This window comes from Bos grunniens, chromosome 6 (genome assembly GCF_055505025.1).
Source record: "Bos grunniens cultivar Pamir isolate PY7600 chromosome 6, Bosgru_T2T1.0, whole genome shotgun sequence".
Lineage (NCBI taxonomy): Eukaryota > Metazoa > Chordata > Mammalia > Artiodactyla > Bovidae > Bos > Bos grunniens.
Genome location: NC_141170.1, coordinates 67,917,526 through 68,061,704, shown reverse-complemented (window position 1 = coordinate 68,061,704; position 144,179 = coordinate 67,917,526). Strand labels below are relative to the sequence as shown.

The 144,179-nt window shown below is 37.6% G+C and overlaps 1 pseudogene across 1 annotated transcript; it reads right to left on the bottom strand.

The window, feature by feature from the left end:
- Nucleotides 1-104,196: 104,196 nt before the first annotated feature.
- LOC147370843 (polyadenylate-binding protein 4 pseudogene) lies at nt 104,197-106,494 on the bottom strand (annotated as a pseudogene). The gene has a single exon (XR_015166190.1). The product of XR_015166190.1 is annotated as a polyadenylate-binding protein 4 pseudogene (transcript).
- Nucleotides 106,495-144,179: the final 37,685 nt, after the last annotated feature.

The following is a 144,179-nucleotide window of genomic DNA, read 5'->3' as shown; positions in this document are numbered from 1 at the left end:
TTCACGGGGTCAAAAAGAATCAGACACAACTTAGGACTGAACAAGAAAAAGAACCCTTTCCACTGGACTTTTGAAGTGCTCTGCCTCATCTGTGTGGCATTTCCAATAGGATTTTATTATCCCCTCTAATTTTAGTTACTTAAATTAAGCAACCATACATCATTTTTATTTTTCCTTTTTATCAGGCATCCATCATAATATCTTAACCCTGCTGTCAATCTCTCTGATTTTTTCAGAGACCAGACATGCATGGAGCATGTCAGGAATGTAGCATTTTTGAGATATCCAGTTGATAAAATAGCAAATAACAAAGCTTTTCCTTGTATATATTTTCCCTCATGAAATCTATTCAGCTTTTAATTTTGATCTAAAGTTTTTTCTTAGTTCACTCAGGATTGGAATTTAATAAAAGACATTCTCCCAACTCTGCTCATGGAGAAAGGTATTCTTTTGATTTATTATATTAGACATAGAATGAAGGGGAAAAAAAAGTTCGAGAAATGCATATAAACTGACCAATAATCTTGAGTTTTATAAAATATCACCTGGCAAATCTACTACCCCAAGAAACTAGACTTGTTATCTCTAACTCAGAGTGGGTCAGAGAAGGAGCTGTGCACTCCAAGGGGTTTTGGACTGGAATGTACTCTTAATCCCGGATATATCTGGGTATTGCTGAGAGCTTGTATATGGGCAGTCACGTGTTTTTAACCACTTAAGTATCTTTCTTATTTTGGAAGTATCCACTTACTTGATAAGTATTATCAATTTAAAATTAGGTGTTCATGATGCACACTACCGTCTATAAGACAGATAACCAACAAGGACCTACTGTATAGCACAAGGAACTCTACTCAGTATTCTGTGATACCCTATATGAGAAAAGAATATAAAAAAGAATGAGTAAATACTGAATCAATGCCTATCTGTTCCTTCCCCCACCCTTCCCTCCTGACCGTAAGTTCATTCTTTAAGTCTCTGAGTCTATTTTTGTTTTGTAGATAAGTTCATTTGTATTATCATTGTTATTAGACTCTGCATGTAAGGGATATCGTACATGTATCTTTCTCTGGCTTATTTCACTTAGTATGATAATTGGGAGTTTGGGATTCACATGTACACACTCCTATATTTAAAATAGATAACCAATAAGGACCTACTGTAAAAATAAAAAAATAAAACTTTTAACTTTGACAAGAGTAAAAAAGATGAATATATGTGTATGTATAACTGAATCACTGCTACTACCACAACTTTATAAATCAACTATACTCCAATAAAAACAAATACATAAATATACTTGTTTACATAAATTAGAAAGTTTTGTTCCAAGTAGTAAAAACAAATTTGAGCCAAGTTGTCACAAGGGAGGATATGTTCTAAGGACATAGGTGTGGTTTTTTGGAGCTCATAGGAAGCAGTGCAGGTACCATAACAGGAAATTAAGAGCTTTCTAGAATTCAAAATTTCTCTCTCAAACCCCAGCTGGTGTCTCCTGTTACCAGTTCTAAATGCCAAAAAAAGGAATTCTGATTGACTCAGTTTGAATCATCTGCCTGGTGCATTGGTCAAAGCCTCGGGTACAGACTTAGCCTGTACTGATGAAACTGATGAGTCAGAGTTTGGCTGCTCATAGAAGCCATTCTAGGCATTTAGGAGCAAAAGCATTTACAGATGGGGTTTCCCAGGTGGCTGAGTGGTAAAGAATCCACCTGCCAATGCAGGAGACATGGGTTTGATCCCTGGGTGGGGAGGATCCCTTGCAGAAGGAAATGGCGACTACTTCAGTATTCTTACTGATTAAATCCCAGGGACTGAGGAGCCTAGCCCAGTGCTAATTGACTGAAAAGTTGGCAATGTCCCTCAACCTTGAATATTGTGCTATATCTTTTATTGTTAAACATAACTGGCAAACAATGTCACAATTGTCAGAGTAGTCAGAACTGGAACTTTTTGAAGGCACAGTTCTTTGTCTACTTTTTTTTTTTTTTGCAGTGAATTATCTATGACTTTATTTTATCACTCATCCAAACATTGACAGCCCAAGAAATGCCGAATCATAATTATATTGTTGTCTTTAATTTGATATATTTAAAGTGTGGAGCTTAATAAGCTTTGCCCATCACCATAATCAGGGATTTTCAGGGGCTGGTGGTAAAGAATCTGCCTGTAATGCAGGAGACACAGGAGATGAGAATTTAACCCCAGGATTGGGAAGATCCCCTGTAGGAGGAAATGACAACCCACTCCAGTATTCTTGCCTGGACAATACCATGGACAGAAGACCCTGGCGAGCTACAGCCTGTGAGGTCACAGAGAGTTGGACATGACTGAGAGACTAACAAACTGACACTGACATCACCATCGTCAAGATAACAAACACCGTCTCATCTCCAAGTTCTTCATGGCTTAAAAAATCTTTGTATTTTGTAGAGTGGTACATTTGTTACAATTGATGAACCTACACTGACACATGATAATCATCTGAAGTTCATGGTTTACCTTGGGTTTCACTCTTCCTGTTGCACATTCCATGTGTTTGAATAAATGTATAATGTTATGTGGTACCATACAGAATATTTTCACTGTCCTAAAAAATCCTCTTTGCTCTGCCTATTTATCCCTCTACCCACCATAATCCTTAGAAACCACTGATTTTTTTTTTTTTTTTTTACTTTCTGTATCAGATCAGATCAGGTCACTCAGTCGTGTCTGACTCTTTGCGACCCCGTGAATCGCGGCACGCCAGGCCTCCCTGTCCATCACCATCTCCCTGAGTTCACTCAGACTCACGTCCATTGAGTTAGTGATGCCATCCAGCTATCTCATCCTCTGTCGTCCCCTTCTCCTCCTGTCCCCAATCCCTCCCAGCATCAGAGTCTTTTCCAATGAGTCAACTCTTCGCATGAGGTGGCCAAAGTACTGGAGTTTCAGCTTTAGCATCATTCCTTCCAAAGAAATCCCAGGGCTGATCTCCTTTAGGATGGACTGCTTGGATCTCCTTGCAGTCCAAGGGACTCTCAAGAGTCTTCTTCAACACCACAGTTCAAAAGCATCCATTCTTCAGTGCTCAGCCTTCTTCACAGTCCAACTCTCACATCCATACATGACCACAGGAAAAACCATAGCCTTGACTAGACGAACTTTTGTTGGCAAAGTAATGTCTCTGCTTTTGAATATGCTATCTAGGTTGGTCATAACTTTCCTTCCAAGGAGTAAGCGTCTTTTAATTTCATGGCTGCAGTCACCATCTGCAGTGATTTTGGAGCCCAAAAAAATAAAGTCTGACACTGTTTCCACTGTTTCCCCATCTATTTCCCATGAAGTGATGGGACCAGATGCCATGATCTTCTTTTTCTGAATGTTGAGCTTTAAGCCAACTTTTTCATGCTCCACTTTCACTTTCATCAAGAGGCTTTTGAGTTCCTCTTCACTTTCTGCCATAAGGGTGGTGTCATCTGCATATCTGAGGTTATTGATATTTCTCCCAGCAATCTTGATTCCAGCTTGTGTTTCTTCCAGTCCAGCGTTTCTCATGATGTACTCTGCATATAAGTTAAATAAACAGGGTGACAATTTACAGTCTTGACGAACTCCTTTTCCTCTTTGGAACCAGTCTGTTGTTCCATGTCCAGTTCTAACTGTTGCTTCCTGACCTGCGTACAAATTTATCAAGAGGCAGAGCAGGTGGTCTGGTATTCCCATCTTTTGAAGAATTTTCGACCAGAATGTCATATAGATGGACACATACAGTAAAAAGATGGACATGCATACAATGTGCAACTTTTTCAATCTGGCTTCTTTCACTTAGTAATGTGCACATAAATTTCCTCCATGTCTTTTCATGGTTTGATAGCTCATTTCTTTGTAACACTGAAGAATATTCCATTCTCTAATTGTGCTACAGTTAGTTGTTCACCTACTAAAGGATAGCTTTGTTGATTGCAAGTTTTGGCATTTATGGATAAAGAAACTGTAAACATGTGGGTGCAGGTTTTATTTGTATATAGGTTTTCAACTCCTTTGGGTAAATACCATGGAGTATGATTGCTGGGTTGTATGGTAAGAGTATATTTAGTTGTGTAAAAAACTGCCAAATTTTCTTTCAGTAAGGCTGTACCATTTTGCCTTCTCATCAGCAATGAATAAGAATTCCTGTTGCCCCAAATCCTCACCAGCATTTGGTGTTATTATTGTTCCAGTTTGTAGCCATTCTAATAGGTATGTAGTGACATCTTGATATTTTAATTTGCATTTCTTTGATGGTATTATAAAATGTTGAGCATCTTTTCAAATGCTTATTTGTCATGTGGATGTCTTTCTTGGTGAGGTATCTGTTAAGGTTTTCAGTTCATTTATTTTTAGTCAAGTTGTTTGTTTTCTTGCTGTTGAATTTTGAGTCCTTCATATAAATGAGTCCTTTATCAAATGTGTCTTTTGCAAATATTTTCTCCCAGTCTGTAGCTCACCTACTTATTCTCTTGACATTGTCTTTTCCAGAATAGACGTTTTAAATTTTAATGGGGTCTAGCTCATCCATTATAAAACAACTTCAAAAAAAAAGTCTTCAATTAAATACAGTGAGGATGCATCACAGCTGCATTTTACTGGCAAAAATTAATTCACATATCATGTAAAAAATAGAGAAAAATATCCTTTAAAATGGTAAAGTTATTTTACCCAATATTCTACTCAAGAAACGAATGTTCCAGAATTACCATGAAAAACTAGAATGTAAAGATGTTTTTCCATTACTTGGCCTTGGTTCCCATGTATGTTACACAGTGTGAACTGATCACCATACTGAGTGGGTTTCTAGTATTTAGAGATATGCATTCTTGGCAGCATGCTCCTAAGTACAATCCAACTACTTCACCCAGTGCTCAACTTAAAGAAGTCACAATTTACTCCAGGGATGAAAGTTATACCTTCAACTGCCTGCTAACTTGAACTTAATGAGAACAAAATGTCTGGGAATCTTCAAGGGCATTACTGACTGTATAAGAATATATGAATGTCTTTTCCTTGGTTGATGATTTTTAACTCTATGGTTTACTGTAGAAAACCAGAATAACTAACAATGTGTAGACTATTGAAGGACATCAGATGCCAATAACATAACATCTAAGATATGACGATATGCTAGTCAACTTAATTTTTTGCAAACCTATTTGGGCATTGATAGACAAGTGTGAACTAGTTTCTTAAAAGCTGGCACCCATTCTCTTATTTCAGAATTCATTTATATTCATATATTTTCTAATTTCTTCTTTTGGAATATCCTTTGAAGCTTGTTCAAATCATTTAAATTCAATTAATCTTGGCATATGGCCATTCTTAACGAGTAGACTTGGTTTCTAGTAGTAGTCAACATTCATCTCATGCAAGTGTTAGGCACTTAAATTGGCAAAATTATTTTAAGACAAAATGTGCTCTGCCTCTAGATTTACAAAACTGTTTCATTCCTGAGGCTCCTAATCTAGCTCTGAGAGCAAGACATGGGAATGAATTTCAAATTGCTAATGGGAATGTCACTGGAACTAATAAGTAAATATGATGACCATTTTGCAAAAACAACACACATTTGGAACTAATAGTTCTAACACGTTTTCTTAAATTTTTACCCTCTAGTGCCCAAATCTTTACTTAAAAACAAGGCTTAGCTTCTTACAAATGGAGAAGGCAATGGCAATTTTTTTTTGTAAGAAGCCAAGCCTTGTTTTTAAATAAAGACAAAAGACGACTGTAAAAATAGCTTTACTCCTTTACTTGTATGTTGTTTCCAAGGGCATGGAGATAGGATAATTATCTTCCTCCTCTTAGTCCTATTCTGTTTTTAAAGAAAAACTTCAGTTCAGGTTATTGCTTGTCATTATTTCTTTATCTGCAACTCTCCAAAAGACATATGGCAAGGTGTCCTTGAGAATCAGATTTGCAGAGAATGATCATTGGGCATGCCTGGACTTTTCTATGAATCTGATCATATAAAATTAGAATAGATTCATACAGCATAGGCCTGGGATTAGTTGAGGTGAGTAAGGCATTTATTGCAGGCATAAAGTCTAAGATGTCTAAAATACTTAATCATCACATAAATAGTATTATAAAGCAAGTTATTAAGCAAATCAAAATCAATGCAAAAGTTCATGCTGTACATAATATTAACTTTTAAAAATAAAATGGCATGTGTTTATTCTCTACCCTGCATAATTTTGCAAAAAAACAACAACAGTATCAGTTTGAAATTCCTATCTGGGTAGATGTCATGTTCCCATTGGGTTGATTATGAGACCTGACAACAGTGTGGGAACAGATTGAACAATATAGACTGTAATATATCATCATGTTTTTTAATTGTAGAACTTCCATTATGTTTTTCCAACTCATTCTAAATTAGATAATATCATATAAGAATATTATCTAAGGGTATGTAAGCGAGCGTATTTTCTACAGGCTCCCATTTTTTTCACAACTGCCTTTGCCTTTTGCTCCCAAGCACAGATGTTGTTCGGTCACTAAATCATGTCAGACTCTTTGCAACCCTATAGACTGCAGCATGCCAGGCTCCTCAGTCCTTCACTATCTCCTGGAGTTTGTTCAAGTTTATATCCATTGACCAAGCACTGATAGTCACTTTTTTAGCTCTCCAAAGGTTGTGTACATGCAATTCACCTTCATCCTGTGTTACATTACATAATGGAGAAAAAGTACTGTTGTTAGAAATCAACTTAAGTATTTATTTAGAGAAAACTATTGTTATATTTTAGATTGATATATTGTTTTACAATAATATAAAAAGTACACAAAGGGCAGAAATAATGTGAACATATAAACATCAAAAGATACATACTATGATGTAACATTATAAACAGAAAATTCTGCTTGCTCTTCAATATTTAAAATGTTTGCTATTTATTCAGCATATGACCTGATTCAAATTATTTACAATTCAAGTATTTGTTTCTACTGTGGAGCTTGTTTTGGCTGTTTAGTCTAAAATGGTTCTCCTTGTTATTTCTTGTATACTGTATCAACCTAGATTAGCATAATCACTGTGATTAACATTAATTGAGGAGCAGAAATGAAAATGGTGGCTGAAAACAGTTTGGCTGATATGTACAATGGTAAAAATTTGTATTACATGAATACTCAAATTATAACATTTGACTTTAGTTCTAAAATCTCTGAAGCATTAGTGGGAAAATAGAATTTTGGGCATAGATGAATATACAAATGTATGCTAGACAAAAATGCAGATGTGGTCTGTATAGGAATACTCACTGCTCTCCTAGTTTATTACTGGAAAGCACCATAATATGGCTGTTTAGGGGTATAGACTTTACAATTACGCTAAGACACGAGTCAATCTTTGCTTTAATTGTTAGCTGTGTAACTGTGAGTCAGTTAGTGAATCTCTCCAGAGCTCAGTTTTCTTACTTGTAAAATGGGGATAATTAATAAACTTAGTAGGGTGGTTACAAGTCTTAAATAAAACTCTGTATGCTAGCTTCCTGGCATCATGTTAGGCAAATGATAAATACTTTCTAAATACTAACTATGATCCATCATGTATTTGTTTTTTTCTTCTGTTTCATTGTTTAATGTCACATTCTTGTTCACAGTTCTGCGCTTTATTTCATACCCTTTTCACTAATAGCTTTCACTGTTTGTAATGTTACTGACTTCCTTGAATTTACTTTCCTTTTCATTCCTGTGGAGAGGTTCTGAAATCTTCTATATGTTTTCTTTTACTTATGTCTATGTCTATGCTTATTGTCCATTTCTAATCAAAAGTATTGTAACAAGGACCAGGTTTTCCTTTGGAAAAAACACTGAACTGTCCTTGGAAAACACATCTAGCATGTGTTCAATGAAAAATGACCTCCCACTGTTTATTTCAAATCAATTTAAACTGGATAAATCTATCTCAAAACTGAAAAGAAACCAGTGTTGATAATATCTATTTTGGAAGGATAACCAGTGAGGTTCATTATTAACTGCTAAAAATTATAAATATAAACATATTTACATATATATATATATATATATACACACACACATATATATATGTAACATTTAAGAATTTGGAAATATCTTTTGATTTTATTTCCTTGACAATCATATTTTTTTGTAATGGATACCAATAAAAGCAGAGAAAGTTGTGAGACTAGTCATCATATAAGAAATGATAATAAACTTCAATATTCTAACTATAGGAGAGAGAATTCTTCTTTCTCTTATCAATCACTATCAAAAATTTTCTAAACTTTATAACTTTGGTAAGACTGTATCATAAGGAACACATCCAATTGCTAGAAACATTCAGTTCAGTTCAGTCGCTCAGTCTTGTCCAACTCTTTGTGATCCCATGAATTGCAGCACACCAGGCCTCCCTGTCCATCACCATCTCCCGGAATTCACTCAAACTCACGTCCACTGAGTCGGTGATGCCATCCAGCCATCTCATCTTTTGTCGTCCCCTTCTCCTCCTGCTCTCAATCCCTCCCAGCATCAGAGTCTTTTCCAATAGGTCAACTCTTCGCATGAGATGGCCAAAGTACTGGAGTTTCAGCTTTAGCATCATTCCTTCCAAAGAACACCCAGGACTGATCTCCTTCAGAATGGACTGGTTGGACCTCCTTGCAGTCCAAGGGACTCTCAAGAGTTTTCTCCAATACCACAGTTCAAAAGCATCAATTCTTCGGCGCTCAGCTTTCTTGCCAGTCCAACTCTCACATACATGACTCCTGGAAAAACCATAGCCTTGACTAGATGGACCTTTGTTGGCAAGTAACATTAAAAAATTATAAATATCATAAATATTTTTTCCTCTACATAACAGTTTAGACATGAAAAGTTGGTAGTGTGAGTTCAGCTATTCAGTGTACCACAAAGAACTCAGGATTTTTCCATATTTCTTCTCTATGATCCTCAGAATTTTGGCTCCTTAGTTTTAGGTTTGCTGACTAATGGCTACAATAAGACTACTATAACTCCAGATATCAAGATCTCATTCTAAAAGAGGGATATAACCAGAGCATTAAGACAATTTCTCATGTTGCTTTCCTGCTTGTAAAATTATTTTTGCCCAAAGACCCTTGGCAGAATTCTCTTTTTCATGAGAAATGGAAAATGACCATTCTCTAAACAAGAATTTTAGGCCCACTTTATCTGAAATCAAGGGATCTCTTCTTGAGGCCTTGAGAAAATCATGGCTCTGTTAGCAAGGTGGTGGAGTGGTGTGTGAGCAACCTTTGTTCCTGTCACATAGGAGTACACATACATAAACACATACACACACACAATAGTACTCTACAGGAGGAAGCATGAAGTTCACAAAGCAGCTGTCATCTCTCTTCTCACTAATTTCCCATTTTTTCTTTTGGCTCTAAAAATGTTAAAAAATGTTTACAGTGCTAATAATCAGTTAATTCATGTTTGATCAAATGTTCAGATCAAACTGAACCTGAAGTTCTATTAGAGAATATAACTGATTTTTGAGGTAGCTGGTATATCATTCCATATCTCATAAATCTGGAACATGAGGATTAAAGAGAGAATACTTGCAAGGAAGCAAGATGGAGAATACATAAAATGCATGTCAAACATGCTAATGTCTTCTTAAAAGTTGGTCATAATGCTAGTTTTAAATTTCTTGGCAGCCAATAAGAAGAGGAAAATCAATCAGCTTAAAATATTCATAGTATCTATAAGACAGAAATGAACTCCAGACTCACAGGAAACCCAACTAATCTGGAAGAATCCAGAGGCATTTTCCCCAGGGTTCTGATAAAAAGAACAATGTATAACCCAGTGAATCTGGTTCCACTAACTTCTTTACAGAAAACACATTGCAGCATTTCTCAGGGGAAATTTCTTATGAGCTCCTTCAATTTGAACAATAGCAAACTACCTAAGTATGATTCAGAAAGCACAATTTTTGGTCAAGGGCCATAGACCTGGCAAATCCCAAAACAGGAAGGATAATAGAAAAAACATGTAATAAATCTATCTACCCTTCTGTCTTTTTGCAAGTTTATCTTCATAAAAGAGTAACAGACACAGGAAATGTAAAAACAAATCTGTCTGGCCTCACTGTTGACAATACATTTGGTCAGTTTTGGTTAGTTTATTACCTTTAGGTTATCAAGATCTCAAAAGCTAATGCTTCTTCTCAGGTTTATGCTAGTGGAATTTCAGCAATTACTAACAACACTTAAAAAAAATGCAGTAGAATAGAGACCATTAGATTCAAGTAATTCTAAGAATAAGCTAGAGTTACCATTTGACTTATTATTTTTAATAATTTACTTACTTACAAATATTTCCTGAAAATAAATTAAAGATTTAGTCATAAAAGACCCTGCTGAGCAATAGTGTGTCAAAAGATTGCCTTCTATCCTGACCACAGACTTTTATATCTGTAAATAATTAAATATTTAAGGAGTTAATTCATTTCTAACCATTAATTTTCATCTCAGGTTAAGTGGTTTGTCTATTTGACTTCATTTCAAATTATCAGGACTTGAACTTAGACATCATTTGGCAAAAGATAAAAATCTCAAGGGTCCAGGAGCCCCAATTACTAATCTCTCTTATGGAGGTGAACATTTAGGCTGCATAAAGGACATGTATTCAATGTAAACTTTTGCTTTCTATGACACACATAAAGACAAAAATAGACATAATTTATAAGATGTTTATAAGATTTAGGAAATAGCTTATTGTTCTTAAAACAGTATTTTTAGTAGATAATAATTGTATGTAACCCTTTTAAAATGATCTCTAAGTTTGTTGTATTTCTAAGGATTGCCCTTTTGGAAAATGTCATCATTATTTTACAATAAAAAGAACTCAACTTTTTCACTAAATCAATTTCACCTCAATTATTGTTTGCCTCCAGATTCACCTTGGAAGCACATGAAAAATTTTTTGAAGACCTTAGGTGGGAAAAAAAACAAAAACAAAACTATCTGGTAAGTCTAGCCTAGCAAGTTGGATATGAATAAAGACATACATATTAATTGCAAAAGTTCACCATAATTGCACGTGCAAAAACACAGGTATTAATAACTAACCTCTTGAGCAGGAAATTGGTTGATTGCAGGTGCAATTATTGAAACAGAAAAAAGAAGGAATGGTGGAGTTCTGTTGAAAATGTAATCTCAAATTGTATGGGTTTTCAAACTACACTGCAATCAAGTTAAAAAGTATTGTTAATCATGTTGATGGATGGCAGAAATCAAACCAATATTGTAAAGCAATTATCCTTTGATTAAAAATAAAGTAAAAAAAATCTAGTGTCAAAAGTTTAGAAATAATAGGAACAAAAACACTGAATCAATTGTTAATCTAAAAGAAATAGACTGCCAAATATCTCCCCAACAAAGATGGGTTTGTTTGGATTCAGAAAGAATTTCAGTTTATACAACCTTGATGAGTCACATGCAAGTACCTACATGGCAGGTGAAGAATGCTTTTATAGAGAGGAAAATGAAGTCGGAGGGCTACAGTTTCATCGGCTGCTTCCTTTCCAAGAAGAGGGATATTTCCTGTTGGATTCTGCTCTTATTGTCAGGTGCAAATGTTCCCCCTTCTGTTCTCCTGACATTATTTAACTGAGGTTTCTGTTTAGTAGTGTTTTACACACTGAAGAAGTAATTAATAAAAATGCACATATCAAAATAAAACCAGTTTATAACCTAGGAGCACTCAAACCAAAATATAAATGAGGCTCAGAGATATTAATGTATTTGTTATAAAGCAGTTTATATGGTGAGAAGGAAGTGACTGTTCATTCTTCCCAGAGATTGATCATAATATTAAATCTTACTTAAATGATAGAAAATTGGTCAGTGGTTACCTCATATCAACCTTCAGTTCAGTTCAGTTTAGTTGCTTAGTCGTGTCTGACCCTTTGCGACCCCATGAACTGCAGCACGCCAGGTCTCTCTGTCCATCACCAACTCCCGGACTTTACCCAAACTCATGTCCATTGAGTCGGTGATGCCATCCAGCCATCTCATCCTGTCATCCCCTTCTCCTTCTGCCCCCAATCCCTCCCAGCATCAGAGTCTTTTCCAATGAGTCAACTCTTCACATGGGGTGGCCAAAGTACTGGAGTTTCAGCTTTAGCATCATTCCTTCCAAAGAACACCCAGGACCAATCTCCTTTAGAATGGACTGGTTGGATCTCCTTGCAGTCCAAGGGACTCTCAAGAGTCTTCTCCAGCACCACAGTTCAAAAGCATCAATTCTTTGGCACTCAGCCTTCTTCACAGTCCAACTCTCACATCCATACATGACCACGGGAAAAACCATAGCCTTGACTAGATGGACCTTTGTTGGCAAAGTGATGTCTCTGCTTTTGAATATGCTATCTAGGTTGGACATAACTTTCTTTCCAAGGAGTAAGTGTCTTTTAATTTCATGGCTGCAGTAACCTTGGGAAACAGTAAAACTTTGCTCACAATTTCCAGAGGTGTAGATGAGAAATGACCCAAATCAGGTTAGTCTTGCAAAATAGGCTAAACTAAGTTTTGCTTCTATGACTAAATTGGTTTTGTCTGCTCAGGGAACTTTCAAGATTGCTCTCCATTTGTTTTTTATTTTTTTTGTTTTATCAGTTGTTTTTCAGTTGCTAATTCTCTAAGTTTTGTCTGAATCTTTGTGAGCCCATGAACCACAGCACACTAGGCTTTCCTGTCTTCCATTGTCTTCCAGGGATTGCTCAAACTCATGTCCAAAGAGTCAGTGATGTCATCCAACTATCTTATCTTCTGTTACCCCTTTCTCCTCCTGCCCTCAACCTTACCTAGCATCAGGGTCTTTTCCATTGAGTTTGCTATTCACATCAACTGGCCAAAGTGTTGGAGCTTCAGCTTCAGCATCAGTCCTTCCAATGAATATTCAGATTTGATTTCCTTTAGGACTGACTGGTTTGATCTCCTTGCTGTCTAAGAGACTCTCAAGAGTTTTCTCCAGTATCAAAAATTAAACTTGCTAATATTTGGCTTTCATAGCATCTGTCCATCAGGCAGTAGTAAAGAAAACTATTGCTGTTAATAAAAACCATAGGCTTTTCATAATCTTTATCTTTCAAATAAGTTTTAATTCCTCAAGAATAATGTTTTTCTATATCTGATCATAACACAAATTAATACAATAATAGTTTGATATCTGGATTATTGCTATCGTTTTGAAGAAATGAGACCCAAAAGATAAAATCCATTTCTCTCCCATTCCAATATTCCCTACTTTACTATTTATTTTTTAAATGAAAACATCAATGTAGGGACTTCTGGAAAGAGCAGAGCTGTGTAAACTTTTATCTAGCTCCTTTCCTTCCAACAATTCAAAAGAAAAAGTTTCGATTTTGAACTAAAGTTGACGAAAGACAATTCAGGGATTAAAAAAAAAGAATAAGTTCCATTAAAAATATATAAAATGGGGAAAGAAAACTGAACTGGAGGAAGCAAACTTAAAAAAAAAAAAAGTGGAAAAAAGGCCAAGTGGTAGCAGATCTCAAAAAGACCAGAAAAACATGTTTCCTGAAGATGAGGGCATGATTATAAAGGGTAAAAACTGAGTCTCTTATGAATGGTGTGTGGGTGCATATGCGTGCTTAGTCACTCAGTAGTGTTCAATTCTTTGCAACCCCATGGACTATAGCCCTCCAAGCTCCTTGGTCCATGGAATTTTCCAGGCAAGAATACTATAGAGGGTTGCTATTACCTCCTCCCAGGATCTTCTCAACCCGTGGATTGAACTTGCATCTCTTGAGTCTCCTGCATTAGCAGGCAGATTCTTTACCAGTGCCACCTGGGAAACCCCTTATGGGTGATTTTGGGGTAAAGAGGGATAGCAAGAGAAGCCCTCCTTGGCAGAAAACAGTAGGGAAAGTCAGAGCCATTCAGAATTTAACAAAGTTGTATTTGAAAGTTGGTGCCTTTATAAACCAAAGGAATGAAGCTTTATTTTGTCACCAGAAAGGTGATCTTGATGTCCTGCTTTCTATACATTCCATGGGATTCTTCTGAAAAAGGTTAGTCACTTAATAAAGGGTAGTAAGGAAAGTAGCAAGGATAACATTAAAACAAATATAAGAAGTTGGAAAAAGGATGAAGAATTTTTAAAAAGGTAAAGCAATTGCACCCAAATGTGTTGTTTTGAGAAAGTGTATGAAAATTATAGACTAAAGTTTAACCAAGAATTTTTAAGAAGAAATGAAGCAATCACCTATTTGAAGGAAAAACAAGCAACAGAGATGCAAAATCTCAAGAAAGTGATACTAGAATAATAAGAAAAAATAAAAATGGTAACAGAATGAAGGAGAACAAATAAACAATATCATTATAAAAATGAAATAAAAAAGGGTTTAGGAGCATAAGGGAGAATTACAGTGTAAGGAAAAGGAATAAAAATGAGAAAAGCATAAATAAATATAGGAAAGGAGAGTAGTAATTATAGAAGATGCATGAAGGAGGTCCAACATAAGAATGAGTTTGGTACCTAAAGAAGAAAATCAGAAAATATATTATTTAATTATAACTGTATTTGAAGTACAAAAGTGTATCTGGAGATGAAACTCATGACACATTTCAAGAAAAAGAAAAGGAGACAAAAATTACATTGTTAAAATATATATAGATAAAAATTTAATGTTGTCATTAGTGAGGAAAAGTTGACCTGGCATAGTCAACACCAAGGTGCAACATAAAAAATACAGGAATTTAAAGGCAGAAGCTCTTACAAGGGAAAGTTAAAACCTTTGAATTTCCCTACAGCTAAATTTAATCAGTGAAGACAGGGAAACAATATCTGTAATACTTAAAGAGGAAAAATGTGAACCAAGATTATCTATCTAGCCGTACGGTCTTTCTAGAATGAAGACTACTGAAAACAATTTTAACCGTGCAAGAATCCAAACTAAATCACCCTGAGATACCTTTTTTACATTCTACATTGACAAAAATTTTAAAAAGTCATCACCATAACACATAAACTAAAAGGTAACTTTTATACAATCAGTGTAAGAGAATAATTTGATATAGTCTCTGCACAGGTCACTTTGTGTGCTGTGTGTGCTACATTGCTTCAGTTGTGTCTGACTCTTTTTGACCTCATGGACTGTAGCCTGCCTGACTCTTCTGTCCCTGGGATTCTTCAGGCAAGAATACTGGAGTGGGTTGCCATGCCTGCTTCCAGGGGATCATCCTGACCCAGGGACTGAACCCAAGTTTCTTACATCTCCTGCACTGGCAGATGAGTTCTATACAACTAGTACCACCTGGGAAACCCACAGGTCACTTTAGCAAAATTAATCAAAACTGCAAACACAAATCCACTTTGATTAAATAATTCTGTTTCAGGGATTATATTGTACAAGTACCCTTGCAATGTGGAAATAATATGTGAAAAAGTGTTATTTACTCAATAATATTTGTCCTAAGAAATAATGAAAAATAGATGAAATGTTTATCAAAATATGACTATATACACTGTAATGTTCCACAGAATGGAATACTATGTGGCTATTAAAATGAATAGGAAAGCTCTTTATGGACTAATATAGAAAGATTAGGGCTTGCTGGATGGCTCAGCAGGTAAAAAATTCACCAGAAATACAGGAGACCTAGGGGATGTGGATTCAATCCCTGAGTTGGGAAGATAACCTGGGAGAGGAAATGCCAATCCACTCCAGTATCCTTGTCAGCAAAACCTCATGGACAGAAATCCAGCTCATCCTCTACCACCCTCTTTTGCTTTTGCCTTCAATCTTTCCCAGCATCATGGTCTTTTCTAATGAGTCAGTTCCTCAAATCAGGTGACCAAAGTAGTGAAGCTTCAATGTCAGCAACAGTCCTTCCAATGAGCACACAGTTGGTTTCCTTTAGGGTTGACTGGTTTGATCTCCTTGCAGTCCAAGAGATTTCAAAGGTCTTCTCCAAAACCAAAATGTGAAAGCACCAATTCCTTGATGTTCATCCAACTCTCACATCCATACATGACTCCTAGGAAAACCACAGCTTTGACTAGACAGACCTTAATTGGCAAAGTGATATCTCTGCTTTTTAACTGGCTGTCTATGTTTGTCATATTTTTCCTTCCATGGAGCAAACATCTTTTAAATTCATGGCTGCAGTCACCTTCCATTGTGATTTTGGAGCCCAAGAAAATGAAAATTTTCACTGCTTCTACTTTTCTCCTTCTATTTTTCTATTTTTTCACTGCTTCTACTTTTCCCCTTCTATTTGCCATGAAGTGATGGGACCAGATGTCATGATTTTAGTTTTTTGAATGTTGAGTTTCAAGCTAGCTTTTTCACCCTCCTTTCACCCCATCAAGAGTCTCTTCAGTTCCCCTTTGATTTCTGCCATTATGGTGATATCATCTGCATATCTGAGGTTGTTGCTGTTTCTCCTGGCAATCTTGATCCCAGCTTGTGATTCATCCAGCCTGGCATTTTGCACTGCATATAAGCTAAATAGGCAGGGTGACAATAAACAGCCTTGATGTACTCCTTTCCCAATTTTGAAAAAGTCTGTTGTTCCGTCTCTGGTTGTTACTTCTTGATCCACATACAGGTTACTCAGGAGACAGGTATGGTGGCCGGGTATTCCCATCTCTTTAAGAATTTTCCACAGTTTGTTGTCATCCACATAGTCAAAGGCCTCGGCATAGTCAATGAATAAGAAGTAGATGTTTTTTCTGGAATTCTCTTGCTTTATCTATGATCCAACTGATATTGGCAATTTGATCTCTGGGTCTTCTACCTTTTATAAATTCAGCTTGTACATCTGGAAGTTCTCAGTTCACCTACTGTTGAAGCCTAGGTTGAAGGATTTGAGCACTAACTTGCCAGCATGTTAAATAAGTGCACTTGTGGGGTAGTTTGAAGGTTCTTTGGCATTTCCCTCCTTTGAGACTGGAATGAAAACTGACTTTTTCCAGTCCTGTGGCCACTGCTGAGTTTTCCAAATTCTCTGGTGTCTTGAGAGCAGCACTTTAACAGCATCATCTTTTAGGATTTTAAATAGCTCAATTGGAATTCTGTCACATCTACTCGCTTTGTTCCTAATAATGCTTTCTAAGGTCTAGTTGATTTCACACTACATGATGTCTGGCTCTAGGTGAGTGACTATACCACTGTGGTCATCCAGGTCATTATGACCTTTTTTGTATAGTTCTTCTTTGTATTCTTTCTACCTCTTCTTAATCTCTGCTTCTGTTAATTCTTGGCCATTTCTGTCCTTCATCGTGCCCATCTTTGCATGAAATGTTCCCTTAGTATCTCCAATTTCATTAAAGAGATCTCTGGTCTTTCCCATTCTATTGTTTTCCTCTATTTCTTTGTATTGTTCATTTAAGAAGGACTTCTTATTTCTCCTTGCTATTCTCTGGATCTTTCCATTCAGTTGGATATACCTTTCCCCTTCTCCCTTGCTTTTCACTTCTCTTCTCTCCTCAGGTATTTGTAAAGCCTCCACAGGCAACCACTTTGTCTTGGATTTATTTTCCTTTGGAATGGTTTTGGTCACTTCCTCCTATGTAATATAATAAACTTCTGCCTATAGTTCTTCAAACAGTCTGTCTACCAAATCTAATCCCTTGAATGTATTTGTCATTTCCACTGTATAATCATAAGAGATTTAAGTCATACATGAATGGTCTAGTAATTTTCCTTACTTTCTTCAATTTAAGTCTGAATTTTTCAAAAAGGAGCTCCTGATCTGAGCTACAGTCCAGGTTTTTTTTTGTTTTTGTTTTTTAACTGACTGTATAGAGCTCCCTTTTTGGCTGCAAAGAAAGTAATCAATCTAATTTTGGATTGATCATCTAGTGATGTCCATGTGTAGAGTTGTGTCTTGGATTATTGGAAAAGGGTGTTTGTTATGACCAGCATGTTCTCTTGACAAAACACTGTTAGTTTTTGCCCTGCTTCATTTTGTACTCCAAGGCCAAATTTCCCTATTATTCCAGGTATCTCTTGATGTCCTACTTTTGCTTTCATTCCTATGGTGAAAATATCATCTTTGTGTATGTGTGTGTGTGTGTGTGTGTTAGTTCTAGAAGGTGCTATAGGTCTTCATTGACCTGGTCAACTTCAGCTTCTTTGGCATCAGTGTTTGGAGCATGAACTTCGATTACTATGATGTTGAATGGTTTGCTTTGGAAACAGACTGAGATCACTCTGTCGTTTTCGAGATTGCATTGAAGTACTGCATTTCAGATTTTTTTGTTGTTGTTGTTGACTATGAGAGCTACTCCATTTCTTTCAAGGGTTTCTTGCTGACAGTAGTAATTGCAACGGTCATCTGAATTAAATTCCCCCATTCTCATCCAGGTTTCCCAGGTGGCACTAGTGGTAAAGAACCCACTTGCCAATGCAGGAGACATAAGAGATGCTGGGTTCAATCCATGGGCTGGGAAGATCCTGGGGTTGGGAAGATCCCCTGGAGGAGGGCATGCAACCCACTCCAGTATTCTTGCCTGGATAATCCCTTGGAGAGAGGAGCCTAACAGAGTACAGTCTATAGGGTTGCAAAGAGTTGGACATGACTGAAGAGGCTTAGCATGCTTGCACACATGCATTCCCATCCACTTTAGTTCACAGATTCCTAAGATATCAGTGTTCACTCTGGCCAACTCTTGCTTGACTACATCCAGTTTACCTTGATTCATGGATCTAGCATTCCAAACTCCTAGTCAACATTGTTCTTTATAGTGTGGGACATTACTTTCACCACTGAACACATCCACAGCTGAGCATCATTCCAGCTCTGGCCCAGCTGCTTCAATCTCACCAGAGCTACTAGTATTTGCCCTCCACTCTTCCTCAGTAGCATATTGGACACCTTCTAACCTGGGGCTCATCTTCTGGTGTCATATCTGTTTGCCTTTTCATACAGTCCATAGGGTTCTTCAGGCAAGAATACTCGAGTGGGTTGTCATTTCCTCCTCCAGTGGACCACAGTTTGTCAGAACTCTTCACTATGACTCATCCATCTTTGGTGGCCCTGCACACATGGCTCCTAGCTTCATTGAGTTACACAAGCCCCTTTTCCAGACACGGCTGTGATCCATGAAGGAGACCCTGTGTGGCTAAAGTTTGGTTCAGTACAACCCTCAATGAGATGACATTTTGTTGGTATGTCTCAAAATGGAACTTACCTGATAGGATCTTCACAACCTCATAAGGCACTTGATTACCTACTTAATAACTCTTATCAAAAACTCCCATAATAAAATGTAGTCAAGTTTTCTGTGTTTTTTAAAATCTAATAATATTATGTCTACACTTTGGTCCTTAAAAGTGTAAGCCATCTCCACAGTACAGCTCTTCAGATATTAGAAGGAAGTTGTACTGTTTTCTAATAAACTCTTTTGTTTATTCTAACTGGTATCTTATGTATTTTTCTCCTTCTATTTCTTTGGTTTTTAATTGCATAAAAAAGCAGTTTCATTAATTTTGCAAATTTGTGAGTGTATATGCTCTTAAATTTGGTTTATTAAATTTGATTGGTTCTATTTTGGCTAATTTGGCTTCAGAGAAATTTTATATAGAATCATAAAAATTGGTTTACATGGAAAATGCTAATGCAATTATGCATGCCCTCCTAATAAAACCAATTTCTGTTTGTATGCTTTCAATATATGTCCAGGAACAGAGATATGGAAATGTATCACTTTGTAGTTTATTCTTTACTTACATGTTTGAGATTTGCAGTGAATTAACAAAATAGAAAGCAAAATAACCCCATAGTTCTAAATTTGCTTTGAAATATAAACTCAAGATATAGAAAAGTACTGATGTCACCAGATATAGCTAAAAAGAAATGAAACACTAATGAAGAGGCATTTTATTACAATCAGACTTGAAATTCTCTTGAAATTGAATTTGTAAAAGACACGAAGTAAGTTATTTGATTTGGAAATTTTACAATAAAATCTGTTATATATTTTAATGCATCCTTAGTGCTCCTACTAGATTACATGGCATGTGTTTTATATTTTGAAATATTTGTGTACAATATTTTAAAGTGGTCAACAGTTTGAAAACAATAGATACAGTTCTTCTAAAAGTAGATGGTATTTGTAGGAAGCAGAGAAGCAACCATACTGCATGAAATGCCTGGGCAATGACAGTTAAACCTATAAAGGGAAGAATTCCTGCTCCAGAGGGTGCAGTGCCAGCTAGTCAGCTGATCTGCAGCCGAGTTGGAGGCATAAGCAAAAGAATGGGTTGTGGCTCTAGGCCAGAGCTTTTCAAAGAGAAAAGGAAACAAAGAACAGTACTAGACTTGATAATCAGGCCAGTGGTACTATACATCCCACTGTCTCCAGTAGTCTTTTTTCCTTTTTTTAATTCCCACCCTAAAGCCAAGAAAGAAAATGAGAACCTCTTAAAAGAACTCCCACAACATATCATTGGGAAATCTTTGGGATAAGTTTTTATAAGCCAGGGAGAGAGATGATAGGAAGTTCATGGATTAAAAAAAAAAAAAAAAAAAACAAGAAAGAACTAGAAGGAGATGGCTTTTAGAGATTTGAAAAAAAAATATAGCAAATGCACTGCATTATGTTATACAAGTAGTAGCCAGAGGACAAATGTTATTGGAGTCAGCTGATACTTCTGGGTGTATAGATAGCAAGTGTCTTAGGACATTTTGTTGATAAGTATAGAAGGACATTTATACCACTCCCTCTCTAAGGTTCTGATGTGAAAAATTGTGTGTATGTGTGCTCAGTCACTTAGTCATGTCCAACTCTTCAGCTCCATTAGCTCCTTTGTCCATGGAATTTTCCAGACAAGAATACAGGCTTCCATTTCCTACTCTAGGAGATCTTCCCAACCTAGGGGCCAAACCAGCATCTCTTACATCTCCTGTGTTGGCAGGTGCATTCTTTACTATTAGTGCCACCTGATATGAAAAATAAGGGCATTTAAATACATAGGCAAAAAAGATCAGCTAACCTTTGGGTTTAGTATAGATTCACACATTCTAATTACCAAATTATTAATGCAAAGCCAGAGAGAATGCAAGTTGTTTTTAACAATTTAAGAGAGAAAGTCAGTAGGTAACTATCTCAAAGGGAACTTATTAATTCAACAAGCAGTTTTAAAGTATTTTATCTGTATGCTGCTAAGTCACTTCAGTTGTGTCTGACTCTGTGTGACCCCATAGATGGCAGCCCACCAGGCTCCCCCACCCCTGGGATTCTCCAGGCAAGAACACTGGAGTGGGTTGCCATTTCCTTCTCCAATGCATGAAAGTGAAAAGTGAAAGTAAGTTGCTCAGTCGTGTCCGACCCTCAGTGACCCCATGGACTGCAGCCCACCAAGCTCCTCCATCCATGGGATTTTCCAGGCAAGAGTACTGGAGTGGGGTGCCATATAGATCACTATAATTATGACACACTCAAAGTTTCTCTTGGTTGATTCACTCATTGATTCAGTCAACCACTTACTTACAAATTTATTTTAGCAACTAAATTGCTTCAAATATTAAAGGCAGTAGAATTAGTCCAGTGAGACATGTAAAGTTTCTTTGATTTTACATGTCTCTACATATACTACTTGGTACTATAAGTTAGTTTTGCAAAAATGTAGAAATTCCTTTGCCTCAGTTCAAATGTCATAATAATGTAACTTGATACGTTAATGGTGTCTTTACCTCTATCTAATTTTCTTCATTAGGTCCAAACATTGAATTTTGTATATTTATTATATCTTTATTATACTATTTACACTATGTATACATTAAAACTTTAACTTTTTCCCATATAAATGGTAGCACAAAGAGATTACAAATACAGGAGGAAAGACTATCCAAGGTGACCACAGAGATAATTTTCTGATATGAAATTTTTAGAGCATAATAGAAAGAAGGAAAGTGAAGTCGCTCAGTCGTGTCCGACTCTTTGCGACCCCATGGCCTGTAGCCTACCAGGCTCCTCTGTCCATGGGATTTTCCAGGCAATAGTCCTGGAGAGGATTGCCATTTCCTTCTCCAGGGGATCGAACCCGGTCTCCCGCATTGTAGACAAGACACTTTACCATCTGAGCCACCAGGGAAGCCAATAGCATAATAAGTTTTCAATAATAAAATGTTATTCAAGTTGAAAGTCTGTTTTTCTATAAAGACTCCTAACTTGTGATAAAGACATTAGCATTATACTGTAGCAGAATAGTAGAATTCTACTATTACTTGTACCGTAATAGCTGTTGGTTTTTTCATCCTTTTGATAAGGGAAATGCAGTTAATTCCACGTTGGTCTCTTTGTTATACTTTATATACTTTAACTAATGAAAAACTCTATCATTAGCAGCTTTTCTACTGCTGAAGAATTATTTGGTCTTTTTAGATTTCAGTGGATTAGACATGCTCTAAGAATTTTTCCAGCTTGAAATGTCCATGAGTCTAAAACTAAGTGTTTATGTGAATATAAAACTAATACTATGCAGAGTACATTATGAGAACTGTTGGGCTCGATGAAGCACAAGCTGGAATCAAGATTACCTGGAGAAATATCAACAACCAGATACGCAGATGTTACCACCTTTATGGCAGAAAGTGAAGAAGAACTAAAAGGCTTGTTGATGAAAGTGAGAGAGGAGAATGAAACACTGGCTTAAAATGCAACATACAAAAAACTAAGATCATGGCATCCGGTCCCATTACTTCATGGCAAGTAGGTGGAGTAACAGTGGAAACAGTGAGAGACTTTATTTTCTTGGGCTCCAAAATTACTGCAGATGGTGACTGCAGCCATGAAATTAAAAGACGCTTGTTCCTTGGAAGAAAAGCTATAACCAACCTAGACAGCATATTAAAAAGCAGAGACATTATTTTGCCAACAAAGGTCCGTCTAGTCAAAGCTATGGTTTTTCCAGTAGTCATGTATGGATGTGAGAGTTGGACCATAAATAAAGCTGAGTGCTGAAGAATTGATGCTTTCAAACTCTGTTGTTGGAGAAGAAGCTTGAGAGACCCTTGAACTGCAAGGAGGTCAAACCAGTCAATCCTAAAGGAAATCAGTCCTGAATATTCATGGGAAGGACTGATGCTAAAGCTGAAACTCCAATACTTTGGCCACCTGATGCGAAGAACTGACTAATTGGAAAAGACCCTGATGCTGGGAAAGATTGAAGGAAGGCAAGAGATGAAGGGGACAACAAAGGATGAGGTGGTTGGATGGCATCGCCGACTGGATGGACATGAGTTTGAGCAAGCTCCAGGAGTTGGTGATGGACAGGAAATCCCGGCATGCTGCAGTCCATGGAGTTGCAAACAGTCGGACACGACTGAGTGACTGAATTGAACTGAACTGAATAATTTTTCCAACTTGAAATGTCCATGAGCCTAAAACTAAGTGTTTATGTGAATATAGAAATCATTGGTATTTCTTACCATAACCATCCCATCCTAACAATGCCTGAAGGATCCAGTTAATTTAGGGAGATAATTGTATTAATATTGTCTGGTAAGAAAAGTTCGATTTCAATGTCTATCTCTCTTCTCAGGCCCCATGAAGTGATTGATATTACTGAAGACCCACTCTTGGAAGCTGTGTAACATCAGTGCATATTAGGATAGACCACTAATTGCTTAAGTATAACGTGAGTGGTTGAAATAGGGAAGGACCCAGAGAAACATGACCATCAGAAAGGAAACTGAAGGAGAAAAACATTAGAGAAAAATAGAAGAAAATGTAAGTAGTGAGACCTTCTTTCAATGGAAATAAGAGAAAATGAAAGAGGAAATTTAAAATAGAGATTCTTTGGTCTGACACATTTAAAGAAAGAGCATATTCACTCTGGATGGCTGAGCATATTGTTGGTTTTCAATAGAGCTGTTAGTGACTACTGAGTTCAACTGATTACTGTATATAACTAATGAGGCCAAAGTCCAGTCCCCATGTGGGCCAGTTAACTGTGCCCTGTTCCACAACCACACAGCATGCCACTAACTTTGGCCAGCTGTCTACAGAATGCATGCTCTTTATTACAAAATGGACATGGTGTATGTGGATCAGTGAAAAATCTATTCTTACCAATAGGAAAAATTCTTAAGCCAGATGGTAGGTCAGGAATGTGACTTTAGCATATAAAAGATGGCATGTGTTCTGATTTTGAAAAGTAGAGTGGAGATTTGTCAGTTATCCAATTGTAGGTGAATATTTGGGCTAAAAATCTAGTCAAGTTTAGACAGTCAACATGGTGGTTTATGTGATATACTAAAGGCACTGCCATTTCAGTGTCTCAAACTTAAATGGCTTTGGTGACCAAAGAGATATATTGGCCTTCTAGACGACATAGAAGGTGGTGGAAATGGTAATGAATTGGGCAATTAATGCTGCACCTAATGTGATAGAAAAATAAAGGAAGAAAATCTCATTCACCAGACACCTGACTTATTTGGGCCAGTTATCCAGAGGAATTAAAAAAAAAAAGTCACAATGCATATGGGTAAGTGCCTGATAATAGAACAAAATATGTTGATTTTATTTAAAAAGACACTCAAAATACTTACTATTTTTTTATTTAAGAGTGTGTATCACCTCACCAACCAGTCCATTCTGAAGGAGGTCAGCCCTGGGATTTCTTTGGAAGGAATGATGCTAAAGCTGAAACTCCAGTACTTTGGCCACCTCATGCAAAGAGTTGACTCATTGGAAAAGACTCTGATGCTGGGAGGGATTGGGGGCAGGAGGAGAAGGGGACGACAGAGGATGAGATGGCTGGATGGCATCACTGACTCGATGGACGTGAGTCTGGGTGAACTCCGGGAGTTGGTGATAGACAGGGAGGCCTGGTGTGCTGCGATTCATGGGGTCGCGAAGAGTCGGACATGACTGAGTAACTGAACTGAACTGATCACCTCACCAGATCCTGAATTCCACAAAAAGGAGCACAATGTCTTGCTTGTCTTTTCTGCAGTAGAGCATAATATGAAATATAGCACCCATCCAAAAAAATTATAAATTTTTTTTCCTAATGCATAGCTATAGTGTAAACACAAGATTATATAATGGTCTCAATTATCTATATTAATTTCATTTTCCTAAACATACTTAAATTTTGGTGTGTTAGAAATTTATTAGAACAAATAGAATTAGATATGAAAAATCATATTCCCAGTGGTAGACAACACAAAATTAAAAGTTTACTTAATCTATATAAATTACAACAGTTGAAAAATAAATTTACTCTTACTTTAGAATTTTTCAAGGTAATTAAGTGGACTTCAGTTTAGTGTACATCTAATTAGAAACATTAAGAAAAGTATTTGCTTAGTTGCTAGATTTCATTTTCTTAAAGCAGATGAAGATAAAACAAATAAACAGTAATTAAATTGCAAAGAAATTTCTGGATGAAATAAAACAATTCTTTACAGTTTCTAGGTAATGGCTAAAGTGTTTCTGGCAAGAAAAGCATAATTAACAGCAGTGTTAAAGCTTTGCTTTACATTCTTTTGGCAATTGAGTCTACTAACTTGAAAGCTGTTAAACAGAGTATTTGAGTTTTATATTAATTTGCATTTCACTTGACTGCTTTTTACTGTTTTGCAAGCATGAAGCAGGGAGGTCTGGGTTCAACGCAACAAATTACTGTACGAAATAAAAAATTGCTACCCAAGCAGATTTGTGTTTCTACTGGGTTTGTCATGCTGTGAGTAAAAAAGAAAATAAAAAAGAAGTGTTGATTCTTTTAGAGGCATCTCAGCACCGTATCTGCACTATCAAAAATAGTCCTCGAATATAGAGTTATCTAGAAATTCAGCAGTTTGCAAACAAATGCACTAGGGAGTAGTTTTTTCACACTAAAATATTTTTGCTACACATCAGCAAGTCCTTGAGGAGAGCCTGCTGGCTCCAAAGGGCTGCAGTTTGCCGTTGAAATAGCAGAGCAATAATATTTAGTCAGTGCTAACAGTGAAACCACGATGTAGCTTCTCTTCATGGTGACTATTACATTTGACCCCAAATGGTTTACCCACTAGGACTGAAAATCAGGACTGCATTTTAATACTTACTTCTTAATCTTTGACATCTTTTATTATGACTTTTCAGAAGTGTTAAGCATACATGCCACCTGTTCTTTCCATAGGCATTGATCACAAAATACAGAATGAAAGACAACTGATTTTAAAAATAAATACATTCTAGTGTTTGTGCTTGTGTGCTAAGTTGCTTCAGTCATGTCTGACTTTTTGTAACCTCAGGGACTGTAGCCTACCAGGTTCCTCTGTCCCTGGGATTCTCCAGGCAAGCATACTGGGGTAGGTTGCCACGCTCTCCTCCAGGGGATCTTCTTGACCCAGGGAACAAACCCTAGTCTCTTTTGTCTCCTGCATTCTTTACGACTAGCGCCAAACATAGCTTTGATAGTATTCTGGTGTATGTACTTACTATCAAGGCTATGTTTTGGTTAATAGTGGGCAATAATAAAAACAAAGAGAATCTTGCTGTGAGGGTATTATTACCTGAGTCTGTTAGTTCTCTGCATTATTAAAAACAGAGTTAGTGCATAATAATATTCTTCAAATCATTAAAATATTTCAGCTTCCCTTTATCTATATCACTTTCTTCCTACATATTCATCTGGGTTTCAACAATTGTATATTAATCTAATTAATTCATATGACTATGGCATAACCTAAAATATTTTAAGGTTTTTATCTCTGAACTTTTTATATTAATGCATTCATATTTTTAAACTGAAGACCTGCAAGAGAACAGCTATGTAAAAAACATGACTCTAATAAAAATGAGGGGATAGAAATTCTTTATTGAAGGAGTTTATATATTGGCAGCTATCTAGATGGCTAATAAAGTTGTTTAAATATTTGCTCATTAGTGAAATGAAATCATATCAGTTTAATTCAGTCCCATTTCATGTTTCTAACTTTCAAAGCAACTTTTTAATATACACTGCAAAGGATTTTCTGGAGCTTTTGTGCTGTAATTTTCTTTCTTTTTCTAACTAGATATATATTGATGTAGTCATACCAGATGAGGTGTTGGGCTCCTCCTAAAATCTTCCTATTCATCTGTTTGAGTTTGACTGTAAATTTCAGTGACTGCAAAATCACACCACGTGCATCACTGGCAGGACTCAGGGCCTGAGATATGTGAATGATAGAGACCTTAGGTGTAAGATGGTTGATGCATCCCAGGAGTATTTAGGGTGACTACGAGCCTGTCACTGTGGGAGAAACTGCTTGTAGTACTAGGTTTATCTTAAGACATTCAGACAGGGAGATAAAATGCATATTAATCCCTAAGGATAAACAGTGTTTGCTGTTGTACTGGATAAGCATCTGTTTTGTCAGATTTAACCTAAATATGGGCAAATGGGGGGAAATCAGTGGTAAATTATTGGAGGGGCGCTGAAGCTGAGAGAAGTAAGTTGGAAGAGTAGAGGATGGTGTCCACCACACTCTGGTGATACATCCCAGTGCTGTCCTCTCCCACCTTTACTGACACATCTACATTTTGGGTAACCTTAAATAAAGTTGATATTTTCATTCTCTTCTGTCTCCTTTTTGCTCAGGCTTTCCTAAGGGGAATCTAGAGAGCAAGAAGGTCACTAACTGATGTCTCCAAAACAACAAGTGTCAAGGCACTTCGCATAGTTTCTTGAGGTTAAGGATGTTGTTTTGTCTAGTATCTTTTCTCTATAATGTCCAGCCTCATATTAGAAAAAATAAGTCCTGCATATATATTTTTTGAATGAGTATACAAAGGATTATAATGTTTTTATCTTCTGACTAAGGCCAGTAATTGTCTTGTTATTTTGACTTTTTCTCTAAAGGAATATTGCAAAAATCAGACCATAACACTTTTAGATGAAGCAGAGCATAGAGTTTTTATTTACTCAACCATATTCTGGTCCTCATTCTCAACCTACTTTTACTTGATCTTTCCAAAAATGCTAAATAAACATATTTGTTATAATACAGGAGCAACTTTAGCCTTAGCCTAGGTCACTGTTGGAGAAGGCAATGGCACCCCACTCCAGCACTCTTGCCTGGAAAATCCCATGGACGGAGGAGCCTGGTGGGCCACAGTCCATGGGGTCGCTAAGAGTCGGACGAGACTCAGCGACTTCACTTTTCACTTTTCAGTTTCATGCATTTGTCAGAAGGAAATGGCAACCCACTCCAGTGTTCTTGCTTGGAGAATCCCAGGGATGGGGGAGCTTGGTGGGCTGCCGTCTATGGGGTTGCACAGAGTCGGACACGACTGAAGCGACTTAGTAGCAGCAGCAGCAGGTCACTGTTAGCACCAGCAAAAGACAAGATGTGGAACACAAGTCCAAATAATTATCCACTAAGTTTGAATACTACCTTAACAGTTTTGCTTAGAGAAAAGATTAAATGACTTCTTTTCCTTTCAATTACAATTGTTTCATAATGAAAATTTTAGAGCCAAGGGGATATTTGAAAGTGAAAGTAAAATTTGAAATACTGATTAAATCCCCCTTCAAACAATGCATTTTTGGAAAATGTGTTGAAATGAATCTTTAGAAGCTGTGCCTACTTTTGCAAGATTAATTCTGTAAACACCCAGTTGATAAATGCTGTATCAAGTTCTCATATACTAGATATGGAACAAATATTTTCAGTGATTTAGATATATTTCCATGTTTATGTTTTACATATCAACAATATTCTATTGTTCATGAAGTCTTCTGAATACTTCATCTTAGTCTTCTTCTCCAAAGGCAAATATAAGAATAAGTGAGGCGAGAGAACAAAATTATTTTTTAATACTGATTTCAAATCCTTTGTTGATCATGTATGTTTTCCCCTCACTGCCTGTGGGGACTTGATTCAAAGCTGAGATTCTGTCTGATACATTTCCTTGTAAATTTTGTACTGCTTATGGGGCAGCCCAGCCATGTCCAAAATGGTCCCCAAGAAAACTTGCTTTCTGATATTCATTCCCTTGTGTCATCTGCAGCAAATTGTATCAGGATTGCTCTGTGTGACCAGTAGAATCTATAATGGTTAAATAAATTTATACTTCTACCTTATTCTCCTAGATCATTCACTTAGGAGGAAGCCGGCTACCATGTCAAGCAGCACTATTGATATGAACTGTGGCAAGAAACCCTAGCCTCCTACCAAGAGGAAGAATCCACTTGCCAGCCATGAGTAAGAAATCATGGAGGTGGATCCTCCATGCATACTCAAGTTTGCAGATAACTGCAGCCCTTAACATCTTAACCATAAATTCATGAGACACTCCATGCTAGAACCAGCCAGCTAAAACTATCCCCAAATTCCTAATCCACGAAAACCGTGAAATAATGTATGTTTATTTTTGTCTAAAGTAATTAAATTTTAATGTAAGTTATTACACAGCAATAGGTAACTAAAACATCTGTCCAATAAACTTTGCTCTCTGAAAGATTTGAAGGAGTGATATTTTAAGGATTTTCTGTGGGGAGTGGAATATCATTTCAGGATCAAGAAAACCTTAATATTCAAATAGTCACTGCTGTGGTCAATGGGATAATTCATTCTAGGGTGAAAAATGATTTTCCCTGCTGTAATGGAAAAAAAAAAAACTTCCTCTTCTTCTTTTTTAAGAGTGTATCTCAGGTTTATAATATGGACAATCAATATGTTTACACTATTTATAATCAAGTGAAGAAATTCTGCTAATGAAAATCATAGGATTTTTTTTAAACCCAATAGAGTAGACAGAAAAAAATAGTCTCCAAAAGATGCTCACATCCTAATTCTTGAAATTTGAGAATATATGCCTTTCATGGTAAAAGGGACTTGACAGATATAAGACCACCCCCACACACAATTTTACAGAAGTTAAGATTCTTTGTGACCCCATGAATTGTAGCCTGCCAGGCTTCTCTGTCTATGGGATTCTCCAGGCAAGAATACTGGAGTGGATTGTCATTCCCTTCTCCAGAGGATCTTCTCTTCTTGACCCGGGGATTGAACCTGGGTCTCCTGAACTGCAGGCAGATTCTTTATTGTTTGAGCTACAGTAAAGTCCAGTTTTATAGATACTCAAATAAATGTGGATTCATAGACCCAGAATCACAAGAGGATTATTTCCAGACCTCTGAAACAAAGTAGGATTTTCCAGGCTGGATTTCGAAATTTGTACTGGTGATTTCCTTTTTTCCCTTCTTATTTTCTTACTTTTTGAATGGGAATGTTCATAACTTTTGTCATATGCCAGACAGCTCCGGAAACTAGAAAAGATACTTTATTATCTAGCACCCTCAGAAGGAATGCTGACTTTCTACATTTTTATTTTAGCCCAGTGAAACCCATTAGGGACTGCTGACCTCCATCGTTATAATATGCTTGTTTTGCTTTAAGACACTATGTGATAATTTTTTACAGCAATGATTGGAAACTAATTCACCCATGTTTCCAAAAAATGTAGCAAAATTTAAGAGGTCACAACTGTACCATCTTTATTTTGTTTCCTTCAACAAAATCTTAACTAATATGGAAATGCCAGACTCAAACATAATACTAACAAGAAGTCTTTTTAATTTCTCAAAGTGCTCTTATTCTCTATCCTGAAGATAAAGGCAAGACTTCAACTTAAAGTTAACAATAGAATGTATTGTACTATCACTTATATTGGTATTTAACAGTATTATTTAACTTGTGTGTATTCTCTTTCACTGTAGTTAAAATATCAGTTACTTGAGAAGAGCTTAAGAATTTTTGTTGCTGCCATAGACAACACCTCCATCACCAGGAGACCTTGCTCTTGCTCACTCAGTAAATACTTCTTGATTGGATTATATGTAATTTCACTTTTTCTTTGCTGTTGTAGTTTTCCTTTGAGGTGTAATTTACATAAAATAAAATTCACAGGTTTTAAACATTCATTTGAATGAGTTTTTGAATTTATGCAGTAACATAATCACTATACAAAACGAGATACAAAACATTCCCATCATCCCCAAAAGTTTTCCTATGTTTCTAACAATCAATTCCTATTCTCTGAGAAGCCAATTACTTTTGACTTCTTTCATTCAACCAAATGTTTGTTACTAGTGGTGTCTCATGATATGATTACAATGCAAAATATTTATTTGTTCTCTGGTGCTGATTTAAGGGAGATATCTCTTTGACTTTGGCAGACACTGATGACATCACAACAATGTTCCACAGTTTGCCATTTGACAATCCTCTGTCAGCAAGGATGAAACTTTGTGGTGTTCTACATTCTTGACACTATTTGGTACTGTCAGACTTTTAAATTTTAGATATTCCAATGGAAATGAAATAGTATTTCATCATTGATTTATATACATGTTGTATATTTTGGTCCTTTGAAATTTACTGAGTTTTGTTCTTTGGCTTAGTGTATGCTCAATCTTGGTGAATGCTCAATATGCACTTGAAAAAAATATGAGTTTTGTTGTTGTTGAGCATAGCAACCTTTCCATAACAAATAAGTTAGTGGATAATTCTACTCAAATCTTCCATGCCATACTATTTTTTTCTATTAAAAAATATCAGTTTCCATTAAGAATATTATATATCCAATCAGGATTGTGGTTTTATATTTTTCTCTCTTTAGTTGTGTTATTTTATTATTTCTATATTTTAAAATTATTTTACAGTAATGTTCATACTGTATTTCTATAGCCACACACAAACATATGTGTGTACCAACACATATGTTTATGAATATATGCATACACATATATCTATAAAAATAAGCACAACAAAAATCTGCTTATTTATACATATGAATACCCTTGGTTATTTCTTTCTAACATCCAGAGTTCTGTTTTTTTTTTTTGGTCATTTTCTACCTTCCTTCAGCATGAAGAACTAGTTTTGTCATCTCCTGCAGTAAACTTCTGCTAGAAGCATATATTTTCTGCTTCTGTCTGAAAAATGTCCTTATTTTATTTTCATTTTTGGAGGATATTTTCACTGGATATAGAATTCTTGCTTGGTATTTTCTTTAAGCATTTCAGTAATTCTGTATCATTTTCCTCTGATCTTAACTTGTTTCTAATGAACTGTCTGCCTTAACTCTCAGTATTATTCTAAATGTTATGTGCTTTTTCACCTTTGACCAGTGATGAAATTTTCGATTCATTTTTACTTTATAGCCACTTAACTATGTGTGCCTAGGTATAGATTTTGTTGTATGTATTCTTTGTGAGGTTCGCTGACCATCTTAGTTACAACATGCATAGGTTAAAATATTTTCATTAAATTTAGAAAATTCTTAACCTTCATCTTTTAAAGTATTGCTCCACCTTGTTCCTGTTCTTATCTCCTTCTGAGAGTTTCATTTCACTGTCTATATCCACATTTCTCTATCTATCTTTAAATATGCCCAGATCTATAACAATCCAGCAATACACACTATCTTTCATTTATTCTTCCTTCCTACTTGGAAAATGTTTACTTATATTTGTAATTTTAGGTCTTGGAAATGCTTTCTGAGGTTAAGCAGTTACAAGAATAAGATGAGTTATACCTTCAGTAGCCAAAAGTGAAAACCCAAAAAGGAAAAAATAATAACAAATAATAAATTGGAATGACTAAGTGAGCTTCATGAGTTCTTGTATTCTTGTCTGGCACCTTTGAGACTGCTCAGAGAAGCAGAAGACATATGTTCAATTCAGTTCAGTCACTCAGTTGTGTCTGACTCTTTGAGACCCCATGGACTGCAGTGTGCCTGACTTCCCTGTCTATCACAAACTTGCAGAGCTTGCTCAAACTCATGTTAGTATGCTGCTACTGCTGCTGCTAAGTTGCTCAGTTGTGTCCGACTCTGTGCGACCCCAGAGACGGCAGCCCACCAGGCTCCCCCGTCCCTGGGATTCTCCAGGCAAGAACACTAGAGTGGGTTGCCATTTCCTTCTCCAATGCATGAAAGTGAAAAGTGAAAGGGAAGTCGCTGAGTCTTGTCCGACTCTTAGCGACCCCATGGACTGCAGCCCACCAGACTTCTCCATCCATGGGATTTTCCAGGCAAGAGTACTGAAGTGGGGTGCCATTGCCTTCTCCGCATGTTAGTATGAGGTAGCTATATTTTTAAACATAAATACATGTTCAAAAAATTCAAAAATGAAACTTTAATGTGAATTCATTGTAGTATGTTATGTTTTCAGTTTTTTGATGAATATTAACTTTTTTGTATGTTTCCACTGAGGCCTTTTTAGTTTATATTAATCAAAATACCTCAAAGTAAAAGATAATGTGGAGTAGGAAATAGCAACCTATTCTAGTATTCTTGCCTAGGAAATCCCATGGACAGAGGAGCCTGGTGAGCTGCAGTCCATAAGGTCACTAAAAGTCAGATATGACCGAGCAACTGAGCATTGATACAAAAGATAATGTACATGGAATTTAATGATTCTATAAGTTACACAAATTTTGTAATGCCTTTCTGGGGTGGTTAAGTGATCCTTCATCTCAGTCAAGCACAAAATGGCTAGTCAATGAAGGAATTGCTCTAAATAGAATGAAAACAAGTTCTCAAATGACTGAGTTTGCTATTCATTATCCTCTACTGTGGGCTTTCCAGGTGGCTCAGTGGTGAACAATCCACCTGTCAATGCAGGTTTGATGCCTGGATTGGGAAGATCCCCTGAAATAGGAAATGATAACCCACTTCGATATTCTTGCCTGGGAAATCTCATGGACAGAGAAGTCTGGCAGGCTACAGTCTGCCAGGGTCTCAAAGAGAGACACCTATGAGAAACTGAGCATACAGGCATTCTCCATTATTAAATTAACTCAAGCACATATTTTAAATAAAAAAATATCATTTGGGATACTCAAAATCACTACACTAAACAGTTCTGTCTGTTTTAATAAGGGTAAGATATATAATCCTTTAATGAACTAAACTTTATGAGCAATATTCTTATATTTATAAAATATATGAATTATGTGAACATAATAGTCAATTAACAATTGAATATTAGAGTAGATACTAACTAAAATTTAACTAATTTTAAATTCTATTTTAAAATTTTATATAGAGTCTTAAAGGGGTAATGACAGAATAGGTGTCAAGACCTACATGCCTATTTAAAACTGAAACAATGGCATGTGTAAAATCATTAAATGTGGTACTGTTGTTCAGTTTCTCAGTCCTGTCTGACTCTCTGTAACCCCATGAACTGTGACATGCCACATCCCCTGACCTTCACCATCTGGAGCGTGCTCAAACGCATGTCCATTGAGTCCATAATGCCAACCATCTCATCCTCTGTCATCCCCTTCTCCTCCTGCCTTCAATCTTTCCCAGCATCAGGATCTTTTCCAAAGAGTCGGCTTTTTACATCAGGTGGCCAAAGTACTGGAACTTCAGCTTCAGCATCAGTCCTTCCAGTGAATACTCAGGGTTGATTTCCTTTAGGATTGATTGGCTTGATCTCTTTGCAGTCCAAGGGACTCTCAGAATCCACTACTTTAAAACTGCTCCTCTGTCCTTCAATATATATTTACCAGGAGAGTTACATTTTCTTTCATTCTTTTTCAAACGGTGACTCCTGTTCTCCATCTCCTTATTTTCTTATTTGAGATGCAATTTAATTGAACAAGAAGTGAATAAAAGACCCAGTTTGCATAAATTTTGTTCACAAAGAAACTGGAGCTGGGACTGAGAGATGTCTAGTGTGGAGAGATGAAGGAACCTAGTCTACAGGGAGAAAGAGAAAAATGAGGGGAGAAAAAAGGAAAAGGCAAAATTAAGCAAGTTCTTAGGCCACCTGAATTTTAAGACACTTCTAATGACCCAACTCTGTCCTGAGCCTACCTGTACGATGTGCTTGGATTTTAAAGATATTTTCCACATATTTAAGTTGTCATTAATGGATACTAAAGATCAATGAGACCCATTCAAAATTTCAGTTTATTCAAGTATATGTCAATTTCAGCAGGGCAGTGCCAAAATGCAAGTGGTTAGGAATGATTCCACTGACAGGAGAAGGTAGGGGAAAGGCTTATATGCAGAAACAAAAGAAAAAAAAAAAAAGATTGGTTATAACTTAAGTAGTTGCTTTATTTAGGAAGGCTAGTTAACTGTGATTGTCTCTTCTCAAATTTCACTTTGTCAAATTCAAGTGCATTGACCCTGGCTTGGTTTTTGTTTTGCTTATAGAGACCAGCAGTGCTTTGGAGCCACCTCAGTCTAATGGCCTCCTTATTTAATTACTTAAACATGGTTTTTGTTATTTGTAACCAAGAGTCCTGAGTAATGCAATCATCTACAGCAAGTGATTTCCCCAGTAATACATATGCATGTTAGCTCTATACAGTAATGCTCCAGAAGTCCTTATACAAAATATCTGGTTCTCTTGGTATCATGTATTTCTTTCTTTCCTTTTTGTTGCTTAAATACATGTACAAATAACAGAAAAGCACAAGAATAATAATAGTTATAATCTTATTTCCTTTAAAACAATCCTTGCCCATGTTTCCAGAGGAAAAAAAAAAAACATCATCAGGAGGGCAGTGTATACAGTTCTAGTGCGTGTTTTACACAGATATATTTTTATTTGTAACAATTTTACTTTGGAGTGTGAGACTAAAAAAATACAGATGATAATGGGACTTGATTTTTCAGTTATTCTATTTAAGCATCTTTCACTTTCTCCGTGTATGTGCACATGTGTGTGCACCTCTCAGTCTCATTATATATTTAATACGTTACTGTTAATTGTTCCATTAGTATTCCACATTCTATTCATCTGTTTCTCTAATGACGGGCATTTAGTTATTTCCAACTTTCAGTGACTACAAACAATGCTGTGATTGATCATTCTCCAGAAGTTCAGCCATCTGCTGTGATTACAAACACTGGATGATTTTCATCATGGTTCTGATTTGCTTTCTAATTGCATGGCTGGGCATTCACCCACCATCCTACCTGGACCCCCCTCACCATGGTAAATGCTCTCAGCAATAAATTTCTGAAGAAGGGACTTTGGGAAATTATATAATTCAGTATCCTGAAGCTGAAGCTTACTTGGCTCTTTCTCAGCTCAAATAGTTTGTGCAAGATCATGAATTAAACAAAATTATTATTACCTTTTTACGGTTTCTAGTTTTTCCTGTTCAAGTAGTGGGTATCAAAGTAAAATTTTCAGTTCATGTGCCTCATTTTAAATGACTTTGCCATTAATTGATACTCTCATCAATTTTTCTCATGAATCTAGTTTAGAAATGAAAGATATTTTTGTTGTTTTCCCTAATATTTGTTTTTGATATTGTAGGTGGATTCAATTCAGGAGGAAGATGCCAGCTGGGCATTGTTTGAATAACAATAGTTTCTCTTGCTCTTTAATAAAATATTGTGCATTTCTGACAAGTATTTATGGCTGATTCACTCGAAAAAGATAAATGGGGATCAGAATCACCAGGACCCTACTTACGACCATGTTTGCATTATTCGAGTCTTGTGATATTTTACCATTGAGTTTATGCCTGCAGTTTCTCTGCTGGACTCTCACCCAGGGTGCTTTAAGATTGCATATATAAAAACATGTGCCCAGGCCCTGAAACACTTAAACCTGATAAAGTCGATTTTACCTATGTGAGTCCCAGCTGAATGCCACTTCTGATGTACATCAGCTTCAAAAGAAATTAAAAGATAAATAACATGATTACAATCAGATTAGCTTGTCTAGGCAGACAAATAAGATTGTAGAGTTATCTGAGTGAAGATACTTCCTAGAAAACCAGTTTACATCACATTAAACAAAACTGAGTTTCCAATATGTGTACTATATAACAAAACAGGTAAATGGAAAATTACACCCTTGTGACTGAATATGAATCAGGGAAACTGTCTGTTATTTTGTAACTTTTTGAGAATTTACTGCCTGTCGGAACACTTTATGAGGTATCATAGAAAAATACCAGAATTATTCCCTGAGATTTGTTGCTTAAGATAAGAGAACTATTTCTTTGATTAATGTAGCTCATGAAAGCCAAGAGAGGGAGACATTGAATGGGGGAAAATCTTGAATCCCAACTGATTCTACATTGTAGAATAGAATAATGAAAAATATTTAGAGGCTAATTCATGACAAGGGTCATATGTAACCAGAAAAAGAGATACATATAATACATTAATGATTACTAATTGGACAATGTACAAGTATTGTACATTTGGGTGGGCTCAGTTATAATTAACATAATATCTATAGTGAGGAAAAAAGCTCCTTTCTCTCTTGTTTCATTCATAAAATGCTTCTTTACTGAGTTGCTTTAAGGGAAAAAGAAAACAAAGAACAAGGAAAGTTGTATGGGGCAAGTAGAAAATAATTTAGCAATGTTTGTTCAATCAAGTGTGAGAATGCATTTCTAAGCTATTTTCTTTTTAGTCAATAATTACTTTGGTTACAAAGAAAAATATTCAGAAAATTAAAATAATTTGTGTCTTAATGATTAGACAATAATATAGGTAGGTGCCTTAATCAAACAATTCCAATTTGCTTTAGCAGCAAATTTTAAGAATTAAAAAGAGCAGAGCACATGACAAAGTTATGGTAGTTAAAGTAAGGGAATAATAGGAAAAAAAAAGAACCTTGTGAAAGTGAACCCTAAATAATAGAAATATTTTTACACCATAATGAAATAGCCAATTTTCCTAATCACCAGTTCTATTTTTTTAATGTCTTATGATTGCAGAATTCCAATACTTCAAGATTTCTTCAAATTGCACAGACCCTTAGAGGAATGTGTCTCGAAACTAGTAGTGTATTTAGAATAATTTGCTGACAAAAATATTACTAAACATCTATTTAGAATTTATGGTTTTAACTAACGTTTGCATTATTCACAAAAGGGAAGAAAAGTTTAACGTGAAACATATGTCATTGATGTAATTTAACCTTCTTAGGGAAAGTGCAACTATATCTTTTCTTCACAAAAAAATGTTAAAGGAAAAGGAAATCTAGGGAAATGATTATCAGGGAGGAATCATGGGAAATATTTCAAGTAAATATTTTTTTTTCTTCTAAATATAAAGCAATACCTTGTAGCCCTAATTTTAAAAAGTCTAGTTGTACATATAACCTAAATATCAGATTGCAACATGCCACCATTTCAAGAAACTCTTAAATCTCTGGTTTAGATCCTTCTTCCTTTGAATTAAGCATAAAATATATTACCAGAAAAATATGAAGTACTCAGCTAAGTGCTCATCAGGAAAAAGCAACATAAGCTTTTGACAAAACACAATGATCCTCATCAATATGTTTTGACAAATATTGTTAACAATCATTGGTTACTCCTTTTATAATCTAGATATTTAATTTCTAGTAGTTCTTTCCAGAAATAGTTGGCTTACTTTTCAGTAAATGACTTTAAATGAAAGTCTTTCTAGAACTAATTCATTTTATTTCTATTTAGTGATAGATTTTATGAACCATTTGGTAGTGGGACAATCACCTTGGAATTCTTGGTGGAATGTACAGCCTTGAAGAAATAGCCAAAATTTTTATTTCAGTTTTCCTGGACCTTTGACCATATGTCCATATCATTTTTTTCTGGCTTTCTTTCTTGTTTTCTCTAAGCTACAATTTTCTCATTTATTAAAGGGCATAACAATATCTCCTCGTGTGGTGGTTGTGATGATTAAATGAGTAAATCTATTCACGATGCCTATTGTATTACCTAATACATTGTAAGTGTTCAAACAATGTTGCCATTATTCTTTTAATCTAACACAGTACAGGTTTATTACCTATAATGTAATGTCAACTATATTATACCATGTAAAATGTGTATGTAATAGGGAAGAACAAGTTACTCACCAAAAGTATGCTGCCTGTAAGCTTAAAGTATACATAATGGCCCATCTCTAGGAATCCTATCTCCGAAGTAATGGCCATTAACCTAAAATACCTTTGTATAGCTCACAGGAAACATCCTGACCAGTCCCACCTGTGAATCTGTGAATGGCTGCAGGAAGGAAATAACACATTCCCCTCTGGAGTCTGACTAAACCAGGACCTCTCCCTCCTCTTTTATAAACAAACCTCGAATTCTAACTCCAGGAAGATCGTTCTTTGAAAAACTAGTCTACCATCTTCAGGGTTTGCTGATTTTCTGAATAGTCATTACTCTTGGGGCTTCCTTGGGGGTTCAGACAGTAAAGAATCTGTCGGCAATGCAGGTGACCAGGGTTCAATCCCTGGTACAGAGAGATTCGCCGGAGAAGGGAATTTCTACCTACTCCAGTATTCTTGCCTGGAGAATTCCATGCACAGAGGAGCCTCTGGGCTACAGCCCATGGGGATGAAAAGAGTCAGAAACAACTTAGTGACTTTCACTTTCATTTACACACGAAGGCAAGCTTATTTGAGAGTCAAGTGGGCCTTAGAAAGCATCACTACGAACAAAGCTAGTGGAGGTGATGAAATTCCAATTGAGCTATTTCAAGTCCTGAAAGATGATGCTGTGAAAGTGCTGCACTCAGTATGCCAGCAAATTTGGAAAACTCAGCAGTGGCCACAGGACTAGAAAAGGTCAGTTTTCATTTCAATCCCAAAGAAAAGCAATACCAAAGAATGCTCAAACTACTGCACAATTGCACTCATCTCACATGCCAGTAAAGTAATGCTCAAAATTCTCCAAGCTGGGATTCAGCAATACTTGAACTGTGAACTTCCAGATGTTCAAGCTGGTTTTAGAAAAGGCAGAGGAACCAGAGATCTAATTGCCAACATCTGCTGGATCATCAAAAAAGCAAGAGAGTTCCAGAAAAACATATATTTCTGCTTTATTGATTATGCCAAAGCCTTTGACCTTGTAGATCACAATAAACTGTGGAAGATTCTGAAAGAGATGGGAATACCAGACCACCTGACCTGCCTCTTGAGAAACCTGTATGCAGATCAGGAAGCAACAGTTAGAACTGGACATGGAACAACAGACTGGTTCCAAATAGGAAAAGGAGTACATCAAGGCTGTATATTGCCACCCTGTTTGTTTAACTTATATGCAGAGTACATCATGAGAAACGCTGGGCTGGAGGAAGCACAAGCTGGCATCAAGATTGCTGGGAGAAATATCAGTAACCTCAGATATGCAGATGACACCACCCTTATGGCAGAAAGTGAAGAGGAACAAAAACGCCTCTTGATGAAAGTGAAAGAGGGGAGTGAAAAAGTTGGCTTAAAGCTCAATATTCAGAAAACGAAGATCATGGCATCTGGTCCCATCACTTCATGGGAAATAGATGGGGAAACAGTGGAAACAGTGTCAGACTTTATTTTTCTGGGCTCCAAAATCACTGCAGATGGTGACTGCAGCCATGAAGTTAAAAAAGATGCTTACTCCTTGGAAGGAAAGTTATGACCAACCTAGATAGCATATTAAAAAGCAGAGACATTACTTTGCCAACAAAGGTTCATCTAGTCAAGGCTATGATTTTTCCAATGGTCATGTATGGATGTGAGAGTTGGACTATAAAGAAAGCTGAGCACTGAAGAATTGATGCTTTTGAGCTGTGGTGTTGGAGAAGACTCTTGAGAGTCCCTTGGACTGCAAGGAGATCCAACCAGTCCATTCTAAAGGAGGTCAGTCCTGGGTGTTCTTTGGAAGGAATGATGCTAAAGCTGAAACTCCAGTACTTTGGCCATCTATGCAAAGAGTTGACTCATTGGAAAAGACCCTGATGCTGGGAGGGATTGGGGGCAGGAGGAGAGATGGCTGCATGGCATCACTGACTCGATGGGCATGGGTTTGAGTGAACTCTGGGAGTTGGTGATGGACAGGGAACCCTGGCGTGTTGCAATTCATGGGGTTGCAAAGAGCCGGACACAACTGAGTGACTGAACTGAACTGAACTGAACTGTGATTTAAAGTCTCCTCGAATTACAGGTTGCCCACCACACTTACGGTGCAAAAGTGGAGATATTACATTTTATTTAAAATATTTTGTCTATAATTTCTCCAGGGCATTGTTTTGCTGCCCTGAATAATTTTGTTCTCTTTCTCTGTCTCTCTTTTAACTTTCCTTTAAAATTGTATTTCATCCTTTATATTTCATTTCATTCAACTGGCTGAAAGATTCTATGTCTTTAAACCACTCTCTGGAGCCATAAATTCAGCTAGGAATTAGAAATTCTTAAGATTATTCTGTTACATCTCAACCTGTGCAAATCTCACGTCCCATTATAGGCTTCTGTTCTATTTTTCCAAGATAGGACTATTGTCACAATGGTTTCATCTCTCTCTTGAAATAAAAAAGCTCAATGAATGCTTTACCTTATTGATTGGTTTCTTCTTCATTTCATGTTTTGTGTGTGGTGCTCTCTGGTGCAGGATCATGAATGACTTTAGCAGGAGATAACCATGGTCTTAGATTTCTGTCAGTCACCATTCTAAATTGTAAAAAATTGTCCCAGCAATCAGATTCAGATCTACCTTCTATAAAGTATCTTGGACAATATTAAATTTAGTTATTCTCCTTGGTTATACGTCTTCAGTATCCACACTTAAAACCAAAACATTTTGTTTATCTAAATATCTGAGTCTCTAGTTTAATACTCACATATTGAGTTACTTAAATCAATAGGAAGTTCTTCAATAAAAGGTGAATTATTATTTCTCTGTGATTAATTGATTATCGGAAAGCACAACTGTCTGATTGCTTATTTTTTTTATATCTTCTGAGTTCATTTGTGTTTTAAATTATCACCTTGACCCTTTCATATACTATTAGAAATTTCTTTTCTTTAGTAAACATCTTGGGTTAAGCTATGTTTTTCATTATTATATTCGTTACCAATCCCGACCCCCCCCCAAAAAAAAAACCTTGGTTTAAGAGATCACTTGCCTTGAATTCATAAAGCAATGTAAAATTCCTTTCTTGATTTTTTTTTTTTTTTGGAATAAGTATGAAACTTATTTTCCTCTGCCTGCCTGATTATTAAACCCTTGAGACATAATTAGGGAGACTAAGGGTCCAGCTGGTAAAGGAACTGCTAATGCTTAGCTCACTAATAAGGAAATTTTTCAGAGTTACAAGGAGAATAATTCTCTGATTCTTACTAAAAGGAAGACCTTGAAATTTCCTAATATTTTTCTTTCAGAGAATGACTCAATACACTTAATGTAGTCATCCTTATTGTGGAAATACTATGCAGCATTTTTTAAAAATGATGTATATCAGGCTGTAGAAGTATAGTTCAATTCATCGCTAAGTCTTCTCCGACTCTTTGCGACCCCATGAACTGCAACTCCAGTCTTCTCTGTCCATCACCAACTCCTGGAGTCCACCCAAACTATGCAACCATCTCACCCTCTGTCATCCCCTTATCCTCCTGCCCTCAATCTTTCCCATCATCAGGGTCTTTTTAAAGGAGTCAGCTCTTCGCATTTGGTGGCCAAAGTATTGGAAATTCAGCTTCAACATCAGTCCTTCCAATGAACACCCAGGACTGATCTGCTTTAGAATGGACTGGATGGATCTCCTTGCAGTCCAAGGGACTCTCAAGAGTCTTCTCCAACACCACAGCACAAAAGCATCAATTCTTCAGTGCTCAGCTTTCTTTATAGGCAAACTCTCACATCCATACATGACCATTGGAAAAACCATAGCCTTGACTAGACGGACCTTTGTTGACAAAGAGATGTCTCTGCTTTTTAATATGCTGTCTAAGTTGGTCATAACTTTTCTTCCAAAGAGTAAGTATCTTTTAAATTCATGGCTGCAATCACCATCTGCAGTGATTTTGGTGCCCAGAAAAATAAACTCAGACACTGTTTCCCCATCTATTTGTCATGAAGTGAGGGGACCAGATTCCATGATCTTAGTTTTCTGAATGTTGAGCTTTAAGCCAACTATTTCACTCTCCTCTTTCACTTTCATCAAGAGACTCTTTAGTTCTTCTTCACTTTCTGCCATAAGAGTGGTGTTATGTGCATATCTGAGGTTACTGATATTTCTCCTGGCAATCTTGATTCCAGATTGTGCTTCTTCTAGCCCAGCATTTCTCATGATGTACTGTGCACATTATTTAAATAAGCTGGGTGGCAATATACAGCCTTGACATATTCCTTTCCTATTTGGAACCAGTCTGTTGTTTCATGTCCAGTTCTAACTGTTGCTTCCTGACCTGCATGCAGGTTTCTCAAGAGGCAGATCAGGTGGTCTGGTATTCTCATCTCTTTCAGAATTTTTTATTTTGATCCACAGTCAAAGGCTTTGGCATAGTCAATAAAGCAGAAATAGATGTTTCTCTGGAACTCTTACTTTTGCGATGATCCAGGAGATGTTGGCAATTTGGTTCTGGTTCCTCTGCCTTTTCTAAAACCAGCTTGAACATCTGGAAGGTCACAGTTCACGTGTTGCTGAAGCCTGGCTTGGAGAATTTTGAGCATTACTTTACTAGCGTGTGAGATGAGTGCAATTGTGTGGTAGTTTGAGCATTCTTTGGCATTGCCTTTCTTTGGGATTGGAATGAAAACTGACGTTTTCCAGTCCTGTGGCCACTGCTGAGTTTTCCAAATTTGCTGGCATATTGAGTGCAGCACTTTCACAGTATCATCTTTCAGGATTTGAAATAGCTCAACTGGAATTCCATCACCTCCACTAGCTTTGTTCGTAGTGATGCTTCCTAAGGCCCACTTCACTTCACATTCTCGGATGTCTGGCTCTAGAAGAGCAATCACACCATGTTGATTATCTATGTTGAAAAGTTTTTTTTGTATAGATCTTCTGTGTATTCTTGCCACCTCTTCTTAATATCTTCTGCTTCTCCTAGGTCCCTACCATTTCTGTCCTTTATTGATCCCACCTTGCATAAAGTGCTCCATCGGTATCTCTAACTTTCTTGAAGAGATCTCTAGTCTTTCCCATTCTATTTTGTTCCTCTATTTCTTTGAACTGATGCTGAGGAAGGCTTTCTTATCTCTCCTTGCTATTCTTTGGAACTCTGCATTCATTTGGGTATATCTTTCCTTTTTTCCTTTGCTTTCTGCTTCTCTTCTTTTCACACCTGTTTGTAAGGCCTTCCCCGACAGCAATTTTGTTTTTTTGCATTTCTTTTCTTGGGGATGGTCTTGATTCCTGTGTCCTGTACAATGTCATGAACCTCCGCCCATAGTTCATTGAGCACTCTGTGTATCAGATCTAGTCCTTTAAATCTATTTGTCACTTCCACTGTATAGTCATAAGGGATTTGTTTCAGGTCATACCTGAATGGTCTAGTGGTTTTCCCTACTTTCTTCAATTTAAGTCTGAATTTGGCAATAAGGAGTTCATGGTCTGAGCGAAAGTCAGCTCCTGGTCTTGTTTTTGCTGACTGTATAGAGCTTCTCCATCTTTGACTCCAAAGAATATAATCAATCTTATTTCAGTGTTGACTACTGGTGATGTCCATGTGTAGAGTCTTCTCTTGTGTTGTTGGACGAGGGTGTTTGCTATGACCAGTGCGTTCTCTTGGCATAACTCTATTAGCCTTTGCCCTGCTTCATTCTGTACTCCAAAGCCAAATTTGCCTGTTACTCCAGGTGTTTCTTGACTTCCTACTGTTGCCTCCCAGCCCCCTATAATGAAAAGGATATCTCTCTGGGGGGTGTAGTTATAGAAGGTCTTGTAGGTCTTCATAGAACAGTTCAACTTCAGCTTCTTCAGCGTTACTGGTTGGGGAATAGACTTTGATTACCATGATACTGAATGGTTTGCCTTGGAAATGAACAGAGATCATTCTGTCGTTTTTGAGATTGCATCCAAGTACTGCATTTTTGGGTGAATTTAACTCAGATGACCATTATATCTACTACTGCGGGCAGGAATCCCTCAGAAGAAATGGAGTAGCCATCATGGTCAACAATAGAGTTTGAAATGCAGTACTTGGATGCAATCTCAAAAATGACAGAATGATCTCTGTTCGTTTCCAAGGCAAACCATTAAATATCACAGTAATCCAAGTCTATGCCCCAACCAGTAATGCTGAAGAAGCTGAAGTTGAACGGTTCTATGCAGACCTACATGACCTTTTAGAACTAACACCCAAAAAAGATGTCTTTTTCATTATAGGGGACTGGAATGCAAAGGTAGGAAGTCAAGAAACACCTGGAGTAACAGGCAAATTTGGCCTTGGAATATGGAATGAAGCAGGGCAAAGACTAATAGAGAAAATGCACTGGTCATAACAATCACCCTCTTCCAACAACACAAGAGAAGACTCTACACATGGACATCACCAGATGGTCAACACCAAAATCAGATTGATTATATTCTTTGGAGTCAAAGATGGAGAAGCTCTATACAGTCAGCAAAAACAAGACCAGGAGCTGACTGTGGCTCAGATCATGAACTCCTTATTGCCAAATTCAGACTTAAATTGAAGAAAGTAGGGAAAACCACTAGACCGTTCAGGTATGACCTAAATCAAATCCCTTATGATTATACAGTGGAAGTGAGAAATAGATTTAAGGGCCTAGATTTGATAGATAGAGTGCCTGATGAACTATGGAATGAGGTTCATGACATTGTACAGGAGACAGGGATCAAGACCATCCCCGTGGAAAAGAAATGCAAAAAAGCAAAATGGCTGTCTGGGGAGGCCTTACAAATACCTGTGAAAAGAAGAGAAGTGAAAAGCAAAGGAGAAAAGAAAAGATATTCCTATCTGAATGCAGAGTTCCAAAGAATAGTGAGAAGAGATAAGAAAGCCTTCCTCAGCGATCAATGCAAAGAAATAGAGGAAAACAACAGAATGGGAAAGACTAGAGATCTCTTCAAGAAAATTAGAGATACCAAGGGAACATTTCATGCAAAGATGAGCTTGATAAAGGACAGAAATGGTATGGACCTAACAGAAGCAGAAGATATTAAGAAGATATAGCAAGAATACACAGAAGAACTGTACAAAAAAGATCTTCACGACCCAGATAATCACGATGGTGTGATCACTAACCTAGAGTCAGACATCCTGGAATGTGAAGTCAAGTGGGCCTTAGAAAGCATCATTACGAACAAAGCTAGTGGAGGTGATGGAATTCCAGTTGAGCTATTTCAAGTCCTGAAAGATGATGCTGTGAAAGTGCTGCACTCAATATGCCAGCAAATGTGGAAAACTCAGCAGTGGCCACAGGACTGGAAAAGGTCAGTTTTCATTCCAATCCCAAAGAAAAGCAATGCCAAAGAATACTCAAACTACCGCACAATTGTACTCATCTCACATGCTAATAAAGTAATGCTCAAAATTCTCCAAGCCAGGCTTCAGCAATTTGTGAACCGTGAACTTCCAGATGTTCAAGCTGGTTTTAGAAAAGGCAGAGGAACCAGAGATTAAATTGCCAACATCTGCTGGATCATCAAAAAAGCAAGAGAGTTCCAGCAAAACATCTTTTTCTGCTTTATTGACTATGCCAAAGCCTTTGACTGTGTAGATAACAATAAACTGTGGAAGATTCTGAAAGAGATGGGAATACCAGACCACCTGACCTGCCTCTTGAGAAATCTGTATGCAGGTCAGGAGGCAACAGTTAGAACTGGACATGGAACAACAGACTGGTTCCAAAAAGGAAAAGTAGTACGTCAAGGCTGTATAATGTCACCCTGCTTATTTAACTTCTATGCAGAGTACATTATGAGAAATGCTGGGCTGGAAGAAGCACAAGCTGGAATCAAGATTTCCAGGAGAAATATCAGTAACCTCAGATATGCTGATGACACCACCTTTATGACAGAAAGTGAAGAGGAACTAAAAAGCCTCTTGATGAAGGTGAAAGAGGGGAGTGAAAAGGTTGGCTTAAAACTCAACATTCAGAAAACAAAGATCGTGGCATCTTGTCCCATCTCTTCATGGGAAATAGATGGGGAAACAGTGGAAACAATGTCAGACTTTATTTTTGGGGGCTCCAAAATCACTGCAGATGGTGACTGCAGCCATGAAATCAAAAGACACTTACTCCTTGGAAGGAAAGTTATGACCAACCTAGATAGCATATTCAAAAGCAGAGACATTACTTTGCCAACAAAGGTCCATCTAGTCAAGGCTATGGTTTTTCCAGTGGTCATGTATGGATGTGAGAGTTGGACTGTGAAGAAAGCTGAGTGCCAAAGAATTGATGCTTTTGAGCTGTGGTGTTGAAGAAGACTCTTGAGAGTCCCTTGGACTGCAAGGAGATCCAACCAGTCCATTCTGAAGGAGATCAGCCCTGGGATTTCTTTGGAAGGAATGATGCTAAAGCTGAAACTCCAGTACTTTGACCACCTCATGCAAAGAGTTGACTCATTGAAAAAGACTCTGATGCTGGGTGAGATTGTGGGCAGGAGGAGATGGGGACGACAGAGGATGAGATGGCTGGATGGCATCACTGACTCGATGGATGTGAATCTGGGTGAACTCCGGGAGTTGGTGATGGACAGAGAGGCCTGGCATGCTGCAATTCATGGGGTCGCAAAGAGTCGGACATGACTGAGCGACTGATTTGAACTGAACTCAACTGCATTTCTCACTCTTTTGTTTACTATGATGGCTACTCCATTTCTTCTAATGGATTCTTGCCCACAGTAGTAGATATAATGGTCATCTGAGTTAAATTCACACATTCGAGCCCATCTTAGTTCGCTGATTCCTAGAATGTTGATGTTCACTCTTGCCATCTCCTGTTTGACCACTTCCAATTTGCCTTGATTCATGGACCTAACATTCCAGGTTCCCATGCGATATTGCTCTTACAGCATCAGCCTTTGCTTTTATCACCAGTCCCATCCACAACTGGGTGTTGATTTTGCTTTGGCTCCATGCCTTCATTCTTTCTGGAGTTTTTTTCCCCTTATCTCCAGTAGCATATTGAGTACCTCCTGACCTGGGTAGTTCATCTTTCAGTGCCCTATCTTTTTGCCTTTTCATATTGTTCATGGGGTTCTCAAGGCAAGAATACTGAAGTCATTTGCCATTTCCTTCTCCAGTGGACCACATTCTGTCAGACCTATCCACCATGACCCATCCATCTTGGGTGGCCCCACATGGCATGGCTTAATTTCATTGAGTTAGACAAGGCTGTGGTCATTGTGATCAGATTGGCTAGTTGTCTGTGACTGTGGTCAGTCTGTCTGCCCTCTTATGCCCTCTCTCAGTGCCTACCATCTTACTTGGGTTTCTCTTACCTTGGACATGGGGTATCTCTTCATGGCTGCTCCAGCAAAGCACAGCCACTGCTCGTTACCTTGGAAATGGGATAGCTCTTCTCGGCTGCCATCCCTGACCTTCAGTGTAGGGTAGCTCCTCTCGGCCAGTGCCCCAAACTTGGATGTGGGGTAGAAGCATAAAGTATTTTCAAAAAATAAAGAGTAAAAACAAGAAGTTGAAGAAAATATGTAAGTGATGTCCTTTATATTATACAAACATTATATATATAATGTCTATCTATGTATCTATCATCTATCTATCTGTCACAAACCAAGATAGTGAATATTGTTCTGTGGGCAGATGGATATGTGCGTAAATGTTGAAAGATCTCAGGGAGATCTCAAGGAGAAGGTCTAGAAGTAGAGGAATGGGGAGATATGTAGAATAGCAGTGGTAGTAGTGAGAAAATAGAACAGATTTATTTCTAATACCTGAATTCTAAAGAATAATATAATATATTAATGTATTAGTGTAGAACCCAAAAGAAGTTGATTTGAAAAAAAAAATGAAAGCATTGGTATAACAGGCACTATACTTTTAATTTTGTACCACTCCCTCCCTCTCATATTTCCAAAGAGAGATTGTTGTTGTTTAGTCACTAAGTATGTCCAATTCTTTTAAGACTGCAAGAACTGTAGCCTGCCAGACTCATCTGTTGATGTGATTTCCTTGGCAAGAATACTGGAGTGGGTTACCATTTCCTTCTCCAGGGGATCTTCCTAAACCAGCGATTGAAACTGCATCTCCTATATGTGTCTCCTGCATTGCAGGTGGATTCTTTACCACTGAGCCATCAGGGAAGCCCAGAAGACTTAAATAGATGGGCATTATGGTTGATTCAAGGTATGTGCTTTCACATAGAGGTTCTGTTTCTAGATTCTTAAGTCGGGCTGAGTATTTCAGAGAATAATCAGGCTCTCTCTATTCTAACTTTTGATGTAAAATATAAAATAACAGGGAGAAAATGGGCCAGGAATGAGGAGATTTGATTACAGTTCCAGCTTGTTCACTCAGCATTTGTTAATGGAGGTAGGGCCCTTAATATCTTTGGACTTTGATTTCTTCCTTCGTAATGAGATAACAATTCTCAGTCATACTGCAGGCATATAGTGCTAATCAACACATTATAAATGCTTAACCTACATTTTATAAATCATACAATATAAGTTAAGAAGTATGAAAATACTTGATTAATTATAAAATATTCTTGTGTTTTATCAATATTATTACCCTTAAATTTAAACTTTGGTGATAAAAACATAAAACAACCTAGGCTCATTGTCCTCTTACTATTCTTTGACAAGAATAAGCAAGATCTAGTTCTTGCCTTTGCCTTACTGTACCAGCTGTGCCTGGTATGCTCTTTTGACAGGATTATCTGCAGGGCTCATTCTCTTGCTTTTTATCTCTACTGAAATGTCACCTTATCACACAGGTCTCCCTTCCCTGACATCCTCTTTCAATTAGAAACACTCACCCAAGTACCACTATCTCCCTTACCATACTGTATTTTATATCAACAACTGAAACATTATCAAATTATTCACATATCTAATTTTTCTGTCTAATACTCTTTCCTCAACACACACAAGTGTAAAATCCATTAGAATAGTAATTTTGGTTTGCTGTACTATGATCCTTAATCTCCTGAAGAGGGCTTGAACTATGGAAGTCACACACCAAACGTTACTGATGTTCTTGCTATTCAGTCACCCAATCATGTCCGACTCTTCGCAACCCCATGAACCACAGCATGCCAGGCCTACCTGTCCCTCACCTCTCCTGGAGTTTGCCCAAGTTTATGTCCACTGCATCGGTGATGCCAGCCAGCCACTTCATCTTCTGATGTCTCTGTTACTTAATGACTGAGCAAACTTACAGAATTGTCTGTTTTGAATTAAAAAATATAAGCAAAATAAACTTTGTGACTCTTTTTATCCTACAGCAGCTCACTTAATAAGGCTTTACACTTATTTTTCAAGAAAATACTGAAAACTTATACAATGAATACATCATGTCAAAGTGCCAAAATTCCTTTCAGTTTATTAATATGATTTATTTTTACAAAAGTATAACAAAATCTCTTGCAAGGAGATGCCTTGGTGCTTGCACCATGTCAAAACATGAAACAAATATGCCATTAATATGGAACCATATCTACAAGAATCAAAGGATCCTTCACATTATAATGTCAATTATCTAAAAATAGATAAATCCTAATTATTCATACAGCCAGTTTGGAAACTATGGGAGACAATAATAAGCAAGTAACAAAGTTAATTTTATCCACTTATGTTAAATTTCATGTTTACCTTAGTTATGCAATCTGGATATGCTAAAATCATGTTGGGTGACTTCAATTTTATATCATTTACTTTCAGTTTCTTCAAAAGAATAAAGAAATTGATAAGGCTAGAAATAGTTTATCTAGAATAATGTGAAGCAAGAAGCAAGCCACAGAAGTAGTGTGTTAACAAGATAACAATTCTAATAAATTGAATTTTACTGCATATAACAATTTTTCTATTCATTTTGGTGTACTTTTAGAAGACAGAAGCTGGGATAGGCATACCTCTGATTATGTAGTGCTCTTCAGGATAATGTATTTGGAAAATCGCCTATTATATGTTGAACTTGTTATATGTTGATTTAAAAACAAACTTTTTGGCAATTTCTAACAATGCCACCAAAAATTGATCATCTCTTCAATAAAAATAGTTTTAACATTTCCAACTGAGTCTTGCCTCTTTATATTATAAAGTTGCGACATTTCTAGAAATACTAAATGGAAAATGCTAAAGACTAAACTGATGTATGGTGTATACTGTGGCTTTATTTATCAAAATGCAGCAAATAAAATCCTTCCAATGTACATATGGGGAATTTAATAGCACACAAAGGACTAAGTTACCATTTATTTTAGCATGAGTCTGTTGAAGATATAAAAGACACTAAAAACACTTATAATCTAGGTAAAGTTATGAACTGTGTAAAAAGTATGATAGTGGCATTCTCAAAGTTAATGAAAATTTAGAAAGGACATTATGTTAAATGATAAATGTTAAGCCTCAAATTCAAGGAGTTTTAAGTAAAGGAAAATAACTTCTAGTAAAAGAAGTTCTCACGTGAAATCTGGAGAAAGATTGAATTTCATAGTGTCATCAGTTCAGTTCAATTCAGTTCAGTCACTCAGTTGTGTCTGACTCTTTGCAACCCCATGAATCGCAGCATGCCAGGCCTCTCTGTCCATCACAAACTCCCGGAGTTCACTCAGACTCACATCCATCGAGTCAGTGATGCCATCCAGCCATCTCATCCTCTGTCGTCCCCTTCTCCTCCTGTCCCCAATCCCTCCCAGCATCACAGTCTTTTCCAATGAGTCAACTCTTCACATGAGGTGGCCAAAGTACTGGAGTTTCAGCTTGAGCATCATTTGTTCCAAAGAAATCCCAGGGCTGATCTCCTTCAGAATGGACTGGTTGGATCTCCTTGCAATCCAAGGGACTCTCAAGAGTCTTCTCCAACATCACAGTTCAAAAGCATCAATTCTTTGGCGCTCAGCTTTCTTCACAGTCCAACTCTCACATCCATACATGACCACTGGAAAAACCATAGCCTTGACTAGACGGATCTTTGTTGGCAAAGTAATGTCTCTGCTTTTGAATATGTTATCTAGGTTGGTCATAACTTTTCTTCCAAGTAGTAAGAGTCTTTTAATTTCATGGCTGCAGTCACCATCTGCAGTGATTTTGGAGCCCAAAAAAATTAAGTCTCACACTGTTTCCACTGTTTCCCCATCTATTTCCCATGAAGTGATGGGACCGGATGCCATGATCTTCGTTTTCTGAATATTGAGCTTTAAGCCAACTTTTTCACTCTCCACTTTCACTTTCATCAAGAGGCTTTTTAGTTCCTCTCACTTTCTGCCATAATGGTGGTGTCATCTGCATATCTGAAGTTATTGATATTTCTCCCGGCAATCTTGATTCCAGCTTGTGCATAGTGTATCAGTGAACTTTAAATAACACCATCAGCTTTAACTGTAAATTAATTTTGATCTGCAAATGCTTTCCAAAGGTAAGTGTGTATGTGTGTGTGTGTGTGTGTGTGTGTGTGTGTGTGTATGTGTATGGATGGAGAAATAAGTGTGTGAGATTGTTTTCATTTATAGATATACCAGTTTTTGATGCTCCCAGATGGGGAGTTTTTAACTCCATTGCACATATGTGTAGTGGCAACATTGAGTAAGCAGATGAGTAAGTTGTCAGAACAAATGTTTAAAGAAAAGTTAGAAGAATTTAAGAAATAATGAAACTCGTTCTAGCATCATGTTACACTAATGATAACTTTTTTCCTCCCAAATGTGTGGGGCTGATAAATACAGCATCCTAAATAACTTTATAGTACATTGTTAATTATCCATAGAATAGTTGAGGACAGAATTGTGCCCCCAAAACAGTGTCTGAAAAAGACACAATATAGCTGTGTTGACAAACATGTATTGAAGCAGTGTGCTTCAAACTTCTCAAACCTAATAGCTGGGGGATAGGTGGACTCAAGCATTGGGAATCTAGGGGCATAATATTTTATATGAATATTTCAAGCCAGATGGCTTTGTTTGAAGTTATCCATAAAAATATATAATATTTGTTTTATATACAATATTTTAAGTTATCAACAAATGATAGGATTTAGTTTCCTACTTATCTTAATAGTAAATGGAAAACCATCTGTTTGTTACATTGAATATATTAGTTAAAAGAAATGGCCTGGGATTATAATAGGTTACATCATTCTCACAAGTTTTTTCATTGCTATGTTTTCATAGTGCTTTGATACATTTACATGAATAAATAATTACAAGTAATAACAATAATTTTTTTAATCATTATGATCAGGTAATAACCAAGTTGTGTTGTCTAAGAAACTAACTGATAAATAAAAACATTAGTGGAAATTTTATTTTAGGGGGTGGTGGGAGAATGGGGAAGGAAACACAAAGTTGTTTGCTCTGGACTGAACTGAACAAGGTTTTAATTCACTCAGTATTTGAGGCCTTCAGGTGAATGATTACCAAAATGTTTTGTTTTTCAGTGAAGAATAATAATTGGCAATACTATTCTTTATCTTTCCATTGAAATTGCAATTTAAACCACATGCAAATGAATTGAATTCCAATCAGACCACAATCCCCATAATCATTTCTCCTTATCCACTTCCTACACTTTATTGTTTTTGTAGTTTTGGTGCCTTATTCTTTAGTTTTGCTTTAAACCATAGGCAAATTTCTAATTTTTGCCTTGAAGTTGCTGCCTAGGTGTATTTAACCTTGGAAACATGCCCACAAAGCTACTGAACGGAGTGAGGTATTGCTCATAAGAAGACTGAACTCATTTCATTAATTGAACTTTAAAGTCCTTTGTGTCTTCTTATTTATTTATTTATTTTTCCTTTTCATAAGGAACAAACAAGATCAGCAACAAGAATTAAATTCTGGGTTCAAAAACTATCAACGCTTTCCATGTGCTGACAGGGTGTAGCAAGGTGCCTTTCCAAATATTATTTCTACTTTATTATACATTTGTTTCAAACACAAGAATTACAACTGCTAATTTTTCTTTGCACAAAACTTCCTATTTTATCATTCCATTGACTCTTTTGTGATAATTAAGAGATGATGCATTTGAGACATCACTGGTGATTAATGCAGATAATAATCTGGGTTTACAAAAATTTTCTTTGGAGATGCCACTCACATTCTTTAGCTCTACAGTTTCAGCTCCATCTGGCTTTGATTCCAGCATTTATTATTATTTTTTAATTGTCAATTTTGCCTGCTAAGGAAATTCACATATCTTGTTAAAATATCTTCCACATCTTTTTTTTTCATAGAAAATTTGCAAATTAATTGTTCTGTAGAGACTATTGTAAATATAAGCAAAACGTAAATATAATAACTACTATGAACTAAGAAACTATCTTTCAATCTACAGCTCAAGTATACTATTTAAATGCATCATTAGCTTTTCAAAATAAAGTCATCTTTTTTCAGTAATGCTTTTTTCTGATGCAAAACTAATTCTTCTATTAAAAGTAAAAAAAATTAACCAAACTTTCTACTGTTACATAAGCTCTTCCTAGAAGTTCATGAAACTGATAAATAAGACAATTTTAGCTTTTAAAAAATTAGCTTGTTGATTTGAACTTGTAAATATTGTTTCTAGGCAAGGGTTCCCTTATTTTAATTGAATAAAATCCTTATTTTCATTCAATTTTTCATTTTTAATGAAAACAACTTTCAAATGTTGCAGCAAGAGCAATGATTTCATGCATATGGTAGATTGTTTTCAAGTGTCTGTGATTCCCACGTCTGATGGTATCTCTTGAAACCCCATGGACTGTAGCCTGCCAGGCTCCTCTGACCATGGGATTTCCCAGGCAAGAATACTGGAGTGAATTTCATTTCCTTCTCCAAATTCCCATATCAACCCCTTAGCAAAGTGACTTTGTTATTCATAGCTCCCATCAGGAATTGCAGGCTATATTCTATATTCTCTGGTCATGGTAACAAATTACCATAAATTTGGAAACTTAAAACAATAAAAATTTATTCTCTCATTGTTCTAGCTGCCAGAAATCTGAAATTAAGGTGTCAGCAGGGTCATACTCTGAAGACTATGGAGGAGAATCTTTCCTTGTGTCTTCCAGCTTCTGGTGGCTACCAGCATTCATCTGTGGCTGCGTCACTCTGATCTGTGCCTCTGTTCTCATATGGTCTCTTCCCTTCTCAGTCTGTCTTCTCTTCTACTGTCCTAAATATGGATCCTCATCAATGGGTTTGGGGTTTGCCTGAAGATATCTAAGATGGTCTCATCACAAGATCTTTTAATTTAATTACATCTGCAAAGACCCTTTTCCCAAACACTATCACATTCATAATCTGATTATACAGACATAGATGTATCTTTTGAAAGGGTGTCATTCAACACACTATACCATCCTTCACATCTGATGGTCTTTTGATGAGCTTTGATTGACTCTTAATTTATGGCAGAATAAACACGGGTTTGAGTGGCTTCCGGCTTCTGCTTTATCTTCCTTGAAGGCAGTCCTAACAGTATTATGTAAAAAAGTCCAGTCTAGCCTATTAAGTCACGACAAGTTATGTGGAATGGAGCCAGACTTTTCCTATAGAGGCACATTGGTCTCCGCCCAGCCCAGGCTGCCAGTCATAAGTGAAGATACAAGAGCACTGAGCCCAGACAATTGTCAGATAACTGTAGCTGCATGTGGGAATACAGGCAAGACAAGCAGAAGAACCATCTATCTAGGTCTAGCCAACATTGCTAACACAATATAGAGAAAATTAGTTTGTTTTCATCTATCAAGTTTGGGTAGTTTTATTAAGTGTTGATAAATTACTAGTACAGATATTAGTACCTAGATGTAGGATAGTGCCATAACAAAAGTCCCAAACATATTGGCTTTGAGGTAGGATGGTGAAGATAGGCTGGAAAAATGGCAAGGCTGGAGAAACGGCAAATGAATTATTCCTGGACACTTGAAAAATAGTGAGAAAAATGCTAATTGAGGATGAAAAACTGGTGATCCATATTCCATAGTTGTGAGAAAAAAGTTAATGTGATCATCCTAGTAATATGGAAGGTAAAAAAGTATTCTAATGAACATATGGCTCTAGGAGGTTTCAGGCCAAATGCTAAAAAGGTCAATTGATTTATTTTAGTGTATTCTCATAAGCTTTGGATGTTCCATGATTTTGAAGGAATGCCTAGTAATAAACATACTGTACCAGAGGCTAATTGCTGTGTAATAAAACAAGCCCCAAACTTGAAAGCAAAAATAGTAACTTTTTGGTCAAGATTCTGAAGGTCGCCTTCACTTGGGCTCAGAAAAGCAAGGCATGGTTTTACTTAGGTTCATTCAAGCAACTGTGGATCTGGCAAATTTACTGGGGCTCAGTAATCTAAGATGGCCTTATTCATGTATGTTGCAGTTGTTGCTTGCTGTCTGATGGTTGCTTCCTGTGGCTTCTTCACCGTTAGATAAATTAAGGCTTCTATATGTGATAATCTCAAGAAAAATTTCTAAGAGTAGTAGAATAAATATTGTAAGATCTCTTGATGACAAAACTCAAGAAATTGTAAAATATGTCTATTGAAATAAACTAAGATGCATCTTCTTGATAATAAAGTAAATATATTAAGTAAACATCTAAATTATGCTATTTAGGTAAACTACCACTTCTACAAATTTACTAACCATAGTTAAGTATATGGTTGTGTCCAACTCTTTGAGACACCATGGACTGTAGTCCACCAGGCTTCTTTGTCCATGGGATTTCCCAGGCAAGAATACTGGAGTGGGTTGCCATTTTCTCTTCTAGGGGATCTTCCTGACGCAGGTATAGTACCCACATCTCTTGTGTCTCCTGCATTAGTAGTCCAATTCTTTACCAACTATGCCACCTGGGAAGCCCAACCACAATTGGTGTAGTGCTAAGAGATTCATTGCAAACATTGATTCCTCCATTTGAAAGGTGACAACATGTCTATTTTAAAGCTTAATAATTTAAAATGATTTCTAATTTCCCTAATTCATTTTAATAAGTTCATACTGACTGAACCAGGGCTATAGTATTAAAGCCACTGTATCACAGGAGAGCACAAAAATAGCCAATATTCCAATACCTAATTGCATATAAATATTGTTTTATTCATGAAAGAAAAAAAAAAAATATGATTAGACTGGCTAAGCCAGAAAGCTAGGTCTGTAGTTTTGCTCACCCAGTTTTAGTATAAAAAATTATGTAAGTTCTTTGAGTAAAACTGTATTTCCTGAAGATTATTTTTAGAGATTATATGGCCTCACTGATCCCCAGGCCAGTCCTTGGATAGCTCTGTTTTTAGCAACTTTGGTTTGAGAACTGCAGCTTTAGAAGATGAGCTGGGCTGTGGTCTTTGTGGAATACACGGTCAAAGAGAAATTACAGCCTTATGATTGGTTTTAGAGGGTAGGGTGAACATAGAATCACGAATCCAAACCCAGAATTGGGTAAGTGCAAATATAAATATCCAAAGTCAGCCAGTGCGCCAGCGGTGACAATAGTAACAGTCATAACAGAAGGGGAAGCAAGGACTTCTTTTAGAGCTTAATCTTGAGTTAAAGTTAAGGTAAGGTTAGCCTGTCTTTTGAGGTATGTATGTAGTTGACTTTGTTTTCCCAGTTCCAATCTCTGGACAATCTCCATGCTCCTCCCCAAACTTCTATGTATTCTTGTGCCCTTGCGTTCTTGTGGGTTCAATCCCTAACCCAGTTGATTTCAGTCTTCTGCATCAGTTTGCTATTGCTCTCATAAAAAATTGCCACAAACATAGAGATTGCAGACAACGTAAATTTATTATCTAATAGTTCTAGAGGTTGGAAGTGTCACAGAGCTGAAATCAAGGTGTCAGCAGGACCACATTCCTTTCTGGAGGGTCTAGAGGAGAGACCTCTTGCACGTTCCAGTTTCTAGAAACTGGCCATATTCCTTGCATCCTAGAATCCTTTCTCCATCTTAAAGTCAGCAAGAGTGCTTTGAAATCTTTACACTGTATTGCTCTGATGACTTCATTGGCCTTTCTCTTCTATTTTAAATGGCCATTCTGATTACATTGAGTTTGTACATATAATCAGGTGTATGTGTGCTCTGTCACTTCTGTCATATCCAATTCAAACATGTGTCAGGAATCAAACCTGTGTCTCCTGCATTGCAGGCAGATTCTTTACCCACTGGGCCACCTGGGAAGCCCCATATAATCAAGATATTCTCCCTATTTTAAGGTCAGATGATTTAGCAACCTTTATTTTATCTACCACCTCTTTGCCATGGGAAGTCACATATTCACAGGTTCCAGGGATTATGCACATCTTTGAAGGACTATTATTTTGCCATCACATTTTCCATGGCTGTTTTCTTTTGGTTATGCTAGATTTTGTCTTATCTGGACCTCAGTCCCTGATTTCCACAAATCAAGTAGAGGTATGAAAGACAGTTATGAATGTGTAGAGTGACAGTTTACATGAATAAAGCCAAACTATATGATACCAAATTTCTTTGTCTTAGCAAAGTAACATCATGCCAGCTGGGAAATATTATTATTTTTTTAAACTCATAAGGGAGCAAAAGGATATTCTTACTTCTTTAATAATTTAGTAATGGGAACTTGTAGACAAATCATGAGAAAAAGTTTAGTCTCATATGACTATCATTTTGAACAAACAATACTGGAAGCTGGGGAATATATGCCTCTATCCTGAAGAGAAAATTGGGACCACAGCACCCATGACAAGTTGGCAGGTCCCTTGTTACAGGGATGGGAACAGGAACTAGCCTTTTATGGAATATTCTATAGAATTTTGAAATTGCAACAATACAAAGAAAACTTCTCTTGGTTTTAACGCTCATTTAAGAATAAGTCTAAGTCATGGTTGTTGAAATGCTGATGCTATTTTGTTGACAGCCACCCCCAAAGTGGGTTAGAGTTAAATGTGATACAATATTAGATTACACCTCAAATAATGATATCCCTTAAACTGTAATTTTATTCTTTAGCAATAGGATATAATTTTTAGAGATATACATTGGGACCAAAACCCAAGGTATAAATGTTTATTAGTCAAACAGTCATGCCTCTCCCATGCATGCATGTGTGTTAAGTAGCTTCAGTCATGTCCAACTCTTTGCCACCCTATGGACTGTAGCTGACCAGGCTTCTCTGTCCAAGAGATTCTCCAAGCAAGTGGAGTGGGGTGCCATGCCCTCCTCCAGGGGATCTTCCCAACCCTGGGATTGAACCTGGGTTTCGTAGGTCTCTTGCATTGGCAGGTGGGTTCTTTACCAATAATGCCACCTGGGAAGCTTGCTGATCCCATACCCTGTTGCTAATAATTGCCTTCTTGTAGGAGAGGAAAAGACTCAGTTTGTGGCCATGGAAACCCAATTATTTCACCTATCTCTTTTCTTCCTATCTTGAGTGATATCTAATAAGGACTGGATCATAGAGATCATCTTCCTACTTTAAGGCTGAGTAATCTTCTGAAAATTGAAATGGGAAAGATGAGCAGGGATGAGGGCCTTCATGATATCACTGAGCCACTGGACCAAGACTGGAACTACATTAAATTGACTCCTTGGTTGACTTGAGAGAATCAATGGCTTTATTGTTCTACCTACTTTTATTTCATATTCTGAAGCTGCTGCCAACATACAATAAGGGTTGGGGCTGCTGCTGCTGCTGCTAAGTCGCTTCAGTCGTGTCTGACTCTGTACGACCCCATACATGGCAGCCCACCAGGTTCTGCCGTCCCTGGGATGCTCCAGGCAAGAATACTGGAGTGGGTTGCCATTTCCTTCTCCAAGGGTTGGGGAGTTCTACTTAAAACAACCAAAAGCATTATAAGAATTTGAAATGTAGCAAATTTGAAAATCTGAAAGAAGCTCTTAGCTCACACTGCCATAATAAAATACCACAGACTAGGTGACTTAAAGAACAGAAATTTGTTTCTTACACTTCCAGAGCCTCCGGAATTCAAGATCAAGGTGCTGACAGATTTGGTTTCTGGTGAGAGCTTACTTCCTGGTTTGCAGATGTCAGACTTCTCATTGTGCACTGACATGGCCTTACCTCTGTGTGCAGACACCTGGAGCAAGAGCAAGTTTTCTGATATTGCTTTTTATAAGGACAGTAAACCTATAGGATCAGGGCCCTATTCTTATGACCTCATTTAATGTTAATTATCTCCTTAAAGGCTCTATCTTTAAATACAGTCACATTGAAGATTAGGGTGTCAATCTATGAATTTGGGGAAGACACAAATCTTCAATCCATAGCAGAAGCTAAATATACAAATGTATTTAATATATTATATAAAATATATAACATTAAATCGTACTCTATTTGGTAAACTTATAGTCAAATATAGTAAACTATGCATTATATATATAATATATGATATAAAATGTATTATGTAATATATTAAGATAATATGAAATATATTTCACATGATAATATAATATGCATGGTATAATCATAACATAAACAACATTTTAGGTCTACCATATACTACATTTGTTGTTCAGTTGCTAGGTCATGTCTGACTCTTTGAGACTTACATGATATATAGTTATACTATGTAGGTATTACATATGTGTGTGCTAGTCGATCAGTTGTGTCCAAGTCTTTGAGACCCTGTGGACTGACTATAGCCTGCCAGGCTCCTCTGTCCATGGGATTCTCCAGGCAAGAATACTGGAGTGGTATTCTCTCAAATCATCCCACCCACACCTTCTCCCACAGAGCCAATTGTAGCTCAATTTAAATGAAAATGGATAGGTTAGAAATAGATTTAATAGGCTGTGTAGAAAAATCAAATGTATTGAACTGACCTAATGGTATTTATTTTAGGAAATATTATCTCAGACAAAAGTAATAAATATTATATAATTCCATATAAAAATCTGTATTAATAAACATGAAACAAAAACTTCCTTATGGTCAAGAAAACAGGGGGCCATAATTCCTGATCTCTCTGCTGAAGCTCCTAAAGAGAAAATGAAAATGGAGACAGTCTTTGGCTGGTCTGCACTTTATGAAGATTTCTGTGATTCTCCCATCAACTTTTCATCAATAAAAATTCTCACTGTGTGGGATTTCTCTGTTGTTAAAAAAAAAAAAGAATACTGGAGTGGGTTGCCATTTCCTTCTCCTGACCTGGATCTTCCTGATCCAGCTCCTAGATATTATATATAGTTATATATATATATATATATATATATATATATATATATATATATATATATATATAAATATAGTAAAACTATATTTTATACAATCTATTCTATTTAAATATATATATTAATTAACTTGTAATAATGATCATATTTACATATTCTTACCTCCCTATTAAGCTTGAAAATGCATTTTAAAATTCCACTTTAATGTTTTCACTTTTAACCATGAGATTTATATACCATTTGCTATTAAAAATAATAGTATATTGAAATTGTATATACATCTTTATTTGCACCCCTGAATATTTCCTTATGATGAATTCCTAGAAGCAAATGATAATATTTTTAAAAATTTGGTTCAGGATAAAAATCAATTTATACAAGTATTAATGATGTTAAGGTTTTTTTTGAAAGGTACTGAACACATTCTTTTATTTTTTCACTGAAAGTGAAAGTTGCTCAGTCGTGTCTGACTCTTTGCGACCCCATGGACTATACAGTCCATGGAATTCTCCAGGCCAGAATACTGGAGGGGGTAGCCTTTCCCCTCTCCAGGGGATCTTCCCAATCCAGGGATAGAATCCAGGTCTCCTGCACTGAAGGCGGATTCTTTATCAGCTGAGACACAAGGGAAGCCCAAGAATGCTGGAGTGGGTAGCCTATCCCTTCTCCAGCGGATCTTCCCAACTCAGGAATCGAACCCGTGTCTCCTGCATTGCAGGCAGATTCCTTACCAACTGAGCTATGAGGGAAATTTTTCAGTAGTCAGCAATATTCTCTTTATTCTAAGATTTACACGAACTTCACATTTCAATGTTTCTGAAATGATGTCATAACATAAAGTACTTTTGCCAGATTTCTTTTTTAAATTTTTTTTATTGAAGAAAACATTAGCAATTGCTTATCTTTATGAAAGTACTAGGATTTTCATTACTTTTAACTTTTCATTTTGATAGTAATAAAATAGCATCTCATTTTTGTTTTCATTACTTTAGTAACAGTGGTATTGAATTCAATTTCATCAGATGGAGCTTTATTTTTATTTCAATTTATATACATATATATATATATATATTTCCTTTTAAATGAAAAATAATTTAAACTGTTAAATAGCAGGCAACTGTCTGAGATGCTTAAAGGCTGGGATGTAGCCTTGCTATTGCTGGAGACTTGATTCAGGAAACAGCCGAGCCTGATGTTTGCAAATATTCACTTGAACAGAAGCACATTATATTGTTTGCATAATTTCAACTGACAAATGATGTAAACCTGAATATAAAACTGCAGTGCATAATAAAAATTGAAGTGTGTTCTCTCCTCTGGCAGGATCAACAATCATTCTCCCAAATAGCACACTGTATGAATTAGAAACAGCCCCTCTTTAGGACACCTCACTGTCTGCAATCTGCCAGCAAACTGTCCAATTTACAAATCTACAGCATCTACATCAACAAATCTACAAGCACTACAAATGCAAATTTTGTCCCTTGGAGTGGTGTCATACACAATTTACACATATAAGGACCAATTAAAGCTTTAGCACTTGGCCAAAACATGGGTTTCAAAGTATTTTCAGAGAGTTTTGATCAAATTTATTTTCACGTGTGTATATAAATATGTATTATATATATACACACATGTATAAACATTCAGTGTAAATGTTTGTGTATTTATATTTTGTATATAGTTGCAGACTGAATGAATATTTGAGTTGCTCATCCCCTTGCCCCTGCCAAATTCCTAAATTGAAATCTAATCCCTAATGTGACGATATTTTGTAGGTGAGGTCTTTGAAAGGTAATTAGGTTATGAGGCTTCCCAGGTGGCATTCATGGTAAAGATGCCAATGCAGGAGACATAAGTGATGTGGGTTTGATCCCTGGGTTGGAAAGATCCCTTGGAGGACAGCGTGGCACCCCACTCCAGTGTTCTTGCTTAGAGAATCCCCATGGACAGAGGAGCCAAAGAGTCGGACATGACTGAAGTGACTTAGCACACATACAGAGTTCTTGGACTCCCTGAAATTTGCAAGACACTCTCCTCAGAAGGATTATTGGTAGCTCAGCTGGTAAATAATCTGCCTGTAATGCAGGAGACTCTGGTTCAATTCCTGGGTTGGGAAGATCCCCTGGAGAATGAATAGGCTACCCATTCCAGTATTCTTGGGCTTCTGAAGCTCCACTAGTAAAGAATCTGCCTGCAATGTGGGAGACCTGGGTTTGATCCCTGGGTTGGGAAGATCCCCTGGAGAAGGGAATAGCTACCCACTCCAGTATTCTGGCCTAGAGAATTCCATGGGCTGTATCATCCACGGGGTTGCAAAGAGTCAGACACAACTGAGTGACTTCACGTCACTGGTGACTCAAACAGTAAAGAATCTGTCTGAATGTGGAAGACCTGGGTTTGTTCTCTGGGTCGGGAAGATCCCCTAGAGAAAAGAAATGGCAACCCACTCCAGTATTCTTGCCTGGAGAATTCCATGGACAGAGAAGTCTGGTGGGCTATAGTGTCACAAAAAGTCATATATGACTGAGCTACTAACTCTTTAGGTTATGAGGGTGGAGCTCTCATGAATGGGACTAATGTCATAAGAAGGGGCCAGAGAGATAGCTCGCTCTTTTTCCACCATGCGAGAAAACAGGGAGAAGTCAGCTTTGGACCACTCTGAAGAGGACTCTCTCCAGAACACAATCACACAGTTGTGCAGTCATGCTGACACCATGGTCATGGACTTCCAGCCTCCCAGAAATATGAAAAATAAGTAAATACTTGTTGTTTAAGCCACCTAGTAAATGGTGATTTGTTACAGCAGCCCAAATTGACTTAGATATTTTATATATATATATATATATATATAAATATATGGTATGTATATATAGGCATGCATATACACCTACATATTTTTCACGTACCAGATATATTCATCTTTTCTTGGAATTTCCTATCTTTGTGTAGTACAAAGAAAAACTTTATATAACCCGTGAATATGTGTATGCAACTTACTTCTAGGTCATTTAGGCTTTTTTAGTGAAAATTGAATTTATTTTAAAAGAAAATAAAGTTAAAAATACCTTCCCCCCCCTCCCTTATTTGCAGGTGCAGTTTTAAAAGGAATTATAGAAAAATTCATCTTTTTCACATGGACATGAAAGTTCTAGTCTCTCTCGCTATGTTGTTATAAATATGTTTATTTTTATCTTTTTCTCTCTGAGTGTATATATATGTATATATACACACACACACACATATATATATATTGCCTCAGTGGCTCATTGCCTCAGTGGCTCAGTGGTAAAGAATTTGTCTGCAATACAGGAGTCGCAGGACAGGAGTTCTATCCCCAAGTTGGAAAGATTGCCTGGAGGAGGGCGTGGCAACCCACTGTAGTATTCTTGCCTGGAGATTCCCATGGACACAAGAGCCTGGAGGGCTACAGTCCATAGGGTCACAAAGAGTCAGAAGTGACTGAGCATGCAAATTAGTTTTACTCTCAGCAAATTTCAATTATATAATACAACAGCATCAACTATAGTCACCAGGTTATACATCACATCTTCAAGTTGTAATCACGTTATAACTGAACACATGAGGCTTTTGAGGTGACTCAGTGGTTAAGAATCTGCTTGCCAATGCAGAAGATGTGGGTTTAATCCCTGGGTTGGATCGAAGAACCCTGGAGAAGGAAATGGCAACCCACTCCAGTATTCTTACCTAGAAAATCCCATGGACAGAGGAGTCTGGCTGGCTACAGTCCATGGGGTTGCAAATGATTCTGACATGATTTAGCGACTAGACTAGACAACAACAAGCTGAACATATGAAGAATTCAGACAACTCAATGGTGAAAAAAAAAAAAAAGCTTTGAAAATTGGCAAGAGGAACCGAATACCCATTTTTCCAAAGAAGATTTACAAATGGCCAAGAGATATAGTAAAATGTGCTCAACATCATACATTATCAGGAAAATGCAAATCAAAACCACAATTGGATATCGTCTCGCATTTTTTGGAATTGCTATTGTTAAAAAACAAGAGATGACAAATACTATCAAAGAAGCAGGAAAAAGGTGGCTACTATGGAAAACAGTATGGAGGTTTCTCAATAAACTAAAAAGAGAACTACTGTATGATCCAGCAATTCCACTTCCAGGTGTATATCTAAAGTAAATGAAAACAACTTAAATATTTGTATTCCAATGTTCATTGCAACATTATTCACAAAAGTCAAGATATGGTAACAATCTAAGTGTCTACTAATGGGTGAATGGATAAAGAAAATGCAATATATACTATACATGCATACAGTAGAATGTTACTCAGCCATGAGAAGGAAATCCTGCTATTTTCAACAACTTGGATGGAACTTGAATGCATTATGTTAAGTGAAATAAACCAGATAGAAAAAGATAAATACTGCATTATATCCCTTACATGAGGAATCTTTAAAAAAATCTTTGAACTCATAGAAACATGGAGAAAGTACTCATTTTATAAGGCGGAATAAATAAGGCTAGAAAGAATGGAATGAAGAGGAGTGAAAAAGTCAGGTGAACATCATCAGTCAGTTGATTGGGAAATGTTTTTCCTAACATCAGCTGATTTCTGGAGGGACTGTTAAAGAGAAATTATTTCAATGTTAAAAGACATGCCCTGTTCCTAGGGCTGGTGGGGAGGGGAGATACCAGACTAAGTAAGTCAAGTTGTTGAGTATTTTGTCCAGATTGGCCAGTAGGGACAAACAGTTCAGCTAATCATTTATGAATCAAAGAATGGGAATTTAGGTCTGCATTTGGCCTTATTGTAGGCAAACAATTGGGTCATCTGTAAGTCACATGGGGAAGGATGGTTCTGTACAGTAAGCAGTTTCCTAAAATATAAATTTTGGGAGAAATTCTATCTTCTTTTTTTTTTATTGAAGTATAGTTGATTTACAATGTTGTATTAGTTTCAGTTGTACACTAAAGTGATTCATTTATACATATATATATATATATTCTTTTTAAGATTATTTTCTTTATAGGTATTACACAGTTTCCTGTGCTATACAAGAGGTCCTATTTTATATACAGCAGTGTGTATAAGTTAATACCAAATTTCTAATTTATCCCTCCCCCGAACCTTTTCCCTTTGGCAACTGTAAATTTGTTTTCTATATCTGTGAGTTTGTTTTCATTTTATAAATCAGTTTATTCATATCTTTTTTTTTAGATTCCATGTATAAGCAATATCACTGAAGCAGGGCATGTTAACTTCCTCCAGTATTCTTGCCTGAAGAATCCCATCAACAGGGAGCCCCTTAGGCAGACTACAGTCCAAAGGGTTGCAGAGTTGGATATGACTAAGTGACAACATGTAAGCAAATATCATATGATATTTGTCTTTGGCTTACTTCACTTAGTATGATAATCTCTAGGTTCATCCATACTGCTGCAAATGATAATATTCTTTTTATGGCTGAGTAATATTCCATTGTTTATATATTACCATATATTTATTCATTCATCCATCAATGGACATCTAGGTTGCTTCCATGTATTGAAAGAAAGTGAAAGTGTTAGTCACTCAGTCATGTCTGACTCTGTGACACCATGAACTGTAGCCCACCACGCTCCTCTGCCAACGGAATATACCAGGCAAGTATATTGGAGTGGGTAGCCGTTAACTTCTCCAAGGGATCTTCCCAACCCAGGGATCAAACCCCAGTCTTTTGTATTGCAGGCGGATTCTTTACTGTCTGAGCCACCGGGGAAGCCTTTCCTGTGCCTTAGCCATTGTAAATAATGCTACAGTAAACACTGGGGTTCGTGATCTTTTTGAACTATAGTTTTCTCTGGATATATACCCAGGAGTGGGACCACCAGATCATATGCTGGCTCTATTTTTAGTTTTTAAAGGAACTTCCATACTGTTCTCTGTAGTGGTCCCACCAATTTACATTCCCAACAACAGTGTAGAAGGGTTCCTTTTTCTTCACATGCTCTCCAACATTTATTATTCATAGATATTTTGATTATGGCTATTTGGACACAGGTGATACCTCACTGTGGTTTTGATTTTCATTTCTCTAATAATTAGCAATGATCATTGCTGTTTTCCAGGAGCACAGATTTCAGGTTAAGTATGAACTGAAAATTATGTCTTCCAGTTTCCAAAACTGTGAATTGGAAATTGTCCCCTTATTATGTAATGATGAGTTTTCTCACCTTAATTTTTTATGTAATAAATATCAATAGCTCTGCTTTCTGCTTTGCATTGTAACTCTCTGATTTTACCCTCCTGAATCTTCACTTTGAACCATTTTATTCATTTGTTTTAAGTTTTTCTGTGAATGACTTTTAGATTTTTTTTAATGGGAAATTTTAACTCATTTATACATAGTGTTGGAGAAGGAAATGACAATCAACTCCAGTATTCTTGCCTGGGAAAACCCATGAGCAGAGGAGCCTGGTAGGCTACAGTCCATAGGGTCACAGGAGTCAGATGTGACTGACAGATAGCCTATGTACCTATGCTACTGCTAAGTCACTTCAGTCGTGTCCGACTCTGTGCGATCCCATAGACAGCAGCCCACCAGGCTCCCCCATTCCTGGGATTCTCCAGGCAAGAACACTGGAGTGGGTTGCCATTGCCTTCTCCAATGCATGAAAGTGAAAAGTGAAAGTGAAGTCGCTCAGTCGTGTTCGACCCTTAGCGACCCCATGGACTGCAGCCTACCAGGCTCCTCCATCCGTGGGATTTTCCAGGCAAAAGTACTGGAGTGGGGTGCCATTGCCTTCTCCGATGTACCTATACATAGCATAATAAATGATTTATTTTATTTATGCCAGCATTGCACATTTATGACTATATTTTTCCATTGTTTCCCATGTTTTTGCATAGGACCATTATTTTTCTTTCAATGAGTTTATTTTTTTCTAATTATTTAAAAAGCATATTTTGCATTTTAGATTCTGGTTTCAATAGAAATACTGGTAAAATTCCATTTCTTTGTCATTTGACCTATTTTCTTTTCCCATGTAAACAGCAGTTTCAAAAATTCTTTAAGGTTTTTTTTAAATATAAATTTATTTATTTTAATTGGAGGTTAATTACTTTACAATATTGTATTGGTTTTGCCATATATCAACATGAGTCCACCACAGGTATACACGTGCTCCCCATCCTGAACCCCCCTCCCTCCTCCTTCCCCTTATGATCCCTCTGGGTTGTCCCAGCGCACCAGCCCCAAGCATCCAGTATCGTGCATTGAACCTGGACTGGCGACTCATTTCATATATGATATTATGCATGTTTCAATGCCATTCTCCCAAATCATCCCACCCTCGCCCTCTCCCACTAAGTCCAAAAAACTGTTCTATACATCTGTGTCTCTTTTGCTGTCTCGCATACAGGGTTATTGTTACCATCTTTCTAAATTCCATATATATGCATTAGTATACTGTATTGGTGTTTTTCTTTCTGGCTTACTTTACTCTGTATAATAGGCTCCAGTTTCATCCACCTCATTAGAACTGATTCAAATGCATTCTTTTTAATGGCCGAGTAATACTCCATTGTGTATATGTACCACAGCTTTCTTATCCATTCATCTGCTGATGGACATCTAGGTTGCTTCCATGTCCTGGCTATTATAAAACAGTGCTACAATGAACAATGGGGTACACGTGTCTCTTTCAATTCTGGTTTCCTCAGTGTATATGCCCAGCAGTGGGATTGCTGGGTCATAAGTACTCTTGCCTGGAAAATCCCATGGACGGAGGAACCTGGTAGGCTGCAGTCCATGGGGTCGCTAAGGGTCGAACACGACTGAGCGACTTCACTTTCACTTTTCACTTTCATGCATTGGAGGAGGAAATGGCAACCCACTCCAGTGTTCTTGCCTGGAGAATCCCAGGGACGGCAGGGCCTGGTGGGCTGCCGTCTATGGGGTCACACAGAGTTGGACATGACTGAAGTGACTTAGTAGTAGTAGTAAGGCAGTCTAGTTGATGGTCAGTATTGATTTCTTTTGGCTTGTAATAAGGTCCTTCAAAACAGCTAAATGCTTGTCTTCCTTCACTTGAACTTCAAAAATAACTTTAAAAATATTATTTTTATTCCAATTTTTGTTCACACAACAATAATAATTACTCATATATTTTATATTTTATGTATGTTATTAGTTTTCTGTATTTTTAATTCTCTGATTTTAAAATTCATAGTAGTGTTGTTATATATTTTGGAAGTGCTATATATTATTTTTCTAATAAATCTAATTGAATTTTTTTGCAATATAGTTATCATGGCTATAGTCTTGTTTTGCTGCCATTTTTGAGAAGATTCAGAATGGTTAGACTCACTTATTCTACTTTTATTTCTTTTTGGTCTTGATACTAAAAAAATGAAATTTTATAGCCCCAACACAAAGAAAACAGTTTTCACATGTCCTTTTACTACCCCTAAATGCAGTGATGAAATAACTTAAAGCAGTTTACAGTGCCTTTTACTATAAGCAAGATAATTTATATCATGTACAAACAGATATATATGTTTAGACAGACATATTTCTACATAAATGGAAAAAATTTGAATTAGCATATAAAATCTGCAAAGCTATTAGATATTCTTGTTCTATTCGCTTTAATCTTTTTTTATAAAATGCTGTCATGACAATACATCCATTTCAAGATTCAGTATGTAGAGGTATCCTGCAGTTTAAAATGTACTGGATGAGATTACAGTGCACTGTTTTCAGCACTCTGCCTAAGAAAGTGTAATTGTTAAAATGTCTGAGACCTGAGCTGGTGATGTTCACTCTTATTAGGGACAAAAGGAGAAGGGGCTGCCACTAGCCTTCAGCTGAATCTCAAGAGGAGCTTTTGGTCTCCCACTTTAATTAGTCCTCTCCCGTTATTGAGTTCCCTGGGTTTGAAGAGCATACAGATTGAGATGATGTAGAATCTACTCACATCCCCCTGTCTCCTTAATAACATTTTCTAGGTAAATTCCCATTAAGCATTGCTCAGGGGAATCCTCTCAGAGCTTAAAGAAAGATATGGGGCTGCTCCTAAGTAGATTAGGTACACATAGAAGTATAAAACAAAAAGAAACATCAAGCTTGGAATCAGTATTCATTCTTTTTCAGTGGAAATTCATAGACACTTTTAGCAGTTGTCAGGATTCATTAGGTTGTCAGATCAAATTGATGAAACTCAATCAGCATTATTTAAAATGAATTAGAAGAAAAAAGAAAATGCCAGACAGCATTACACATAGTATTGCTTCAGATGACAGTCACTGTGTGTGTGTCTGTCTGTCTGCGCGCACGTGGAGGCCTAAGATCATGATGTAAAATGTCATTTTATTCTAGATATAGTGGTCATCAAAGGTTGAAGCTCCCGCCTTGTGAGATATGGTATAGAAACTTTAAGCTTAGCTTGCTACAGAAAAATATTTATGATACTCATTTTCCCTGTCGCACAAAGGGGAAAAATCATCGCATAGCTAGAGCCAGAGGAATTCATATCTACATTTGGATATTTTCTTTCAAATCTTGCTTCTTCTATCATTTACATTTTGCTAAAGCATCATTTGTTTCCTTAAGTTTCTTTCCTAAATCTGACAGCTAACCTTCCGTTGCAGTCTGTATATCATCAGCCAACCTTTTATCTCCAGCTTCATAAAGTGTATGTTTTGTTTAACTTCATGGGAATCTCTAAGGAGATACTACAGAAAATTTCTCTCTCCCAAGCAACTATGTTCTTTTCCTCCTATTATGTTACCTCAGCTATCTTTTTTGTATTGATTTTTTCCCTTTGTTTCTTCCCCAGTAACCCAGTCTTGAGCATAATGAGGTCTATCCCGTTACTCTGTTACCTATCAAATACTATAAGTAAATTTCCCTTGATTCCTTTAAACATTTACTTGGATGATGTTAGGTCTTTCATATAAGATCAAAAACTGGAGAGTTAATGGATGTAGGTCAGTGTAAGCACCTTAGAGATCGCAGCCTGAAGAGACCAGAAATAGAACTGTGGAAAAGTTACCACTTAAGAGGAAAAGATGTATGTTGATATTATGCCATTATAGATCTGCTATTTAGCAGAAATTTACATGAGATTTGTAGAGTGGATGTTATGTTTTAAACCATTTTTTAATTTAAGTACAGTTAACTTGCAATGTTGTGTTAGTTTCAGGTGTATAGCAGACTGATTCAGTTATATATACATATATAATATAGATACAGATATTTACATATATTAAAAATTATTTTCGATTATAGGTTATTATAAGATAGTATAATATTGTAATGCCACGTCCTTGTTGTTGTTATTGCAGGTCCTTGTTACTTAACAATTTTGTTTTCCTCATGAAAGTTTTTTTTTTTCTGGTTTCTCTCTTGTTTTCAAATTTTAATATCTATTTTCACCAGTTCTTGGAGGAAGGAATTATATAATGTTAAAACTAATATTTTTCTGGAAATAATTATCATCTTTCCCTTCAATGTTTGTGTACTTATCTTTGAGTAAAATTTATCACAGTGCTCACAGTGTCCTGTTTACAAGAAATGTTGCTATCTGTGGCTTAATTAAAATAATTTTCCATTTTACTTCTTAGAACTTAAACCCATTAGGGCTTTGAGAGATAGCAGCAACAGCTAAATTAAATGCAATTTGTGTCAGGCAGTCTGCTAAGCATTTTATGTACATGTGACAAAAACTGTCATCTATCCACAGCCTCCTTTTTTCATTCTTAAGCACACAGATTATATCTCTTAGTATTTCCTGGCGGTGAGTACAGTCATGTGACTATGAACTTAACAGATGTAATTCACCATTGTGGGCCTTGCTAACAAAACCTGCCATGTGCAATTCTTCTTTTCCTTTCTCTCTCTTTTTGTTCTCTTACTGACTTAGCTATGGTCAGTCGAGTTCTCTGATGATGGAGAGCCACTCACTAAACCTGAATATCTAAGAATTTTGTATAAATAGGAAATAATGTTCTAGTCTGTTATGCCACTGAAATGGGGCCTTATCATTTAAGTAGCATAATCTATGTTCCCTGTCTCATTTACTTCTTATGACAATATTGATGACTAGGTTTTATTATATTCATTTTACCATGAGGAACCTGAATTATTTAAGAGAGAAGTGCAAACATCCCTATTTCAAACCCAGTTTGCTCACTGCAAAATTTGTGTTCAAAGCTGCCTCATTTTATAAGTGAGACAGCTGTTTATAACCAGATTATTGAGGAGTATCAATTTAGGAAAGTAGAAATATGAAATGGCTTCATTTTTCCCCACGAACACCAATACTTGTGCTCTATTAAATCTATATTTCTCTGCAAGTTATTGGCAAAGTATGACAGCATCTTATCCTAATTCTATATCTTTTAAAATAGCATCGGGTATTAAAGCAGACTTTTATTTCTAAGCATTTATTCTGCTCATTGGGAAAATTCAAAATTAACCAACTGAAAATGGTCCTCCTATGTTCCTTTCACTGCAGTCTAGCTGTGTGGATGGTTTCAAGTGAAGAAGAACATTGGCATTACCTAGCACAGTTTAACCATGTTTCAGGAGAGATGCTGCCTAGGTTAGACCCCACCTCTAGCAGGTACTGGCAGTGTGACCATAGACAAGTTATGTCATTTCTCTTTGCCTCACTCCATCTATCTGTAAATAACTGGTAACAATTCAGTTTCAATAGGTGGGTTTGTCTATGTGTGTGTGTGTGTATGTGTACAAAGATTAAATGTACTAAGTACTGAATGAATCACAGTACAAAATCTCAATAAATGTTGGAGTCTTAAAATTCATGAGTTTGCTTTGGTTAGTGGCATTACATCACATTCCTCCATGTCACCATCATGTTGCTCCCCTGCTGTGTTCATTCAAGACAAAGTTGTGGCCACCAGTTGTGTTATCCTCCACATAAATCCCTAGACCTGTGGTCTCATGCAGGATTCAGTTTGTATGTCACTTAGGGACTGCTCACTTACAATGACATGATCTGGACTGTTCTGCTCTCACTGTCCCTAACATTATTCTAGGATGCTTTCCTCTACTGCTCAATACCGGATGGAATATGATCACTCCTCCCCCACTAGTAGAGGGAAAAATGTTTGCAGTTCTGTAAACTTAATTTTCCCTGAGTCCTTGATCCAAGACTTTGTAGAAAGAAAGAATCTTGCCTCTTCTAAAGGAATATAAGGACACAGGATGACCTGTCTGTGCTTACTTTGGTAAGCTTTCATGTTGTGTGTGCTTAGTCACTCAGTTGTGTCCAACTTCTTGTGATCCCATGGACCATTACCCGTCAGGCTGCTCTGTCCAAGGGATTTCCCAGGCAAGAAGACTGGAGTGGGTAGCCATTCCCTTCTGCAGGGGATCTTCCTGACCCTGGGATCGAATTCTGGTCTCCTGTATTGCTGGAGGTTTCTTTAAGCCATCAGAGAAGGCTGGTCAGCTTTCTCTCCTCCCCCAAATCTCCTTATGTCTTCATGTGTTCCTCTTGCTTATATCAAGAGGATGACACAATTACAGGGAATGTATAAACTCTAATAACAGTTGTTCTGTTTGCAGTTGGTGTGTGGAAAACTGAACGTCTTTTATTTTTCACTGTGGAGTTCAATAGTCAATTTCAGGGAAGCAAGACCCAACTCAGGACTAACACTACCTGGTTGCATTTTAATTAAATGGCTTGGTGAAGTCAGTGTCATGGACTCGGCTTGTGACATGTTTTTGTTTAGTTGTTTGTTTAAGCGGTGTCCTGATTCTTTTGAAACACCATGGAGAGTAGCCCATGAGGCTCCTCTGTCTATGGGATTTCCAAGGCAAGAATACTGGAGTGGGTTGCCATTTCCTTCTCTAGGAGATCTTCCCAACCCAAGGACTGGACCTGGGTCTTCTGCATTGCAGGCAAATTCTTTATGGCTGACCCACTGAGGACACCCAGCTTATGACATAGTCAGGCATCTCTGGACTCTCACTACAGTATTCTTTTTAGAACTTTATGAGTACCTTTAGAAAGGTTTTGAATAGAAACAAATTAAAAAGTCAACATGTATATATGCTACTTATTCACTTCATTCCTGTCTGACTTTGTAACCCTATGTTCTGCAGCCAGCCAGGCTCCTCTGTCCATGGGATTCTCTAGGCAACAGTACTGGACTGGGTTGCCATGCCCTCATCCAGGGGATCCTCCCAAACCAGGGATCGAACCTGGGTCTCCGGCATCACAGAAGGATTCTTTACCCACTGAGCCACCAGGGAATCCCATGTATGTGTGTACATATGCACATGTATGTGTGTACATATGTTTGTATATATACACATATATGTTTTTTTTTTTTTAAGGAAAAAAATCTTTACCTCCAGTTCACTTTACAGGGAGGAGAAAAGATTCCTTCAGGTAAGTGAGGACCATGAAGAAACAAGGTTTTTTCACCGTGCCAGAAGAAGAAATAGAGAAGGCAAGAGAAAGCAAATGTCACCATGCTATGATGCTTTTCATTAGCTTTAGAGCACATTTTTAATCTGGTAAATATCAAGATCAGGTCATTTTTCTATAATAGAGCTTAATATGGATTTCAGCATTACAATATCCACATACTTAACGTTTATTTATGAGAACAGTTTCAGAGGATAGTCTTTTCCAGCCTTTTAGTTGTTTCTGCTAAATGTCAACTTGGGTTTAAAGATGCCATTGTGGGAGAGCCCTAGAGGAGCCAAATTCCTTTTCTGTAGACATTTTAATATTGGAGCTTTCACTACGACTCACAAATGGAGCACCCACATATCTGAAATTTAGATCCATAAAGGGCAACCTAAACTTAGCCTGCATAAACATGTTTTCACTTCACATTCCTTTACAACACAGCTATACATAATACAGTGAGCTGGTGGTTTAGTGGAAGAATGTTTTTATTCTTTTATAAATGAGAATTTGAAATCAAAGATAATATTTTTCTTGTGAAATTTGTATAAATGTCTTAAAATTAAAACAAAGTAATAAAACATGTTTCTTCCAGCAGAATTATGACTGCATGTCTGTGAGTTTTTGTTTTTGTCTCTATTCCCAAACCCAGTCTCCAAAAAATTAGAGATTGTTTTGAAGGAAGTTAAACTATATAACTGCAGTTATCTTTACAACTCTGATTTATGATTTAAATTTTGTTTTGTGAAAATTTGTTCCTCTCAAGTTTGGGTACCATTCAACCTTTCATTCTTTTCTCCTTTGTCTCTCCTTTTTTCTCAAACTACCTTTCAGAGATAAGTATACTTGGTAGGTGTTAATTTTAAAATTAGAATAATTAAAATAGTCTTATTTCAGTGGGCTTTCCATATTTCCATTCGTTTTGATAAAACTAGTATTTATTTATATTAGTTGAGGGTTGAAAACTAAAATTTATTTTGTGGAGAATTTTCGGGAAATCACTTTTGAGGAAAGGAGAAAAAGTAAATGTGAGTTGGTAATGAAATGAAGTTGTTTTCTTTGGCTGTACACTTTGGTATTTAGAAATCACCTTGAGTAAGAAAAAACTAACAGTAAGAGTGATAAGGAAGACATGTTCAATATATCATCTTGTGATAATATCAGTGAGCCAATGAGTACAAAGAAATGAACCAAATACAGTACTCTCAATTGAACACCATTTACTTTACTACAAAGTATGCTATTACTGTTTATGGGAGGCATCAAATAATCTCTTTAAATGATGTCTTCAGAAAATTTATGTGTGCATGAAGTTTTGTGCATTTTTTTTTAACTAAGAACCTATAAATATATGACTGGGCATAGCTGCCAAAAGCCAAATAATGTCTCTGCAATGAGTCACTATAAAGAAAAGATGTCAAGTGCATCTCATATTTTGCATTTGTTTCCACAAATCTGGTTATTCAAAACACTTCAGTGACTTCCCATTGCTCAGAACAAAACTCCCAAATCTTGAATATATACAAAAGGTCCCATCCAGCCTAGCCCCCGTGTCCCTTCATCTCCAGGTATACATTGCATTGTTTTTCTCCTTAGTCTCTTCCTGGTTCCTACCATGGCCAGTTTTGCAGGTCCTAAAATCCACCAGTTATACCTTCCTCTTCACTATTCCCTCCATCATCCACCTTTCTATTTGCTCCTATGCATCCTTCAATTTCAGTCAAAGATGATGGTTTTGGTAAGAGCCTATGTGAATTCCACCCCAAATTTAAGTTTGATCTTCCCAGAAATATTCTTTTAGCCTTCTACATAATTATATATTTATGCATAATAGTATGTACTTACAGTATTATTGGCTACTAGGGAGTAAATCCCTTGATGGCAGGAATTGTTTCTTTTCTTGATCAATTTTTCATTAAATGCTAAACCTAGTAATGAATACAGAAAAAGGAGTCTATGTTTGCATTAACTAAGAAATAATTGAAGTACATGAACTATTTAAATAATAATTCAGAAACACCTTGAAACCCTGGAATTTGTGAAGATCTAGATAACAAAGGGAGTAGTGGAAACTCTAGATGTGGTAGAGCTAAAGATATTTGGCCAGAAACAATTATCAGCTTGGAGGAGGAAGGCTCTCATTGTGTGTATGAGATATCTGCCTTCTGAACTTTTATCTGTCGGGGTTGCATTCCTGGGAAAGATAATTCTTTTAAAATATTGCCCTTAGTGGAATGCAGGCTGAAATGTGTGAGGATCCTCTCAAGGAATAAAGGGTAGGCAGCTTATTTTTCCAAAATTTAGGGCAAGATGGCCTTTCTTTTTTAATAGAAGAAGGGGAAGGAGAGGGAAGAGGCGGAGGGAGGAAGGGACGGGGGAAGAAAAGGAAAAACAAAACCAGGCTCTTTCCTAGCACAAAGAGATTGAATCAAATCCTATGCTTCTTCTGCACTTTGTGCCACATCTTCATACATTGCACTACACTATAATTTATGTTTACATGTCTTTTCTCTACTAAGTTCCAAGCTCTTTTGAGGATAAAATTATATATACTTTTATATGTGTGTGTATATATATATATATATATATATATATATATATATATCAGTTCAGTTCAGTCGCTCAGTCGTGTCTGACTCTTTGGGACCCCATGAATCATAGCATGCCAGGCTCTCTGTCCATCACCAACTCCCAGAGTTTACCCAAACTCATGTTCATCGAGTCGGAGATGCCATCCAGCCATCTCATCCTCTGTCGTCCCCTTCTCCTCCTGCCCCCAATCCCTCCCAGCATCAGAGTCCTTTCCAATGAGTCAACTCTTCACATGAGGTGCCCAAAGTATTGGAGTTTCAGCTTTAGCATCAGTCCTTCCAATGAACACCCAGGACTGATCTCCTTTAGAATGGACTGGTTGGATCTCCTTGCAGTTCAAGGGACTCTCAAGAGTCTTCTCCAACACCACAGTTCAAAAGGAGAACAGTGTGGAGATTCCTTAAAAAACTGGAAATAGAACTGCCTTATGATCCAGCAATCCCACTGCTGGGCATACACACTGAGGAAACCAGAAGGGAAACAGACACGTGTACCCCAGTGTTCATCGCAGCACTGTTTATAATAGCCAGGACATGGAAGCAACCTAGATGCCCATCAGCAGATGGATGGATAAGAAAGCTGTGGTACATATACACAATGGAGTATTACTCAGCCATTAAAAAGAATACATTTGAATCAGTTCTAATGAGGTGGATGAAACTGGAGCCTATTATACAGAGTGAAGTAAGCCAGAAGGAAAAACATAAATACAGTATACTAACGCATATATATGGAATTTAGAAAGATGGTAACAATAACCCGGTGTACAAGACAGCAAAAGAGACACTGATGTATAGAACAGTCTTATGGACTCTGTGGGAGAGGGAGAGGGTGGGAAGATTTGGGAGAATGACATTGAAACATGTAAAACATCATGTAAGAAACGAGTTGCCAGTCCAGGTTCAATGCACGATACTGGATGCTTGGGGCTAGTGCACTGGGATGACCCAGAGGGATGGTATGGGGAGGGAGGAGGGAGGAGGGTTCAGGATGGGGAACACATGTATACCTGTGGCGGATTCATTTCGATATTTGGCAAAACTAATACAATTATGTAAAGTTTAAAAATAAAATAAAATTAAAAAAAAAAAACAAAAAAAACACAAAAGCATCAATTCTTTGGTGCTCAGCTTTCTTCACAGTCCAACTCTCACATCCATACATGACCAATAGAAAAACCACAGCCTTGACTAGACAGACCTTTGTTGGCAAAGTAATGTCTCTGCTTTTCAATATGCTATCTAGGTTGGTCATAACTTTCCTTCCAAGGAGTAAGTGGCTTTTAATTTCATGGCTGCAATCACCATCTGCAGTGATTTTGGAGCCCAACAAAATAACGTCTGACACTGTTTCCACTGTTATCCCATCTATTTCCCATGAAGTGATGGGACCAGATGCCATGATCTTAGTTTTCTGAATGTTGAGCTTTAAGGCAACTTTTTCACTTTCATCAAGAGGCTTTTTAGTTCCTTTTCACTTTCTGCCATAAGGGTGGTGTCATCTGCATATCTGAGGTTATTGATATTTCTCCTGGCAATCTTGATTGCAGCTTGTGCTTTTTCCAGCCCAGCGTTTCTCATGATGTATTCTGCGTATAAGTTAAATAAGCAGGGTGACAATATACAGCCTTGACATACTCCTTTCCCTATTTGGAACCACTCTGTTTTTCCATGTCCAGTTTTATATATATATATGTATATATATATACACACATATATGTATGTATAGATATATCAATGAATTCACTAACTTAGATAAGAGCTCTACAAACTCTTCTTAAGATTCTGATGTTCAGGAAAGGGTATATTTTACTGTTCAAACGAATATATCCCCTCCTCCCCTCACATATATAGTTGAAACTAAATTATTCAAAGATAATATTATATTTACTCTGTGGGTAAATATTATATTTACTCTTTGGGCTTCCCTGTGGCTTAGCTGGTAGAGAATCCTCCTGCAATGTGGGAGACCTGGGTTTGATCCCTGGTTTGAGAAGATCACCTGGAGAAGGAAAAGGCTACCCACTCCAGTATTCTGGCCTGGAGAATTCCATGGACTATATAGTCCATGGGATCGCAAAGAGTGGGACATGAGTAAGCAACTTTCACTCACTCACTCAGACACCGTTTTATTTTCTAATCCATTTTATTGTATTTTGATTTTTGAAATCCATTGTTTATCATGTGCTGTTCTGTGCTTAGTTGCTCAATTGTGTACGACTCTTTGCTGCCCTATGCACTATAGCCTGCCAGGCTCTTTTGTCCATGGGATTCTCCAGGCAAGAATACTAGAGTGGGTTGCCATGCCTTCCTCCAGGGGATCTTTTCAACCTAAGGATTGAACTCAGGTCTCCTATATTGCAAGAGGATTCTGTATTCTCTGAGCCACAAGGGAAGCCCAAGAGTACTGGAGCGGGTAACTTATCCCTTTTCCAAGGGATCTTCCCAACCCAGGAATCTAACTGGGGTCTCCTGTATTGCAGTAGATTCTTTACCAGCTAAGCTACCCGGGAAGCCCCATTATATATTGGAGATCACCCCAATCGATTTCATCATGAGACATATCTACCTATCCTCAGTGATGAAACACAGATTGGCCCACACTAAATATGATTTAAAAAAAATGAATGGCTGTAGATTTAGAAATATCATATGGTATTTTATACCTGGATATTGAATGAACATGTTGAGAAAGTCTCTTAGATTTTGAAAAAGTGGCCTGGACACTTCTATATTTTGAGTTTTCTGGTATAATATAAATAAATAAATGTCAAATAAAGTCATAAAATTTTAGAAAGTTGAAATGTTTACATTGAATTCCTGAACATTTAACACTAAAGTTAAAATGAAATAAAATGATGCAATTTATATCATTAGAGGATTTATAAGATCATTAATGCAACTGCAGACATTATGATCCACTATTGAGACACAGCATGATATTAAAACTGTTTGATGCACATCTGAATACAGTATTTTTGGCAAAAATTTCCAAGTTCAACTGTGAGATCATTCAAGAATACAAGGCACCCTTCACTTGTTTTGTTTTCTTTAGTTACCATAATACAAAATTCAGTACCATTAACTTATAACTTTAGGAAGAAACTTCTCAATTGAGGAATAGCTTAGAAAATGTTTTTGCTGTTAATAAAATGCAAATTGAAAGCAGTATCATGTTAAATAGTAAAAAGTGATATAAGTAAGTTGATATAATTAAAGAAAAAATTTTTAAAGGAAATAAATTATTCTGTGTTCAGAAAGAAAGTTCTAGCTAGAATAAATACAATGACTACTCTTATAAGGTAACAGGAGGGTGCCAGAGATCATGAAGGTCCTGGGGATGGTGTTGACCTTTGGAAAAATTAAGAAACCTTTAGATCCAAATATTTCTGTACAACCACTCTTTTCTTCAAAATCCCTTGCTGGTTCTTTCACTCATCACATTGCTCCTAATAGATCTGCCCATCTACAGCCTTGTTCTTTCTATACTGTCACCAGAGTTAGCTCTTAAAAATCCAAATCTGGGAGGTCCCTGGTGGTCCAGTGGCTAAGACTCCCTGCTTTCAATGCAGAGGGCGTGAATTTGATCCCTGGTCAGGGAACTAAGATCTCACATATTGCCTGGTGTGGCCAAAAAAAAAAATTCATTCTGATCACAGTTGACCCTTGAAGAATGAGGGGGCTCAGGGAACAAACCCTGCCAAAGTAAAAAATCCATGTAGTTCAAACCTGCATTAGACAAGGATCAGCTGTATCATTCTCCAGCTCAAAAAATTTTAATGGTGGCCCATGGCTTGGAGAAGGAAAAATCATACCACAGGATGACACATAAAGCCCTACTAGGTTGGGCATGTGCTGACCTCCTTTCCTTCTCCCTCCATTTCCTCAAAAGCATCTATGAACATTACCCTCAAAACTGGGCTTTCTGTTCCCTGTGTGTCTTATTTTTTTTGGCTTAACTTTGCACTGGATATTTATTTTCCCTAGCAAACTCCCCCTTCATTTGATTGTACATATATATATATATATATATATATATATATTTGTATTTTCAGTTCTTACTCAACTTTAAAACTTCATTTCCTTGGAACCTCCTCTGTGAAGTACCCCCTAACCCCAGCTCCTGATCTCTGCAGCCATAAGACTCAACCAAACAGTGGCAGGTAGAAAGATAGCAACCGCACAGATGTTCAGTGGAAGCAGCCACTATTTGATTCAAACTCAGGTACCATTAAAACCATGAAACTTGAGCAAGTTACTTGGTTTCCTTGAATTTCAAATTTCTCCATAGAGTAGGAAATATAGTGCTACAGAGTTTGAAAATTTATGGGAATGATGTGTGTACAGTTTAAATAGGTTCTTTATAATTTTTTTTCTTTTTGTTGTTGTTCAATCACACAGTTGTGTCCAACTCTTTGCGACCCCATGGACCGCAGCACACGTCTTCCCTGTCCTTCACCATCTCCTGGAATTTGCTCAAACTCATGTCCATCGAGTCACTGATGCCATCCAACCATCTCATCCTCTGTCATCCCCTTTTCCTTCCGCCTTCAGTCTTTCCCAGCATCAGGGTATCTTCCAATGAGTCAGCTTTTCACATCAGGTGGCCAAAATATTGGAGCTTCAGGTTCAGCATCATTTTTAGAAGGAGCCTTTCTGTGTATGTGGTCAGGAAGGTCTCCTGACTTTGAGGATGAGAAATATGCGGTCTGGCCGGTTTGCCCATCCTCCTCCTTTTTTTGGCCTGCTTTGATGCTAGTGGTAGAGAACCTGCCTGCCAATGCAGAAGATGTGAGAGATGTGAGTTCGATCCCTGTGTTGGGAAGATCTCTTTGAGGATGGCATGGCAACCCACTTCAATATTCTTGCCTGGAGAATTCCTTGGATGAAGACTGGTGGACTACATTCTGTGTGTGTGTGTACATACTCAGTTGCTTCAGTCATGTCCAACTGTTTGCAACTGTATGGACTGAAGCCTGCCATGCTCCTCTGTCCATGGGATTCTCAAGCAAGATTCTATAAGCAAGAATACTGGAGTGGGTTGCCATGCCCTCTTCTAGGGGATCTTCCCAATCCAGGAATCTAACCTGCATATCCTGTGTCTCCTGCATTACAGTTAGATTCTTTACCCACTGAGACACCTGGAAAGCCTCACAAAGAGTTGTGCATGTCTGAAGTGACTTAACACACATGCATTCTCCTCTTGGAGTTTCCGTCCACAGGGAATGCATCTCCAGTTGCTTTATTCTAGGGGTGGAGGGGGAGGGGCCATCTGCCTCCTGCCTCATTCCCTGTCTTTCAAATACTCTTACACTGTATTGAAAATGCCATTCAGTATCATTCTTGTCGGAGAAGGCACCACACTCCAGTACTCTTGCCTGGAAAATCCCATGGATGGAGGAGCCTGGTAGGCTACAGTCCATGGGGTCGCTATAGTCGGAAACGACTGAGCAACTTCACTTTCACTTTTTATTTTCATCCACTGGAGAAGGAAATGGCAACCCACTCCACTATTCTTGCCTGGAAAATCCCAGCGATGGGGCAGCCTGGTGGGCTGCCTTCTATGGGATTGCACAGAGTCGGATATGACTGAAGCGACTTAGCAGCAGCAGCATTCTTGCACCTTCATTCTGGATATGATCTCTGATTTGAATTCTCTCTCCTCTCTTGAATGGCTTAACAATTACTCATCCTGTAAGGCCTGGAATTCCTTTACCTTTTCTGGGCAGAATTAAATGCTGTCTATTCTGCTCCCAAGCAGGATGGCCCATTGACATTATGTCCATTGCTTAATTAAAGTGACTTGTTTGAATTTTTATTTTTCTTTTCTGGATAAATGATCTTCTTTGCACAGTAGCCATGTCTGGGTATCCCTGGTGGCTCAGATGGTAAAGAATCTGCTTTCAATGCAGGAGACCTGGGTTCATTCCCTGGTTCAGGAAGATCTCCTAGAGAAGAGAATGGCAACCCATTCCAGTAGTCTTGCCTTGAGAATCCCATGGGCAGAGGGGCCTGGCAGGCTACAGTCCATGGAGTGAAGAGTTGGACATGACTGAGCAACTAACACTTCTACATTCATCCAAGTAGCCAATATATCATCTAACATAGTGCCTGGAGCATGGCAACTATTTAAAAAGTGACAGTTTGGTGTCTGAATATGAGCTATCCACTGTCATTCTGGGTAAGGACTAATGAAAATAATTTAATAACGGACTTGTTTTCTCTATATTTTAATTTTACTAACTAAAATGCTTAGAATTATTTTTCCAGTCTAAATATTTAACAGTTATTTGAGGAATGCAAATGATTGCATATGAATAAACTGAGTGATATAAAGGCATTATTTTCCAATTTCTCTATCTGGATCACTTCTAGAGCACTCTACCATTAAGAAAGACATGTTTATATGTCTTGGCTAATTCCTTCATGAAATTAAGTGAGAATAGCAAATGTTGGCTTTGACAATTGTTGATTCTCAGAATTCGAATTTATCTCCAAATCTGTGTTGTATTTATAATCTTATAATTTTCCTAAAACTCCATACTGTTTCTTAAAATCATCAGATCTTCTATTAAAACCAATTTTTTAAACTTCAAAGGGACTCTCTTTCATCTCAATCAACATTTGGAAGCCTTCCACCACCCTGAAATGTATTATTTGTTTGTCAAGATGGAGAGAATTTAAAATACACTGCTATATTAAAGACCAATAAATTATTTGGACATAAAAGTAAAAAATTCCTTGAGAGAGAAGACATTATTATATGATTCTATTTTATAAAATGATAAAAGGAAATTCACACTAAAAATTACATTTAAAAGCCATCTCCAGAAGTTTTTTTTAAGCAATTTTATTTGAGAATGAGAAATCCTGACATTAAAAGAATGTTTTAAAACATCATTTACTATGGAGCAGGACACATCAGTTTGCCAAAACTCGGGCTTCAGCTGTTTGCAGTGAGATCTGATTGCTGCACTATAATAATGATTTGTCTTTATTTATGCACTTACTCTTTGTCTTCGTAGTCAGGTAATAGCTGCAAATCAAATGGCATATTCTCATTCCTTGTCACATATCCTGCTCCTTACACATTAGGATAAACAGATGTGGCTTCACCAGAGCTATTGTTGGCAATACACCACTTTTAGTGACCATAAATCTTTCCATTAATGATATTAAGGGACAGAATTGGTCTTTTGTACTTTCCTCTCCCTCTGCTCTATTTTAAGGTGATGCTTTTTTAAACAAATACTTAAATAGTGCAAGGTATTACATGGTATGGAATAAGCTTGATCCATTATTATGTTGTGAGGTTGGGACTGAGAAAAATAAAAGGAAACGATGTGATTGGTATAGGAAGGAAAAAAAATTTGTAAAACATAAGCAAGCTATCAAAAGGCAGAATGGCTTAGTTTTATTTATAAAAGCCTTTACATGTTCCTACATTTATTAAAAAGTGACCCTCTTGAACTCAGTCTGAATGGTATTAAAATGCTAACAGAGAGATGAGAAAGAAGAGTCCGCCAAAACATTTTTCCATCAGTGGTGATGTGTTCCGTTTATTCCACCTCAGATGAAAAAGAATAAGGGGATCAGAGATTTGCGGCTTGTCATTTCAACAGCAAATAAACACCTACCTAATAATCCCTCTGAGGATGTTGTTGGAAATTTATTTTTCATAAGTTCTCAGGCCATGAGGAGGAAAATATGTTGGTTTACCTTGATAAATGGCATTTAAACCTTTTAATATCTCTTCTATGTAAGAAAAGAAGAGAGAAATTGCTATTTTGTTAGGTTTGATTCCATATAAAAAGTAATGGAAAGGGGGAATGGGATGAATTGGAAGATGGAGATTGACATATATACACTACTATGTACAAAACAGAGAACTAATGAGAACCTTCTGTAGAGCAATGAGAACTACTCAGTGCTCTGTGGTGAGCTAAATGGGAAGGAAATCCAACCAAGAGGGAATATCCGTATATGGAAAACTGATTCACTTTGCTGGACAATAAAAATTAACAGAACATTGTAAAGTAACTATACTCCAATACAAATTAATTTTAAAAATTTCCTAAGCATAATAAAAAGTAACGAAAATATATGTAAGAACTTTGATTTACTTCAAACAACATCCACGCCATTCAAAGAAGGCGTCAGGATTGGTTTTGCAATTTTTCTCTCTTCCTCCCCCGTTTCTCCTCCTCCTTCATCTTTTTTTTTTTTTTTTAAGAGAAGCTCATTTTTACAAAAGATTGAAGAACATGTAATCTAGGGCTTTAAAAGAGTAAAAGTTAACCAAAAAATTTTACAGACATTGAACCCATCCTCTTATATGTTGCTGTCTTTCCTTTGGTTTGCTCTCCTGGAAATCCTTCCATAGTTTCTGTTCATCATTCAAGTTCAGCAGAAGAACTCTCCAAAGTCTTGGGAACACGATTCTGCTCTGAGCACACAGCATCCTGGGCTCATTCCCAGCAAAACGCCTAACACATGAGAATTTTGATTCCCTTTTTGTGTCAACATCTTCCCTCAGTGACAGCCTGGGAGCTGAGGACAGAACTGTGAGAAGTATTTACATTTAAGATGAGGAGGAGTGTAGTAAAGAAGAAATAGAGATGACAGAGAAGGACTAGAAATGTGTCCTGTGCCATGGAACCAAAGGACTAAAAAGTTGAAAGAAGGAAGGGGCTGTAGCATCATCAAATTCTACAAAGAGTTTGAAAGCAAAGAACCACTACTGAATATCACAGGAAACCACTGGTTCCTTGAGAACAATTTCCCTCAGATGAAGTGTGGAGAAAAATACTGCAAATTTCTAAAGGTAAGTGAGGAAAGAGGAATTAGGTGTGAGGACATAATATTCTACAACAATATTTGGTGATGAAAGGAGCACAGTATGCTAGCGGAAGGTAGACATGCTTATAAGGAATGGCAACAACAATTTCTCTAGGGAATGGATACAACATGCCATGAAAGATGGGGAAGGGACCTGTAAAAGGAGCTGAGGCATCTATCAAAAGGGAAGGATATCCAAGGATAAAGGTAGAAGTGCTGGCTTTGGCAAGAAGATTGAAATTTGTTTCTCAGATTTGTGAGTTGACAGAAAGAGGGCTTACAGCAGAGATAGCTGAGTGGCAGAGGAAGGCCAATGCTCTCACACAGTTCTATCAGTAACCAATTTTGTGTGATGAGAATAAGAACATGAAGGATGGGCATGAAGATTTGAGATGAGGATGGTGAAAGTTTGGGAGAGTCTTTTTGGGGGATTCTGAGAGGCAGTTAGTAAGTAATCAATAGGCCACACAAACTAACCAAGTTTAGAAAGCAAGTATTTGCCATCTATTAGATTAACAGAATTTCTGCAAATTTCTAGCAATACCAGGTGACTTAGGAGAGAATATTGAATACAGAAAATGAGGACTTCCCAGAGCTGGCAATTAGCATGATTTGTGGGGTTTTGAGGTATGGTGGACACAATCTTCTGTATACTCTAGAGGCAGGGCGAGGTACCATGCTGCTTATAGCCTGAAATGGCCTGGATCTCACATTCTCATGTCTCATACTAGGTATGAATCTAGACCTGTTGTGTTTGATAAAGATTTCCCTGGCCCCTTGGTAGATTTGCTAATTCAGTGAGAATGAAGTGCAACCAGGTTTCTGCATTGTAATGGATCCCCCAGGTGATTCTGACACAGGTGCTCTGAATCACATATTGAGAAATAGTGCTCTAATCACACATTGAGAAATATTGGCTGTATCTTCTAAGGAGTAAGTCAAGGGGCTACAGGTCATAGTAATAATAAGCAAGTCGGGACAACTAGAAAGAGCTTAAGTTAAAAGGAAGGAGTTTTAAAAGAGAGGTTAATTTTAAAGAGTGAGCATTGAAAATGGAACTCTTTTAAAAAGTTTATTATATTTTAGAAGAGAGAGAAAGACTTTCTTTTGCCTACGCTTCTGTCTTGCTTGTGACAATCCAAGAGGGATTTATTGATATTTGGAAAGAATTCGGGACTGTAAATAAGCCACATTTAGCAGTGGTTGGAGCTATATTGCATTAAACATTCAAGTGCATAGTTATAGTATTATTCTTCTTTCTCCTTCCACATTGTTGACAAAGAAATGAGAGACTTTGGACCTATTAAAAGTTTTATCAAAAAGACCTGTATGTGGAAAGAGGTACTATTCACTTAATAGAGCTGCTGTGGTATTTTTCATTTATCATTACTTTTGTATGTTGTTTTTCCTTGAGAAATGCATTTAAAAGGAAAATTCTAAATTTGAGCTTTCCTTGATGCTCTTAAGAAAATTCCATTTATTAAAATGCCAAACTACACCAGACACCTCTATCAGAGGTCAAAGACTTACAAAAAGACATAAGTTTGCCACTGAGAGAGTCAGTTCCTAGGCAGGTTGATAAGAAGTCCGGGGCCTCTGAGAGGAGAAAGGAGTCTGGCACTCTGAAAGTGGAGATACGGGACTGGAATTCTCAAGGAGGAGTAAAGTACAAACTTTTTTTTCCTTTACATTCCTTAGCCTCGCTGCTGCTGCTGCTGCTGCTGCTGCTGCTGCTGCTGCTAAGCCGCTTCAGTCATGTCCGACTCTGTGCGACCCCATAGATGGCAGCCCACCAGGCTCCCCTGTCCCTGGGATTCTCCAGGCAAGAACACTGGAGTGGGTTGCCATTTCCTTCTCCAGTGCATGAAAAGTGAAAGTGAAGTCGCTCAGTCGTGTCTGACTCCTAGCGACCCCATGGACTGCAGCCTACCAGGCTCCTCTGTCCATGGGATTTTCCAGGCAAGAGTACTGGAGTGGGGTGCCATTGCCTTCTCTGTTCCTTAGCCTTAGTCACATAAAACACTTTTTTCTAAACTGATGATTACCTAACCAACAACTCAGTTCAAACTCTGTACTAAGGATTATATAACAACAATGTATCCTGCTTGAGGACAGTTTCCTCTTCCTGAAAGTTCAGTTCAGTTTAGTTCAGTCACTCAGTTGGGTCCAACTCTTTGTGACTCCATGGACCACAGCAAGCCAGGCCTTCCTGTCCATCGCCAACTCACAGAGTCTACTCAAACTCATGTCCATTGAGTCAGTGATGTTATCCAACAATGTCATCCTCTGTTGTCCCCTTCTCCTCCTACCTTCAATCTTTCCCAGCATAAGGGTCTTTTCAAATGAGTCAGATCTTTGCATCAGGTGGCCAAAGTACTGAAGTATCAGTTTCAGCATCAGTTAGTCCTTCCAATGAATATTTAGGACTGATCACCTTTGGATTGGACTGTTTGGATCTACCTGCAGTCCAAAAGACTCTCAAGAGTCTTCTCCAACACCACAGTTCAAAAGCATCAGTTCTTTGGCACTTAGCTTTCTTTATAGTCCAACTCTCACATCCATACATGACTATTGGATAAACCATAGCTTTGACTAGATGGACCTTTGTTGGCAAAGTAATGTCTCTGCTTTTTAATATGCTGTCTAGGTTGGTCATAACTTTTCTTCCAAGGAGTAAGCGTCTTTTAATTTCATGGCTACAATCATCATCTGCACTGACTTTGGAGTCCAAAAAAATAAAGTCTGACACTGTTTCCACTGCTTCCCCATCTATTTGCCATGTAGTGATGGGACCAGAGGCCATGACCTTAGTTTTCTGAATGTTGAATTTTAAGCCAACTTTTTCACTCTCCTCTTTAACTTTCATCAAAAGGCTCTTTAGTCCTTCTTCACTTTCTGCCATAAGGGTGATGTCATCTGCATATCTGAGGTTATTGATATTTCTCCTGGCAATCTTGATTCCAGTTTATGCTTCATCTAGCTCAGTGGTTCTCATGATGTACTCTGCATATAAGTTAAATAAGCAAGGTGACAATATATAGCCTTGACATACTTCTTTTCCTATTTAGAACCAGTCTGTTGTTCCATGTCCAGTTCTAACTGTTGCTTCCTGACCTGCATACAGATTTCTCAAGAGGCAGGTCAGGTGGTCTGGTATTCCCATGTCTTTCAGAATTGTCCACAGTTTATTGTGATCCACACAGTCAAAGGCTTTGGCATAGTCAATAAAGCAGAAATAGATGTTTTTCTGGAATTATCTTGCTTTTTCGATGATCCAGTGGACATTGGCAATTTGATCTCTGGTTCCTCTGCCTTTTCTAAAACCAGATTGAACATCTGGAAGTTCACAGCTCATGTATTGTTGAAGCTTGGTTTGGAGAATTTTGAGCATCATTTTGCTGCTATGTGAGATGAGTGCAATTGTGTGGTAGTTTGAGCATTCTTTCGCATTGCCTTTTTTTGGGATTGGAATGAAAACTGACCTTTTCCAGTCCTGTGGCCACTGCTGAGTTTTCCAAATTTTCTGGCATATTGAGTGCAGCACTTTCACAGCATCATCTTTCAGGATTTGAAACAGCTCCACTGGAATTCCATCACCTCCACTAGCTTTGTTTATAGTGATGCTTCCTAAAGCCCACTCGACTTCCATTCCAGGATGTCTGGCTCTGGGTGAGTGATCATATCATTGTGATTATCTGGGTCGTGAAGATCTTTTTTGTATAGTTCTTCTGTGTATTCTTGACACCTCTTCTTAATATCTTTTGCTTCTGTTAGGTTCATATCATTTCTGTCCTTTATTGTTCATATCATTCTGTCCTTATCTTTCCATGAAAGTTCTCTTAGTATCTCTAATTTTCTTGAAGAGATCTCTAGTCTTTCCCATTCTCTTGTTTTCCTCTATTTCTTTGCACTGATCCCTGAGGAAGGCTTTCTCTTCTCCCCTTGCTATTCTTTGGAACTCTGCATTCAAATGGGTATATCTTTCTCTTTCTCCTTTGCCTTTTGCTTCTCTTCTTTTCACAGCTATTTGTAAGGTCTTCTCAGACAACCATTTTGCCTTTTTCCGGTACTTTTTCTTGGGGATGGTCTTGATCCCTGCCTCCTGTACAATGTCATGAACCTCTGTCCATAATTCTTCAGGTACTCTGTCTATCAGATCTAATCCCTTGAATCTATTTCTCACTTCCACTTTATACTCGTAAGGGATTTGATTCAGGTTATACCTGAATGGTCTAGTGGCTTTCCCTACTTTCTTCAATTTAAGTCTGAATTTGGCAATAAGGTGTTCATGATCTGAGCCACACTCTGCTTCCAGTCTTGTTTTTGCTGACTGTATAGAGTTTCTCCATCTTTTGCTACAAAGAATATAATCAATATGATTTCATTATTGATCACCATGGTATTGACATACCATTTTGATGTCCATGTGTAGAGTCTTCTCTTGTGTTGTTGGAAGATGGTGTTTGCTATGACCAGTTTGCTCTTTTGGCAAAACTCTTATTAGCCTTTGCCCTGCTTCATTCTGTATTCCAAGGCCAAATTTACCTGTTACTCCAGATATTTCTTGACTTCCTACTTTTACATTCCAGTCCCCTATAATGGAAAGGACATCTTCCTGAAAACCTTCCTGGAAACCTTCTGACTTATCTTGATATCTTAGAATGTATATTATAGGAGTGAATTTGCTAGGATCTTTCTATTGTTAAGTTCTAATCCTGTTATCCTAAAATGTAAATTGTGGAAGTGGGTCTGGTAAAATTTTTACAACCTTGAGATATTCTTTTGATTTACTGTAATAACTAATTAAAAAAGTATATAACTCTCTTGGTAACAGTAGTGATGGGGGCATTCTCTGTTTCCCTTCTGATGTCTATGTCAGAAGCTTTCTCTGTCCCTTTTTCACTTTAATAAAACTCTGTTACACAAAAGCTCTTGAGTGATAAAGCCTGGTCCCTGGTCCCAAAACTAAATCTTCTTTGAAAATCATGAATCTGACACCATTCCCTGTAAGCTATCACTACCTACTCCTCGTCATTTTAAAAATCATTTTATCTGAAAATAGTGCTTTAGAAAACATGAATGAGAGAAAAAGACATAAAACAATAAACAGGGTGTCTTGTTGGTAGTCAATATCGTGTAGCTAGTCAGGCTTCCCTTGTGGTTCAGCTGGTAAAGAATCCACCTGCTATGTGGGAGACCTGGGTTCAGTCTCTCGGTTGGGAAGATCTCCTCGAGAAGGGAAATGCTACCCACTCCAGTATTCTGGCCTGGAGAATTCCATGGACTGTATGTATAGTCCATGGCATCATAAAGAGTCGGACATGACTGAGCAGCTTTCACTCATTCACTCTTGTAGTGCGTGTGTGTAGCTGTGTGTGTGTGTGTGTGTGTATGATCAATTACTCAGTCGTGTCCAACTCTTTGTGACCCCATGGACTGTAGCCCGCTAGGTTCGTCTGTCCATGGAATTATCCAGGTGAGACTACTGGAGAGGGTTGCCATTTCCTACTCCAGGGGGTCTTCCTGACCTTGCGATCAAACCTCTTATGTCTCCTGCATTGGCAGGTGGATTCTTTACCACGGCACCACCTGAGAAGCCTCCTTATAGGAGTTAGCCCTCAGTACATAGTCCTGTGAGGAGGCAAATTAGTGGGAACTTGTATTAGCATTTCTGGTATCCACTTCAGGGAAGAGATGCCAGCATGACTTGTAAAACCACTTAGTGTGGATGAAAAGTTACTTGTTGATTCGGGCCTCCATGACGTAAAATCCTTCAAAGACAGTATGACAGAAGCTCTGTCATTCTTAACATGTGGCTTCTCAGTCTGTCTAGTGCACTGACACTTAATAAATAGGGGGGGAGAAGCACGATGTTGCAAGGTCACGTAGAAAATTTATGAACTATAACCAGAAATGGTACAAATCACCTCCCTATTCCATTAGCCCTGGATTCAGGAGCAGGGCCGCACCTTACTTGGGTAGTCTGGGAAATACTGTGTCCAGGAGAAAAAGACAAAAATAAAAGATGTGGAATATGTAACAGTCTCTGCAAGGTAATTACAGCAAAAACACCTGTTCAGATATTCCCAACAGGACATTTGAGTGACTCAAAGTCAATGTTGGTTAGTTTACCATGGCTCTGGTGGAGTCAAGAGGCCAGCAGAGAGGAGGAGAGTATCCAGTGGGGACAACTCTATGTGGGACCTGAGTGGGTAGTTTCTGTGGTGGAATCTTAGTCAAACCTTGACTCCCTCCAATCTGAAGGGTGGTGGTTCAGTTTTCCTCCTGTTTTCTCACACTGTCTATGAGATAACTGCAGACTCCCCTCTCACAAATTCCATTATCTGAGAAGGTTTTGTTGTCCTTGTGGCAATACCCTCCTTTCTGAAAATTCTCCTCAGATTCTTGCTGTTGTCACAGAAACATGAAGAATCTCCAAGGGCAGGGCTTTTCTTCCGGCACTGGTTCTGTTTTGCCAGCCATATGGTGTCCTGTGCTCCTGGCTCTTCATTGTAGTCATCCACCAAATCAAAACAAAAAACCCAGCTACCTCTGAAATGCATACTTTCAGACTGTTTTATGCTTCCACCCAATGTCCTTGTGATCAATACCCCTAATTTACCAAAGGTTTTATTAGTTAGCTCACTCTCTGTGCCCTCCCTATTAGTAATCACTCTTGGTGTCTACAACTTCCATAATGCATCCATCATTCTGGATTTTCATTTACTTAACCTCCTCACTTTAATTTATATTTTACTAACTCCTTTCAACCATTCTCATCTATGTTTACAATCTTAATGTCACTAACAAATATTCTTTATTTCAAACATCTCATTTTCTCACCATCACCTTTTTTAACTTTCTTTTTAACTCATTTCCTCTAATCTCACTTCTTGCAATAGTCTTCAATTCTTTTTCAGCACCCTCAGTATATCCCATTATTTTTTCACTGTCCATTACCCTCTCATCCAATCCCTCCTTTCCATTCATCCTAGCTTCTCTGCGTCTCTTCCCCTCTGTAATTCTTTCTAGGTAAACCAATACCTTGATTAAATAGAATTATGTGTTGTATCATATTTGCTTTCAAGTAGATAAGTAATTACTGGAGAAAGTCTCACAGTTATGTAAATTGTTCCAAGCAGTTTGAATGTGAAAGAGAACACTCAACATTGTCAGGCAATCCACTATATTTTTAACAAATTCATGTTTATTTTCCAAGGTAATAATTTTCTATTTCTCCCTTCTCAGACTACAAAGCACCTACTCAACATTTCTTAAGTTCAACTAATATTGTCTACCAGTTTTAAAGAAGAAAATATCAATTTATTATCCTTTTAGCAAACTCATCTTCTTACCTTCATCCTATTATAATGTTATATTATGTCTAATTCAAGGATGCTTTTGACTTGTGAGAAACAAAAGATCTGCCTTAAAGTGGCTTACACCATAGAAATGTATTCTCATAATTGGAATCAGGAGGTTGAGGAGTATATCATTCAGTATCAATTGAAAATTAAAAGAAAAAACAACAATAGTCAGACTTATGTATAAAGAAAGGGATTTAATACAAGGGAATTTAATACAAAGGATAGCTTAGAACAAATATTGAAAGGCCTGGTAAATTAAATTCTAGGCTGAATTTCCAAAAACGTCCCCTTGACTACTGGTCTTCCAGGAATACTGCTACCTCTGCTGCCGTCTTGAAGCTGAGGTTGAGGATACTAGTTTCTCAAACAGACATTCTAGAACAATGACACCTCTATTATTAACCAGTCAATCCCATGAGCACTGGTTCCCAAGAGCTTTTGTAATAAAGTGTTACAAATGGAGTTGCTTAAAACAGTAAAAATGTTTTCTCTTACAGTTTAGCAAGTCAAAATTTTGAGATTATAGTATCAGCAGGGTTAGTTACTTCTAGAAGCCCTAAGGGAGAAACCATCCCAAGCCTCTCTCCCACTTTCGAGTGATGTTCAGTAAGTCTTGATATTCCTTGGCTTTGAGACACATCAATCCAATCTCTGCTTCCATCTTCTTTATGTCTCTGTGTATCCTTTACTCTGTCATATTGACACTCCACTGGCTCAGCATAATCCAGAATGATTTCTGTTTTATCCTTACCTTAATTGTGTTTGCAAAGACCTGATTCCCATATTCTGAAGTTCTGGGTGGACATGAAATTCTGCATAAAATTTTTTGCATACCAGAAGACCTGTGCTCCAGGATAATAAATAAGGGGGGACAGATTTAGAGGTTAATGCTAGAGATAGTCAGATTATAAGGATGTGTAGACTAAGGAGACTGGATTTTATGTGATGTAAGTTGAAGTCCTTTGGGAGATGTAGGCAGAGGAATAAAACCATATAACTCTAAAAGATTACTCTCATTAATGTATGCAAAACAGATTGATGGGGTGGGATGTAGGGGTGATGATGACAGTAATGGAAACAGTACAACTGATGCCATTTTCAGTTGTCTAAGTGTTGCAAAAACCAGTACTCGAGAAACCAAGCACCACACTCAGAGAGCTGGAGAATTCAGGTTTATTATGTTGGTGGGCCCAGAGGAGTTAACACTCTAAGCTCTGAGCCCTGAACAAAGGGGTTACAGAGTTTTTATGCACAGACAGGCATGATTAAATGGGTTTTCAGGGTTCTGGGTGATTGCAAATAGCAGGACAAGGGTTCATGAGATAGGTTCCAGTTCCCAGTATTGTGAGTCCCCACTTTCTGAGACGATATAGCCTATGTGATCCAGACTTTGCAAAGAGCAAACTGAGTTACAGAGGCAGGAGGAGCAGGAGGTTATGTAAAATGTTAACTTTTCCTCTTCATTCCCCTCTCTTGATGCTCCTATCACTCACTGTAGAAAGCATCATCTCATGTTCTGGTAGGACATTTAGAGCTCCCCATCGTTAAGGGGACTATATTAAACTATTACCATTTGTAACTTTATGGATTCAATTCTAGAGGTCATGAACATTGAGAATACAAGGGCCAAACAAGAATGCCACAAAGAGCATGAAGAGAGGATCTGTTAAAGGGAGAAGCCATGACGCCCAGCTCTAGATACTGTTCCAATTACCCCAGGAATTAGCTAGTTTCTCTCTCCTTTTTATTATTTGTTCCCTTAGCTGTTGGGCCATTTCCCTATTTCTGACTGGTTTACATAAAAGCAGCATTCTTCATTTAGGAAGAGGCAGAGTCCTACCTTTTTAGCTGTCAGTAGGTCTAGCCCTGTCCTATTCTGTAAAACCACCTCAGCCAGGGAGTCTAGTTGGTCCTGTAATGAAGAGCACAGCAATAATACTGATTAGGGATAGAGGCCAGGGTTGAAAATGAAATCCATTGATGTTTTGATAGCCAGATCCTCAAGCTTCCAATGTGCATTGACCAACCAGCTGCCAGAGTATAGCTGGAGCAAGGCTTAAGAATCCTCAAGCTTCTGCCATGTGTTGACTAGTAGCTTCTGGAGTGACTACAGCAGGGCTGAGTCCTTTGTGGATGATGGCTGTTGTCTTTGAAACCAGAACTTGAGGTTTGTGGGGTCCAAACTGCTTTCCAGGTGTCCTCAACACAGAAAGTCTCTGCCTTCTTGACTCTGGTGTGGTGGATCCAAGGGATGACAGCTATAACTCTAACAGCAATAAGGTTTGCCAGGACAACTATGTGAGGGCCTGTCCAAACTAGCTGAAGTTTTTTTTTTTTTTTTTCCCAATCATTAACCCATACTTCATCTCCTGGCTGATAGGGATGAACCCAATTGCCCAAAGGAATGGTGTCCTTTCTAAGGTTTCTCGGGTGATACAGTTGAAGACTTTTCCAGGGCCTGAAGGTGCTGGGACATCTCCAGGCCAGCTAGTTGTTGGTGGTCTCCTTTGACCTTTTTTTTTTCCCCCACTGGGAGTTGTCTCCCATATAAAATCTCAAAGGGAGAATAGCTTGAGGACCTCAGGGTGTATTTACAGAGGGAGATGAGAGTCCACAGAATGATAAAGCAGCTTGTTTTAGCATTGTCTGGGTGTTGGATAGGGGATATTCTTGTCGTACTACTATTTGAAGAAACAAACTTAACAAGAAAGGTAAAGATATATGGCCCAAAGATTAAATGTAGGAAAGCTGCTGAGGGGCTAACCAAGAGAACCAGGTTCAGATACTGATTCTTTATATTAGTGTTCTTCTAGGTATGAGAAGATGCAAGAATTTGGACTCATAAAAATCTTCACCTGAAAACATCTGACTACCTGAAGACCTGAGTTTTTTTTGTTTGTTTGTTTTTTCCCAGAGCACAGAGTACCTTATTTTTTGTCTCCACCATGAACTCTTTTCAAGGGGGTATTGAAGGTCAGCATCTTGTAGTGGTCATGATTTAGTCTTTGTAGAGGCAGATGGCAAGGGCCAACATTCAGTCTGCAGGGCCCCTTCATAGCCACATATTTGACCATGTTTTGGGAGCATTTCATGGTCATTGTGTCCCACGGTGCTAGGAAGGCTCATTCCCAGGTCTAAGAAAGATTCCATTGACAAGCCACTCAATGGGTTGTCACTAGACCAGGCTTTGTAAGTAGCAAAGGTCTCTGGACCATACCTACCTTATTAGCCTCTTGGTCTAGGAAAATACTTCCTTTTGTTGCTTCTTCCTATATCTAGAGCTACATTATTACAATTATTGATCTCATATGGAACTGCATATCAGCATTTTATCACAGGCTCAGTCACACATTTGGTAATGTAAGAAATAATCTTCTGAAACAAGCTACAGAGAAAATAATATAGCTGGCAGTTATTTTTAAGGTCACAAGCAAGAATTTAAGTCAAGAACTTTCACTGGGTATAGTCTGATATACCCCAGGTCATCTGACTCAGTTAAATAATTATGGCCAAGTGCTAATCTCCTGGTTGTGCATCATGGAGCATCTGACCTTTATCCAAAGACTGGTTACTGAGATAAGCTTTAGAAACAATCTTAGAGTGTCCTTTTTAATAATTTAATTAAACGTTTTAGCAATATAACATAACAAGAACTATTTCAGAAGTGAGTCTTAGTAAGCAGAGACCCTAATTAACAAAACTATAACTTAATATTCAGTGAAATATAAGTATTTCTTTTTTTTTTTTTTTTGAGAACTCATTGTCAGGGCATTAACACTGTAGCCAGAAAAGGTTTTAACCCATCAAATAAAAATGAGATCTATCAGGGAGCCAGGAAAAGCCAAGTGGCTGTCTTGGGTTTCCCATAGCCCTGGCTCTTTGATTTTCAGCTGTTGTTTATCCATTTTAATTTCTTGATTTAGGAGTAGACTTTTGCCATGTTTTAAGAACATCAGGGTAGCAAGAGTTATTTTTTTGTGAAAATAACTCTTTTTTGTGAAGAGTTATTTTTTTGTAGAAGCAGAATGAGCTTTGTCTACATGTGCCAGAATATTAAATAATGTTTATCTACTTTACCAAAGTAACAAAAAGATCTTAAAAACCAATGTAAATTACTTAGAGGCAAAGAAATTCATAATCTGTTATCAAAAGCTGCATTCTAAGAAAACTTTGTTCTCTAAACAGAGAGAAGACAAAATTCCTCTCTGGTACCAGCTTACTGTTAGAAACAAAATTTGTTTTTCTGCTTAATCTTAGAAAGTCTTTTCCATAAATTTTGAAGAACTAGCAGAATTCTTCTAAAGGCATGAGAGTAAAACCATAGAAGGCATGTTAAAATCTAATTCTATTGCAATTGACAAAGAAACCTGGTCATAACACTTTAATATGATAACTAGAATTATATTTGACCATCTTTTATCAGGGCATATCAGTATGAATTTCACATAATTTTAGGATATCTATATTAGTAACATCAGCCATACAGTGAAATCTGAAAAGATTTATCACCCCTTCAACAGTACTTCCCATGTAATTTAACACATCCAATGAACCCAGGTAGCTTAATAGCTCTTTGGAATGTCTCAGGGGCCTCTGAAGCATCCAAAAGTTAGTTAGAAGTCAAGTTATTTAGGAATTTTTGTTGATAAATATCAAAAGGGTTTATAACACTCAGTCAGGTAGGATCATATAAGTCACTGTGAAATAATACTTATTTACTTAGCCAAAGGTAACAAAAGATTTCAAAAGTAAATATTGAACAGATCAATTAAGAGGTAAAGAAACTTAAATCAATAGTTAAAAACAGTTCAACATCTGAAAAAATCATATGCTTTTAGCAGAGAGAAAGGCCAAATTTAAGTTTTTGTACCAGTTTACTTAGAACTCATTTAGGTAAACTTAATTAAATTTATTTAAAACTTAGTCAGTCCTCAATTCAGTTCAATTCAGTTCAGTTCATTTCAATTGCTCAGTCGTGTCTGACTCTTTGTGACCCCATGAATTGCAACATGCCAGGCCTCCCTGTCCATCACCAACTCCCGGATTAACCCAAACTCATGTCCATCGAGTCGGTGATGCCATCCAGCCATCTCATGCTCTGTTGTCCCCTTCTCCTCCTGCCCCCAATCCCTCCCAGCATCAGAGTCATTTCCAATGAGTCAACTCTTTGCATGAGGTGGCCAAAGTACTGGAGTTTCAGCTTTAGCATCAGTCTTTCCAAAGAACACCCAGGACTGATTTCCTTTAGGATGGACTGGTTGGACCTCCTTGCAGTCCAAGGGGCTCTCAAGAGTCTTCTTCAACACCACAGTTCAAAAGCATCAATTCTTCAGCACTCAGCTTTCTTCACAGTCCAACTCTCACATCCATACATGACCACTGGGAAAACCATAGCCTTGACTAGACGGACCTTTGTTGGCAAAGTAATGTCTCTGCTTTTCAATATGCTATCTAGGTTGGTCATAACTTTCCTTCCAAGGAGTAAGCGTCCTTTAATTTCATGGCTGCAGTCACCATCTGCAGTGATCTTGAGCCCCCAAAAATAAAGTCTGACACTGTTTCCACTGCTTCCCCATCTATTTCCCATGAAGTGATGGGGCCAGATGCCATGATCTTCGTTTTCTGAATGTTGAGCTTTAAGCCAACTTTTTCACTCCCCACTTTCACTTTCATCAAGAGGCTTTTTACTTCCTCTTCTTTTTCTGTCAAAAGGGTGTCATCACCTGCATATCTGAGGTTATTGATATTTCTCCTGGCAATCTTGATTCCAGCTTGTGCTTCCTCCAGCCCAGTGTTTCTCATGATGTACTCTACATAGAAGTTAAATAAGCAGGGTGACAATATACAGCCTTGACATACTCCTTTTCCTATTTGGAACCAGTCTGTTGTTTCATGTTCAGTTCTAACTGTTGCTTCCTGACCTGCATATCGGTTTCTCAAGAGGCAGGTCAGGTGGGCTGGTATTCCCATTTCTTTCAGAATTTTCCACAGTTTATTGTGATCCACACAGTCAAAGGCTTTGGCATAGTCAATAAAGCAGAAATAGATGTGTTTCTGCAACTCTCTTGCTTTTTCGATGATCCAGTGGATGTTGGCAATTTGATCTCTGGTTCCTCTGCCTTTTCTAAAACCACCTTGAACATCTGGAAGTTCCTGGTTCACATACTGCTGAAGCCTGGCTTGGAGAATTTTGAGCATTACTTTACTAGCATATGAGATGAATGCAATTGTACAGTAGTCTGAGCATTCTTTGGCATTGCCTTTCTTTGGGATTGGAATGAAAACTGACCTTTTTCAGTCCTGTGGCCACTGCTGAGTTTTCCAAATTTTCTGGCATATTGAGTACAACACTTCCACAGCATCATCTTTCAGGATTTGAAATAGCTCCACTCGAATTACATCACCTCCACTAGCTTTGTTTGTAGTTATGCTTTCTAAGGCCCACTTGACTTCACATTCCAGGATGTCTGGCTCTAGGTCAGTGATCACACCATTGTGATTATCTGGGTCGTGAAGATCTTTTTTGTACAGTTCTTCTGTGTATTTTTGCCACCTCTTCTTAATGTCTTCTGCTTCTGTTAGGTCCATACCATTTCTGTCCTTTATCGAGCCCATCTTTGCATGAAATGTTCCCTTGGTATCTCTAATTTTCTTGACGAGATCTCTAGTCTTTCCCATTTTGTTGTTTTCCTCTGTTTCTTTGCACTGATCACCGAGGAAGGCTTTCTTATGTCTCCTTGCTATTCTTTGGATCTCTGCATTCAGATAGGAATATCTTTCCTTTTCTCCTTTGCTTTTTGCTTCTCTTCTTTTCACAGCTATTTGTAAGGCCTCCCCAGACAGCCATTTTGCTTTTTTGCACTTCTTTTCCATGGGGATGGTCTTGCTCCCTTTCTCTTGTACAATGTCACAAACCTCCATCCATAGTATCAGGCACTCTATCTATCAGATATAGTCCCTTAAATCTATCTCTCACTTCCACTGTATAATCATCAGAAATTTGATTTAGGTCATACCTGAATGGTCTAGTGGTTTTCCCTACATTCTTCAAGTCTGAATTTGGCAATAAGGAGTTCATGATCTGAGCCACAGTCAGCTCCCGGTCTTGTTTTGCTGACTGCATAGAACTTCTCCTTTTTTGGCTGCAAAGAATATAATGGCAATTAAACATGTAAAATATCATGTAGGAAATGAGCTGCCAGTCCAGGTTCGATGCACAATGCTGGATGCTTGGGGCTGGTGCACTGGGACGGCCCAGAGGGATGGTATGGGGAGGGAGGAGGGAGGAGGGTTCGGGATGGGGAACACATGTATACCTGTGGCGGATTCATTTTGATATTTGGCAAAACTAATACAATTATGTAAAGTTTAAAAATAAAATAAAATTAGAAAAAAAAAAAAGAATATAATCAATCTGATTTCAGTGTTGACCAACTGGTGATGTCCATGTGTAGAGTCTTCTCTTGTGTTGTTGGAAGAGAGTGTTTGCTATGACCAGTGCATTTTCTTGGCAAAACTTTATTAGCCTTTGCCCTGCTTCATTCTGTCTTCCAAGGCCAAATTTGCCTGTTACCCCAGGTGTTTCTTGACTTCCTACTTTTGCATTCCAGTCCCCTATAATGAAAAGTACATCTTTTTTTGGTTGTTAGTTCTAAAAGGCCTTGTAGGTCTTCATAGAACCATTCAACTTCAGTTTCTTCAGCATTTCTGTTTGGGGCATAGACTTGGATTACTGTGATATTGAATGGTTTGCCTTGGAAATGAACAGAGATCATTCTGTCGTTTTTGAGATTGCATCTAAGTACTACATTTTGGAATCTTTTTTTGACCATGATGGCCACTCCATTTCTTCTGAGGGATTCCTGCCCACAGTAGTATATATAATGGTCATCTGATTCAAATTCACCCATTCCAGTCCATTTTAGTTCACTGATTCCTAGAATATTGACGTTCATTCTTGCCATCTCCTGTCTGAGCACTTCCAAATTGCCTTGATTCATGGACCTAACATTCCAGGTTCCTATGCAATATTGGTCTTTACGGTATCAGACCTTGCTTCTATCACCAGTCACATCCACAACTGGGTACTGTTTTTGCTTTGGCTCCATCCCTTCATTCTTTCTGGAGTTATTTCTCCACTGATCTCCAGTAGCATATTGGGCACCTACTGACCTGGGGAGTTCCTCTTTCAGTATCCTATCATTTTGCCTTTTCATGCTGTTCATGGGGTTCTCAAGGCAAGAATACTGAAGTGGTTTGCCATTCCCTTCTCCAGTGGACCACATTCTGTCAGACCTCTCCACTTTGACCCACCCATCTTGGGTGGCCCCAACACGACATGGCTGAATTTCATTGAGTTACACATGGCTGTGGTCTGTGTGATTAGATTGACTAGTTTTCTGTGAGTATGGTTTGTGTGTCTGCCCTCTGATGCCTCTTGCAACACCTACTGTCTTACTTGGGTTTCTTTTACCTTGGACGTGGGGTATCTCTTCACGGCTGCTCCAGCAAAGTGCAGCCGCTGCTTCTTACCTTGGACGAGGGGTATCTCCTCACAGCCGTCCCTCCTGACCTTGACTGTGGAGTAGCTCCTCTCGGCCCTTCTGCGCCTGCGCAGCCACCGCTCCTTGGACTTGGGGTTGCTCCTCTTTCCGAAGCCCCTGACCTCTGGCATTGGGTAGCTCCTCCCAGCCGCAGCCCCTGACCTCGGGCATGGGGTAGCTCCTCTTGGCCACTGCCTCCGACCTTAGGCGAGGGGTAGCTCCTCTCAGCCACGCTTCTGTGTGGTCCATCGCAGCCGCCGAGCCCTAACCAGGAACAAAACTTTTTTCGGTGTCCACTTTCCACAAAGTTTTAATCACTTTCTGTAACAGCCACTTGTAAGTCAGACCTACTTTTTTTTCCCTTTATAAAATGTAATTTTATTTTTTATATCTTCTTTATTAAAAATATACATCCTACTTCTTTATTAGATTAGCAGACATTAATACTAGGTATTTAATATAGAATATTTCCCAGTTTACATGAATCTGAAATTTATTTAGGTTAATTTTTCTTGTATTTAGAACTGTTTGATTTGTAAGCACTTACTTTTCTTTAGGCCAATTAAATTAGAACTCATTCACAACTTCAACAATATTATCAGAAAAAAAGCAAAAGACGTAACATTGAGGTATACATAAATCCAGACAGACAGAGATCTTATTGTTTTCTGCTTGAGATTTAAAATATCTCTTTAACACCCTTTTTCTTTTTCTTGCTTGAAGTTCTAATTTGCCCAAGGCTGAAGTCTCAGGCAAAGTTGGCTGTGTATTTCAAGGACATGGAAAGGGTTAACTTCAAGCTTTTCCTTAAGCAGCCCTTTTAACAAGCTAGTTGTTTTTAACTGCATATGCAAAAAGAATTTTTTTTTGTGCAGTTTCCAAAAAGAAAAATTTCTCTCACTGTGTTCAGTCATCAATCACACAGTGACAATCATTTATAGGCTATCATAATGCATCCCTCCTCCCAAACCCCCAGGTTTCCTTAACTGTTGCCCCCTTCCTAGGAGCTTCAAGGAGGTGATCAGTCTCCTCTTCTTCCTGTTGGGGTAGGACTTGACTGGGGACTGGCCCCAGGACCTTACCTGTGGCCATTCCTCGTGAGTTGGTCCATCCCTCCAATGAATCTGGTCAGGGCTCGGCCATCCAGAAAGTCAGAACACCAGTCTGAAAGAGAACCCAGAATACTATCAGGTGGAACACCTCCTTGTTTGTCTCAGGGTTCCTTCACTCTAGCCCAACTGAGCCACCAGTCCATTGACTCAGGGGGCTGGCATGGTTGGAATCTCACTGAAGCCTCCAGAAATGTTGCAGAAACCAGTACTTGAGAAACCAAGCACTACACTTAGAGAGTTGGAGAACTCAGGTTTATTACAGCAGGGCCAGAGGAGTTGACACTCCAAGCTCTGAGCTGCAACAAAGGGGTTAGAGAGTTTTTATGCACATACAGGCATGATTAAATCAGTTTGCAGGGCTGGGTGATTGCAAACAGCAGGACAAGGGTTAGTGAGATAAGTTCCAGTTCCTAGTATTGTGAGTCCCCACTTTCTGAGACTGTGTGATTCATGGCCTATGTGATCCAGATTTTGCAAGGAGCAAGCTGAGTTACAGAGGCAAAAGGAGTAGGAGGCTATGTAAAAATTTAACTTTTCCTCTTTATGAGAAGGAGATAATGGTGTTAATGACTGGTTGTCAAGTAAAAAAGGTAACAACTAGTTTGATTACAGATATATTTTAAAGGTATGGCCATTGGATCCAAAGGATTTGAAGTAAAGGTTAAGGAAAGTGAGAAACTAAGGAAAACTTTTGGATTTTTGTCTGAACAATAGGGTTAAGTTTGGTGCTATTTCAGCCACAGGAAAATATGGGACAATTAGATTTACTGTTTTTCTTCTTTCAAATATCCTCTGGGTAAAGGGTGATAGCAGGCTGAATTAGTTAGAGGATCTTTTAGGGAGTCTGTAAAATAGATGAGAACCTCACCTGAGGATTTGGAACTGAAAGCATTGTCCTCTACATTTAGGCTGGATACAAACATCTGAGACAGCAGGGAAAGATTACTGCTCACATTCGGCTACAATAATATTCAATATGGCAACCCACTCCAGTACTCTTGCCTGGAAAATCTCATGGATGGAGGAGTCTGGTAGGCTGCAGTCCATGGGGTCGCTAAGAGTCGGACACGACTGAGCGACTTCACTTTCACTTCTCACTTTCATGCATTGGAGAAGGAAATGGCAACCCACTCCAGTGTTCTTGCCTGGAGAATCCCAGGGACGGGGGAGCCTGGTGGGTTGCCGTCTATGGGGTTGCACAGAGTCGGACATGACTGAAGCGACTTAGCAACAGCAGTACTATTATTATTTAAAAGGAATTTGCTGATTCCAGTAATTAGGAAGTAGGTGGAGAAATCTGGCTTTAGTTACATTTGATTCCAGGAGCTCAAATTATGCCAATAGTTATCTCTCTTTCTCTCTCTCTTTCTCATTCATTAGTGTTTCCATTCTCTTTTTTTCATTCTTTTTTTTTTTTTAATGGAGATTTTTTTCTTTATTGAGAAACTTAAGACTTGGGTACATCAAATAAAACCAATTTCTTGGGGGGAAAAAAAATTAAAACTCACAATAGAAAAAAAAAAAGAAAGTTAACACTGTCTGGGCCATAGCAGAACCCAGAGAATACATTCTTTAAATTGAAAAATTCTAGGTGCTTCATAATTGACCTTTTGATACAAAATGAGCTAATAAATTTGCAAATGGGGTTCTTGGTGTTGAGGTCCATAGGACAAGCTAGGAAGTCTTCAAACCTTGAGCTGAATTCCATGAGAGTTTATTTGGCTTTTGAATCGGTTCATCCTTGTCTAAGAGGTAGCAGCAGCAACAGCGTCCACCTTCTGAGCAGCTTCTTTCTTGGCATGATAAGCCTGAAGGACCGCCACAGCCTTCTCCACCTTGGAGCAGAGAGACTCGGGAGACTCCAGCATGTGCAGCAACTCCGAGCTGTTGATCTCCAGCAGCATCCCAGTTATCTTCCCAGCCAGGTTCGAGTGCATCGTCTGGATAAGTGGGAACAGATGTTAACCCAGCATCTGCTTCTGTTCCTGAGTGGGGGTGGGTTGCTGTGGCCAGCATGGAGGCAGTCAGCGACTCCTGCCCCTGAACATGGACTGCAGGCGGGGGTGCCTGCAGGGGCTGGATGGCAGGGTGAGGACTGCGGATGCTGGAGGCATATTTGTAAGGTGCAACAGCCCAAGGAGCAGTGGCAGCAACAGCAGCACGAGGCGCTAAGTTCTGCACAGCTGTAGGAACACCTCCAGACTGGCAGCTTTTAGTCAGCCCTTGCTGGGCGGCACCAGCCCCACCAAAGTCCATAGCCAAGCGGTCAGGGCACTCAGACCTGACTCTCTGAGTGGTAGTAGGGAGGCCGCCAGAGGCTGGAGCATTACCAGTTGGAGCCAGATGGTGAAGAGCTGGACGAGGCCCAGACTGGTGTATAGCACTTGGCATTCCTTGGAAGCCTTGAGGTCTCCCACCTTGCTGCAAGTGTGGATTAGACCTCATCTGTGCTAACTGGTTAGGTGTGTAATACAGAGGTCTTCCCTGAGTCTGTGGAACTGCTGGCACAAAGTAGCCCCCAGCTGCAGGCAGGAACTGATTTAAGATGGCATTGGTGGGCAGTGCCCTCATCCCAGCCACCTGCTGCATATACTGGTTGGTCAGGTGAGCCTTTCTCTCCTCCTTTCTCTGGGCCAGAGCGACATACAGTGGCTTGGAGCCCACGATGCATCCATTCATCTCTGTGACTGCTTTGGTTGCCTCTTCAGGGGACGAGAAGCAGACAAAGCCAAATCCTTTGCTTCTCCCATCCTCCAGCATCACCTTAGCACTGGCGATTGATCCAAAAGGAGAAAACTCTTTCCTTAACTTCTTGTCGTCGATGGTTTCATCCAAGTTTTAAATGTAGAGATTCACCCCCTGATAGCGACTAATCCTCCCCTGCTTCAGCTGTTCAAATTTTCGCTTTAACTCGGCCTGCCACTCCACTTTCTTTTGTGCACAGCCAACGAAAATGACCTTCCCAGTGATTTCTTTTCCATTCATCTCTTCCACAGCCTTATTGGCATCCTCGTGTTTTTCATAACTCACAAAGCCAAAGCCTTTGGATTTCCCACTGGGATCTCTCATCACCTTGACACTTAGGGTCTTACTAAACTGGCTAAATAGCTCTTTCAGATTCTCATCATCAACCTTTTCCCCGAAGTTTTTGATGTAAACATTGCTGAGTTCCTTGGCTTTGGCTCCAAGTTCAGCTTCCCGCTCTTTTCGAGACTTGAATCTGCCCACAAATTTTGCGGTCGTTGAGGAGCATGCCGTTCATCTTCTCAATGGCCTTGTCGGCAGCCTCCTGGGTCTCAAAGTGGATAAAGGCATAACCCTTAGAACCGTTTTCATCACACACCACCTTGCAGGACATAATGTTCCCAAAAGCAGAAAAAGTATCATAAAGTGCCTTGTCATCTATAGAGTTGTCCAGGTTCTTGATGAAGACGTTTCCCACACCAGATTTTCTCAGAGACGGATCCCTCTGAGACCACATGATTCGGATCGGCTTTCCCTTAATTACATAAAAGTTCATGGTGTCCAAGGCCCTCTCAGCGTCGGCCGGCTGCTGGAAGTTGACGTAGGCATAACCCAGGGAGCGGCGGGTGATCGTATAGCGGCAGGCCCAGATGGACAGCACAGGCCCCGCAGGACTGAACTTTTCATACATCATGGCCTCGGTGACGTCTGAGCACAGGTCACCCATGACCTTTTTATTTATTTATTTTGCTTCAGGCTACTAGGCCCGAAAGTGGTGGAGGCTGCAATTACCTGGGGCTGAGAGCTCTTTTTTTCATTCTTACTAGGTTCTGTTTCCTGGTGAATATCGCCTCTGTGATAATAAAAAGTTCTTGTAGAAAATGATTGCTAATAAATTTACATTAATTATATTCCTTCTTTGTAATCATAAATATTTTAGGAGAACACATACATACACATAAATAAATAATCTTTGTTTTGATATTTTATTTAACCCTCCAAAAGACTTTTCTGGATCCCACTTGTCTTAAGTATCCCTTCTGAAACAATATTGATCAATATTTCAGGACTGTTAAGATTGGTCTGGAATGAGAAATGTGCCCAGTTTTTGTCCAGGAAGAATGGAGCACCATGATTGAAAAATCCACCCTTACTGTAAAATGGCATGGAGGAAATTTTCCAAGTTTCCAAAGAAAAGGGAATTGAAAAGAACTGTCGGGAGCAACATTATTATAACTACCACGTGTTTATAATAGTTTTCATAAAACTCTTTTTTTTCATATTTTTCCAATTATCTACTTCTCCCTGTCAAAAAAATAATTGAAGGAAAATGATACTGTTGTCTTTTTGATAGTTAAACATTTTCTATGCTAAGTGAATGAATGTAAAGTGAATGAACCAACGAATGAATCATCATGATTCTTCCATTAAGAAGAAAGATAATACCAAAAATAACTATCACAACATATGTTTTACAGATGTATAATCTATCTTACATATTCTTTGGGAGACTATTTTTCTTATAAAAAGAGATTTAAGCACATTTCCTGAAGGGTCTAAAGGAGAATAAAAAACCCAAACAATAGTAGTAATATTAACAGAGTTTGGACAAGAAAAAAATTGATGAACTATGATTTTTATTATGTGAAAGCATGACATATCACTTGACTATCAAAAATTGCCATTTGCTTAATTTCCTATTAACTAGAAGAAATTAGGCTCATATTAAATGGATTTTCCTGGTAGCTCAGATGGCAAAGAATCTGCCTGTAATGTGGGAGACCTGGGTTAGATCCCTGGGTTGAGAAGATCCCATGGAGGAGGGCATGGCAAACCATCCCAGTAGTCTTGCCTGGAGAATTCCAATGGACAAAGGAGCCTGGAAGGCTATACAGTCCATGGGGTGGCAAAGAGTTGTACACAACTGAATGACTAAGCACAGCACAGTTATTTCTTTAACTGCTTTTGTCAAGAAGATAATGTAAATCCCTAGAAATGATGCTATAGTTTATATAGTATAGTATATTATAGGCATATTTAATAGAGGAAGCACTGGATAACTACTAGTACATTTATTATTCTACATCTACATCTGTGTGCTCAGAAGTATCCAACACTGTGTGGCCCTGTTAGACTAGGAAAAAGAAGTTGAAAACATTAATGGCTAAAAGACAAAGAAGGGAGAAGCCTGCAAAAATGGAATAAAGGGTGGTCTGAGGACCGGAGTGGGAATCTCAGGTGAAACAAACAGTCCCCCTGGCTAGCCCAATTTATATAGGGCAAGTTCAGGGGGAGGAAAAACAATATATGAAAAGAGGAGCCAAAATTGACCCCCTCTTATCATCTCTTCTTTCATGTTGGCCTGCCTTCATGCCTCGAGGATGTATTTTCCTTTGCTTGCCAAATAAAACTGAGCTGAAATACTGGTTTGCTGTTTAAAACTGAGCTGTAACATAGCTGTAACACTGGTCTGCCATTTCAAATTTTTGCTGCAGTGAGAGAGAACTGAGGAATTTACACATTCCCCCAACAGCCCCATGAACAGTAGCCTGCCAGGTTCCTCTTGCCTATGAAATTTTCCAGGTAAGAATACTGGAGTGGGGTGCCATTTCTTCCTCCAGGGGATCTCCTGGACCCAGGGATTGAACCCACATCTCCTGTCTCTCCTGCATTTCAGGTGGATTCTTTACCACTAGTGCTACCTGGGAAACCTACACTTATTATTAGCAAACTACAAAAAGAGTATTAAATCTGTCCTGTTGTTCCTTATGGAACTATCTCTACTAAGATTCTCAAATTATCATGCACATGCATTTGCCAAAATTTTAGCCAAAGAAATATGTGACATACTAAATGATAGCTCAGTTGGTAAAGAATCTGCCTGCAATGCAGGAGACCCTAGTTTAATTCCTGGGTTGGGAAGATCCCCTCAAGAAGGGGATAGGCTACCCACTCCAGCATTCTTAGGCTTCCCTTATGGCACAGCTGGTAAAGAATCTGCCTGTAATACAAGAGACTTTGGTTGGAATCCTGGGTTGGGAAGATCCCTTGGAGAAGGGAAAAACTACCCATTCCAGTATTCTGGCCTGGAGAATTCCATGACTGTACAGTCATGACATTGCAAAGAGTCAGATGTGACTAAATGACTTTTACTTTCACATATATTATAACCTAGAAGTGAGTTTTTACCCCAATGAGGGTTCATTTAAATAATTTTTTGTCATCATAGGGGGATTTTCTTTTTCTTTTGCAACATAGCTTGTGGTGAAGAAACATTGGTGCCCACAGTCCCTGAAAGTGAAAAATGAAAGTGTTAGTTGCTCAGTCATTTCCAACTCTTTCTGACACCTTTCACTGTAGCCTGCCAGGTTCATCTGTCCATGGAATTCATCAGACAAGAATACTGCGTGGGTAGCCATTCTCCAGGGGATCTTCCCAACCAGGGATGAAACGCTGGTCTCCTGTGTTGCAGGCAGATTCTTTACGGTCTGAGCAATCAGGGAAGCAAGGAGAGATAAAAAGCATCAGGGAAGAAATGAACACCTGCAGGAGTTGTTTTGTTGTGACTAAAGAGGCACTTTGATGTTCAGCAAGAGGGAGGAATATGCAAGCAAAAAAATGTAGACAGTGATTAAAACCATGTTTCTTTGCCAGTGGGGTTTCTATACATGTTTTATCACTATTTCTGGATGTAAAACAAGAAGGTGTGTAACCTTTGCATCCCACTGCCACAGCATTAATCTCCCCCAGAATGAAGACAGAAGGTCCCAGTGTGTGGTGCGTAGAACAGATATATTTTAATAGGCTGGAGCTTGATGCTATCACAAACAATGGCATTTGCTAAGTTTAACTTGAAATAAAATCTAATCTTACAAATAACTGAAATAGAACAAAATGCATAAAGCATCTGTTTTCAAATTACTGTATTGTTTATAAATCAAATAAGCCACTTCCTAACTCAATCAACTTGTCCTTGTGAGTTAATGGGCTGTGATATCAATCTTATACTAAAATCCATTTTGAGGTGGTTCTTATAGCTTTTAGCTCAATGTTGCTTCTCTATAAAGGAGAGTTTATCTCCCAGAAATTTCCATGGTCCCCACTTGTTCAGAAAACTTGCATGTGATTTGGCAAGTATGTGAACACCTAGCCTAGCATATTTGAGGACATGTCTGAGGGATGTATTAGAAAGCTATCATTTAGAACATAGCATACACTGCAAATTGGGTGGAAGGAAGAAGATTTTATTACCTCTTTATTTTATTCTAGTTTTGTCTGTGCTGGGTCATCATGGCTGCACTCATGCTTTCTCTAGTTGCAGCGTGCAGGTTTCTCATTGCGGTGGTTTCTCCAGTGAGCTTAAGGCACATGGGCTCAGAAGTTGTTGCTCCTGGGCTTAGTTGCTTTGTGGCATGTGGAATCTTCCTCAACCAGGAGTTAAACCTGTGTCTCTTGTATTGGCAGGAAGATTCTTAACCATGGGACCACCAGGGAAATCCAGGAAATAGCTTTTAAAAAAGAGCACCTTTGGGGTTCTAAGTGCTTTGCTTACAAAGTCTCATTTATTCATCCTTGATATTATTTGGATACTATTTCTATAATCATATCTCCCTTTTTTACAGAAAAATAAATAAAAATGTATGGATAAATTTAAGTAACTTAATTAATAAAACTAAGTTGTATAAGAACTGAGCTATTATCCCAAATTCCATCACATAAAATATCTATCAGATAAAATAAACATCCTAAAAGGATCAGGATATCAAAAGTCCATCAAGATGTATCTTTTCTCCAATTTGGTTGTCCCTACTGCCTCATTTAATTGCACTGCTAACCACCTTGAAGTCCAATAATATTCAATCTAAAAATATAATATAGCTTTTCAAGTTAAAAATCTAGCTTCTTTTAGATGTTTAGTCTTAGCCAATATGTAAACGAAATCAATTCAAATTTAAACTCTATATCAGGACTGTCTTCCCATTTAAACTCTCTCCATTTTTTTCCTCATTCTTTTCTTTCTTCTACTGCTCGTGCTCTCAGGATGACTATGGATTTGGGGAAAAAATTGGTATAACTTCAAAAGTTTGAGAGATAGGAGGCTATTCTGTATCCTGTTACCTCTTTCTTCCTTGAGCCTGCTGGGATGACTGAATACACAATGACAGCTATTGTGTATTCACCTCTAATCCCTGTTCACCTGTTTTTCATGCAACTCTCCCTCATTGTGTTGGCAATAAATGTCTCAGCTTCCTAACTTGACCTCTGATTATGGGATTTACCTATTTTGGATTTTTCCATGAAATTTCCCAGGCAAAAATACTGGAATTGGTTGCCATTTCCACCTCCAGGGGATCCTCCAACCCAGGATTGAACCCATGTCTCCTGTGTCTCTTGCATTGGCAGGCAGATTCTTAAACACTGAGCCACCAGGGAAGCTCAGTCACATAGCTCTATTCTTAGTCAATTTGTTGAAGTACCATGGGGATATCACAAGACACATATTAATGTGTGCCCTAGTGTGTGAGTGTAAAGTATTTGCATGCAGAATGGTGTACATAAATTTTTCCTGTTAGATATTAACTTATATCTGAAGGCTTAGATTTGGGACACCATTCAAAGCAAATTTGGAGTGAAAATTCAATTCAGTGGTGCATATTGCGAGGAAGCTTCTTGTGTCTAGAGTGTCATGGACAAATCTGCTGATGAGTAACTTTAAGTGCAGAATTCACACAAGAAGTTCTTCTGCTCTGGAGTTCAGCCAGCTCCCTGGGGTTCTCTAGTCATCCCTGCACAATGGTGGCCCTGTGAGGTCAACAAGGAAGCTCCAAACAACTCTCATAATGGTCTTCCTCCCCATATTCCTCTTCACTTTTCAGCTCTTCTGTGATTCTCCCCTTAAGTTAGAAGTATATGTGTTCTTTTTCTTGTTAGATAGGAGAGTGTTGCTGTATGCTGCATTCTCCACTTCAGGGCTTTCAGCAAAGCCTCAGTGCTCTCTCTTTAATTTCACTCTTGATTTATTAGACACAAACTAATCCAGATTTCTTCAAATATCAAATCCTTATAAATCAAAAGGTGCTTTAGATCAGATCAGATCAGTCGCTCAGTCATGTCTGACTCTTTGCAACCCCATGAATCCCAGCACGCTGGGCCTCCCTCTCCATCACCAACTCCCGGAGTTCACTCAGACTCGTGGCCATCAAGTCAGTGATGCCATCCAGCCATCTCATCCTCTGTCGTCCCCTTCACCTCTTGCCCCCAATCCCTCCTAGCATCAGAGTCTTTTCCAATGAGTCAACTCTTCGCATGAGGTGGCCAAAGTACTGGAGTTTCAGTTTTAGCATCATTCCTTCCAAAGAAATCCCAGGGCTGATCTCCTTCAGAATGGACTGATTGGATCTCCTTGCAGTCCAAGGGACTCTCAAGAGTCTTCTCCAACACCACAGTTCAAAAGCATCGATTTTTCAGTGCTCAGCCTTCTTCACAGTCCAACTCTCACATCCATACATGACCACAGGAAAAAACATAGCCTTGACTAGACGAACCTTTGTTGGCAAAGTAATGTCTCTGCTTTTGAATATGCTATCTAGGTTGGTCATAACTTTTCTTCCAAGGAGTAAGTGTCTTTTGATTTCATGGCTGCAGTCACCATCTGCAGTGATTTTGGAGCCCAGAAAAATAAAGTCTGACACTGTTTCCACTGTTTCCCCATCTATTTCCCATGAAGTGATGGGACCAGATGCCATGATCTTTGTTTTCTGAATGTTGAGCTTTAAGCCAACTTTTTCCCTCTCCACTTTCACTTTCATCAAGAGGCTTTTGAGTTCCTCTTCACTTTCTGCCATAAGGGTGGTGTCATCTGCATATCTGAGGTTACTGATATTTCTTCCGGCAATCTTGATTCCAGCTTGTGCTTCTTCCAGTCCAGTGTTTCTCATGATGTACTCTGCATATAAGTTAAATAAACAGAGTGACAATATACAGCCTTGATGTACTCCTTTTCCTATTTGGAACCAGTCTGTTGTTCCATGTCCAGTTCTAACTGTTGCTTCCTGACCTGCATACAGATTTCTCAAGAGGCAGGTCAGGTGGTCTGGTATTCCCATCTCTTTCAGAATTTTCCACAGTTTATTGTGATCCACACAGTCAAAGGCTTTGGCATAGTCAATAAAGCAGAAATAGATGCTTTTCTGGAACTCTCTTGCTTTTTCTATGATCCAGCAGATGTTGGCAATTTGATCTCTGGTTCCTCTGCATTTTCTAAAACCAGCTTGAACATCTGGAAGTTCACAGTTCACATATTGCTGCAGCCTGGCTTGGAGAATTTTGAGCATTACTTTACTCGCATGTGAGATGAGTGCAATTGTGCAGTACTTTGAGCATTCTTTGGCATTGCCTTTCTTTGGGATTGGAATGAAAACTGACCTTTTCCAGTTCTGTGGCCACTGCTGAGTTTTCCAAATTTGCTGGCATACTGAGTGCAAAAGGTGCTTTAGTTCTAAGCTATTTCACTTTCTGTGAGTTAAGAAAAAAAAAAAAAACATGCAGTGAAGCTATACTGAATACTTTGTAATAATATTTAATGGGAAAGAATCTGAAAAAAAACACATATAGATGCTTTTGAATTGTGGTGCTGAAGAAGACTCTTGAGAGTCCCTTGGACTGCAAGGAGATCAAACCAGTCAATCCCAAAAGAAATCAATCCTGAATATTCATTGGAAGGACTGATGCTGAAGTTGAAGTTCCAATACTTTGGCTACCTGATGTAAAGAGCTAACTCATTTAAAGAGACCCTGATGCTGGGAAAGATTGAAGGCAGGAGGAGAAGTGGGTGACAGAGGATGAAACGGTTGGATGGTATCACCAACTCAATGGATATGAGTTTGAACAAACTCCAGGAAATAGTGAAGGATAGGGAAGGTTAGCATGCTGCAGTTCAAGGAATCACAGAGTCAGATGTGACTTAACAACTGAACAATAACAACAACAACCACAACCACACACACAGAGACACACACACACACACATACATATATATGAGTATATATGTATACATATATACATGTATATATACATATATCTGAAACACTGTAGAATCTAACACATTAAGAGCAAAAATTCGCTTAGAATTTAATGTAACATTTTTTTCCAGGCTGTATCTGTTCTCAATATAGAGTAATAAATGACAATACTCTAGTAGATGGTAGTCATAGGACAGTAGACATAGAAAAAAAAGTTCATAGTTTAAAATGTACAAATAGTATTCCTTACATGTGCAAAAGATCTTGTAAGTATTTGGAAAATACCTAGTGTTCAGTCATTTTTTTACCTATTTTTTCTGCTACGTTTTGACGTCCCTTTGTTTTGACTGCCACCTGTCTGCCAGATTCACTTGATTCTGTTATTTCTGCTCCTTAAGATTTGGACTTTCACTGGTGACCTGTTGCAATCTAGTTAGGTCTGTGCATTAATTGGTTTCCAGAATGTGGAAGTCATCCTGTCTCATTTGAAACTTATTTCTGATAACAGTGAGGAGGAGTGAAGTATCTTTTAAAGAAACACATCATTGTAAACATTATATATATATATATATATATATAATGTATATATATATAAAAGAGACTTGAAAAATATTTTCATGGACTCAAATATTGATTCATTTTTATATAAATTAATTCAATTCTTTAATAAAGTTCCTGCTGTGTGTTACAATGAGTCTGATTTTCTGGTATATAGCAGAGAAGCAGACAGAAAAATATTTTACTCTTATTCCTTCATTCTAGTAAGGCAAACAGATACCAAGGAGATTAAAACATGACAATTTCAGATAGTGACAATGAACATAAAAATTAGCCAAGATACTTAGCTAGAGAATTACATATTTCTGAGACAGTGATTTTCAGAATCATGTTGCCATTAAATAATAAATTCTAGGTAATGATAATGAAGGTTATAGTGAGATTTAAATTCCTACTGATTTTAAATTATGATGAATTGGAGGAGTAATTATTTTAGGAGAATGTCTTCATAATTGTTTATAGTTATAATATTTATAAAGAGTGTTCATTCAGAAACCTAGCATGGCCACCACTTATTTCCTGTTCAAGAACACAATATTATAAATTTACCTCAACTTAAAAGATTATGACTCTACTAAACATTAGAAGATTTTTCACCCATCAGTTTCCCTGGAAGTTATTAATGAAGTTAAGCTCCTATAACAAAATAGCACAGACTGCGTGGTTTATTTATTTTCTTATAGAAATTTATTTTCTCACACTTCTGGAAGCCCAAGCTCCAAATGCTAGCAGAACAGCTTCTGGTGAGACCTCTCTCCTTGAATTGCAGATGCTCTCTCAGTGTCCTTACATGGCCTTTTCTCTGGGTGGGTATGCAGAAAGGTCGAGAGAGAGATATCTTTGGTGTCCTTTTTCATGATAAGGCCACTAATCTTATTGCATTAAGACCTCACTCTTCTGTCATTACAGTTTCACTAATCTAAGATACATCATTCCGTTTTTAATGTCCATGATAACATCCAATGTTTTCTCCTTCATTAATGATAGAAAGAATAATTCAAACTACTTGAGAATATTGCCTTGACCCTGCAGAAAATAGCCTTAAGTCTTGTTTTTATCCTTACATTTCTTTAAGATTGTCTCCTACAAATAATTTCCCTTAAATTCCCTTGGCTTCCAGTTAATCAAATTCTCAGTAATTTTAATATAAAAATTATGTATACATCTGGAATGGGGCTGCTGCTGCTCAGTCGCTTCAGTTGTGTCTGACTCTGTGCGACCCCATTGATGGCAGCCCACCAGGCTGCCCCGTCCCTGGGATTCTCCAGGCAAGAACACTGGAGTGGTTGCCATTTCCTTCTCCAATGCATGAAAGTGAAAAGTGAAAGTGACGCTGTTCAGTCCTGTCTGACTCTTAGCAACCCCATGGACTTCAGCCTACCAGGCTCCTCAGTCCATGGGATTTTCCAGGCAAGAGTACTGGAGTGGGTTGCCATTGCCTGCTCAATGATTGATACGTAAATATGTTGCAACAAACGAAGGTATGCAGATATCCTAATAGGATAGACCTTATAGATATTTATACCAGGAGCACACTGAAAACATTTTCTTTCTTTAATGTTTTCATTGATGTAACTAGGACACTTACTTGCTAGACTGTGTTTAGCAATGAAATATGCCAAGCATCACTACGAACAAAGCTAATGGAGGTGATGGAATTTCAGTTGAATAATTTAAAATCCTGAAAGATGATGCTGTTAAAGTGCTGCACTCAATATGCCAACAAATTTGGAAAACTCAGCAGTGGCCACAGAACTGGAAAAGGTCAGTTTTCATTCCAATCCCAAAGAAAGGTAATGCCGAAGAATGCTCAAAGTACTGCACAATTGCACTCATCTCACATGCGAGTAAAGTAATGCTCAAAATTCTCCAAGCCAGGCTTCAGTGATACATGAACTGTGAAATTCCAGATGTTCAGGCTGGTTTTAGAAAAGGCAGAGGAACCAGAGATCAAATTGCCAACATCCGCTGGATCGTGGAAAAAACAAGAGAGTTCCAGAAAAGCATCTATTTCTGCTTTATTGACTATACCAAAGCCTTTGACTGTGTGGATCACAATAAACTGTGGAAAATTCTGAAAAAGATGGGAATACCAGACCACCTGACCTGCCTCTTGAGAAACCTATATGCAGGTCAGGAAGCAACAGTTAGAACTGGACATGGAACAACAGACTGGTTCCAAATAGGAAAAGGAGTACATCAAGGCTGTATATTGTCACCTTGCTTATTTAACTTCTATGCAGAGTACATCATGAGAAATACTGGGCTAGAAGAAGCACAAGCTGGCATCAAGATTGCCTGGAGAAATATCAATAACCTCACATATGCAGATGACACCACCCTTATGACAGAAAGTGAAGAGGAACAAAAAAGCCTCTTGATGAAAGTGAAAGAGGAGAGTGAAAAGGTTGGCTTAAAGCTCAACCTTCAGAAAACCAAGATCATGGCATCCGGTCCCATCACTTCATGGAAAATAGATGCGGAAACAGTGGAAACAGTGTCAGATTTTATTTTGTTGGGCTCCAAAATCACTGCAGATGGTGATTGCAGCCAGGAAATTAAAAGACGCTTACTCCTTGGAAGAAAAGTTATGACCAACCTAGATAGCATATTCAAAAGCAGAGACATTACTTTGCCAACAAAGGTCCATCTAGTCAAGGCTATGGTTTTTCCTGTGGTCATGTATGGATGTTGTAGTTGGACTGTGAAGAAAGCTGAGCACTGAAGAATTGATGTTTTTGAACTGTGGTGTTGGAGAAGACTCCTGAGAGTCCCTTGGACTGCAAGGATATCCAACTAGTCCATTCTAAAGGAGATCAGCCTTGGGTGTTCTTTGGAAGGAATGATGCTGAGGCTGAAACTCCAGTACTTTGGCCACCTCATGAGAAGAACTGACTCATTGGAAAAGACTCTGATGCTGGGAGGGATTGGGAGCAGGAGGAGAAGGGGACGACAGAGGATGAGATGGCTGGATGGCATCACTGACTCGATGGACATGAGTTTGAGTGAACTCCAGGAGTTGGTGATGGACAGGGAGGCCTGGCATGCTGCGATTCATGGGGTCACAAAGAGTCGGACATGACTGAACGACTGAACTGAATGGATGCCCTTTTGTAACTGATGCAAGCAAAAACTATTGGAATCAAATAACCAGAAATTTAGTAGCTTGACAATTGGGGATATCAGTAGAGAGGAAAGTGCATTTGCAAACGGTAATCACTGCATTGGTCCTCAACATTGATCCTAGAAAACACTGCTGGACTCCTTAAAAATCCAGACAGAATTTAGCCAGTAAGCAGGGGAAATTTGGCCCCAAGAGGTTGAATCACACTTAACTAAAAACCTACTGAGACTGGGAGAGACACCAGAAAGAAAATGCTACCACATGGATCAGAATATTTTTGTTACCTAATGCGAATGGGAAACGACCACATAATCAGTAAAAAAAAAAAATATTTTGGATTTTCTGTGTAATTCAAGAACATAGAAATAAGAAACATAAAGAAAAGAGGATGAAAAAGTGAATTTTATGGGAATTGAAAACTACACACTGAACAAAACCTCAAAATAAGGGCAATTGGTCATGTTGAATGTTTAAAAGCATCAGGTTAAGCTAGCTGGCCATAGCTATCTGATGGTATTTGCTATTTTGTCAATAAGTGGGAAATGATACTTATGGGCTCCTGTGATTTATATTCAGCTCTATCCTTGTGATAAACTGGATATCAGAATGAGAAATATTCAAATTCCCATGGCTAATGCATCTAATACATCCACTCAGCCAATGGTGGAATTAACCACTGAATTTAAGTGTCTCTGACTCTTTCTATGGTTTCCCTTTTTGATAAAATAAATCCTTCACTTACATATTAGCATTTTCAACAGACTCATACTGTCCAGGGAATCTATTTCTTCCCTTGGGTTTATGTGTGTTAAGTCGCTTCAGTCATGTCCAACTCTTTGTGACCCTATGGTTTGTAGCTCACCAGGCTCCTCTGTCCATGGGATTCTCCAGGCAAGAATACTGGAATAGGCTGTCATTTCCTCCTCCAAGGGATCTTTCCAACATCCCTTATGCCCCTGCAATGGCAGACAGGCTCTTTACCACTAGTGCTACCAAAATTTAATTCCCAAAGGGAACTATCACCTTTCTCTTTTCCTGGCTCTAGGGACAACTTGCTAGACTCCTTCTCCAATGCTAATGAAACCAATGATTTGATCCATTAAACAGTAGCAAAATGTTTCATGTAATTTTCCATCTAGTAAGTGGTAGGGCTTCCCTGGTGGCTCAAATGGTAAAGAATCTGCTTACAATGCAGGACACTGAGGTTCGACTCCTGGATTGGGATGATTTCCTGGAGAAAGGAATGGCTACCATACCAGTATACTTTCCTGGAGAATTCCATGGACCAAGGACCCTGACAGGCTGCAGAGTCAGCTATGACTGAGTGACTAACAGTGAGCGGTATAGATGAAAATCTTCAACTCATAGACCACGTATGTCACTTATTAACAGCTGCCTTTGTAGACTTAAGTAAATCATGTGTCTGTTTTTTATCTCCCTTTTGGAACATATGCTTCTCATCATCACTCATTTTAGTATTTCTCACATTATTTAACACTACGTCATGCTCTGAGTACAAACTCAATAAACGGCTGCAGAACTAAACTGAAAATCAACTAAACTACTATTAGCCATTGTCAAAAAGCTGAATGGAGGGAAAGATATGCTCTTTTTCATATTTTGATATTTCATAAAAAAAGATGAAATACCATTTAAAGTAGTTAGAATGATCAAAATTCAGACAATATGGATGAAGTAATAAGGAGGGAGATCTCTATTGGGAGTTTCAGGATATGTACAACTTTCAAAATGTAATCTACAAAATGTCTTAAAAATATATGTAGCATTTCAGGAGCATATCTCCATGAAGTCTTGTTTCAGGTTCTGTATGCTTGTATGAAATTGGTCTGCAAATATATGAAAAGGAATACAAAAGACATTGCAGTAAATATGCTCTTTCAAAGAGATTTCTCTTTGTGATTAGAGACAGTAACACAGCACTGAAACACTGAGAATGAAAAAGGGGACAAAGATTTAAGTCAAAAGCTTTCAATGCCATTAACCCTTAGAAGATTTGCAGAGTGAGAAATATGATAAATGACTGCTCTCCAGTTTTATCCACAGTTGACCTTTTTTATATGAGGCAAGAAAATTTGGAAGAAGCCAACTCCCAAAAAGTACAGCTTACTGTCAGCAAATTTAAATTTCATTTCCTGAAATGTCATTGGAATAAAACATATCTTCATTGTTAAAGGGTTTCTCATTGTAGCTGGACAAATGTGCTAGTGTATGACATTCAGCAAAAATTATCTTTCATGTTTCAGACTTGGTTTCAGAAAGCACTACATCCAACAATGGGAAAAGGGGAATTGTATCATCTCATCTGCCATGAGCAAACCCCCAGAATCTCGTTCCATGGGGGAATTTTGTCATTGGCGCTAACTACCATGGCCACAGAAAATTTAATAAAAACTTTAGCCACAGCAAGAGGCTCTCAAGGTGAGTTGGTGCTCTATTTTTATTATCTTAACCGTGCCTGCATAATAAAACCATTACAGAGCCAGAGTAAATATTGTAAATCATAAATTCTCACCTACAAAAGTTCATAATGAACTGAGTATAAATATCAGCAAAATATACAAATAATAAAACTACTCAAATGCATACTGCATGTTAATGAAGACTGAAGGCAATTCTTGACTTCTCTGGAGTGCAGCTTAAAATACGGTTGCCAGCTGGAGAAACCTAGTGACACAAATTAAAGAGAGAAAACTGAAGGCTGGAAAGCAGTGAAATCTTATTGTAGTAACCCTGTCACTAACTTAGAGCAAATTACCTCAGTTATTTTTTGAAAGTGGGATTTATCAAATTTCATTTTGTTATTGTACGTATTCACTTAAGAGTCACTGAAGTAGTTTGTTGCCAGTCCAATAGCAGTCTCTATTAGCTTTTGTTTATAGAACCTGAATTTTTTCAATAATCTACCTTCACTGGATTATGACATTGTCCTTTAAGGGGTCAATTCTGATGAATCTATTCTAATCAAGTAATTATATTTCTCTTGCCAGTGACTGGTTTATGAGTGAATATGGAATCAAACTTAGTTGCATGTGCATTTAGGGGCTCTGCTGGATGACTTGTATAAATATGATATGAAATGTTGAGTACAGCAGGCTCATGGTCCATGTCAACCATTTTGATATCATGAATGGAACACATGTTTAGATTAAGTTAACATATGAGGTTGGCATAAAGACAAATAGAAAGAACCTAGTTTATAATGTTAGTAACCTGCTTAATTAACTTAGCTGTGAGCTTCTTCTAATGTGAGATAATAAATGCAATTAATATTTAAAGGAGGTAAGTTATGGTTTTCCTATTACTTGTAGCTGAAATCAGCCTGATTGATCGATACAATCAGATTTTCAGAGGGAAATAACAATCTATAAAAAATGCTTATGTCAAAGACAATTATTGAAATATTTTTAATGAAATATGTGATAAATTATATCCTAAAGTAAGTACAGAACAGTTACAACAAAGTCTATTTGGGTTACATGGTCAAAAAAATTTAGATTATATAGATACCACAGTATTTTCTATAGAAAGTTTGTTTATAGTATACATTATTCACATTTTCCATAATTCTTAGTAGCTTTTCAATTTGTGAAAAAATCAGGAAAGTGTTATAGAATTTTGAGAAGAAAATAAATACTAGCATATTTTAAAATAGAATTTTGAGAAAAATAATTTTTTTAATATTAGGACATATTATGATTGTCATTATTCCCTAAATGTTAAATTTTAAATGGGTTAGATAAATAGATTACTGGATTCCATAGAACTTTTACCCAAATCCATAGAACTTTTACCCAAATCATGGGATTTTATAGTAGTACACCATTTACTCTTGACTATGTTTTAGAGCTACAGACTTGCAGTTTTAACAAGTTACCAACAGCTAATTATACCACAGTTATTTTGGCGTTCATATTTAAGAATCATGATAACAATAAGCCCCTGCATGTATTGTCTCGTTATGACATTTCTCAGACTAATAACACAAAGTTGTCAGTTGAAGTCATAGCCTTTGTAACCAGGATATTACATAGGGCATGCCCTAGGATGGGTTTATTTTCTTTTAGCCTATAATTTTCTTAAATCATCTTTAGTTAAAATACTAAAAAAACTGACATATATGCCAAAAAACAAAAACAACTTACTCTTCAGATGCAGTGTTTTATAACATCAATTCAGAAGTTAATATTTAAAATTCTGATTAGGTATTTTCCACTGATTGTTCAGTTCACTTCAGTCACTCAGCTATGTCCGACTCTGCAACCCCATGGATTGCAGCATACCATGCTTCCCTGTCCATCACCAACTCCAGGAGCTTGCTCAAACTCATGTCCATAGAATTGGTGATGCCACCCAGTCATCTCATTCTTTGTTGTCCCTTTTTCCTCCTGCCTTCAATTTTTCCAAGCATCAGGGACTTTTCCAGTCAGTTCTTCACATCAGGTGGCCAAAGTATTGGAGTTTCAGCTTAAGCATCATTCAGTCCTTCCAATGAATATTCAGGGTTGATTTACTTTAGGATGGACTGGTTGGATCTTCAACACCACAGTTCAAAAGCATCAATTCTTCAGCACTCAGCTTTCTTTATAGTCCAACTCTCACATCCATACATGACTACTGGAAAAACCATAGCTTTGACTAGATGGACTTTTCTTGGCAAAGTAATGTCTCTGCTTTTGAATATGCTTTCTAGGTTGGTCATAGTTTTTCTTCCAAGGAGCGAGCGTCTTTTAATTTCATGGCTGCAGTCACCACCTGCAGTGATTTTGGAGCCCCCCCAAACAAAACCTGTCACTGTTTCTCCGTCTATTTGCCATGAAGTGATAGGACCGGATGGCATGATTTTAGTTATGCCAAAAATGATACCTAGTCAACAGGTCTAAAATAATCTATTTTGCATTTATACAAAGAACATACCTAGTAGTCTTAATTTAATATTTCAACTTTTGGAAGCTTTATAAGGACAGACTATTAAACAGACCTTATTAACTCAATAATTAATTATTATCATATTTATATACCTATTTTATATCTTCAGCTATGTACCCAGCTGTATATCCCAGATATCATGCTAAGTGCTGATAGACAAAACATAAAATTTCAAAGCATATAATAGAACCTATGGTTATAGGTGATAAACAAGGTAGTAAAAAATTAAAAGCAAATCACTTTAAATAAGCCAATGCAATGTCTAATATCACACTTTCATTAACAGGGACTGGGAGTTAGAGATTGTCTTTTGATAGGTTTTGAAGAGAAGGCCCAGATGTGGAAATGTTTATTTCTGGAACCCAAATGATATAAAGATGATCATACAGAAACAGAGGAATTGATGTAAGATATATGCTCAGGCCTTGAAGCTGGAAATGGCTTGGTCCATCTGAACATAAAGGAGTCCAGTTTGGATGGATCCTAGTTCTTATACTTTTTTAGACTCTCTCTCTCATAACATAAATAAATGAAAGCCATACCCATTTGATTTTCAATTTTTATAATAATTGTATGCTTGAAGTGTCAAGTTTAAATGAGAAGAGTAAGCCATGATTAGGACTGGGCCAAGAGCATTTAACTCTTCGCACCTTTAAGTTACAAATGCATAACCCCTTTTCTTTTTACTTTCTTTTATGTCTGCCTTTCCAAATGAGCTTCCATCCATGTTTAAATTTATAACCTGAATTATGTTTTTCTCTATGAGGCTGGCCCAGGGTATTTTCCAATTGCAAGCCTGAAGAAGCAAAAGTTTTGTATTATGGTCAATATCTGAGCCCCAAAGAAGTTGCAAACAAGATATTGCCTGTCACAGCCTTAAAAAATAGTGTTTGATAATTTGATCCTTATTATTTCAAAGAGAATGCTAAATGGACAGTTTTTGGAGTTAGAAGCGCCTGCATTTGAATTCTGCTTCAGTCCTTCAGTTGCTGGGTGACCTTGCACAAATTATTAGATCTCTCCCTGTGTTTTTTCATCTTTAATCATAATAATAGTTACTGTACAGAGGATGTACAACTAAACTTTCAGTTTCCTACTTATTATGGAACCAATATAGAATCTCCAGTGTGGTGGCTCAGAGGGTAAAAAATCTGCCTGTAATGTAGAAGATCCGAGTTCTATCTCTGAGTTGGGAAGTTCCCCCAGAGAAGGGCATGGCTACCCACACTAGTACTCTTGCCTGGAGAATTCCATGGACAGAAGAGCCTGGTGAGCTATAGTCCATGGGATCACAAAGGGTCGGATACTACTGAGCAACTAGCACTAACATAGAATCAATGCCCAGCATATGGTAGCAATTGCTTATCTTGGCTATTTATCTATTTATTTTTTTCTAGACTATTCCATAATTCTCTCCAGATTTTTTCCCCTCATTGTTTCAGGAGATGCTCTATTTCACAATAGTCAGGACATCTTCATAACCCATGAAATGCTTTAAAAACATTCATTGCTTCTAATAAAATTATTGGAATATTAAGCAAATTGTTGATTCTTTATAGGAAATGATGAAAACAAGTAAGACAAGTGGCAAAAATATATGACAGGCATACAAGTCAGAATTTTAATCCTATTAACTGTTTAATAAATATTTCTTAAGTTCCTGTTATGAAGCTAGAAACTAGGTTATTGCATAAAATTATTATAAAAATATAATTATATTAGATAAAATCATCAAAGTATTAATGGACTTTTTTTTAACATATGTAAAAGTGTTTACTCTTTGATTTAATCAATTACTATGAACTTGGTTAAGGTTATATTTTAAGGAGTGGAAAAAGTTAAGGAGTGGGAAAATCTTTTTTTCCTCCCCCTCCCATCCCTGTTGGAGCTGAGTATTTGGCTGGTGGAGCTGTATGTGATTAGGAAATTTGTTATATGGTAGGGAAGTTTTGAGTAAATATGTAAAATGACTGAAGATAAAGTCAGGCTTCTTATGTAAAGGAAGAGGAGTTACACAATTGTGGGAGACAAAAACAGAGGCAAAAATAAACCATGTATTCTTGAATTTGAATTGAAGATATCCAAAAGAAATCATGGTTTTAGACGGATCTATCAAGAGCTATACAGATGTAAATATGTAGATATATGTGTGTGTGCGTGCAGAGGTATTCATTTAAGATATATATTTCCTTCCTCTGTCAACTTGAAGAATTTAGAAGCAATGAAACCTCTGTAACAAAGTCCTAATGTATAGTATAAGGACTATAGTCAATATCCTGTAATAACATAACGGAAAAGGATATGAAAAGAATATATATATGTATGTAATATATAGATGTATGTAATAAATATATATGTGTGTGTAACTGAGTCACTATGCTGTACACCAGAAATTAACATAACATTATATATCAACCAAATGTCAATTAAAAAAAAAGTAAGCCCTCTATAGCAATGATCACTGTTGGCATCTAGCTCTCTTATTTTTAAATTATGTTCTCCCATTTGGCACAGTGATAAAGAATCTGCCTGTAGGAGACACAAAAGATGCAAGTCTGATCCCTGCAGTAGGAAAAGGCAATATGATCTAGTATTCTTGCCTGGAAAGTTCCATAGGCAGAGAAGCCTGGTTCACTACAGTCCATGGGGTTGGACATGAATGAGCTGGACATGAATTGGGCACATAAATGAGCAAACACACACACACTCTACTAAAATAAACCAAGACTCTTTGGAGAACCAGCTGTACCAGAACTAGAGAGGGAGAGTAGCAGAAGCTAAGGAATTGCTCTCACAAAAATTACATTGAAAAGACAAAAATGAGCTTGAGGAGAATGCTGCTGACCAAATTTGAGACCCTTTAAGCATCTGAGCGACTTCACTTTCACTTTTCACTTTCATGCATTGAAGAAGGAAATGGCAACCCTCTCCAGTGTTCTTGCCTGGAGAATCTCAGGGATGAGGGAGCCTGGTGGGCTGCCGTCTATGGGGTCGCACACAGTCGGACACGACTGAAGTGACTTAGCAGCAGCAGCAACAGCAGCAGCAGCAAGCATCAAAATAAAGTAAAATAGTAACAAAAGATAACTCTCTGAATAAAACAAGAATCTCTAAAGTCACACCAATATATATTTAAAATGGAGTAAAGTATAAACAAATGTTTAAAAGGAGAAGGGAAAGCTATCCTTAATGGTGGAAAACCAATGAATAAATACAACTTATGGCAAAATTAGGGAATTGCTATTTGGAAATGATCACAGCAATAATTGCTTCAGGCAAGTAAAAGTGAGTGCTAAACCAAGGGAGTAAAATTTTTATGAAGAAAAATATGTTTTTTCCTCACAAAATAGTTATCAATTACTTATTAGTTATTAAGTACAAAACAATTATTAACTTTATAGTGGAGAGACTTTATAGATACTATCTGCCTCTGGAAAGAAAAGTTAATATCATCAAGTACAGGACAAATTAGTGTCATGTGTCTATGTGATACACTGAAAAGAACTCAGTAGCACCTCAGTGATTTTCCTGATCAAAGGCATGATCTGAACATAACTCTGAGGAAACATCACTTCAACCTGAATTGAGGGACATTGTTCAAAGTGGTTGACCTGTACATTTTTAAAATGTGAAGATAACAAATGAGAAGGAAAGAGTGGAAAAAATTGAATAAAACTAAAGAGATATCTCATCCAGGTGCAACATGTGATGTTGAATTAGCTCTTGGACCTAAGGGGAAAAAAACAGATAAGTATGAATAAGCTCCGGAGAAGGCAATGGCACCCCACTCTAGGACTCTTGCCTGGAAAATCCCATGGATGGAGTAGCCTGGTAGGCTGTAGTCCACGGGGTCAATAAAACGACTGAGCGACTTCACTTTCACTTATCACTTTCCTGCATCGGAGAAGGAAATGGCAACCCACTCCAGTGTTCTTGCCTGGAGAGTCCCAGGGACGGGGGAGCCTGGTGGGCTGCCGTCTATGGGGTCGCACAGAGTCGGACACGACTGAAGCAAATTAGCAGCAGCAGCAGCATGAATAAGCTCTGAATTTGATTGTTAATATATCTTTGTTAATTTCCTGATTTTATTTTTCCATTGTTAATCAGGAAGGTGTCATTTTATGGAATAATCATTCAGTTATGAAGGGATAATGGAGAATCATTTTAGCAAGTGACCCTCAAATGGTTCAGGAAAATATTAGGTATAATTACAGATAAGAAGCTTTCCAGGTGGCACTAATCATAAAGAACCTGCCTGCCAATGCAGGAGACGTTAAAGGTGTGGGTTTGATCCCTGGGTCAGGAAAAACCCCGGAGGAGGGCATGGCAACCCACTCCAGTATTCTTGCCTGGAGAATGCTATGGACAGGGGAGCCTGGCAGGCTATGGTCCATAGGGTCACAAAGAGTCAGACATGACTGAAGCAACCTAGCACATATGCACCTAAATATAGATGGGAAAATGATAAGATAAAATGTGATAAAATCTTACAATTGAGAAATCTGATTAAATGATACGTAAAAATTATTTTTCCTATTCTAACGCTTTTTTTTTAATAGAGTTTATTTTCTGGATCAGTTTTAGGTTCACAGCAAAACTGGGCAGAGAGTATAGAGAATTTCCATATACTTCCTGCCACACAGGGGGCAGAACCTTCAATATCAACATCACTCATCAGAGGGGTGAATTTTTTACAATGATGAATCTATATAGACATATTGGTATTATTCAAAATCCAGATTTTATGGTAAATTTACTTTATGTTACATTTGATTTTGGTGTTGTTTTCCATGAGTTTTGACCAATACATGACATGTATTTGACATGACTGAGTGACTAACACACACAAAGACACATGACATGTATCTATCATAATACTCTCATAAAGAATAGATTCATTGATCTAAAATTTTTCTCTTCTTCTCTATATATGCCATCATTCCTCCAAGTTTCTGGCAATCATTTTTGCTGTCTTCACAGTTTTTTTTTTCCCCCCACAAAGTCATATAATTGGAATCATATAGTTTGTAGCCTTTTCAAATTTACACTTAGTTATATGCATTTAAGGTTACTCCATATAACTACTGCTCCTTAGTTATATGCATTTAAGGTTTTTCATGGCTTGATAGCTCATTTCCTTTTAGAATAATACTCCATTGTCTGAATATGCCATAACTTGCTCATCATTCACTTTTTGAAAAACATCTTGATTTCCTCCAAGTTTTGGTGACTTGAATAAAGCCACTATGAACATTTGTATGCTGTTTTTGTACAAACAAATTTTCAACTCCTGAGGTAAATATCAAAGATCTTGATATGATAAGAGTATGTTTAGTTTTATAAAAAACTGGCAAACTGTCTCCAACGTGGCTGTTTCTTATGACCTTTTAATAAATTTTATTTTATTTCTAAATAAAAAGTTAAAACCCCAAACAAAAGGAGGTAAGTAGGCAAATAAGTTATTGAAATGTGATCAGTGTCATGAGGTAAACACACAAAAGACCACATGACACTGGGTATCTACTACAGAGGGATGTTAAATAAAACAGGAAGAAGTAGCAATGATGCTGAGTTCTGAGATATGAGGAGTTTAGTCTTGCAAAGGGCGGAGGAGTCACAGAGAGAGAGCCTAGTGTATGCCAAGAACCCGGGGCAGGAGAGAGTTTAGCATATTAGCGGAAGTGGAACAAGATTTAGTGTAGCCAGAACCTGAACAAACCTGAAATTGAAGAAAAAAGGGAAAGTAATGAATCAAGCACAATTAATGGAGATGTCTGGCAAACAGTGCGGTAGACAGAGCCTGGAACTTCCTTCAGGGCCACCTTTGCTTGGCTTCTCCCTATTCCCCAGCTTACTTCTTCCGTTGTCGTTATTGTTGTTCAGTCACTTACTCGTGTCTGAACTACAGTCCCTCATGCTCCTCTGTTCAAGGGCTTTCCTAGGCAAAAATACTGGAGTGGGTTGCCATTTCTTTCTCCAGGGAGTCTTCCCAACCCAGGGATCTAACCTGGGCTTCCTGAATCATAGGCAGGTTCTTTATCACTAAGCCACTTTTTCTTCTAAATATCTCCCTAATAAACCATTTACACATGAATCCTTGTCTCAAAGTAAGATTTTGGGAGACTAACAAGTCAAACTCCAAGCCCTCTGCCTAAAAATATATAGAAAACAGTGATGCAATGTTGTTTTTGAGGTATTAAGTGCCAGAAAACATTACATGATGAATAAATTATAGACTTCTTAATGTGAAGTCCATTGTAAGCTGGCTAAAAGACACAGTCATACAGTTTTACAACTGAGAGATGCACCTTTGAAATCATGTAACACAAGCTTTTCATTTTACCAATAAACTGAGGCTTAAGCAATGTGGGAATTCCTATCAAAAGCTTGTCAGAAAGGTCACATTTTATGACCCTCTAATGCCTTTTTTACAGAATATAGCCTAAGTAAGTAGTCATAAACTCAGTGATTTATGTATAGAGATTTCCATCTGACTATTATATATAATAGTAAAAAAATTAGAAGCCATCTAAATGCCCAAAATATGAGAAAAGATAAATACATTACAGAATATGTGTTGGCATATTTATTCATATAATAAAAATGGGACTCTAAAAGAATATTTGAGAGATGTGAAAAGGCTCACAAGTTTAAGTGGAAGGAAAGGGTATAAACAGGCACGTTCATTAGAAGGAAAGAATGGAAGGAATATATCAAAATATTAATAGCAGTTATCTCTGGGTAAGTGATTTATATTTTCTTTTTATACCATTATTCATTTTCAAAATTTGCCAGAATAAGCATATATTACTTTTATCAGCATTTATTTTTTTTAAAAAACAGGAATATAAATTCAGTCTTACAGAATTGAAATGACATGTTCCAAGGTCGGACATATCACTGCAGGGAGGAAGATCCTTAAGAATCTTGATTCTTAGTCTTGGTCTCTACTCTCTGAAAATATATTATCGTCATTATTTTTTTTAATGCATCAGAGAAGTTCTAAAGTGAATTTTTTTGGTTCACTGATGTCTAGCAACTTCGTTTTGGAAAAGGAATAGTTCTTTTCTTTGCTAAATCATAGTTTCAAGAGCCTATGTTACTTTAGTTCAGTTCAGTTCAGTTCAGTTGCTCAGTCGTGTCCGACTCTTTGCGACCCCATGAATCGCAGCACTCCAGGCCTCCCTGTCCATCACCAACTGCATGAGGTGGCCAAAGTACTGGAGTTTCAGCTTTAGCATCATTCCTTCCAAAGAACACCCAGGGCTGATCTCCTTTAGAATGGACCGGTTGGATCTCCTTGCAGTCCAAGGGACTCTCAGGAGTCTTCTCCAACACCACAGTTCAAAAGCATCAATTCTTTGGTGGTCAGCTTTCTTCATAGTTACTTAAGTAAGTATATACCCATTGCTCCGTAGAAATGGACAAGGAGGAAGACTGTGGTTGTCTCTGACAAAGTGTTTTTCAGAGATATTCTCTGAGAAGGAGGTGAAAGTGAAAGTGAAGTTGATCAGTCCTGTTAGACTCTTTTCGACCCCATGGATTGCAGCCTACCAGGCTCCTCCGTCCATGGGGCTCTCCAGGCAAGGATACTGGAGTGGGTTGCCATGTCCTTCTCCAGGGGATCTTCCCAACCCAGGGATTGAACCCAGGTCTCCCACATTGCAGGCAGATTCTTTACCATCTGAGCTACCAGGGAAGCCCTGGTGAGAAGGAGATAGATATGTTAAAACACAGGTCAACGAAGTGTCAGTTGCTCATTCGTGTTTGAATCTTTGCGATCCCATGGAATGTAGCCTGCCAGGCTCCTCTGTCCATGGAACACTCCAGACAATAAAACTGGAGTAGGTTGCCATGCCCTTCCCCAGGGGATCTTTCTGATTCAGGGATCGAACCTGGGTCTCCTGCATTGCAGGCAGATTCTTTACCATTTGAGCCACCATCAAGAAGCTAATGGTAACAAATTAAATATTTTTAATTTATGTATTACAATCCTTTCAACCAAGTTTTCACCTAACATTTATGAATCTCAAAGTACAAATGAGAGCACACTAGCATATGTCTTAACTTTTAAAAGTTATTAAATCAAGACAATAAATATCACACCTTGACATATACACCTTCATACTTGAGAAATATTTTGAAACATTGGATAGCTCATAATTTTGTTGTATAGAGCATGCCATCTTTGTTCCATAATTGTAAAATATTTTAATTTATAGATTTATAAGTAGTACTTAAGTGACATAATCATTTAATTATTTCATTTTAAAATTATTTTCTGATTTTCTGTTTGTACATTCACATAATTTCAGTGCCTGCCCACTTACAAACTCTATCAAGTAAATTTTGGCACAAATATCATAAAAGAATGGGAAAAAAACATCATATTTTCATCATAAAATGTTCATTAAAGTTTCATCAAGAAGTTCAAGGAGTGTTGTCCTCTTTTAACAAAATGGGATGGTCCAGGCAAAATACCACATGATGAAGTTTTTCTTGTTGAATGACTACCTAAAAAGAATTACATATTTTCTGTTTGTTTTTATATCTGTTTTCACACGTCAATTGTTGAGTTTGAAAAAATCATACAGGTTATCATTGTTGAAAGGGATTTAGTCTGAAATTTCACTTAAATAATCGATTTCACCATCCTTAGAGTCTACAGATAGTAATGCCTTTTGTATTCATTTTAAGATTAAGCTAATTACTGTAAAATGTCTTCTACTGATAATTGTACTTTTCTTTGACTTTAAGAACAGAAAATATCAAATTGTGAATTTTAATTGTGTTCAAAGAAAATTGAGAAACAGACCATAAATATGTGAGGCTTCCAGTAAATTTTTATGGTTTCTTGAAATCAGTTGCAATACTTTAGCCTGCAACAACACTAAAAAATGTTGAATTGGTGATAATTTATTTCATTATTGTGTGATTCTTCCAAGAAACAGAATCATTCTGTTTTCTTACTGTATTATAAATCTATGTTAACACAAGTGGGACTAATTTATGAGCAGGAATCCCTCAGAAGAAATGGAGTAGCCATCATTGTCAACCAAAGAGTTTGAAATGCAGTACTTGGATGCAACCTCAAAAACAACAGAATGATCTCTGTTCGTTTCCAAGGCAAACCATTCAATATCACAATAATCCAAGTCTATGCCCCAACCAGTAATGCTGAAGAAGCTGAAGTTGAACGGTTCTATGAAGACCTACAAGACCTTTTAGAACTAACACCCCAAAAAGATGTCCTTTTCACTATAGGGGACTGGAATGCAAAAGTAGGAAGTCAAGAAACACCTGGAGTAACAGGCAAATTTGGCCTTGGAATAAGGAATGAAGCAGGGCAAAGACTAATAGAGTTTTGCCAAGAAAATGCACTGGTCATAACACACCCTCTTCCAAAAACACAGGAGAAGACTCTATACATGGACATCACCAGATGGTCAACACTGAAATCAGACTGATTATATCCTTTGCAGCCAAAGATGGAGAAGCTCTATACAGTCAACAAAAACAAGACCAGGAGCTGACTGCGGCTCAGATCATGAACTCCTTATTGCCAAATTCAGACTTAAATTGAAGAAAGTAGGGAAAACCACTAGACCGTTCAGGTATGACCTAAATCAAATCCCTTATGATTATACAGTGGAAGTGAGAAATAGATTTAAGGGCCTAGATCTGACAGAGTGCCTGATGAACTATGGAATGAGGTTCGTGACGTTGTACAGGAGACAGGGATCACGACCATTCCCATGGAAAAGAAATGCAAAAAAGCAAAATGGCTGTCTGGGGAGGCCTTAAAAATAGCTGTGAAAAGAAGAGAAGCAAAAAGCAAAGGAGAAAAGGAAAGCTATAAGCATCTGAATGCAGAGTTCCAAAGACTAGCAAAAAGACATAAGAAAGCCTTCCTCAGCGATCAATGCAAAGAAATAGAGGAAAACAACAGAAAACAACTAGAGATCTATTCAAGAAAATTAAAGACACCAATGGAACATTTCATGCAAAGATGAGCTCGATAAAGGACAGAAATGGTATGGACCTAACAGAAGCAGAAGATATTAAGAAGAGGTGGCGAGAATACACAGAAGAACTGTACAAAAAAGAGCATTATGACCCAGATAATCATGATGGTGTGATCACTCACCTATAGCCAGACATTCTGGAATGTGAAGCCAGGTTGGCCTTAGAAAACACCACTACAAACAAAGCTAGTGGAGGTGATGGAATTCCAATTGAGCTATTCCAAATCCTGAAAGATGATGCTGTGAAAGTGCTGCACTCAATATGCCAGCAAATGTGGAAAACTCAGCAGTGGCCACAGGACTGGAAAAGGTCAGTTTTCATTCCAATCCCAAAGAAAGGCAATACCAAAGAATGCTCAAACTACTGCATAATTGCACTCATCTCACACACTAGTAAAGTAATGCTCAAAATTCTCCAAGCCAGGCTTCAGCAATATGTGAACCATGAACTTCTTGATGTTCAAGCTGGTTTTAGAAAAGGCAGAGGAACCAGAGATCAAATTGCCAACATCTCCTGGATCATGGAAAAAGTAAGAGTTCCAGAAAAACATCTATTTCTGCTTTATTGACTATGTCAAAGGATTTGACTGTGTGGATCACAATACACTGTGGAAAATTCTTCAAGAGATGGGAATGCCAGACCACCTGACCTGCCTCTTGAGAAATTTGTATGCAGGTCAGGAAGCTACAGTTAGAACTGGACATGGAACAACAGACTGGTTCCAAATAGGAAAAGAAGTACATCAAGGCTGTATATTGTCACCCTGCTTATTTAACTTATATGCAGAGTACATCATGAGAAACACTGGACTGGAAGAAATACAAGCTGGAATCAAGATTACCGGGAGAAACATCAATAACCTCAGATATGCAGATGACACCACCCTTATGGCAGAAAGTGAAGAGGAACTCAAAAGCCTCTTGATATAAGTGAAAGTGGAGAGTGAAAAAGTTGGCTTAAAGCTCAACATTCAGAAAAGGAAGATCATGGCATCCGGTCCCGTCACTTCATGGGAAATAGATGGGGAAACAGTGGAAACAGTGTCAGACTTTGTTTAGTTGGGCTCCAAAATCACTGCAGATGGTGACTGCAGCCATAAAATTAAAAGACGCTTACTCCTTGGAAGGAAAGTTATGACCAACCTAGATAGCATATTCAAAAGCAGAGACATTACTTTGCCAACAATGGTTCGTCTAGTCAAGGCTATGGTTTTTCCTGTGGTCATGTATGGATGTGAGAGTTGGACTGTGAAGAAGGCTGAGCACTGAAGAATTGATGCTTTTGAACTGTGGTGTTGGAGAAGACTCTTGAGAGTCCCTTGGACTGCAAGGAGATCCAACCAGTTCATTCTGAAGGAGATCAGCCCTGGGATTTCTTTGGAAGGAATGATGCTCAAGCTGAAACTCCAGTACTTTGGCCACCTCATGCGAAGAGTTGACTCATTGGAAAAGACTCTGATGCTGGGAGGGATTGGGGGCAGGAGGAGAAGGGGACAACAGAGGATGAAATGGCTGGATGGCATCACTGACTCGATGAACGTGAGTCTGGGTGAACTCCGGGAGTTGGTGATGGACAGGGAGGCCTGGCGTTCTTCGATTAATGGGGTCGCAAAGAGTCGGACACGACTGAGCAACTGAACTGAACTGAACTGAATGATTAAATAATAACAATAATGATTAACAGTTTAAATAGCAAATAAGACAATAAATACAAAAATGGTTCAACATATAGGAATAATATCACTAAGATCCCATAATTTATCAGATTTATACAGGGTGTAATGAATCCTTATGGTAATTGCAAGGTAGATTTAATTTAATTTTATTCTATTAAAAATAAGTGATCATTATTCTTTCAAAGACCTCTAGAAAAAAATAAAGTTCATGTAATTTCTATATTTACAAAGAGTTAGAGCTCATCAAAAAATAAAAATAAAAATTGGGATCAATAAATCTTAATGTTATTGATGGTTAATAGAGACATGATTTCAACTGATTTGCAGCTGCAGAATAAGATATAGAGACTTTGCTGGAAAACATAATATTAGAGTTGGTGTCTGTAACTAATGACTCAAAACTGAATCTGACTTACACTGATGAGTACGAATTTTTTGAAAAATTTCAAAAACTGTCTAACTTCCTTGAGCATTTTGAACTTGTCATACATATTTTTAAATCACATGTTTAAAGAGTTTGAAATTATGCAATTTCTAGAATTTGTCAATAATGACATTTCAAGTAAAATGTTACATCATTCTTAAAAATGGCACCCTAATTTGATTCCTTTTCTCTCCTCTCAGAAATATAAAAAAATTCTCCCTTAAAATTTAGAAGTGTTACCTCTCTATCTTCTTTATTAAAAGGTTTTCCTTCCATTTTCCACACATATTTAGTCTTAACTTTGTGTTTAAAAATCTTTTATTAATGTTCCTTTTCTGCTTCCCTGCAATATATATATATATAATTAAATTTATTTTAATAGTAGTTACCATTTTCTCCAAGTGTTATTTTCTTTCCTTCTGCATATAATAAATATAATAGTAAAGAAGTTACTATTAGTAATAAATTGATTAAAATAACACAAAGATATATTTTCACAAACAAAAAATAAAATTAAAATTTTATTGTGATGTTTTTCATAATGATATGGATTGGTTTGGGGTTTATGTTGTCTTGATTAAAATTACAGTGAAATATTTTTGGTGGGAAAATACAGTTTAAATTCAAACATTTTTCAAAATATATCCCGTAAGTATTTCCATTTATTTGGAGCAAAACAAAAAATATCATTGATAGTTTATATATTACTAAATATCACTAACCTAGATAGCATATTCAAAAGCAGAGACATTATTTTGCCAACAAAGGTCCATCTAGTCAAGGCTATGGCTTTCCAGTGGTCATGAATGGATGTGAAAGTTGGATTGTGAAGAAAGCTGAGTGCTGAAGAATTGATGCTTTTGAACTGTGGTGTTGGAGAAGACTCTTGAGAGTCCCTTGGACTGCAAGGAGATCCAACTAGTCCATCCTAAAGGAGATCAGTTGGGTGTTCATTGGAAGGACTGATGCTAAAGCTGAAACTCCAGTACTTTGGCCACCTCATGTGAAGAGTTGACTCATTGGGAAAGACTCTGATGCTGGGAGGGATTGGGGGCAGGAGGAGAAGGGGACGACAGAGGATGAGATGGCTGGATGGCATCATCGACTTGATGGACATGAGTTTGGGTGAACTCCGGGAGTTGGTGATGGACAGGGAGGCCTGGTGTGCTGCGATTCATGGGGTCGCGAAGAGTCGGACACGAATGAGCAACTGAACTGAACTGAAATATCACTAAAAGAGAAGAGTGATAGTTTATAAGCAGCCTTGATGTAATTAGAGCTGTGCCTTCTAAGGCTGATATAGCTAAGGGTTTGGTGTTACCTCTGACACCAGTCATTTTCTACAGAAAAACTAATATTTGCTTGTGGCTCAACTTATATTTTTTATATGTGGAACTACAATAAACCAAAGACAGTATGAATATTGCACAGAGGATATTGGCAGATCTGTCTTAAACTTACACTGCTATGATATTAATGGGCTGCAAAGTATTACTTGAAAAATGGACAATAAGCTGTTAACTTTTCATACACCCTTATTTTTTATGATTTGTATTTTAATATCCATTTCTACAGTATAATATTTAATGATATGTTTTTTAACATGTTTCTAATTCTTTTTTAAATTTTCTTGAAAAGGAAATCAGTTATTCTTATTAAAAGTACAGATTTTTAAAAATGTTGATGAATATGATTATCTTTGTGATTTCTAGTGAAGAGAGAAAAAGAAACTTTAGCTATCAGCTATGTCTAAAATGGTTTATAATAGCAATGTTTATTTTTTTTAAATCTACTAAGACTGCTGGGAAATAGATTGTATTTTATTAGAACTTCTTAAAGTATTGTACTTTCATTTAAAATGAAATCTTTTTATGTGATATTAAAATTTTTGAAATAGAACACATTATTAAATTTGATATGACATTAAATTTTATTTTTTGAAATGTAAACATGTCTAAATCTTTTCATATTTCTTTACATTATTGAGTATATACATTGATGTGAAATTTCAGAATAAATACAATTTTATAGTTTTTAACATATCATTTATTAGCCAAATCTACTATTATAGCCTACTAGACAGAATAAGGACTCTATGTCTTGGAACATGTGGATATGTCACCGACACAACAAAGAGACTTCACAGATGTGATTAAGGTTACAGATCTTAAAATGGCAAAATTACCCTGGATTATCCTTGTGAGCCCATTTTCATTACATGAGTAATTAGAAAGCAGTAAATTTTGCCTGTTGTCGTCAGACATAGATGCAACAACAGAAAATGGATTAGAGGTGATGTGGGAACCACTGGACCTATACTCTTGCCGGCTTTGAAGATGAAGAAAGAAGGCTGAAAACCAAGAAATGCAGGCAGATTTTAGAGGCTGGAAAGAGCACAGAAATTGAGTGTCCCCCTAAAGTCTTGAGCTTCCCTGGTGACTCAGAGGTTAAAGCATCTGCCTGCAATGCGGGAGACCTGGGTTCTATCCCTGGGTTGGGAAGATCCCCTGGAGAAGGAAATGGCAACCCACTCCATTATTCTTGCCTGGAAAATCCCATGGACAGAGGAGCCTGGTGGGATATACTCCACGGGGTAGCAAAGAGTCGAACACAACTGAGTGACTTCACTTCACTTCTAAAGTCTCCAGAAAGAAATACATTCTACCTAAACCTTGATTTTTGTCCTGTTAGACCATGTTACATTCCTGACTACAGAACTTTAAGATAGTATATTGGTGCTGTTTTAAGCCACTAAATTTGTGGTAATTTGTTACAACGATAATAGAAAAGTAACACATTCATTATGGTATTTTGATTGAATTATATGACATTTATTTCATCTGCTATCCATGAAAATCTGTTATCCCTCCCCCAGAAAAGTATACAAGAGCAGCAATACTTCTTTTTTTTGGACATGTCTTTCATTGACCAGGGCCACATTTCTTTGTCCTCAATAATTTCCTTATGAATTTTCTAATCTTCTTACTAATAGCAATATAGAGTCCTTTGACCAAATAAAACATTATCAACATCTTAATAGCATGTATTTGGTAGTAATACAATTCCATTCACAATGATATCAGCAACAGAAATCAATAACTTGATATATCAGTATCTGAGAGAAATCAAATCAAGGTATGTGTTAGAAAGTAAAATATGATTGTAGATTATTCTAAATTCTTTACATTTATGTGAAGCTTTGCAAATGTGTTTCTAAATCAAATCTCATTTAATAGAAGCAATTGTGAAAACACAGACTAAAACTTTAACGTTTTAGAGACTTAGTCGTCTTTAATACTTTTTTTACTCTCAGAATTATCATCACTTATTTCCATAAAATCTTAAAAGTAATACAGTAATCTAAATATAATGATCTCATCAAAGATGAAAGATGTTTAACAATTATAGCTTTGTATTTTTATATATTTCTGTGTAAAAAATCCACCCCCAAATTTAGAAACTGAAATGGTAACCACTTATTATTTAATCTGTGGGTCAGAAATATGGGTACCACTTAGTGGGGCATCTCTGTGGGGTTCAAGGTCTCCTATGGGGTTGTTGGCAGGGTGTTACCCAGGGCTGCAGTGTTATCTCAGAACTTGATGAGATGAAACATCTGCTGTCAGGCAGATGTTGCTTTCAGGGTTCAGTTCCTCCTGGATTATTAAACTAAGATCTCAGATCTTCCCCATCATGCAGAAGCCTCTGAATAGTGTTCTTTACAACATGGTAGCTTCTCCCAGTGTGAGTAATCCAAAAAGAGAAAGCATGACAGCGTCAAAAATGGACATCACGATTTTTGTGATCTAAACTTCAATGCATTGTCCCACCACTCCTTCTGTATTATCTTCTTTTGATGCAAGTCACTTAATCTAGCCTGTATTCAAATAGGAGGTTAAATAAAAACATGGATGCTATAAGATAGGGACCATTGGGTGCTGTCTTAAAGGCTGTCTACCACCACATGAGCTGTTTAGAGTCAATACTCTTGTTAATTATTTTTAATGGAAAAAAAGAGATATTCCTCTTCAAAGGGGTATATAGTCAGTTTCCTTCATTGTTTTATGAAGAATGAGAAAATTTAGCAGTATATAGGGGAAGTCAATGTACATGGCAAATATAGAAATGCAGTCTTATGTAAAACCATAGATGATGATGGGAATTATAGTAAAGTATTTTCAAAAGTGAACTAATCCTGAAGTAAAGCTCATGTGTCATACAGTGAATTAAACTTAGCCTGCCTATTAGTTTCCTGGGGCTGCCATAATAAAATATCATAAACTGGGTGACAGAAACAGTAGAAATGTATTGTCTCACAATTCTGAAAACTAGAAGTCTGAAATCTAGGTGTCAGCAGAGTTGGCTCCTTCTAAGGGCTGTGAGAGAGAATGGATTTTAGCTCTTTCTCCTAGCTTTTGGTGGCCTCGGACATTTCTTGGCTTGTAGATGGCATTCTCTCTCTGATTGTTCCCATCATCTTCCCTCATATGTTTGTCTCTGTTCTCCCTTTTAGAAGGACACCAGTTATACTGGATTACAGCCCATCCTATGACCCCACTTTAACTTGACTTCTGTAAAAAAATTGTCTCCAAATAGGGTCACATTCTGAGGTCCTGCCGATTGGGACATCAACATACCTTTTTGGGGGAGACAAAGATAACATCCTGTGTTACATATTTTTCTTATTATCATTCCTAAACCAGGAGATAAATATGTTTCAAGCAGGTATGTCATGCTTCACACTGTTCTATGTGGGGACCCCAGATGGTCAAACTCTGTATTCTGTGACGGCTGCAGAGAAACAAAAGCTGGAAAAAAAAAATGGTGAAAGATGGCAGTTTCTTGCAGAAAGGCTAGAAAACCAAAATCATTGTTCAGGAATTAGCACACAAATCTGCTCATTACCTCTGACTCAAGGAATGGTTTTTGGTTCCTGCAATTTTGTTAAAATCCAGTCGGTTGTGCTATAAAGGTGATTACTAATAAGGATGGCTGACTTGTAATCAAGAGAAAAAAAAAGTTGTGACAGTGTTCTTTTTTTATGTAATGGCACCAAAACTGACTCTTCTTACAGGAAGCATGCTCGATTTGTTATATTTTTTTAAATTATCTTGCTTTAATATAATTCTGCCACAATGTCTTTATCAGGGAAATAACCATTTCCATTTTCCTTTGTAAAATTAAAATATGAAATGCAATGACAGTTACCTGATAGGGGAAAGTTATTATGCTTCTTTGTGGCACATCCAAGTAAAATCTAGATTTGTCTTTTAGAAATATTATAGGACTGTTTCAGAGTTTTCTTTTGTTGCTATGGTTACTTTTTGAAGGTAGATGATTTATTTTGTTTCTACAGTGAAACTGAACTGTATATCAGTAGAACTGTAGGGTCATGAAGTGGGTGTATGTTTCACATTTTGAGAAACTGCCAGGTTATTTTACAAAGTAGCAGGAAATGTATGAGGATGTCCAAATTTTCTACTTCCTCATAAACACATTTGATTTCATATCTTTTTTTTTTTATTTTAGTCATCCTAGTGGGTGTAAAGTATCACTTTTTAATTTTGATTTGCATTCCAGTAATGACTAATAATGCTAAGCATATTTTCATGTATATATTGGCTGTCTGGATAACTTGTTTGGAGAAATATGCATTTAGATCATTTTCCCATTCTTTAATGGGTTTCCAAGGTGGCTCAATGGTAAAGAATCTGCCTGTAATGCAGGAGACACAGGAGACTAGGAGCCTGGTGGGCTACAATCCATAGGTTTGCAAAAGAGTCAGAGGCTACTTGGAGACTTAACAACAACAACCTATTCTTTAATGGGGTCAGTTGTCTTTTTATTATTGAGTTGTAATACATTTGGGATACTAGACACTATATATCTTGGTACTAGATAAGCAAATGTATGATTTGCAAATATGTTATCTTCATTCACTGGGCTTCCCTGACGGCTCAGCTGGTAAAGAATCCACCTGCAATGTGGGAGACCTGGGTTCCATCCTCTGGGTTGGGAAGATCTCCTGGAGAAGGGAAAGTTTACCCACTTGAAAGTGAAAGTTGCTCAGTCCTTTCCGACTTTGCGACTGCGTGGACTACACAGTCTGTGGAATTCTCCGGGCCAGAATACTGTACTTCTCCAGGGTATCTTCCCAACTCAGCAATTCAACCCAGGTTCTCTGCATTGCAGATGGATTCTTTACCAGCTGAGCCACAAGTATTCTGGCCTGGAGAATTCCATGGACTGTGTAGTCCATGAGGTTGCAAAGAGTTGGGCACAACTGAGCGACTTTCACTTTTATCCTCATACACTACTACAGTGCTTTCATTATGTTAGCTCTATAGTAAGTTTTGAACTCAGGAAATGTACTTTTAACTTTGTTCTTTTAAGCAAATTTTTTCAAAATTGTTTCAATTATTCTGAGTTCCTTATGTTTCTACATGAATTAGAATATCAACTTCTCAATTTCAAAAAAAAAAAAAGCAACAACCTGCAATTTTGATAGGGGTTAAGTCTTCTAGCTGATGACTACAGGATGTGATTTCATCTATTTATCTTCTGTAATTCCTTTCAATAATTTTTTGTAGTGTTTAATTCACAAGTCTTGTACCTTTTTTGATGCTATTGTAAATGGAATTTAAAACTATTTCACTTGGGATTGTTCATTGTTAGTGTATGAAATTAAACTGATCTTTGTATCATCTTACCAAATAGCTGACTGGTGACTTAGACATATTTTAGAAACATTGAATGCTTAAAACTAGTCTAAAACTCCATCATTCATGTTTCATAATCAACTGGAGAGAAAACTATTATCCTGCATTACTATAATCCCATATAAGAGATGCGTTATAAAATTTCCTAGTGACGTTAAAATATATATTTTTATATTTCTGTGTAATTTATACAATGACCCTAATAACTGATCTATAACAGCATTAACATAGATGTGCCTAATATATCTATGCTGTTCCTATGTTGTTTGAAAAACCTTTTTATCCTTGGACTTTGGCAACCCACAGCAAGACCAAGTGTTGACATCCTCCTTCCTGCGTCTGTGTTCTAGCAATCTGTGTCACGAAACTATACTTCAAAGAATCTCTCTTTATCCTACTTGGACTCTGATATCCATACTGGCTTCCTCCCCACCTAGATGCCCTTTTCATTTAACTCAAGCTATGCCACCCTTACTTGAGCACTCCCACTCTAAATAAATACTTTACTCACAATCCTGCTTACTCTCAGACTCTGGTACCTTGTATTCAGTGTCCCTGTTGTTCAATTCTGATATCCAACACCAGGCATCTCTCTTGAATGGTTGCATTCCTCACTCTGCTTGGGCTCTAACACCTAGCACTGGGCCATCCTGGCTCTTCTTTCACCATCAACCCCAGTGCAGACACCTGATGTGGTTGGTATCATTTAATAATAAATGTTAATCCATAGAATATCATCTCTTATTCTCTCTTTCTCTCTTTCTTTCCACACTGAATATTACTGAAGACAGAAAAATAGCTAACTTTATACGAGGAGTTAGAGAATCTGGAATCAAAGAATATCACTCACTTTTCAAGTAAGAGTGATAACAAGTAGATGCATAAAGAAGTCTTATGTGATCTTAAGAATATTAAATGCCTTAACATTGTACAAAAGTTTCAAATAATCTCAGTTAGATTCGGAAGGCATATATATCTTATCTAAACCATTATTGAATATACAATTTCCCTGAGAATATTCCCAGAAAATAGTTGTATAGGTGTTTTTTGGAACAATTCTAGGTGTGAAAATTTACTATTACAACATTCACTTATAGAATCTGATTTAATGTTCTGTAATTAAAAATAAGCTGTAAACTTTGTAACAATTATTCATGTATTTATTCCTTCTTTGTGTCCTTCATTCTTCAACAAAATATTTTTTGAGGAGCTATTAAGTGAAAATTATTCTTCCATAATGGTTTAAAAATAGACAAAAATTCCTGTTTCACAGAGCTGACACTCTAATGAGATAGAAAAACAAGATAAATAATGAAAATATAAGATATATTGGCTAGTTATAATTTCTTTGGAGGAGAATAAAGTGATGAAAAGACATATGGACTGTCAGCAAGCACTGGTGGTAATCCAGGTTAATTTTTTTTCTTTTAATGGTGTAGCAGTCTGAGTTATCATCCACTTAGATATTAAGTCTTAATCAATGGGACTTATAAAAGTTAGACTTTGTAAATATGATCAAAGATCTTGAGATAGCAAGATTATTCTGGATAAGGTCTGCTGCTGCTAAGTCACTTCAGTCGTGTCCAACTCTGTGTGACCCCATAGACATCAGCCCACCAGGCTCCCTCGTCCCTGGGATTCTCCAGGCAAGAACACTGGAGTGGGTTGCCATTGCCTTCTCCAATGCATGAAAGTGAAAAGCTCAGTCCTGTCAGACTCTTCTCGACCCCATGGACTGCAGCCTACCAGGCTCCTCCATCCATGGGATTTTCCAGGCAAGAGTACTGGAGTGGGGTGCCATTGTCTAAATGTGTTTAAAATATCCAAGTAAAAGCAAGAAGAAGGGAATGTGAAGTTGAGAGAGATAAAATTTTGAAGATTGGATGTTTGTGGCTACAAACCAAAGAATGCTGGCAGCCACCAGAAGGTTGTAAAAGCAAGGCTTGGATTCCCCCTAGAGACTCCAGCAGGAATGTAATCCTGCCAAACCTTGATTTTGGTCCAGTGACACTATGGATTTTTGGGGCCTCCAGAATTGTGAGGGAACAACACATTTTTATTGTTTTAATCCACCTAGTTTGCGGTAATTTGTTACAGCAGTTACAGGAAACTAATGCTAATAGCATCTGGGAAAGGACTCTCTGAGGAGATATTTGGGTAAAGATATGATGATATGAAGGGCTGAGGGACAGAAAGATCAGAAGTTGGAGTTAAGGGCAGGTTGTGCAAGATTTTTTCAAAGACTTTAAATTTTACTTCTTAATTTGAATTTATATTCACAGGGAAGTGACATTTGAGCTGAGTCTTGATAAAACAGTTTAAAATATTATAGGAAGAGGGAATAATATATGCAAAAACTTGAAAGTATGAAAAATTTAAGAATACTCTAGGATATTAAAAGATTTAATACCTTTCTGCATGAACCTATCAATTAGAAAGAGTTAAAACCAAAATATGTCCTTTGGTATATGATAATGTTAAGCCATAAAACATGTATACAGCAGTTCCTTTTCCAACTTGTAAGTCTACTACTTGCATGGAAGAAGAGTGATCTATAACCTGTACCCTGATGATTAAGTGGTGTTCTTAAAAAAGTAAGGGCTCTTCTTGGCAGGAAAACCAGAAGTTATTTCATCTGATTAGGAATCATACTGCTGCTGACATCTTACCACATGTTCAGCTGCATTGTGATTCATTTCCATGAGGTACTCAATCAAAAAAAAAAAAAAATATATATATATATATATATTAGCAGCAGTTAAGAAGTTCTAAATTAAAAGTTCATAATAGTTCAATATAAAGCCAGACATGCACTTATCTATCTGTTTATCCATCTATCTATCTGTGCATGTGTGCATGCTAAGTCACTTCAGTTGTGTCCAACTCTTGGTGACTCTATGGACCATAGCCCACCAGGC